Here is a 143,746-nt window from a genome sequence, read left to right on the forward strand (position 1 = left end):
CTTAGAGTTTTGTCAATTGTTCTAGTTTTGAAAAGTTAATAGAATGATGTAATCGCCGGTGTTAGAAGTGGGGGATTAGTGGATTTTTTTTGACAGATGGTGTCAGAAGTGGGACAACTAGTAGAGTACTCAGACGAAATACTTTATAAGCGTGATGTTTCCTAGAGTTTTTCAATTATTCTAGAGATGCAAAGATTAGTCGAGTGATGCAATGCGGGTGTCAGAAGTGGGGAATAAGTGGAGTTTTTGTGACAGATGGTGTCAGAAAAGGGGAAGTGTAGAGTGCTCAAACAAAATATTTTAGCGTCGAGATGTTTTGTGGAATGTTGTGAATTGTTCCACAGATACGGTTATTCGTAAAAAAGGCAATGGTGTCAGAAGTAGGATGCCAATGGACATTTTTTTTTTTTTTTTAAAGGACGCTGTCTTTGGAGTGGGTGACGTTTGCACACGCAGTTCACCAGTCGCGCTCTGCCCGACATTTTTGCCATCGCTCACTGGAGGCCACACATGTCCGCTTTACTCTCGTCATGACCACACGCGCACCCTTGACATTTTGCTTCGCTGCAGCGTTTCTCACACCAACGCTGTGCATGAAAATGTACCACTGCTTTGCATACGTGCTCAATGGACACCATTTGTCATTCAATTCCACAAACTGTCCCACTTCTGATGCTGCGAATGACAGAACACTACTGCCCACTTCTGAAACAATTTGTCAAGGAATCTTGTAGCCATTCCGCTTCTGAAACTGGTCGTTTGCGAAAATTACCAATTGTCCTACTTCTGACACCAATTTGTCACTTTTTTGATCATCCCACTTATGCACTATACTATACACTGTACCACTTCTGTCACAATTTTTTTTTAACTGCACAATGTCTGACATCACAGAACTCTGCCCACCTATCTAATTTCTGGCCTATATGTTGCCGAACTATACTAAGATCCTGCTTCTGACGCCATTTGTCACAAAAATGTCATCTTTTCTGACAGTCTTTACTACATAATTTTATACTGTCCCACTTATGATAACGGGCCTTGGAAATGTACTAACATCCAAATTTGAGCCCATTTATCCTAGGACTGACCTTGATACCCCACTTCTGACACCATTAATTCATTGCACATTTATTGCTGGACTCGACTAATATCCTGTTTCTGACACCATTTATTTGAGAACTATAGCATTCCACTTCAGACCAAAACTAACCACCAATGCTTCTGACACCATTTTGCATAGAACTCTTCAAACATCCCACTTCTGACACCATTCAGCGTAGAAGTTGGCATTCTACTAATTTAGAATTCAACTGTCAAATGTGTTGCGTCATCCATTACCAAGTTCTATGAGCGTTTCCCACTTCTGTTACCATTTGTCATACAACTCCACGAATCATCCCACTTCTGACGCTGTTTCTCATCTCACAAGGAGGCATTTTCTAGGGAAAGAAAGGATGTTCCTCATCTGTTTTTCTTTTTTTGAGGGGCGGGGGGGGTCTCATCCTTTCCTGCTGTCTCTGGAGGTTAACAAGCAGGTTGACAAGCCTGTCAAACGCTAAATATGGCCGACGCTGCCGCCGGGAGAAACCTGCTGTTCCTAATATCCCGGTGGGAGAAGTTGAGCAGAAGCAGCAGCGGGGGTGAGCGGAGATGTTCCGCACGTGTGTGTCGGGAGAAGGTAAAAAGGAAATGATTCATAAACGGAAGAGTGGAGAAAGTCCTTGACGGAAGACGAAACACATGAGCGCAAGACCATCAGACGAACTAGCAAATCAACTTTTTTTTTTTTTTTTTAGCTTTTGAGCCGGGTCCGCTCGCTGACCTTCTGCGCGCGTAACTCAAAAGGTAGCCGCCAGACGGTTGGTGAAACGAGGGGGGGGGGGGGGGGGATGCCGCCACTGATAAACAGCGAAAGCGGAGGCGCAAAGCGTCCCTGTACCTTATTTGGACATTTGTAGCATTGTAGCATATCGGCGCGGATGAGGGGAAACGCGCAGCAGTGACAGAAAAGCTAAACAGGACAACTTCCAAAAGAAACTTTGCTTGTTTGCGGACCACCGCTGAGTTTCGCATACCGAAAAGGGTTTTTGGTTAGTTTGTTTAGGAAAAGCTGCCTCCAGAAATGCAAACCGTTGCTAATGTATAACAAATTGGAACCTTGTGCAACTTCTGACACCAGCTTTTATCCAGACGCTTGTAGAACTCAACTAACCCCAGTTCACATTTATATGTGCATTAATAGGAGATTGTTAGTTAGGTCCCACTTCTGAGACCCTTTATAACCGAAGGCTTCAAATCATGCGACTTCTGACAACATTTATCACGAATCTGCTTTCCGTTTCTGAAGCGATTCACAACGAAACTTAATCAACTGTTCTGCTACTGACACTGCTTGTCTCTAAACCTGTCCGACTTCTAACACCATTTAAATAAGAGAGCTTTTTAAATCGATAATCACACAACGCGACTGATCACTGTTTTTCATCACAGAAATCCACCAACACTCACACTTCTGACACCATCACAAAACTCCACCTACTCCGCTCATTCATTCACTTCCCACTTCTGACACCAGTTTGTTGTTAATCTTTGCCATAATTTATCAAAGAACTAACTAGCATCCCACTTAAAAATCTATTTAAATGTGCCCCACTTCTGACACCATTTATGACTGACCTCTACTTTTGATGCAATTTGTAAGCGAATGTTATTGACTCTCCCACTTCTGACATCAATGATCACCCATTTCTTCTGTTCCACTTCCCACACCATCACAGAACTACATTCACTGTCCTGCTTCTGACAACTGTCACGTAACTACTAACATCCCACTTTTGTCAGCGTTGTCAGAAAACTCCACTCTCCAACTTCTGACACCAAATAGCACAAAACTAATGACCTACCCACTTCAGACGTCACAAAATTTCCAAAGCTATCCCACTTCTGCACCACTTGTCGCAGAACTCAGTGAACCCTCCAACTTCTGTCACCGTTGATCAAAAAACTCCACTAACATGACTACATTTGAATCAATTCTTTGCAGAAATAGACAAGCCGCCCCACTTCTGACACACTTGGTCAGAGTATCCTTTTAGCTGTCCCAATTATGACACCCTTTATTGCGAAACTTGACTCACAATCCCACCCCTGATATTTACAGATAACTCCACCAACCGTCCCACATCTGACACCGATTGTCACAGAACTCTTCTTAGGACCCCGCTTCTGACACACGTGATCACACAACTCAAAGAATCTCTCCGCTTCAGACACAATTCCTCACAAAAGTTCATTTTCTCCACTGACTTACTTCAAACTTTTAGAGAGCTTCGCTAACTGTTCAACTTCTGACTTCTGACTTCTACTCCAGAACTCTTTGCGCATCTTAAAAAATGCCTTCCCCAAAACTTTTGTCAAATTGCATAACTTTCAAGACGGTATGACTTTGGACTTTTGGACGAATTATTTGTATTTATTTGATCAAGATTTTAATCTCCAAACGGAGCTGACTCTTTTGACTTTCTCGGGGCTTTTAATGTATTAAATATCAACTTTTCTAACGGCGCACGTAACATTGAAGACTCTTGAATGTCTTAAATCTCAATCTATCCATCAAAAAAAATCTCATAAAAAAAGCGAGATTTTAAATCTCCGGCTAAGACGTCTTGTGACGTTTAACACGGTCTGCGGAGCAGCTGCGGCCCTCTGATCATGAAAAGCGTCATTTTTTTGGTCCGGGTCCATGGACGCACTCTATTCTGGGCTCATTCAATCCATGCGCGTTGGCAGTCGGCCCTCTCGTCCACGCACACACACACACACGCTTGCACACATGTACACAACGTTTGTAAGGCCCAAAGAGAACAATGCGAGTCGGAGTGCAGGAAAAATGGTGCTGGCATCACCAGTTGGTATTTGTGCTCTTAAATTTACAGAGCTGCTCCCGTTTGAGGCTGACTGAAGACATGTGGGCAGGAAATGACTGACTTGCAAAATGTATACTTCTCAGAATAACTTTATATTATATCCTACGATACTGAGCCAAAAAATATGACTTTCCCGTAAGACTAGACCAAATAAAATTGGAGAAACGGCTTCTTCTTACACCCAGACAAAGATGTGGGCCTAATAACGATACGATCCCGCTTCTGACACTACCGTGCCGATTCGTACACTGACCTGGCAAAATTGATCGAAATTTTCCACACTATAAGGCACGCCGGATTATAAGGCGCACCTTTATCGAATGGCCTGATTTAGAACGGTTTTCATATACAGGGGACACCGTATTATAAGGCGCATAGAATAGAAGCTACAGTAGTGGTTGGGTTGCGTTATGCATCTACTAGATGAAGTTACCCTAAAGAGAATGTAAAAAAACAATCAGATAAGTCAGTCAAACTTTATTAATAGACAATCAGAAATTAGATGACATAAAATGTCCTGTATTGCATCATAGAAGAGATGTTAACAAAACGTATTTAAAAATGATAAAAAATTAGCAATAAAGTAATATAAATAAATATCTGTCCACGGAAAAATATTAAACATATAACGAAACAAAAAATATCAAACATAAAACATCCTTTTGGGATTAAAGTAAAATGTAATTATTAATAAATATTTCTCCACAAAAAATAACCACCATAAAGCGTCAGACCTGTTCTCAAAAAGTAATTATTTAAAAAAGTGGCTTCTTCAGAGTAAAGATGTGTTTGCAAAAACAAATCATTAGCCTGACAGGTAACGAGAGGTGGCACAAGACAAGTTGGGTCAAACCATTTTCTTTTTTTAATAATAAATTTGATTAACCTTCTGAACAGAAAATTAGTTTTATGAACTTCTATTTTCCTGAATCACTGAATCAATTCAATAATTATTTTGAAAGGTTTTTTTGCATGTCCCTTCTATTCAAACTGGCGAGTACCATCTGGAGTTCCTTCGAGCACCCCCAGGGGTACCCGTACCCCCATTCGAGAACCACTGATCTATGTGACCACTAAAGTCAGGGGAAGACTTTTAATCGCTTTATTGCAAAAAAAGAAAAAAAAACCCAAATTGAGGTAATAAAGGGGGGGTGGACTTCTAAACGAGATCGACTTGTGCTCGGAGAAATACGGCAAATCACATTTTTACGCTCCGTTTTCATTGAAAGCCCCGTTTGACTTATAGGCGTTTTTATAACGTTTGACGCTGTTATCCTGTCATTTCTTTTCGTCCGCCCGTCAGCGGCGGCATAACTAATATGTCTTTCATTTGAGGAAACGGCAGAAGAAAGCCGGCCAATATACAAACAGACGAGAGGGAGAGCGCAACAGCGGCCTTCAAAGCCCAACCCGCGTTTGAAGTCGACTGGCCCGCCGTCAAAGGATCTCCGGCCGAACGGACGGATACTCCAACTCCGAGACTTCAGAGTCAACCGCAGGTGAAGTCCGGCTCCCCTTAATGGAATGCTTCCCAGCACGTGTCGAGGTGAATCCCATCACAGGCGCATCCACCCGTTTCCACTTATCCTCCTTTTTTTTGGGTGTTCGGAGATTGCGCGGACGGATAGATTTGCTTTCCCAAAGTAGTAAAGAACTCAAAAGGTTTGTTTGAGGTGCTTTTTTAAAAGGGTCGTCTTCAGAAAAAGAATCAGATTCAACCTTTTGTCCTGTCCTTTGATCTTTATACCAAAGGAAAGCATTGAAAGAAGACACTGTGGAGCTGAAATTTCAGCCAGCTTTACATGGATTTTCATTTATGACCATATTCGATGCATGTATACCTTCCTAATGTTCTTGACGTCTTTCTGCCTTCTAAGTCGTAGCAGACACAAAAAAATAAAAGTTTTATGGAAGTTCAATGTCTACTTTGCAGATTTTGGTTACTGCATGTATTTTTCGGAATTAACCCCCGAGATACTTTCCCTCACTTTTAATTTGTTTGTACCCATGAGAACCTCTTGAGAACCCAGACCTGGTGACAATTAACCCAACTCGGATGACGATTTCCATTAGCGTCTCATTAGCATCTCACAAGAATAGACACATTTTTAATGAGCTTATTTTATGTTTACCAACTAATTAAAACCCTTGTGCAGTCGTTTATCCAATCTTTTGAGATATACAGCAAATACATTTCACATCAAAGAGAAAGCATTGAAATAAGATATTGGGGAGCTGAAATTTCACCCAGGTGGAGTTCAAAATAGCACAATCGCTCGGTCAAAATACTGCGAGAACCATGTGGAAGGAAATGACCAAAAATAGTTAAAATACTGCACAAATATTAAGCAGGATGGTTAATTCTTATCCATTAGAGCTTGGACTTTAGTATTGGTTTAGCAAAGAGTCCCTTGTCAATTCAAATGTTCAATATTAATTGCACTACTCCCCCAAGTCCCCACAAAACATGAAATAGTCGGTTAAATGCTAAATGCAGTGTCCTCAATCTGCACCACGCAACACGATGCTATGATTAATCCTCAGTCAAATTCAAGTTCCGATTCTGGGTTTGTTTTTCAAGAGCAATTTGCATGTCGATTCCACCCGGCGCCGAAATGAGAAATGTGAACTACAACCACGCGCTCCTTAAAGTGCTCATCTAGTGCAGCGCGGCGCGGCGCGGCGCGGCGCGGCGCTATCGCGGGTCAAACGAGGGGAAGTGGGAGACCAATGTGCGTGACAAACGCACATAGGAGATATTTATAGATTGTTCTTCCCTCCATCCTAATGTCATCCATTATGTGTGTGCGTTTCCGTGTGTACGTGTCCTACACGGTAGTCCATACTTCACACCTCCACGCAAACATGCAAGCATGCGCACACATCCATATGTAGAGGTTGGATTCTCCTCTGCTGCCATGACGAATGAAAGTGATCCCGACTATTTTTAGTGAGGTATGGTGGGGATTTGCCGCCGCTCCGCGTGTATTACGTTTAAGCCTTGGCAGAGGTTCGCACCGCTAATGAGGTTAGTGGAAGATGATATTCGCATTCGTGCATTTATGGAAATACAAGATATTAAGCTAAATAGGCATGGTAAGGTATTTGATTTTTAGGCCTAGCGAAGCAGCAAGTGGCTAATTAGCCTAAAACTATAATACAGGCATTAATGAAAACAAAACAAAAATATTATAAGTGTAATATCCCTTTTTATTGTAAAATATATATTAAATATACAATAATATACAAATTACTAACAATAGTCATACCTATTATCTTTGTCTATTAGCAGTATATCTTAGCTTTTGTGGTTCGTTTGAAATGTTTTTCTTTCCGGTATTGTTCCACATCTTTACACAAGGGAGGGGCCAAACTCGTTTGGGAATTGTAATTTACTTTTTGCACAATATTTGGCGATTTTTAGAAAAAATTGTGTACCTGACAAATGCATATGTTAAAAATACACTAAAACATACAAAAACTAAACTAACTTCTTCGAAAAATTAAAAGTAACTAACCTGCATTTAGAACTTAAGACAAACTGATTTTTTATGTTAAAATAAGATAGGAATTGTGTCAGAAGTGGGATCTAATATGCTCAGAGCTGGATTGGTATTGGGTGTCGATAAGAGCTGTATGAAAAATGTGTCAGAAATGGGATGGCTAATTGCTGCTTTTAGATTTTTTTTGACAAATGGTGTCAGAAGTGGAGTCAAGTAACGAATCATTTCCGTTACCACAAGGCAACTAGAGTCTGAAGTATGGCGCATGTTACTCGCTGTCGTTAAGCGTGATTTGGAAATGATCATAAGCGGGAGGGCTCATTGGTGGCTTTAGAGTTCTTTGACAGTTCTTTGTGTCAGAAGTGGAGTATAATTTCCGCTGCATTCTTTTTATCAGCAAACACACTTCACCTCACTTCTTCCTTCTACCCTACGGGGACCAAATCGCCGCATTAATGTCTCTCTTCATGTGCAGCTCACGTGTTGTCTTTGGAGACCCTTGGGACCCATTGAATTGAATTTGGGGGTTCAAAAGGCCCCTTTGGAGAACCTCCCATGGGTCATATCACGCATGCACGCAGCTGCAAAAATGACTGATTTGCAATTCGGGGTCCACAAGCTGCAATGTCATAATAAACAATCCTGTGTTAGGATGGTGTGCGTTAAGGGGGGCTTGTATGTCTTCCTGAAGCCGGGTGTGGACAGACGATCCAGGAAGACTTCACAGCGAGAGCACATCTTTATCTTCAAAAGATCCCAAAATAGAAGCTCTATTTTTATCTCATCCGCGCTTCTTTCACTCTCTGTTAGTCGCCATGTTGCCAGCAGGTGAGGCCGTGCCAAGAGTCTGCTAAATACACCTGAAGTGCCAAACATCTAGCAGAAGGCACTTTTTAAAGAGCTTTTACGCCGCTTTTATCCATACGGCTCCATTTTTCTTGAAGTTATAGTGCCTGCCTCCTGTTTTTTGTCGTGATAAAAATAGCCCCCCGCAAAAAGGGAAAAAGTGCTGACGGTGTCCTTTTGCCGGGAGAAATGTGCTGAACAGGCCCGCCGCAGGGACCCGGCCAGAAGCGAAATAAAAGAGAAGCAATTTTCTTTTTTGTCAGATGTTTTTGTTTGTGAGGTTGGTTTACAGTACTTGTCATACAACTTTGAGCTAGTGCAGCTAATTGCAGTCCCCACTGAGTACAGGAACCACAATGAATTTAAAAATTTGCAAGTTGTTTCTGGGTCACGACGAAGGGATCCCCAGGTAAGCGCACAGGACCAGATGGGACTCTTCTGATCTATCTCTATTTAAACAACACATTTACTGTACAGTCCCAGAGATGTCCCAAGATATTACCCCGGGTCCAGAAAGGATCAGGGTCCCATATCCACATAGGAATCATCTCAAGGTCCACTAGGGATTTGTGTCAGAGAAATCTATAAAGAAGACTAAGACAAGCCCAGACTAGACTGTAAAATAGTAACTCAGACAAACCGAGACAAGAAACTGACAGCAACACTAATGTTAACATCAACAATAACCCTACAAGAACTGAAAGGAAACAGGGAACTAAATACACTAAAAACTGATGAGACAACAAGGAACACCTGGGCAAGACACAATTGAAGCAGGGAGCTGATTGGCAGACACGAGGGAGCAGGTTAACGATGACAGGTGGGCGCAACTAAACAAGACACTGACACAAGGGAAACAGAAACAAGGACAACTTAGAACAATAGAACAACACGAACTCAAATCCAAGACATGAAAGGAATGGAAAAAACAACAAAATCTGAAGACAGGAAAGAAAAGAAAAAAAGACTAACAACAACCAGAAACATAACAAATGCAGCCTGGGGACACGTGGAACACAGTCCCCTGTTCAAATTTGTTTGACTACGGCATCTCAAGTGATACCACAACTGGTCCAGAAAGGATTTAGCCAATAGGTCCAAATGGGATTTGATTGTATTTGATTCTTTTAAGTGTCCGCATGGGAATGTTCTGCTGGCCCACAGAAGATTTGGACCTAGAACCTCGTTCAATTTGTCTCTGGTCTCTGATTGCACAGGGACAATCACCCCTGTTCTAGAAAAGACTGGGGCCTAGTGTCCACATTTGAATCATCTCCAGGACTACATGGGATTTTGTGTGAGTCCTTGATTGTCTTACGAGGTTCAGAAACGGACTAAGAATTGATACAGCCCTGAGACCTCATGTGATAGGCCCCTGGTTCCAAATGGAACACAGACCGAGGTTTAAAAGCGATTTTGCCATGAGATTTACGACAGGGCCCCTGATCCAGGAGAAATTTAGCTCCTGGTCCACTATGAATTAAATCCTGGATCCATTCCGGACTCCTTGCAACAGATATGAGCTATCTCTAAAGTCCCTTTCAACGAAATCCTTTCAATGAGGTGCACATGTGTTCCCGCCGTGTCTGCGACAGTAGCGTTCACCTCACGCCGGCGTGAAATCTATCAGCTCCATCTCCGAGTGCGCTACGTGAAGCAAGAACGCCAAGAAGCCACGCAAGCACATTTGGGCTGCAATTAGCCCTGAGCGCTTAGTGCTCTCATACGCTGCCAAGCATGCAACTTTGTGGCCCTCATCAAACATTCACTGCAAGAACACCACAGGTAGGAAACAATTACTCACGCTAACTGCAGCGTGTGTGTTTGTGTGTGTGTGTTTGTGTAGTCCGCAATCTCTGGACCTTTGAAGTTTGCTGTAAAACTGGGGTGTCCAAACTTTTTTACTTTCAGGACGTCGAGCCGCGTTTTTTTGGGGGGTTGCTTTTTTTTATTTGTACTTAAACCTATTAAACGCGGTAAAAATCGAGAACGCGATAATTAAACGTTGGGGTATAAGATTGACTTTAAATGTATAAAAATGTTATATTCATAGAAATCAATTACTTTTCATTTAATAATTTAGCTACTGGTATTTTTAGTACCTAAAGTAATCGATGACTTAAGTATGTACCGGATAACTACTAAAATAATCAATTTTTTTCATACTTAATTCATTAAACTAATCAATTTCCTAATATTAATACTGTCTATTAATTACTTTTGGTACTTTAGTGACTAAAGGAAGGCACTTTACTACCTAAATTGATTACTTTCTTACTGAAATAGTCAATTACGTTAGTAATTTTAGCTGTTAAAATACTAGTATGTTTTTAGAACCTAAAATAATTGAATTGATTTGTACTTAAATACCAAATTAATCTTTTACTTTAGCAACTAAATTAAAGGACTTTATACTCTAATTACTCGAAGGAAAAGAAATGCTAAGAGGGCTTTTTCGTCAAATGTGATGCGATGACTAGGAATTTTTTTGTAACTGTCTCCCATTAAACCTGTTTATGACTTTTTTAATTAGCGGGCCATGTCGAAATATATCTTTAGAACATGCCGTGGGCCGTAAAAATCGGAGATGGAGGGCCCCCGAGCCGCAGTTTGGAAACCCTCGGACATCATCACAATTGTGTATTTCAATAACAAAATATTTGAACCAACAGCATCATTTTCAGCAGCATAAATCTGTTAGCTTAAAGCTAACATTGTGTGACACAGCGTTCATGGGCTAATGGAAATCTAGGATTCACAAATTCCAGTTCAAGTGGAGTGAGAGCAAGTTTTGTTTTGTTTTGGGGGGTTTTTTTGGTCCATGTTTGCCATCTATTATTCTTACCCCGGTTTCAAGCGGCTCTGTGCTCCCCGCGTGGCCGAAAACTGCTGCGTGCCCCCCTCAAGCTAAGCTGGGCTGTTTGCGGAAAGAAAAAGAAAAGAGAAGGGATGGTATCCAGATGTGACTGACTGTTTATGCCTTCAAAGGAAGCTCTGTGTGTGCGTTAACTGATTGTGTTGCAATGTGAGCGTTACCAAAAATTAAAAAAAAAAAAAAAAAAAAAGTCAGGGCCGTTTACAGCTGAACCTTTGACTCAGTCTGCTTTGCCTCAAGAGAAAAGTGAGTGGTACCCTTGGAATTTTAGGGGTATGATTTTGTAACAATGGCCCATTTCATGAATTAATACACAATGATTCACAATTTAACTGCACATTTAAGTTGTATGGAGCTGTAGCTTGAAAAATGATACTCCAAGTTGAAGTTTATAGTTAAACTAAGCAAAGAACAAAGAAGTTTTAATGCACAGTTGTTTTAATAAACTTATTTGGTTTTTAGGCCACTAGCTTAACGCTAATGATAACCACTAGCTTAACACTAACGATAATTAGCATCTATGTTGTGGTTCTATAACCCTTAGCAAGATTTAGAAAGGAAATACAAATACTTTTGTGAATAGTGAACGGAATTTCTGAATGAATTACATTTTTTACAGGTAATATTACAAAAGAGAAATTTAAAAAAAAAGGCCATCCTGCCATCTTTTTTAAATAGATTTGAAGACCAAACTTAGTTAACACGGGTTAGCTGCGATTGGTCATTAACTGTGATGTTATTTTCTGATTTTTCTTTTGTTTATTTTTTTTTGTAAAGAAAATGTTTGACTTTTTCTACCAGGTATGCTTAAGATCAAACTGGTGGATAGTTCATCTTTAAACTATCAACATAGGCTGGAGTCATTTTTGGGACCTTCTCTGCTGGGGCTTGGTCACTTACCCGAGGGTTCGCAGTACTCAAACTACCTCAATTGTTTCATTCTAGCTATAAATAGGAGTCCCCACAGCAGAGCTGAAGTGTCATTAGAGGAAAATCACATCAAATCCAATTCGCAGGCCGTAGGAGGTGTTGCTAAATGATGAGGCTGCGCCACAAAAGATTCAACCGTTAGCCAATTGTGCATTATTATAAATTGAATTGGCTGCTGCACGTCCACTTTGAGGCTGTTAAATATGATTGCCGTCTACCTTTTGGTGCCAGCATCTGCTCCACGTTCACTTAGTGAACATTTTTTTTTTACATTTTCATCGTAACCCTTTTGCAAGATTTGACCATTTTGGGTCATTTTCCTACACATTATTTTCGCAGCATTTTAGATAAGGCTCCAAACGGTAGTGTGATAACTATGTGGTTAGTCATGTTGTCAGCATCTGGGTGAAATTTCAGCTCCCTCGTGTCTTCTTTCAATGTCTTCTCTTTGATGTAAAATGCCAAAGAATTGGACAAAATACTGCGTTAAAGACGAAACTTCCCTCTTGGTAATACTAAATTTGGTGTATTTTTACACTTTAAAAAAAAGCACATGAAAACTGACTTTTTAACCCCTGGGTGTCCAGGGATTTTTCACGAGCCTGGCCTTATCATCACTCAAATTGGACTGGCTTTGAAAGGGTCATAACTTCGTCAAATATAAATATATATAATTACTTTCAACCCCTCAAATGTTCAGTGGCATCAGCCCAATCCATAAATGTATTTAAAAAATTGGGGGGGGGGGGGGGGGGGGGGGGCTACCTTTATGTACAAAAATCGTAAAAATGTGATAGTAGCAAAAGAAACTACAGTACGCTGAATATTTATGACATTGAAATAGGAATATTTATTATGTCATAATTAGAGTTTTATGGCCTTTCAAGAGTTTGCATTATGGGAGTCCAGACTAAGCCAATCATCAAAGTTGTTGAAAGGCTTATCAATGTCATAAGTTGGCCACAAGCGCCACCTAGTAGTTTTGGGGTGTTAACACGAAAATTTCTGTTGCGCCTTGTTTGCGAGTTGCCAATGCAAGGATCACTGCGAAAATCGGGGGAAATGTAAGCTAAAACATCAACATGTCCAAAATTGACAATATTTCCAATTTTGAATGGCAGTAAATTAGTCCGACATGGGCTAAATATGACACCTATAGGCTGTACCTCCCGGAGGGCCGTTATGACTGTGAAGATTTTGAAATCTCATCCCACTAAAAACTGTTCAAAAGAGGTAGCGATGACAAAAAATTGTCAAAGTTGTAGACATCTTGAAAATTACAGAAACCTGAAGTCATAATTAGCATTCCGCGGACCACATAAAATTATGTGACAGGCCACATCTGGTCCCTGGGCCTTGAGTTTGACACCTGTGTTTTATAGTGATGGTCATATAACGCAGCAAAAAACTGGATTCCTAATTGTGAGGATTTAATGCGTCCACCTTAAATGACGCCTGGGTGTGCTTGATTTACGTAACATTGTGTTTTTTTTCCCAGCGATAGAAAAGAGGACGCGTCTAATCTCGCTCCCTTACATCCCTGCAACGACTCCCGCGGCTCCATTAACGCATTCAAACTCCTTAACTGGGTCATCTTGGCTCGTCTTCGCCAAACAGGCTCTTTATAGTCATCGCATTCACACCCCCGCCAAGCATGTTCACACACACACACAGATGGGACACTAACCCCTTTCTGTCACCGGGAGTTAGTCAAGACTAGCGGATAAAAATAAACCCGGTGGGACTTGGACTCGCGAGTAAACGCACTTACGAGTCGTTCGGCGTATGAGCCAGCGCTTGGGTGATTGTCACTCAAGGGGAAAAAAACAATCTTTATGATATAGTATACAGTATAGTACAGTATAGTATACATGTCCGCGTTGATCTTCGTAATGCGAACAAATCAATTAATCTACTTGCTTGTTCTTGAAAAGCGTTATCGATACAAGATGGAAGTTTCTTTTCTCCTATGCTGGGTTATAACCTGAACGCACCACGACTCAATGGCACTCTCATCCAGTTGGAAGTATTTAGCGTGGGGCCCATTGAAAAGGATTTAACGGGACTTGAATTGGCTCTCATTGTTCCACGCATGACTGGTTTCAGCATTAGATGCAATTCACAAGGCTTGCAGTGGCTTATATATAATGCAGCTGTAATGAGCGTTATTGTGACTGATTACAATCCACTTACTGTATCGTGTATTTTGAAACAAATGGCAGCAGGAGGTGGGCATGCAATTCATTAATATTATTATAACTGTATTTGTTATTATGACTTAATTGTACCCCTCCATGTTACATCACTTTTTATTCAATACTGGTTGTGTTGAGCGTTCTATAAATAAAGAATTGAATTGATTGAGTTGATTTTTTTTGTTACATGGGCAAAAAATGACTTTGTTGGATTTAAATCTATGAGGTAAAGTTTTAAAATACTATAAAAATGTAATTACATCAAATAGAAATGCATGAAAACAAAGCAATAACGAAATAAAAAAAACAATGCCTTTCAATGAAAATTATTTATATGAATTACATTAATACATTTAATAATATGTATACAAATATAATATATAACTGTCACTTTTCAGGAGACTCAAAAATACTTTAACAAATAGCTTTGTATTGTAAAAGTAAGCGAGCTATTTTCAACAATTTAGATGGGATTAGGCCACTAATTTATTTAAAAAAAAAATCCACGTGTGTGTACTGACCCATCGTGCACATTTTAATCATTCAAAGCCGTTTTAAATCTTACAACCACCCTTTTAAAACACATTTTTAAGTACATTAACACATGAAACATCATATATACACACACATAATGTATACGTACATAATGCATAATAACTTAAAACATTTGACAAAATGAAATGAACACAATTCAAGATTCAATTTAAAACCATATCCAAAAACCATCTCCATCTCACTAGCTATACCAGTTCACTATCCTGCTGTTGCAAAATGCTTCTTTTCCATGGCAACGCGACTCCACGGATGTGACGTGTTATATCCGCGACACACCACCGACACGTCATCAACGTGTTTGTTTTCTTCGCAGCTGAGCTGTCACTTTTCTACCTCTACCAGCCGGCCGGCGTCTGTTTGTGGGCCGAAATGCTTACTCCGGAGGCGGTGTGGCACTGTCCGGTGCAAATGTGGGACCGCGTCTTATCCAAGGTGAACCGGGCGGTAGTCTTCATGGACGACCCCTGCGCGGAAGCTCTCCACTGGAGCGCCGGGGGTGCCGCCGCGTTGTTGGACGCCGGAGCCCGCAACGTGAAGCAGTTCTCCAGTTTCGAGTCATGTAGCGAGGACGAGCCCAAAGCGGTGTTTGTGGTGAGCGGCAATAAAGAATAACAAATAATTAAAATGAGCACAACTGCTCATTAGTTTACGCTGGGGAGTCTAAGATGAATAGAAGTGAATTTCTGTTTACAAACCACCCAAAATTGGCAGTAAATTAAGTTTATTACGCTTCTCGAAAAACTTGATTTGGGTTCAATCAGGACGGCAGATGTTGAGTCCCATTTGAATGAGGTTTAAATGTGATCAGTTAAATCAGTATTTATCCAAGTGGAAGAGTGTGTGCAAACGGTGCATACTTGTTCACCAATTTTTGAAATGTTTACTTCCCTTGAAAAAAAAAAGGGCAGTAAAGATACACGTCCCATTAAAACAGTCCTTCTCAAATAGTGGTGTAGTAGCTTCCCAAGTGGTGACAACGTTTCAAAGTTCAACACGTCACGACCACTTAGTTATCACACTGTGAGATACTGCGAGAATGATGTGGAAGAAATGGATCCAAAAATGGTCAATATACTCCACAAGGTAAAAAAAAAACAAGTTAAATGACCTCCTTTTTCCACCCCCAGGTGAGCACCTTGTTGAAAGGACGCACCGTCGACACCATAAAGGACATCATCTCGCTCAGCCACCTGCAGTACTGCGTGGTGGTCACAGCCATGTCCCACCCACTGCACCTGCTGGCCAACAACGTTGCGGCGACGGCGGGGGACGCGGATGGCGCCACGCCCGTCTTTGAGCAGCTGGAGGACAAGCTGTGCGAGTGGATGGGTGACATGAACTACACGGCCGAGGTCCTTCACGTGCCGCTGTCCTTTGCCCCCGTGTCCCAGCAGCTGCTCCTGGCGCCCGCCTTCGCCCGCCTTTTCCCACTGCTGCCGCCCGATTTGCGCGCCCTCAACGCCAAGCGGCCGGATAAAAAGCGTTTCGCCAGCCTGCTGGACGTGGACATTCATGCGCTCCCCGCCGAGCTGCATTTGGAGATCAAGGCGCTGGCGGGGGCCTTGAACGCTATGTTTGAGGCCACCGGCACCAGGGAGGAAAGCTTCGCCGTGGGCCCCATGAGTCGCCTCATCGCAGGGGAACTGGCGGGTCACCCTCAGGCCAAGAATCGAAGGAAGACAGCCCCCAATAAAGCCTCTATCATCTTTGTGGACCGCACCATGGACCTCACTGGTATGTCTCGTTTGTTTTTCAGATCGTGTAATGGATATAAAAAGTCACCTCTTTCAAATTGGGGCCCCGGCAGATTTTTTATTTTTTTTTTTAGGCCGATGCAAAGTAAAATTTCAATAACCGATTAATTTTTGGTTCTCTTAAAGACTGAGTTTAAATGGCAGGATTTTGTCATAAAACGAGACCGAGAGAAGTCTTTTCAAATTTTTGTCCGCCTTCATTGTAACCAATTACCTGAACGAATGAGTTTGAAAAGTTTGTTGCCGGGCAGATTTCATGGAGCTCAATCATACGATCCCATAGGCCGATATTTTTTTCGTCACAATAGTCTGCTCTGTATTCAATATAAACACAAGAAGAATAAATATATGGTACGAAAGGGGAAATCTGATATATAAATATTTTGAGTAACATACTAGGATACAAAACCAATGAACCTCAAAATTCTTATGATACCACTTCATTTACAATAGTTTAAACTACTTTAAAACTACCGGTAGTTTAGACTAGCAGAATGGTTTCCTCAAGTAGGAAATGATGCTTTGAAAAACAGGTGCAGTTGGTCATCAGGGGGACAGCCTGGCAGAGAAGATATTGACGGTCCTGAAACCTCTGCCCGGTCACGTGACGGACGTCCAGGTGGACATGCGAGAACTGAGCGGCGTGATGATCGTTCCCGGTTCAGAGAACTGCGTGGCACCTGGCTGCCTGGCGCAACCTCAGTGAGTCTCAAATATTGTTCTCTTTTTGTTTCTTTGGCATTTTTCTGTGACGCTGCCACATAAGCGCTAAAAAATGATGCTCATTTATATGTATGAAATTGGTTAACCTTCACATGCTTTAAACACATTTCATCTTACTGACGCACGTTTCCAATCGATCCCTTTATTTTAGAGGTGACACATAAAATAGAATTCTGAACCTTCCAAAATGTCCAAACAAACTGTATAATTTTAAAGTCTGCTAGCTTGATACTAAAATTAATGCACAATGCCACAGACAAAGCAGAAATTAGCATGGTAAAGTCTTGCTTACTTTAATACTCAAAGAATTTTCCATTGACAATACTAATAAATGCTAATCTAATAATAGTTGCACTAGTCTGACCCCTCATGCACTAATGCAATCATGTGGGAGGATTTTCTTCTTTTTTTTTTTTCACTTGAAATCCCATAACGCTCACACAAGCACGGAATTGGACCGCCTGGCACATGAGGGCCACGAGCGAGGTGCCAGCGGTTCGTACGTGGCCGGGATCAGGCCCGCGTCATTTGTTCCATTCCCGCCTCGCCCCATTCATGAGCTCCGAGAGGACGTCTTGTGGCTTTTAGTGCTTTATTAGTCCCTGGAAGAAAACATGGCAATGCACGGCCACATGGACGCAAACATAGTAACAAAGTAACAATTAATATATTAGTGATCAATTCTTCTGTATATTATTTTGTTGATTAATCAATGAATTGAATTCAAAAGAACATCTTATAATTTTCATTTCTTTTTGAAAAACCAAAACTGACTTTTTTTTTCAAATTGATGATGCAAAAAATAATTTTTAAGTAATTTTGTAGCTGATTTGGTCTGTAACATGTTAGAAAATCAGTCAAAACCTTGATCATTGTTTTCCAAAGTACAAGCAGACGTTTGTAAATGTTTTATTTCAATACCATACATATCTGCTTTCATAGAGTATAGAAGAAATCTGAGAATATTTCCATTTGAGAGACTGAAATTCTGATCTTTTTGGTCTTGAACCGATTAATTGATTATTTAAAAATAATTCTTGTTTAATTTGGTCCTCGATTAGTCAGTAGTCTTCATCATTTAACGATTACGCCTCCATTCAAACTCATATCAATTATTTTAATAGTACATCGTCATTACCGTATATAAAGGGATTGCAAAAAATCTTAATGAAATTTAAAGACATTTGAATAATTTTAGAATGAATAAGGATTTATTTTAAGTAAACAATGTATCGGTAAGTGTGTATCTATGTATAATTAAAAGAGATATTTAAAATAAATCGATCAGACGCTGTATGTCGGTTACTTTATATTTCCCAGAATCGCCATATGAGCGTTAGCTCTAGCATTAGCGTTAGCTTGCTTTTAAGCAACAGGGAGGCGGGATCAAGTCTAAGGCAAACACATTCATATACTAACTCACAAATTGCATTTTATCTTTAGTGTTGAGTGACCGCATCGTATTTATGTTATCATAAACTCCTCGCATAACCAAGCCAAGTACATTGTTGAGGACGTAGCGATGATTTCATCAGTAAGTGCGCAGTGCGCAACTATAATGAGCGAGCAGCGGGAGGGTTACGGCCGCGCATTTTGCACAACAGATGTCCCAGTCGAGCATCATCGTCGCAGATGTTCGCGAGGGAAAAACATGGCAAGGAAAGGCAGATTCCCCAATTTATCCGAGCGCCATGTTTGAGACAATGCTCTTTAATCTTCTCGTGCAAATCCTTTAAAAGGAAGCAGCTTGTGTTTACGCCGACATGCACGTTAACATAAAACAACCTCCTTCTTTTTATGGCGAAACTATTATCGTGAGGTTTCGCTTTGCCCCCAAACAGTCGATTGATTTTGGACTTCCATAAAAAGAAGACTATGTATTGATGTTGCATTTAAGAGGAATATAAACGCTTGATGTTTATTTTTTTTTTCTACGGAGAAGTCAAAGTATCAGTTTGTTGAAAATAAGGGAAACTATCGAGGTTATCTTTCCTAAAAAAAAGACCAACTTTGGATGTTGCACTTTCCAAAACAATAAACAGGAACTGATGTTGCGCTTTACCAGAATGAAGAAAAACTATAACCATTGCCCCTTGATTAAAGAACAAACATTGTTGCTTTTTTGTGATGTTGATTTATGTTTTCCCCCCTTTTTTTTTCCAAAAAGTCCAACTATGTTTTGCATTAAACAAAAAGAAGAGAATTCAAAGTAACACTTCCTCGAAAAAGATAACTACTATAATACATCTACAATTACACTTCCACAGTTCCACTTCCTTAAAAACATTTGTTGTCAAAATTTCCCAAAAAGACGACGAATGAATAATTTTCCTGCGCGAATCGTGCACTTTCTTTCCGGCCCTGTTGTTCAGCCTTCGCTTTCCACCACTCAAGCCGGCGGTCGTCTGTGCGTGGTTCGGTGTCTCTGCGAAGCGTTTCCTCCTCCTGGACGTTGACACACCTAATGTATGATTTGTGTGGTTATTTTTAAATCTGGCTGTGTTTTGATGAGGGGTTTTCTGTTGTTGCTAAAGCGGCTGAAACCTTGAAATGTTGCTTTAGCGTAGCGTGATATTTCCTTGGAGTGATTCCAGGTTATTTGCGTAGATTAGCGTGTCCTCCGTCCCCAATTACTTGTTGGGTGGTGGGTAGACCCCACACTTACTTTGCAATTACTGTCATATATTTTGGAGCTGTAACCTGCCGGGGGGATGGTTAGGATCCAGCAAGCCCGCCCTTGACCTTGCGGTTCTCCTTTTCCACGCAGCCGAGCCCCTGCACACCTACTCTCCAATAAACGCAGAGTTGAATAAACGTGTGCCGCGGAGTGAAGGTTTGTGGTGGGCTACCTTTGCCGCCACGTCTGTGCTGTGCTTGGCTCCGAAAGCCATTTCCTTGCCCTGCGCGGTGCGTCCCAATCCCATTGGAAGGGGGCACCGAGTTCCCCCCGACCTCGCTCCTCCTCGGACCCTGATCCTGCCGCAGGAGTTTTGTGCATGGGTGGCAGAGATCTGGTTCCGCGTATCCGACCGCACCCTAGCCATGAGAAAACACGACGAGGCAGCAATCTCCCTCATGTGCCTGGCGTATTTCGCAGAATGAAAAACACCTATTTCTGTCCAGCACTGGGGAACATGAGCTTGAGTTAAAAAATAAAAATACAAAAATGCAGTATTGGCGGCATGTAAAGCAGAGGTAGACATGCTAATGACAGACAAGCGCTAAGAGGTGAAGGAAAAGTGGCCGCACTCATTTTATGCTTCGCAAGCTATATTTAGGGGTTGGTGTGAACGTACTAACATAAATAAAGCGTCTTTCACGTGGAGATCCTGCAAAACACGGCAGACCAGAGCCTGAAACGACGTTCTGATATTTATTGTTCTTTGCACAACCTATGAAATGAGACGCTGATTCAGCCTTTGTACCACGGTGTATTAGTGTCCCCTAGTGAGGAAAAAATAATGACAAAATGAGATTTAAAGTCATCACGTTGAGTTTTGAAGTCGTCAAGTCGAGGTTTAAATTCATCGAGGCGAGAATTAAAGTATAGCTGTAGAGCTGAGAAGGAAACATGCATATGGCTTATTCAGAAAAATGTATTCCCCATTCAATGCACATCATTTGGTTGCTCATATTCTGACAATGCAGCTACATCTCCGCCCACAAATATGGCGGTCCACATGTTGTCTTGACTAGTAGGTTTCTGTAGCTTTTATAAGCTTGTTTTCATACAAACAGAAAAAAACAAAAACACATTTTTCATGTTAAGCTATATATAGCTTTCCTTCTAAGCATGCCATGATGACTTTAAATCTCATCATGACACATTTAAATATCCTATTTTTTTGTTGTTGTTAGGTTAGCCTAATATACTAATACTTTTTAGAAAAGAGGACACCAATTGTCTGTACTCTTTAGTACATTTTAACACCAATAGCGTGTCTTCTTTTTAGGAAGTCAGGTCAAATATTTGTCTCTTTTTCGGACAGTGTGATCAATTGGCAGCTTTTTAGGGATGCACATGACCCATCTGTCCTCTTTTTTTTTTTTAAGAAAGCTCAACGCCAATAGAATGACTTTTTACAAAAGTGCAAAATCTCACATTTGTCTTTTTTGTAGGAAAGTTCAAGTGTTACATACTGTACTGTAGTATCTGTGTGTTGCATGTGTGCCTTTAAGGGGCGTGGCTTACTGAGTGACACCTGGAGTCGTGTTAGTTTTGTCGTCTCTATCCTCCGGCATTATTTTTTCAGCTCTGGCTTTTCATTCCTCGCAGAATCGCTTAATGTTTGTTGCTTGTCTTTTTTTCTATCATAAATTCAAGATTATACCGAAATAGAAGTTTTATTAATTCGAAGATCTGTCCTTGATGGTATCAGCGTGGTAACATGCCAGCATTTTTTTTTTTTTTTTCACGTTTAAGATTTTATCACAGGGATTTAATCAACAGCAATGGCTTAAACTTCAGATGAGACCGGTATCAAATCTAAAAATCTTAGCCATCGTAATGTTGGACTCCTCCACCATGTGTGAAGCCACTGGACGTCTTTTACCTGAACAGATTGTTCCCGTCAAGCCCGAGATAACAGAACCTCTTTTTCTTTTTTTTTTATTTTTGTCTGTTTGATGCTATTTTATTGCGTTTCCACCAAAGGACACTGCGCATTTATTCCGAAAGAGCCGGATCAAACATCCGCACAGATAACGCTTCAGATCCTCTTGCCCAACTCCTTCAAAGAGCCCACGCTGTCGGCTTTCATTTGAAATGCTAAAAAGCTCCATCAAACTTCCTCCGTTGGTGCGGACAATAAAGCGCTCTTCCCATTTGTATTGACGATGATCGTAGCATTTGTTTACCATTATAATCAGTTTAAATATATATCACGTATTTTTAATACTATTTTTTTAATGTTTTTTATTGTTTTTTCTTTTAAGGGGGTAATAGAAACCGATTTAAACTGTGAGACCGGTTTTGATTTAAAAGATATGCCTATATTGGTATTAGTACACAAATTAATCAAGCTTGAACCGGTTTAAAAAAAAAAAAAGATCAAAAACTTATAAATCAGTATAAGTCGGATTAGTGTTGCTGATGGGCTTTTTTTTCATTCATTCTAAATGACTAAGATAGCGGTAGTTATCGGTAGTAAAAGTTTATTTTTTGTTTCCTGTTAATATTAAACTGACTTGTAATAATGCACGTCTTTGTTGGTTATAGGTCTTTGGAGGAATTTTGGAAATTTTCAAAATATAATTACCAATTTTATTCATTTGAAAACTGGGTGGGCATTTGCATCATAAGACCACCCAAAACGTCTCGTCTGCCAATCAGAAGTCGGTATTTCAGACAAACCGAGTGTCAAGTTTGAAAAATTTGAGATAAATTATTTTTCAGGACCATTTGACATTTTATTGGATGGGTATGTCCATCATAACAAAACCCACCATAAACATCTCTTATGCCTGAAAGTGAACAGGAAGTCAGGCATGTTTGTTTGTAGCTCACATTTTGGTCTCTGTGGAGCTCCTGCAAAAGAATTCGGACAAATCGACTCCAATCGGAAAGAGATATTCTCGACAAATCCACTTCATTACAAAACCCACTGACAAAACCCAAGACTCTTTTGTCAGAAAGTGAACAGAAAGTTGGAAATTTTTGTTTGAAGGAACTTGGACCATAAATGCCTCAATCAGAATCAGGTATGCGGATATGTCCATCATAAAAATTCTGACATTTTCATCTGAAGCAGACATTTTCTCCATATAGCAAGGCTCCTGGAAATTCCCGGCCTAATTGGAAGTAGGTCTATTACACAAACGGACATTAAATTGGGCGGATTTGTCCATCATAACAAAACTTTTGGATACATTTCCAGGTTTCTTAGAGCTCCTGCGAGGGAATTCAACTACATAAGCAGCAGTAGTAGGTATCTCAGACAAACGGGTGCTCACTATCCAATCGGTACCAAACCTGCTGATCGTTTTAAAGATTTGCCGCAAAAAAAGCGGTTGCGAAAGTCCATTCGTTGAACTTTCGTTTGTAGTCGTGTCTCCCTCCCTCTACTGACTTCCTGCTGGACCCCCCTCCCCCGGCCCCAACACCCCATCCATAAATCTGCCGGGTCATTTTTCTGTCGCTCTTGCCAGGACACACAGACACTCAAGGCCGGGGTTCTGCCTCTCATCTTCTCCCGTGACACATCTGTTGCACAAACTTCAGAGTCCTCCAGGACTTCTTCTTCTTCGCACATCGGAGCACATTTGCTGCGCAGGCAGTTGCCTTCCAGTTGCCGTAACGTGCGCTTGGGTTAGGAGGTGTGACGTGCGTAGGTGCTGACACGCTCCAAACCCCCCCAGAAAAGTTGAAGGATTTAAGCGCCGTGCTCTGAACTTTCCCAGCTGTCAACAACAGACAGGTCAACAAGCGTCTAAAATGAAAGGCGGCGTAAAAGCCGTGTTGTTTTTTGCAGGAGACTCGCGCAAACACATGTTCTCACTCCAGTTGCGGTTCCTCCTATGGTTTGTATTAGACCTTGTTTTTTTTTTTTGTTTTTTTTGTGTTCTGTTGTCCACTTCCAAAAAAACGCCGGAAACTTAATTGCGTGTCGCAGCTGCGGCAGATAGCCGGCCAAACGAGCAACGTTTTTCCGTCGGAGGTGAGCAGGAAAATAAAAGCTAATGAATCCCTTTGAGAAATTTGAATCCCGTCCTGGAGCGTTTTTAGGGGTGGTATTTATACTGGGTGACTCACCCGTGAATCATGACATGAACTTTTCATGTAAGTACAAGAGTGCGTCATACATAAACGAAGACAGTCCGAGCGACCCTAATGTCGTACGATCGTCGGAATTTGAGCTCGTGTTCAGGAAACCGCTTTTGTCAAATCACTTAAAAATGGAGTCAGAGTGCCCCCGCAGAGGTTGAGTTGGCCTGTATCACGCTGGGTGTTTTTCTTAAAGGGAGACAAACACGTTTTTTAAATTGACCGCATCTAACAGCAGCTGGCGTTAACTGAAGTTGTTACAGCATTATTTTAAATAAAAGAAGCGAGCAGACTGAACCATCGTCCGAGCCCATCTTTGTGACACGGGAATATTATCATGTAAAAGTCATGATGTCTCCAGATGATTCAGTTAGGAGTAGCAAGGTATGCGGCCGAGTGCTGCGGTTAGGGAACACGGAAATGTATTCTATTTGACTCGTTTATTAATTGCGATCAATCATAAGCAGTCATCAAAAAATTAGGTGTCAACTGTGCTTGATGACGGCCCTGAGCCTCGTTGTAAACCTAACCCGAGAAGTAATCAAGCAATGCAGATTCTAGCTAACTGTGCATGACTTCCAAAAACTGGACGGGAAGTAAAACTTGGAAGTAATTCGAACTACTTGCTTCCAACTTCCAAAATTCCAATCCCGGTAGTAGACATTGCTCAGTGAAAGTGAACCCTAACGCCGACTTCAACCCGAACCTATCCTATGGAATGCAACTTTGAACACGCAAAGTATCCCTTAACTCATTCACTGCCATTGACGACCATAGACGTCAGAAATCTGCAGACATTGAGTTAATTCTGCTCGTTTCTTTCATTTGGCTTTGTCTTTATGTATGATTTAATGTTTTTTTTAATGGTTTTAATGAGACCTTTTAATGAGACAAACGCACATATACAATACATAAATCCACATATACCCCGACGAAACTGAAACATTCTTCTTTGCCTTCTCACACACTTCCAGGAACAAATCCCTCCTTTTTCCCTCACGCCCCTCACTCATTAATGCACGCAGACAGTCATCTGTTATTTCATCACTTAAATATGCCTACTCATTCCTTCGCCCGTTTTACTCTATGTGATGTTCAGCCACCTTTATAGCACGCTCTCACACACGCGCTCGGCTCTTGGAGAAGGAGTAGGAGTGCAAGAGTGCCCCCTTCAGGTGGTCTATAGAGCACCCTACCCCACCCCCAGTGTTCCCAAGCGGAGCGTTGCTCACCTAGTTTGGAACCGTTTTGAAGTTCGGCTCTAAGCCCCGCCCTCTTTCTGACCAAATGGCCCAGCGGGGAAGGCGTCAAGGGGCGACGTGCGTGCGCGTGCGCGTTTGTGTCTGTGTGGTGAAGGGTTGGCACGGAGCCAAATGAGAACCATATTTCATCCACTTCTTTGGTCCTCGGGGAACACACGCGCGCTCAGATGTTTCGCAAACACGCCAGAGAAGACGACGCACACGTACGCGTCCTCGGACACGGTCGAGTCGGGGCCAAGCATTTCAAACGCGTTAAACATGCGGGATGTTACCTCACGACTTGCTCCCTTACTTGCCAAAAGAAAAAGAATAATAACCTTCTGCACAAATGAAAGCATGTCATCGGTCTGGACTAACGTCTGGAATTCCCCACAACTTAGGCAAGCGTGCATATTGTTGGGAAAGAGCTGATTTATATTCGCGTATCTTTTTTTTCGCAACGACTGAACACGCCGTCATGTTCGGTTGCTCTTTTTTTCCTTTTTTGTTTTACTCGCCTGTGAAGATGGCGGCCATCCCGATGCGATACACCCCCCCCTCGCCTTGTCCAGTCCTGAGGGTCTGGAACAGATTACATCTGATATTAAACACATGGCAGCAGTTAGAAAGCACAAAAGACGGCGATGACGAAGAAAAAAAAAGGCTACACATTTGTCAACAAGCTTCTCCCTCCCTCCCTCCCTCCATCTACCTTCACTCGCTCTTTGTTAGCTTCTCCCGCCGCTGTCTCGGAGTATTTCGTAAGAGAGACGTAAAAGACGGGAATCGTCTTCTTTTTTTTTTTTGTAGTTCCCAGACAACAAACTGTCAGTGCTGCAGGAACTCAAAGAGAAAAAATGTGCAATAAAGATTTCATTGGTGCTTGAATTCTCTTGAATGAGATGGAGTGCCTCTAGGTTTGTTTTTCACTTGGCTTTCGCCTATGACTACGTCTATTGTGAACCCACCAGACAGATATGTTTTTTTGGCGGGATGGTGATCTAATATCGGTTTTTGGTTCTCAAGGACAATGGATTCCATCTTTTTTTTTGCCAAAAAAAATACATGTCTAATGACAATACTCATCCTTATAAAAACTAATAAACTAAAGTCATAAAATGTTTTGCAAAGGAGTCGCTATACCTCAACTTAGCGATATGTCGCTTCATGTTCTAGTTATTTTACTCTTAGTTTGAAAAGAACATGCACTGTTTGTTTTAAAGGCATTAAAAAGTGTTAAAATACGTTTGCTGATATCTCTAGGACTCTTGTAAAATGTCACATACCCTCCAGGTGTACACGCACCCCCATTTGCAAACAACTGGTTAAGGAGATGGATAATCGATAATCAAGTAGATTCATTTTTTATTAAAAGGTAAAACTATTGGTTTCAAACTTAAAAAAAACATGTTAATTCAAGCTCATCTTTGTTGAAATGTCCTCAATTATATGTTTATTTAGTATTTTTTTTAATCTTAGACAACAGACGTATTTGTTTTTAAATTCTAACAAAATTATCAGGGAACTCTCAGTGTCATCAATGTTGTATTATAAAGCTAAATTAAAACAATAATATCGTCTCTGCCTTTGATTTTCTTCAGTAGACTGTAAAAACACATATGCAAGCTAACAAAAATTAGCATTGAAGTTCTGCTAACTCTGAAACGTTAAAGAAATGCTAGTTGAACATACACGGAGCAAAAGTATTAACAAACAGCATACAAAATACTCACAGGCATATTCTCTCTAGTGATTAGTCATATTTATATAAATGTTGTTATCAGGCAATTTATCAGCTAACATTTGATCATTTTTCCAGATATTAATCCCGGCAGATGTCGATAGTGTTGCACACGCAGGCCCTGTGTTAAAGTCCCATTAGCGAGGCGGATCAGAGTGTTCCTTGAGCAAGAAGATAAGGAAACCGGAGGGAGATGCTATCAAGAGGAGCTTTGCTCTCCGTAGGCTCTGACACACTACAATAGTATTAACATAGATAGAGAGAACATTCCAAATGTTGAGTCAGTGTTAATTCTGGCTTTTTCCTGTGCGGGGTCCCGCAGGGGAGTCAACATGCTCTGCCTGACAAGATTCAGTCTCATCCATTTTGTCCTTGCAGGCTCTCTGTAAAAAAAAAAAAAACACATCTGTGCAATATGTTTCAATGGAGAATAGCATGGGGCATAGAACAAAGCCTTGTGGGACACCACAAATAACGGGAACCTGTTTCTTAGAGTATAGCGACATAAAATACAATCACAACCATTTTGAAGTCGATACAAGAGAAAAAACAGATTTTTTAGGATGTATTTGGGTGTTTCTAACTAAAACTAAAATGTAACCACTGTTTTGATTGCTGCCAGGTCACCTGCAGCCCGTTCCCTGTGGGAGGCAATGCTCACTAGCAAGCACAAGGAAGGTGTGATGGAGGTGCGACGGCAGCTCGTAGAAGCCGCCAGCAAGGAGAAGCTGCCGATTAAAATGAGCATGGGTAGGAGTCTTTTCTTTTCTTTATGACAGTTTTTTAAGAGATACTCTTCTTATTTAGCCGTTTTGAGCAGTCTGTGAATATGTTAACTAAGCTATTTTTCACGCGTAAATCATACCTTTAAAACTGCATCTTTCCACTTCCTGTCAACTGAAAATGACAACTGATTATTTCAAAGTCCTCTTTTCATTTCTCATCACATACAAGTCATAAATCAGTCTATATCACAATAAACAATATCAGATTTATTTCGACAAATATTTTGATTTTCATTATACTATAAAATGAAGTCAAGTTAACCATGAATTGATATAAAAAACTGTTTATTTATCCACTTAATTTGCATTGTTAAATTAGTAAACTCTTTGACTTGCAACCCTTAAAAAAAGACCAACTAACGAAAACAAAGCTTTTATTTTCCTCCAAACAGCAGCCTATGCAATTTTAAAATTGCATTCTTCTATATCATTATGACTCAATGATTCATTCAAACTTGAAGACATATTTTTATGTTTTTTTAAGTCCAGGCATTTGAGCCCAGGTACTTACTATCCTGTATTTTTAAGCTAAAGCAGGTTATCACTAAATTATTAATAGTTCAATCCTACTGCCTGGTACTTAGTAGTCTGAAACTAAATTCAAAATGACTTCATAAAAATGGTCGTTGCACCACAACACAACTCTGTAGCGCCACCTACTGAGTCAAAGTCAAACCCCTTGCCCGGACTGTATGTTTGCACATGTGGCTGCGAAGGAAATGTGAACCACATGTTGCTGTGACACACACATACACATGAGACACACACACACACACACAAACGTTAGCAAACTTTTGTTGTTTGTTAATGAAGCAAAAGGAGGCCGAGGCGAGGGATAAAAATATGTGTTTGCACGCAAAAATTAAGTCATCTCATAAACACACACAAACGTGCACACACACTCACACACAAGCCTACGAGTCCCACTGTGCATGTTCACCTTTATGCAACCTTCTGACTCACATTGCATGACTGATGTACACACACACACACACACACACACACACACACACAGAACATTTGGAGTCAGTGTGAATGTTAGCATCTGGCACAAAAATGGGCAGGCCCTCGTTGGTCCCTCAGCTCCTATAATGTGTGAGGTAAAAAAGTGTCTGGTAACAAGCAGGTTGTGTGATGTGTTGGAGGTCACACACACACCAAGCATTCGTGTACACACACACACACACATGTATAGTGGTTTCCCTTTCACCGCTTTGTGCTTAAATACGCAATTTGTGAGCCATCTCGACTTTTAACAGCGATCAATGAGGTGGCTGGCCCCCGATGTAAAGATGTAAACAGACGCTAACCTCGGGGTTAACGTCGCCGTTTCAAGTCCATTTACCTCCGACACAAATCTTCTTTCGTGTGAGGAGCAGCGTCATAATACCAGATAGACCAGTCGTGTTGTGGGCCAATTACTGTGTGACGATGACCGCGTTAAAATAAGAGATACTTATTTTTATTATTTTTAAATACAGTTGGATTCCTTCACAAAGTTTGAAAAATCTACCAAAACAAACAGTAAAACATACCACGTGTTTTGGGCCAATAGGCACACTTAAAGGGGAAGTCAACCGGGAAATTTTCTCGACGATAATTAGCTTTACACGTCACCGGTGGTTTAAACATGACAATCCGATCATATTTGCGTTTGCGGTCTACGAATTATGCAGCAAATAACATCTGTTTTTACGCATCTCACGGGGCGGCCATTTCGTCAAGAAAATGACATCACAGATGCTCGGGGCTCAGGTAATGGCCAATCACGGCTCACCTTTTTTCTGATTTGAGTCATGTGACAAGCTAAGCTGTGATTGGTGAGCCCTGAGCAACTGTGATGTCATTTTCAGGCGACAGTAGGTAGATTTTGCTGCATGTTTCATATTCTATAAACCCAATATTAGTCAGAATGCGGTTTTTATATTAGTGGGGCGGAATAGAACTTGTTTTTGTAAAGACATTTTTTAACTTGACTTTCCCTGTGAATATCTTCAAAATTGACTTTATAATCAGGTGCATTTTTATGAAAGGATGTTGAATCTAGATGAAATAAAATTGGACTCATTTGCTGTACTCGTTTATTTTCTTTAGTATGGGGCGCAACTAATGAGTATTATAACAATCAATGAATCTGATGATTATTTTTGTCAATCAATGAATCTGATTAAAAAAAGGTTTTGATTTCATTTCTTCTTTCAAAACACGGCGGAATAGAAATAACCTTAGATTCAGTTACATATTTGAGCAAATGTCTTTATTTTTTTCCCAAATATTGGAATTATTGCAAACATTTTATTTCAGTGGAACACAAAGATAGAAAGTCTGCTTACATAGAGAACTACATAAATAGGGAGAATTTTATTGTAAGAGGTTTAAATTTTGAGGATTACGACAAGATTTAATTAAAGCAGGTCTCAAAACGATTAAGTATCAAAATAGTTTTTCGATTACTTCAATAATCAAAGCTTTACCTTAATACTGTAATGCTTCTTAGCCCATATATGGAAATTTCACTGTGATTGTCCAAAAAAATATGCTACATTATAATGCTCACGCATGGACATTTTCACAAGTCCGCTCGGACATTTTAAAATCAGTCATACAAAAAAAAACTCGATCATTCCACTCACTACGCAGAGCGCCAACATTCTTACAAGTTGGCTCGCGGTGGCCTCGACAGGATAACATTATCCACTGAGGCAACGGGAAAATAATCCACTTTCTCAGAGCCTTCGCTTGACCTGTCAGCTTTCTCACTGCACGATTGGATGATGAAATTCCCTCGCTGCGTTGTACGTGTGAGCGCCTTTGCGCGCGCATGCACTTTGTGTCCGGTGTTCGTCTTTTCGTCGCTTATGGGAACTTTTGCGGAACGGCTATATCATCATCGTCCATATGTCCTATCTGCTCGCGTGTGTATTATCCTGTGGATTTATTGGGGGTGTAACGTACGTGGAAAATCGCAGTTTGGCTCAATTGGGAAGTTTGATCAAGGTTCACGTGGGGAACGAAATGAAAACCTCATTTTTAAAATGAGGGGGAGAGCTTAAAACGGTGCTGTAATCGTTCACAAACCTTGAGGAATTTTGATTAAAACATGTCATGTCCTTTAACATGGTGAAACATCGCATATGTCTCCTTTAAGAATGAAAAATGAGCGCTTCATCTCCGAAGAACTGTATCCGCGCTGCCCTCTTTTAGCTTGTGATCGCCAATCATACGAATTACGGCTTTGAACGGGGGCCCCAATGGACAAGCGCGCATAAAATTTCCTTGACTTCTCCATTACTTATGAGGCTGTCCGGCCGCTGAGGTGGACTACAATTCAGCCCCCCAACAGCACCCCCCCCCCCCCCCCTTTCCACCTCCACATGTGACATCCGACATCACTTAGCATCACATTCAGCTCCCATTCACCTACAGGCGTCTCCAAGTAGCCGGACTAAATCATCGCTCGCTCTTTTGCCCTTTTTTCGCATCCCTCAAGACTTTCATCGTGGGTTCGGCCTCTCTCGCTCAATATATTTATAGCGCAGTACCGTTTTGCGCTTTAAGGCGGTGGGTGAACGGGGCAAAAAATCAAACAGAAAGAGAACGCTCTCAAAGAGCTGCTGTAGGTCACAGCTCGCGCCCGGACACTCACGTGGGAAACAACTCACCGATAGTGAATTCCGGTGCCCGAACCGAACCGAATAATTTTGCGGCGTAGAAATTCATACACGTGACCTGACTTTTCAGTTTTTCTTTTTTAATATGAGCCTCTGTGATGGTCATTCTGAACTTTTGTCTTGGACAAGGACTTGGTTTATTTTTTGGTAGGGAGCAGTATTTAACTCAGATCACATGTGGCCAATTGAAACACAGAGCGACGCCAAGCGTGAACTCATTTGTGATCTGATCACTTAGTGTAAGGTCTTCTACGTAGCCACACTTTCCAATTCTGTTTTTCTAAAATCTCGATACTTTCTTTGAGCGTCGTCCCGGAATGACTCCCACAGAAAGCTCATTAGCATAGATAAGCGCCGCAGTTCTTTGATATGAAGAACAGGCTTTCGCAAACGTGAGCGGGGGGTTTTGCCGTCCAAGTCCGATTCCATTGCACCGTTTTATTCGCCCATTAGCTAGTGGAGTTTAGCTTGGCCCTGGCACTGGATGCGTTCCTGCGCTTGAATTATGGTTGGCACGTCAAGGCCGGTGAAGCCGAGAGGTTTACGCCGCCAGGAGATTTTTTTTTTTTTTTAATGGCGGGATATGTTCACAATAGCTCTTTTCAGGCTTTCACACTGAAGCTTATTATGTGAAAATACTTTTAATTTCAGCACAATACTTGACCTTACCATGTATTGGGCCTCAAAATATATTTTTCAATTGCTTTAAAAGAGTTTTGCTAAGTAATCATGTCATTTAAAATGCCAGGTATTTTGGCTTCTCTTCTGGGTGCTTAACATTTGTTGAAAAATGTACAAACTGAATGACTGCAATTGTTGTAAATCTGCTTATGCATGCTAATCACTACTGAAATTATCATATCACTTCAATAGGAACTTTATCACCCCACAATCCATCTGAGAGACTCAATCTGCTTTGCTTCTGTTTTGGTTAGCAACATAGTTCAAATAGGTTTGAAAGATTTCTTTACAATATAGTGCTCTATGCAGTCCCACTGTTTTAAACATGTTTTCTGATTAATATGTGCTTATGAATTAAGCAGAAAAATGAGCTTGCTTTTCTCCATTTCAGAAGTGGCCATTTTGCTACTTTCTGTTGGTTGAAAATGACATCACAGTTGTTTTGAGGCGTAGGTAACCACCGAGGTTTTGGTCATGTGATTTCTGCAAGCTTAGCCACGATTGGTTGTTACCTGTGTTGTCTTGTCATTTTCAGTTGAAAGGCAACATGGCCGTCTCCTATGACAAATAATAATTGGTTGCTTTTGATGATTCCAAATACTGGGTTTGAACTTGTGAAGCCACAAACATCATTCTTGGGTTAACTTCAAACCTATTGAAACAGCTTTTTCCCAAGTACTGTAAATGCTATAAAACCTAAAAGTGAAGCAGAACAGTGTTAGCACAAATTAGAATTTGCTAACATGATTACTCTCTGATTATTAACATACACGATCATAATGACTTAGAGGTTATTTGTTTAAAAAGCAAAATGCAGTGCAGACTGAGCATAGAATCTTCCACTAACAACCCAGGCTAAAATTAGCTCCCCTCTGTCAGGCTAATTCACTTCAACGTACTTGCTTGACACCAAATTATACTACTTTCCCGACTGTGTTTTGGTGGCAATCCAGAAAGAGCACAAAGTGCACATAGGCGATCTTGTGACTAGAGAAATGAGAATATGTGGGCGATTTATGCATATGGCCAAAAACACCAAACCTCACGGTGGCCAAAGTGTTTTCTGAATCCATAAATATTCAGCATTCTGGACGGTTCCCGTCCATGTGTCCTGATGCCGCGCAAGTCATGTGTTTGGCCCCGCTAAAGAAAACACTGGCCGCCCGAGTCCAGCAGGAAATACTCCCACATCTGGTGCTGGTTCAGAGCATCAACATGAAGACGTGGCGGTTACGGGGGAGTTAATGCGTGCCCCCGTCCCCGTACCGCCGGGCCCCACCGGTCCTTCCCTAGTGTTGCTCTTCCCGCGTCCCCGCGCCTCTTCGCGGGACTCTCTGTAAATAATCCAAAAGCAGCTCGGCTTCGCAGGCATTCGTCACACTCTTATTAGCGCGCCTCCGTATCGCTTTGACTCGCTTGCGTTCACGCTGTCCCCCCCCCCCCCCCCCCCACCCGTCTATTTGTACTGCTACCCCACGCCGCCGTTCCCATCAGGATGCATTACCCGAATTGTGTGTCTTCTCGATCCTTGTGCCTCATTGTTTATTTTCAAGCCGCAACGTTGCGGATTGTGTATATGTTGCAGCGATAACGCCGTCTTCTCGCTTCCCCCTCAAGGCCGCGTGACCCCGGAGCAGCTGCGCTCCTACGCGCGGCCGTTCCGAGGCGACGCGGGGGCGCTGGAGGCTCACTGCGGGGTGCTCCAGCTGGGCCTGGCCACCGCTCAGACCCTCCGACACCCCCTGCTACCCCGCTTGGACGCCTGCCTGGCCTTCGAGAGGCTGCTGCTGCAGGTCAGTCAATGCTCACTGTTGGACAAAATTGAGAAATGTCCACCAAATCGGCCGATCGGACTCATAGATGATCGGTATCAGTGAAACCCTGAGTGGAACACGTCGTTGTATCACTACCACGCACTTTAAATACTCCAACCTGCCCTCGGTTTCAAAAGAGTCGCTGACCCCGATCTAATGTCTGTTAGCTTCATGCTAACATTTAATATGAATTTCCAAAGGCCGAAATTGGCATAAAAGTTTAAGTTTGTGCAAATTGTGCAAGTTTTAGATGTTAGTTGTATTAACTTTCAAATATCTGCTCTCAAACATCAAGAGCAGGAACAGAAACGTACAAACTAAGCACATCATCTCCTTTAATGAAGGTACGCTAGCTTAAAGGTAAGATACATTGCAAATCGTCATAGACAAGCTGAATAATATTACAATGTTGTAGATGTTACTTATGCTGACTTTCAAACATCCTAGTTTTATGCCAACATACAATACAATTGTTTGAGGTGATCATGGCAATTAGCATAAATGCTACTCTGCTACTTTGTTTTGATGTTAGGGAAAATGTAGTTTGTCATTTCAGTGTTGCAAAAAACACATAGGAATGGCATAATTAATCATTTTAACGACTTTAGAGGAATATTGTTGTCGAAATTCCCCGCCCTATGACTTTGGAGATGCCACTATGAGTAAATCAAACCATTAAACAAGCATAAAATTGAAAGTTACTTTGCAATTATCCATTCGCACCTTCTCCTTGGGTAAATATTTTGTTTGTCTCGGACTGGGCAGGTAAGTGGGTGTCTGCGGTTTTGTTCGCCGGTGGCTAACATGTTTTTGAATTGACAGTGGGGGTGGGATTTGGGAAAAATTTCAGATTCCTCTCCTGGTCAACAAGGTTGTTTGGAGGGAAAATATTCACATCCAGTAAATACTGCTGTAAGGGAAAAAAAAAAAAGAAAAGTCCACTGATGTTTCGAGGGTTAAGGGACTTGAACTGAATCATCCTGAAACTTCTTCTGCTTTTGCTCATCCTGGTCAGGACTGAGGAGCATTCAGCCGACTTAATCAAAGTAAATCATGGAAAAATAAAGCGGCCCGGCGCCAAAAGTCGAAATGTGAAAACAGGCTCGTAAAGACCTCCCGTTCCCCGGCTGTAGGCCGTGGCTGTTTTATTAAAACGAGGAGGAAGACTCCGGGGCTTAAAGTTCCAGCGTCCATTAACTCCACTTTGATCCTCGCTCCCATGGCTGACCGCCTGCACTACCTGAGTTTCATCTTTCTCGGCCAAATTGCCACGTTAGAAAATTTTAGCCCGTTAGCCGTGCTTTGTGCGAGAAGTTGATGTTGGCTTCCTTTTATTGCGGCATTAGGGGTAATGAGTTGTGTGTGCTGTGGTTTTGAAAGGCGGGGGCGGATTAATGGCACGACAACATTCCTTCCACGGCGGTCCGCGTGTGTTTGCCGCTCGGGCCGCTGCGGGTGCAACCGTCACCTTAGGGGTAGTCGGAGTTCTTTGGGCCGCGGGCCGTGCAACGGGCACGTCAGGCCGCCCGGGGCCATCGAGTTCATTGCCGGGCTTTGAGTTCTTCTCGCAAATACGCGCCGGCGTGTTGCAAAACATGAGCGGTAGCCAAATCGGACTTATTAATCGAGTGGAAATTAGAAGGCAAATACGGCGAGACCCCCGTTTGTGTCAACAGGAAGACATTCCAGACACACCCGCAACAGGTGAAAATGAGCAGAAAAGAAACTTTCAAAAAATTAGTTGAAAATAGTTTCGCTGCTCCCACGCGCTTTAAGATTATTACGCTTATGAAAAGTCACTTTTCAAATATACTAGAGCTAGTACTAGGGCTGCAAATAATTATCATTTTAATTACAGATCTGCAAATGCCGAGTATCAGCATTAAGTCGATACCTTGCCTTATTTCAAGGTATTGACACTCGCAATGGCCGCCGATACTAGTGCTGGCCACTCCCTTGGAGCGGTTTCGCAATCATGAACAAGAATAATTATAAAAAAATAGAAATAAAAAATGCCATTTACTGTGAGAAAAATACTCTTTTGGATTTCTTCAAAATGGTCTTTGTGCATCAAACACACTTCTACTTTCACTAAGGAATTACTAAGAGTGGATCTGACCAATTGTAAGTCTCTAAAACATTACCGGGAATTGATTGTCGATCAATTTGATCATCGATTAGCTGTCGATTCATTCATTAATTGTCGCGGCTCAATTACTTCAATACATTGAAGTAAACATCACCTTAATGCTATCATATAATATCAAACACCATAGACGGTCTAATGGAAATTAGCATAGATGTTATAGTAATTATAAACCTTGAAACCTTTTCGATGAATTGTTGCAGCCCTGGCGATACATAGAAGTAACTCCAAATGTTCACACAGACCCTAACATTTGTAACTTAAGTCCAATAGATCCATGCAAACATATAATATCAAGCATCATAGACGGCCTGATGGAAATTAGCGTAGATGTTATGGCAATTATAAACTTTTTAAATGACTTTTTAATTCATTTGCATTTACTCTCTAAGAGCGGTTTGTTTTAGAATTTTCAATTTGGTGCAAATGTGCATAACGTCATTCTCGTACATGAAGGTCTAGGTTTCATTGAGGTCCTTAGTATAATAAAAAATTCGATTCACAAATCCATACAAGTTTGTACCTATAATTTCCTCACACCTCTTATTCCCTTATGCGATCGAAACGGATTTTTGTTGATGTGATGTCATCGGCACCTCGGTGGGTCTTTCTGCCGCGATTCCAGAGTGCTGCTTGAACTGAAACGTGTATGTGGTCGTTAGTGTTTATTCCGGTTGGATTACTGGCCTGGCGGTTGATGGCCACAGCTCCTGGAGCGGGCCACCTCGCACCTGTGGCCTCCTCTCCTCTGGTGGACTGGGGCGCGCTCTGAAAGACTGGAATTGAGCAGGGCGGATGGGTGGATGCTGGATATGGGTGGCGCGGCCGTTAAGGTGAAACTCAACAGGCGCCCCCTTTCTCTAATTCCCAGCACACCGCAGGACACGCGATACCGAGCTTGCCATCAACGTTCCGTGCGGCCCAAGCGCGGCGAGTTAAACACGCGCAACCGCAATAAGCCACCCACGCGGCGCGGACTGGCAAGACATGTTGACCCGACATCATTTTCACATGTGCGTGCGTGTGTCAGTGATGTTTTTTTTTTAAGTTGATTTTTTCAGGTGTCTGTGCTTTACCGGAGTGTTTATTTTTCTGAGTATATTTTACTATAACTCCTTATATTTCAAAGCTGATGTTTGTACTACTTTCTTCTTACTATTTCAAAATAAACTACATATATATATATATATATATATATATATATATATATATATATATATATATATATATATATATATATATATTTTTTTTTTAGAGGAGATGTATTTTTGCTTTACAAAGACTAAGTACAGCATGAGTACTTTGGCCTCCTCTGGTGTGCGCGCGTGTCGCCGAACGGCGCTCTGACGACAGGCGCGCAGCGGAGACGAGCTCACCTCTAACCCCGCGGCCGCTCGCATCGCTCTGCTGGGATTAGCGAGGGGGTGGGGGGCAGGCCTCTGCAAACATTCAAGCGCAAGAGTTATTAGTGGTCACTGCGCTGCGCAGACGCAAAGACTGCACAGGGCCGCGTGTCGCCTCGTCTCCTTTGGGGTCGCGCTAACCGCCCGCCTGGCTCTTATCTGCCTGGCTTGTGTTTGACATGAAATGTTGTGTATATACACGCCAAAACTGAGCCCCAAAAAACAGCCCCTGTGACTGCAGACTTCGCCTTATCTTCTGGCGTGTTTACGTAAAAATGCTCGAGTAGGCTTTTTTTTTTTCCCGAGAAAGTGCCTTCCAATACATGCCTGCAAAAGTGACTGAAAAGGGTATGTTCTCTGTGTAAACCATCCGTTTAGCCATTTTTTATATAATGGTTAACGGGGCATTTTCGATCTCTTATTTGACGTTAAATAGTATACAGTTTAGGCGGCTCGGCTGTGCGGCGGTTAGCACTTGTGCCTCACGGCTCAGGGATCTGAGTTCAAATCCAGGCTTCTTCCCACACTCCAAAAACATGCATGGCAGGTGTAGTGGACATACTAAATTGTCCTCAGGCGTGATTGGGTGCTTGAATGCTTGTTCGTCTCTCTGTGTACAACAGTTTAGGTTGTAGAGAAAAAGAAATCTCACCAATTTGTGAAGCCGTCTTTTAAGGAGCTTTCAACGACTTGTAATATACGGGGGACGGGAATTTAAATAGAATAGCAACAAATATATAAACCAAACAGTAGAGCAGCACATGTAGACAAACAGTAGAACAATACTCACGAGCATATATTATTAATAGTCTATGGAGAATGACTAATATTACGTCAGGAAACAAACTATGTGGCGTTCTTCAGTATACTGCCCCTAGTGGCCCAAGGGCACACAACAGCCCCCTCTTTTATTTATTTATTTTTGAAAGAACAATAGTTAAAAGACCGTTAACCATTTGAGCAAAGTGTCATTTTATGTTGCTGCGAAATGACCAGACCCTTCACCTTTATCCTTTGGCCCCTTTCTCCTGGACGTACGTTGACCTGTAAAAGTCGTGCCGTATTCGCCCAGCAGCCGTTCTGATGAACAATAAAGCCCGTGTCACCGGCCTGTTATTTCAAGATTTACGAGGTCGCGCCTATCCCCCACAATCCTTTGCGTCTGCTCACATATGAAGCATCTGGATCGCATAATTCCGACGGGTGACAAGGGAAAATGTTGATATTGGTCCAAAGTTGACTTTCATCTTATCTGAGCGGAATGCCACAAGACAAGAAGGAAGGGGGGGGGTCCTTTCCCCCCAGGGTTCGGAGTCTGTCCCCGCAAGCCAGACATTCCCTGGGCTTCTGGATGTTGGTAGCATCCCTGCTTGGAAGTCGGAGGCTGCCCGGCATTTTAACAAAGGGCGTAAACGACTTCAGGGCCCGTGTTGTCCAGCGTCGACCTCCCCTAGTCGCCCTACTGTTTAACGGCCGCCCAACCGGGCCCCGCTGTCTCCCCTGTCCTTCGACGTTTCGTACATCTCGGTTTTATCCCCTCGTAACCGCCCCCCCCCCCCGAGCAACACTCACTCTCTCAAAGAAGGCGAAAAGGTTAAAACCGTGTCAACGACTGTCTCATCCTATTTCGGTTAGTTATTTGTTTTGTTGAATATATCAAGGAACTGCGGTTAACTGGGGGAGTGTCTCTCACCTTGTCAATTGGCATAGGCAAGGCATGAGCAACTCAAAGGCTGACATTTTTTTTTTTTTTTGCATCAGTGCCACAGAGTTTCCAACCATTGTATGACAAAGACGCCATTTTAAACACGGACAAAATATGCGCACCGACATTAAATGCAATCCCGCAACGCCTGCCTCATGGATCTGCGCATGTGGCGCATGCAGCCAACTCGGCTGGCTCTAGACGCATTTTCAAAAACAGGCCACAAAGCGAAAGCCGTAAAAAGACTGACTCGCTTGTTTCATTTCACACTTGATGGGCGGACAGGCACTCCAGAGACTATTTGTCTCCGAGCCATCAAAAAGTCCGTTTCCCATAATGCGTCCCGCTTAAATTCAGAAAAGTATCATCCCGCATGTCCTTTGTGGTATTAAATGCGCACTGCAGCGACTGTTGCACATCTAACCATCTGTGTTTGAAGCAACCCTCCCTTCTACATACTAAAAAGAGGGCTTATCGAGAGAGCGACTTATTTGTCTTCCTTCCTGTGTTTGGCCAGAGATGATCACATCTGATGCAGTTTACTCCCCAGGAAGAGCGCCGGAATACCCCCCCGCCCCCCCGCCCCTTCCCTATCTGAAAGCCACTCAGCACACACCCCTCGCAACCCGGGTACCTTGAGACCGCTGTGTTTACATTGCTCAGCGCAGCTCAGGCCTAATGTACTATCTGTTTAATAGGCAGCGAGAGGGCTGTTTATATAGGGGGAACCTTTTTAACCCAGGTGATGGAGCGCTGGGCCGGGGGGCAACGCAAACTCGTCTCACTTCCTGTTATCATTACCTCGCTCGCTCGCTCCGCTCTCCGTATTACTTAGCCCTAATCGCCCCCCGCCGGCAGTCCTTCGCGCTCCTTTTCTTTCCGCGTCCCCCGGTAAAATCAATGAACGCGGGAATCAATCAAGCGACTGGGTATTAAAGCACTTCGCTGCTCGATTGTCATTTGCGTTCGCTTGCATTTTAATTGCTCCGCTAAACGTCTTCCTGCTAAATGTCGCCCGTGTCCCGCATCGCTGAATTGAAACCGTGCGGGAATTGCTTCGGTTTTAATAGCCGTCCAATTGTGTGAGGGCTTTGCGAAGTCGAGGGAAGTTAAATCGGGTGCCACCACGCCCTTAAGCGGCGAGCATTGTTTTTGTGTGGTGACTGTGAAGTTGTTTTTTTTTAATGGCGTTTTGAATGGAATCAAATAAGCCTTTGTCATGTTGGCTTTTTAAATAGAACGAGTGGTATAAAAACCAAAATTTGCTTTGTAATTTGATACAATGACACACCAGCGCCAAGTGGTTCCAGTGCTGGCCAAAATTTTAAGTTGGAAGGCGTTAATGTCAGTTCAATTATTTTCACTGTCAAAAAAAATGACCAAATTTAATCACAGGCTTGGTCAGGGAATTAATCAAATTCATAGGTCAAGATGCCACGATAAATCTGAGCAGCAGCGTATCAATAAAAAACAGCAGCAAAAATAGTCAACAGCAATTAATAAAAACAATATGTGTCATTAACTAGTCTATATTCTGTAAATTTCAAGCTATAAGCCATGCTTTTTCCTATGTTCGGAACCCTGAGGCTTATAGTCCAGGACGGCTTATCTGCGATATTTTTGTTAGCCACGAGTGGGCAGTCTCCCTGTATACAAAGGGAGACAGAAGGCGCTATCAAAGTATTGATTTTGAGTTTGAACTGCGGCTTTCCTGTCCACCAGGGGGCACTCTCCACTAGTAAACGCAACAAGCATGTTACTGTTGTGTTGGTGCAGCATTCTAACAATCCGAATATACATTGAAAATATGTTGGTTCTGCTCTAATCTCTTAACGTGCAGGAATGATCAGTCAATGTTGAATTGTAACATGAAACAACTTACTGCTAAATTGTGTTATAAACAAAATGTTGTTTACATTAATTTCTGTCAGTGCATGTACATTGTCATTAATGGCAAAATTTTCCTGCAAACCAGCAAGAAATCAAACATTGCACAATGCCACGATGCCTTCTGGACTCGGTGAAAAAAAATAGGCTTAAGATACCGACATCAAAAATTGCTTTGTGCTCGTTCGGGGGTACTCGGTTGAAAAAGGTTTTTGTTTTTGTTTAAAAAGTTTGCAAACCTCTGGTCTATATCAATGAGCTACTCAAATACAAATAAGTCTGTAATAAGGCACTGGGGGTTGAACAAAACACCGGAAATACTATACAATGTATATGATATACAGTATATCAAATGAGAACAAAAGCAGCAACAATAGTGCCATAAAGCAAAACCACATGGAGAATAAATGTAATAATTCTTTGGCATGGTGTTCTCCCTCTAGCCACACTGAGCGGTATTTGTACGAGGTGGTCTTGACAGCTCTTAGGAGAGGGTCTCTCAGAGCTGGTGAATCGGGTCAGTGTGGTCTGCTGACTTGGTCTCGTGGCGTCAGGCTCCATTTGAGCATGCTCCAAGAGAACACCGCAGACTTCTGGGGAGAGGGGAATTAAAAAAAAAAATTAAAAAAAATCTCACAGTGCTGCGCATTCACCGTTAAGATTGATAACAAACGAGGCTGTAGAAGAGGCTCGGTTTCGGGAACCCCCCCATAAAGACCTGGTGTCCTGGACAGAAGTGACCGGTCAACTGCTTCTGATTGGCATATCACCTTTATACAAAAGTGCCTTGACTTGCGAGTTTAATCCTTGAGCACACAGTCTATGAGTATCAATTTTGTTAAGGATTTATGTCGCTTTTGATTTGAGATGAGCACAGCTTTTGAGTAGAAGATCAAGATTAGGATGTGAATCTCTTCTATTCTGTCAATCTTAAGGGAGAGGAATTACATCACAAATATAAAAATCAAACGGTTACTATAAACATCGCTAGCATTGCGGTAGTTAAATAGAAACGGTTAAAAGCTGCGGCACTTGCAAACCAACGTACCCATGTACCTGAGTTTCCCTTCCTTTCATTTCCAATATTCGGGGGACCATGATACCCCCTACTCAGCTACACGCGTGAAGCCGTGCGTGCATACATGCATTCATCCTTTTAATGTGCTTACTCTGCTAACGGGGGGCTCAGCTTCCTGTTGTCACAAAAAAGCCTTCTGTCCCCCACCCCTCCCGCTTTCAAAAAGCTCCACCTCAGGACAGATTAACTATCAGCTCATTTGTCACTACCTGCTGAGCGCGGGCCGGCAAAGGTCAGCCGACCGTAGGATACGTGTCTTTGTGTCCCATCTGAAACGGAGACGGCAGCATTCCAACACCTATGACTGTCTCTTTTTTAGATTAGATAATGATACGGGCACATCCCGGTTCAGGAAAAAGGCGAAAAAAAAATAAACCGCTCGAGTGCGGCAATCTTTATGTCACTTGTGAAATGATGACATTTTAGTGGGGCCACGGGCAAAGTGGCTCTCCCGTCGTTTTCAAAAATTCTCCATCAAAGAGAAAGTGCAACCTGGCTTTTCGCCGCGGGTAAAATAGGAATCAGATTATATGTTCAGCAAAAATAAAAGGTAAAACTTGTGCCAGGTTTGCTGAGAAATGCTACAAAGTGGCCACTTCAACACTGATCTCAAAAGTAAACATGAACCGTTAACACTTTGTTTAAAAACGCATTAGGGCTTATTCAAATCATCGACCTGTTTTAACGTCACTAATCCTGTAGCGCTGCAAATGCGTTTGTGGCTCGGTGGCTTGGCTTGCTTTGGGGTATTTATATCCAGCGGTAATGTTTTCAAAAACTATTGTCTGCGGAAAGGGCTGATGTTGTTCTGGATGGAAGTCGAGAATACGAAAACAAGGCTCTCTTTAACCGCCACCCCATCGATTGACAGTCCGTCACTCGGCCGGGTGATGAACGGTCCTTGTTACGGTATGATCAGTCAGGCGGTGCCCCCTACTGCCGGGGGTGAGCGTTGACTCGCGTCGGTAGAGATAAAAGGGGCAATGAGGAGGATTTAGGGGAGGGGGAAGGGGCGATCCCCTCTGGTGGTTAAGCAAAGGTGACACAAGGACTCTTTGCTAAGCGTGTAATTGTACCCATCTGAAGCTCCTTGTCCCCCGCCCCACTTGTGCCCACCTTGTTGCCCGAGGGATTCGACCGCTCACCCAGAGAGAAGAACAACCCGTCGCCATGGCAACAAACCAAGGAGGGTCAATCCGGGTCAATCGGATACAGACTCCGTCTACCCTTGCTCTGTCATTAATTACCCATAGTTCCCTGGAGGCACTCGTCCACTCGCAACCTCGTGGCTCGATTCGGGGGTGTTTGAATGAGTGATCAGGTTTGGTTGCGGTCCAAAAATTTGAGAATCGAACAGAATTTTGAGAAAAAAAATAGACAGCTGTAGTACCAAAAAGTAACCTGCGAGAGGCGGCGCAGTCCTACAGGGCAGCCGGAGTGCAAGAAAATTCAACGAAGAAGTCGAAGAGATACAAGACGCTAAGATCATTTGCTGCCCTCTTAATGCTTCCATATTGGTTTTCATTTCATGTTATGATCACAGTTTGCAGCTCGGCAGACACACACAAGTATTCCCCATTGTTGATTTTGAATAGGTTTAAACACAATTGTTGAAAATAATTAGTATTAACACACCACTTTTTAGACGTCCAAAAATCAGGCCCTTGCCAAATTTGATTCGACATTTAATTATCTTCATTCTAAAAATGGCTAAAACGGCAAATGATTCCTTCAAATCATGTGAAAAAAATAATGAGGTCCCAAGAATAGAAAAGTGAGGCTCTTATATGCATTTGTGAACAGTATGGCGAGATTGTCTATCGTAGTACAAAAAAAAAATACATCCAGAGATGCTGATGTTGTTATAGGGTTAAATGGTCATTAAAAATCAATTAATATTCTTCAAAATACATGAGTTGAGATCTTTGTTGACTGAGGAATAGTCTATGCGGGCATTTAGAGTAGGTCAAGCCTCAATAGTATTGTAGCATCGGATCTGGCACTAACAATCTTCATTTTATGTTCACAAGAGGATAAGAATGCTATTTGAAGTCCACATGGTTATTGTGCGCCTAAAGCCATTCATTTTCTATCCCATTATAAAGTTCTGTGAACGCCGATGACCACCCAAACTGAACTCGATTTACCGTCTGTGCTAAATACACAAAAGGCAGCATGTAAATCGAGTCCGCGTGGCAGCATGAATGCAAAGACATGAAGGCGAAGGCGAACAAATGGCTTTTGAAAAAGCAACAATTGAGAAAATGCAGAGTTCTTGCCTATCATTCCTCCTCCTTGTCATCGTTTTTATTCCCCGCTTTCGAATGTCTACAAATTCCCAAACAATGCTACATGTGTATCCAATAGCACCAAGCGAAAAACAATAGGCCACCAGAAGAAGATGCAGGATATAGGAGGTCCACCCACATGAATGATACGGATAGAAAAAACAATTGGATCCAAAGTAGCCCGGAAAGCTGGATCGCCTTAGCTTTTTTGGCACCGATTGGCGCGCACCGTGACCGTGAAAATCGATCAGCAAGCCTCTGCGGGCCAATCGGAGCTCTGCGTACACGTGTTGGTCATGGCAGCCATCCTGTGGACGTGCACCTCACTTAAATACGCTCTCCTCTATCAACGCATTTGGTCTCCATTTGATATAATTGGGCTAAGCGAATGCAGCCTTTCTGGCAAGTACGTCAGTAGATTTGCGTGTCGATTCCCGATAGCAGAATTCATCCCAAAAAACGTAGATAATGTTTGTTTCCTTTTTCAGGGTTTGCTGTAAGGTTTTAAAAGCCATTTCATGCTGTAAAAAAAGTGACTACTGGGTGGCAGAAGTACATTTGAGAAGAAATCAGCAAGGCAAAATACTCAAGGAAGAATAAACAGGATGAGAAAATGTGGACGCTTGCAAAGATCGTGAAAATTAGTGCAAAAAAATAAAAAATGCTGTTTTTACGATAAAACGCCGGCAACATGGATGCCAGAAAAGTACTGTTAAATTACGGTAACATTTTTTCTGCATTTTGGGCGGCTCGGTGGCGCAGTGAATCCCGCGTCCGCCTCGCAGTTAAAAGGACCCAAGTTAGAATCCAGCTGGCTCCGGCCGAGTTTGCTCGTTCTCCCCTAGCCTGCCTGACGAGCGGCTCGCTCACCCCAAAAATTCCTTTGAAGATGTTCATTTCATAGCTCACTCATAACGATAATCAAGCTCAGCATGGCCGACCATCAGAAAATTCCCGACTTCTTCTTCCAGACGCTAAAATCCCAGGTACTCTCCTTCAAGGACTCAATCTACTCGCTGTGGGTCTATAAAGGTTGTCTTTCTATAGTTTTGAAGCACAACGGAGACTGAATCTGAAGGCTGAGCGAAAAAACAGAAACAGCTGTTCTACCATCCGATAAGCATTAGAAGTTACATCTGGGAGCCAAAAGAATAACCCAAGATAGATCACTGCGAGCGAGCGAGCGAGCGAGCGCTTGCATATATGGAGTCATTCACGCAGCCATTTGCATAGCTTTGGGTAATTTTTAGATCTTTAAAAAAAAAACAAAATGTAGAAATTTTCATTACATTCTCGGCCACGTAGCGTAATTGCCATATTTCAAGTATTTTGGAAAAAAGAAAAAAGACAGTTTTTAGAGTACGCTGACTTGTTTACAATAGCAACAAAAAAATAGAAAAGTTGTTTTCGATGATTATTTTTCTTTTGTTTTTCAAAAGTATTGAAATAATTCTTCAAAAATGATACCATGTGGCTCATATAATTTGTGAAATATAGAAAAAAAATCTCAGAAAAATCAGAAAATACCTAGAAATCAAGTTGTCCACCCCTGTTATATAATGTATCATTATCTTTCAAATTAATATGTAAAATATGCCAACTAATTGCTTGTTAATTTTCCACATGCAATGTCAATGAAAGATCCGGAGAAACAATTTGAGTAGCAATTTATTTACCTAGGTCTAGCTAGTGCCTAATTTATACTAAATGCAGTGTCTTCTTCTCAGCGTCATGTTTTGTTTTGTTTTTTGATCGCTTATCAGCTTGAAAGAAGAAAAAACTCCTAAGTTGGAGCGCTTGTAAGCACCTGATGGGACAGCTCAATAGCATACGCCTGTCTGACTAGTGTAAACAGCAGTAGTGTGAAAATGACTTATTCTAACAAGCAGTATTTGTACGCTAAGTGGTGCACTTTTCAAGCACAGGGCGACAGTGCGGTTCCTCAGCTGGTCGGCGCTGTTTGAAGAGGCCTCCTTCCACGCCTGACCTCGCCAAGCCTTGTTTAGTGAGCGGGTCTCTGCGCCGCATCAGGCGCTAGGCAAACAGACAGACTAAGTATTAGCGATGCCTTTACCATCTGCTCGGGAAGGACGGGGCGTGATGGAAGAGGGGGCGAGCGAGGGAGGAGACGCGCCGAAAGACGGTTCCGAGGCGAGGCGTCATCCATCACGTCTCCGGAGTGTCAAACGGGGTCGTTGCCTCAATGGCAGCCCAAAGGTCTTCATTTAGAACACGGGTCAGGGAGTGTCGGCGATGCTGACTTGTTGCGTGACAGCAGCCACCTGGGAAATAAACGTCCCGGAGGCAACAGAGGGGGTTCATGGAAGCGCTTATAATGGCAATTGTGCGGGTATTCCTTTTTTCGCCATCGTTTGGTGTATTGTAGCTACTTTGAGTTTTTATCTTGGTGATCGGTGCTTTCCCTTTGATCATATTGCGATTCACTGCACCCTTCGTAGATATTGGCAAAAGTTAGTATCGGTAGGCGCCAGCAAGCCAGCAATCCTAGACAACGTGTTCTGGTGGAAGGGATGGGCTGACCGAACGGCAAGTGCTCACGTGTGATTTTCCGTCAACCCCCGTTGATAAATTTGAAACGCTCTTAACCCCAAATACTTTACAGCAAATAATCTCGTTGGACACGTAGATAAATAAATACATCTAAACATGTACGTTGGGATATATGGGAAGCTGATCAAGCTCAGAATACCACAATGAACGCTAATCACTGTTAGCAATATTGGCTCGGATATTAGCAGACGGCGGCTCCAAAATGTCACTTAGCAACTAAAGCATGAGTCTAAAACCGCGCATTTGCAACGATATTTTTACAATGGATTAATCAACATAGCACAACCCAACTACTGTAGGTAAGATTTCAACTTTCTAGGTTTCAGGTCTGGGTTCTTCAGAAAGGTCCAATGTATTTGTTCTTAGACGTTTTTGTGCATGTTTTTACTGAGTGCTTTGGCTCTTACGGGTGAAATACTCACAACCGAGACCGAGATTTCCGAAACTTAACGGCACGTTTTGTTCCGGAATTCTGCGAAACCCTGCACTTGTGCCATAAGTATCAAAAAAATAAAAGCAGCCACAGTCCGTAACTGTCGCCAATTTTCACCATACTAGAAAGACATCTCTAGAAATAATTGTTCTTTTAGGTCTGTTAGCCTACAATCCAGTCTGGTAAACGAACAAATTACTTCTGTGTAAACACTGGCAAAGAACATCAATTACGGCAATTGAAAACTACTCAACTGAGCAATTTTGTGAGGAAGACACGCAAATAAGCCGCTCGTTCTTTGCCGAGAAGCGCTTGATTTATTTTGAACGCGAGTGCGCTCTCCCCGCTTTTATCCTTTTTGTACATCCTCATCTAGAAGTCAGCGCGAGTTACCTTTGCCAAGCTCTATTTTATAATTCCGGCCTCATGCGGGCTTGGTAGTCTGCGGTCCGAGGAAGTGAAGGTGATCCATTAGCCTCCGGGGATTACAAGGTCTGAAGACAGGAGGAATGAGCTTTGCTGCCCAGAATTTGATGTCGCCATCCATCTTTTCTGCCACGCTCGCTCCAACAAGGCATCAGCGCCGCGCACGTCTTACAGGACTTGTAAAGCTGTCTTTTCGGGACTTGTTTGGTCTTATATGTGTTTCGGAAAGTTTTATTTATTCGAGAAACTGCCTTTTTTGTCGGATATCATGCTTGCATAGGAAGTCAATCCATAAATGTCCATCGGTGGGCCTGTTGATTTAAAGCAATGGCATAAGTGAATGGAGACAGCTGGATTCAAAACATTTTATGCTCCACATGATCGATTGAAGGAAATACGATCAGGCTTTGAAACGGTTGCAAAGGGATAGCCTCACCTTTTATACGCAGAGAAATCCTCACGTGGGTTCTCACAATTGTAAATGTATGACCCTTCCTGGGTCGCTATGTACTGGAATCATAACATATATTTGTATTTTTTCAAACAACAATCCACCATAATATGTCGTAGCATGACTAAATTACGAATGCTGGATGTATCCATTTTTTTAAATAAGAATCAAATCAATCAGTAATGGAAACGCATGTTTCTGCTAGCTTCACGAGAGACGGCAAAAGGCTTTGTCGCTAAATCTGGGAAAAAGTCGGACAGTTGCAATAAGAAGGATGGATGTGTCGAGTTGGATTTGGGGAATTAGCTTTGGCTGGTCGTGTCCCCCCCTATCGTGTGTTTAGCTGAGCTGCCCGGCTTACGACTCTGGGAATGTTTGTGCAGCGGAAGCCCGGCTTGATGTTGTTTGTATTGTTCGATTTCAATGTGTGAGTGTGTGTTTTGAAGCGTCATCGACATGATGGGAGTTTTTTTTTCCTTTTACCCATGTTGGAAAATCATCCATGCGATGACCCTGCTTGTCTCCATCCATTGACACCATTGACCTTCATATACCTATCTATCTATCTATCTATCTATCTATCTATCTATCTATCTATCTATCTATCTATCTATCTATCTATCTATCTATCTATCTATCTATCTATCTATCTATCTATCTATCTATCTATCTATCTATCTATCTATCTATCTATCTCTATATATATATATTAGGGATGAGATTAGGGATGAGACGAGACACAAATTTCATGAGACGGGATTGAAAGAAGAAAATTAACAAGCTAGTGTGCAGGTAGGTTGGTAGGTGGGTAAGTAGATGGGTAGGTAGGTAGGTAAGTAGGTAGGTAGGAGCTATAGGTAGGTAGGTAAGTCCATAGGGACGTAGATGTATAGTAGGTTTTTTTTTTTTTGCAGTCTTGTTAACCGTCAAAAGAATATGTGAAATGTGATATATGTTAAGGCCCCTGATACTTTTCAACATTTTAATCATTCACGCAGTTCACAAGTGCAGACATGCAGGCTGCAGAAGGATTACGACGGGTGTGTGCGCTCTTTCATAGCGCGCCGCGTCCGCTCGGGCGGTGACACCCGAGTAAACACGAGGGCAACACATCTATCTTTGTGTGCGTGTATGTGCGTTAGACTGAGTGTTTTGGCGGGCATGTGTGTGTGACAGAAGCCCGCTGTGTGCGAACAGAATGCCACCACGTAGACGATATGAAGTTTTGAAGAGGCAAGGGAGGGACCGGCCGTGTTGACATGATCCACTTCATCATACGGTGGGAATTCATGTGTGAAAACGCGCTCGCAAAAAAGGTCAAAGCTCCCTCTTGGCCCGTTAAATTATGGAAATAATATGAAAACCAAATCGTAAATTCGCTTTCTTTTCCTCCTATTTGCTGTCTTTTTTGTGTATGACCGGAGCGGGAAAATAAACCCGTGAGTGTTTATTTTGCTTTTAAGTCCTCATTAATGCCTTTATTTAATTGTGCGCATGTATGCGCGCGCATGCTTTTACAGGCTCCGTTCGAGCCCCGCGGCTACGGAGTACCATTGTGTTTTTCTTGGGTTGTTGTCATTGTTTGTCTTCCGCCGCAGATCGCCTCGCCGCAAGTTGGAGAAAGCAAGTCAGAGACAGGAACCGGGGGAATGAAAAATGGTCACAATGGTGGCGCAACTTTTGACCTAAATACCTATCGTCAGCTTGATTTGAAATATGGCCTACCGATGTTGTCATATCATTTTTGCCGTATTTTATACTGGAGTTGGTCAATGTGCGTATGAAGTAATGTGTTCAACGGATTTGTTTTTTGTCAGGCAGCTCTCGGCTTTTCAAATTGATGTTTTACTTTCGGGGGGGGGGGGGGGGGGGGGGGGCGGGGGGGGGGTATATATATGTTGTAGTAGTTTCCCATAAAATAAACCGAACCATTATTACTGCATAGCCGAAAAAACACGCATTTTCTGCAATGAAAAAAAATATTGCACATGATCAAAAAGACGACATCTTATTGCATTTGCACTTTCTGAATAAGAAAACCCTTGATTTCACAATTTTTCTAACAACTCTAGTGGTGCTGTGCTTTGCTAAAATAAAACTGAAAAAAAAATGTTTTCCTAACAAGGAGAAAAAATATTCGTGTGATACTTTCTAAAAAAGAAAAAACATTATTAGAGTTGCACTTTTCTAAAAAGAAAACAAACTGATACGTTGTCCTAAAAACAAAAAAATTGTGCCAATTTCCAAAAAGGATAACCAAAAACAAAACAAACCTTTACAGTTTTGTTGCACTTTCTGAAATAGAACAAAATTTGACATTATACTTTCTTAAAAAAAGAAAAACTACACATTTTCTTGAAAAGAAGACAAACTATTGACATTACTCTTTTATCGTCAGGGTAAACTACTGACGGCACAATTTTCTAAACAGAAAACAAATTATTGTACTTTCCTAAAAAGAAGACACTTACTGTTACTGTTTCTAATCTCTTAACAGACAATAAACTTGGTTTTCTAGAAAAATAGACAAGTTATTGATGCCGCGCTTTCCTAGAAACAAACAAAAAAAAATCGGTTATACTTTCTGAAAAATAAAGACAAACTATTGCTGTTTTAATTTTCATAAAAGAAAATAATTAAACAAAAAAAAATGCCTTTGTAATTTCTTGTGGGAATGCCTCATCCATTTTATGTTGACGCGGATGCTAGTTAGCCCAGACTTAGACAGTAAATAATCTTAATTGATTATAATTGAGGTATAATAGAACATCTCCACACACCAACAGTGATAGCATCTTAATTCTTCTTCCCATCATTCCAAACTTGATTACTTTTCCCCCTCTCTGTTCTCATTTTGTTTAGTTTTTGAACATTCCTGTGGTTTTTGGCGCCGTTCGCCAAATTCGTTTTCCCCCAGGTGTGTACTTGAGCCAGATTTTTTTTTTTTCTCCGATTCGATGTGTTTGCGAAGTTTTATAAATGTTTGGGGGAAACTCAGCTGTGTGTAGGCGACATGTTTGTCCATGCCGGTGACAGAGGTCGGGTTGATGATGTGCCATTTGTACACACGGACTAACAATCGTATGGAAAAAAGTAAACTTACTCACAGAAGTACTCACGCTCGACTCAAGTAGAAGTATAGATACTCGTTACAAAAAATGTCTTGTCAAAAAAAAAAACAATCTTAGTGATTCGTGGTGCATATTAACAGTTTGCTTTTTTTTTCTTTAGTTTCTCAAGCTGTTAAGTGTTACTTAAGGTCACCTTCTTGGCAGCTTGGTGCTAAGCAACTATGTCAAACTGTGTTGATGAGCTTAATTTAGACAAAAGTAGTGCTTTATCATTATCATGTGTCAGCTTGGTCGCAAGGAACTATGTTAAAGTCAGTTTTATTTAGACAAAAAAAAAAAGTCTTTTGCTGCTGTCGTATGATCTCACCATGCCAAGAATCTATGTTGAGTAACTTCATTTAGATAAAAGTAATATTTTACCAACATTTTGTGGCATAAATTTGCTGCAGAAGTGATGCTTTGATGTTCAAGGAACTATGTTGAAAAGCGTTGAGGAGCTTCATTTCGACAATTATACTATATGCCTTGCTAGCATCTTTTGGTATCTTGGTCCCAAGGAACTATGTTGGAGCTTCATCGAGACAAAAGTAGTGATTTGCTGTCATATCTTGTCATCTTGGTGCCATGGAACTATGCCAAAATCAGACGGGTTTTTATTTAGAAAAAAAATAGTGATTTGCATCTATCTTGTAGTAGCTTGGTGCTCGCAAATTACAATGAAAAGTGCTGAGGCGCTTAATTTTGACGAATGTATGCTTTCCTGTCATTTTGTGAAATCTTGGTGTCAAAGAACTATGTTGAAGTGAGATGGAGTTTCACTCAGGAAAAAAAAATGCTTTACCGCTCGTTTGCAGTATTCGGGTGCCAAGAAATTATGTTGAATGGTGTTTAGGAGCTTCTTTCGAAAATTATAGACTTTGCTAGCATGTTTTGGCCTCCTGTTCCCAAGGAACTATGTTGGAAAGCGTTGAGGAGCTTCATTGAGACAAAAGTATTGCTTTGCTTGTCATCTCGGTGCCATGGGACTAAGCCGAAACGAGATGGATTTTCGTTTAGAAAAAAATAGTGATTTATGAATGAAATCTACTTCATTATAGTAACAAAGTATTTGTACTTTGTCACTTGCCCCCACCGGCCCTCAGAGGGGCGTCGCACCCCTTTTTTTGTTTTGAACCAGATGTGCGCCTTCCCTCCATTTTGTTGAAGTGGGACCATTACGGATGGTGACGAGTGCCCGGTTCCTAACGCCTGCTGATCTCAGCTCTGCAGAATGCCTAATGACACAGCTGGGACGCAACCAAGGTTCAGCTAATGGGCTGAAACACTCCGAAAGCACTTTGTTTTGGAGGGAAAGCTGCTCCCATCCCGGTGCGCTTTGACGCGGTGCAACACTGCCCCCTAATGTTTGAGCTGGGCAAAAAAATATGTATCATGTCCCCTGGGAATGAAATCACTCATGAATGGCCTTCTCGTTGCCCCAAACGCCGCCCCCCCCCCCCCCCCCCTTTTTTTTCAGTCTACTTTTGGTTACCCCACCCTTCTCTCACTGCTTTCCATGTGCGAGACAGAAAGCGACTCCTTTTTATCCCTCTCAGTACACAATTCTTAATTAAGCACGCACATGAAAAGCGCTCATAGGCTGGATTTGTGCGACACGGTTCAAGTGGCACAACTGCAAATGTTTTCTTCTCATGTGATGCATTTGCAATATGCGTCATGGAAGCATACTTTTTGGAAAAGCTTCCAATCAGATAGCTTCAGATCAAGTCCAAATGTGGATAAGGAGTGCAAATCTTCAAGCTTGACCTCATCAAAGTACGCCAGGGTCTGTCTAACCAACAAAAATGAACATCGTGGGGTTGGGGATTTACTTTCATTTTAATTCACGGAGCCGGCAATGTGGCAAATACATTTTTGACTGGCAACCTATTTAAAAATACTCAGAAGTAGACTGAGCATACATATATATGTTTAACAGGGGTTTTGCAAGTGTTTTTTAATGCAGTGACAGAAGACTACATTTTTCTTTTCAAATTAAGAGTAAATTAATTGGATCATGAAGCAACTTTTTGCAAAAGTGAGTGGTACAGATCTTCATTCGTGACATAATTTCCCAGCAAACGAGCCCAAATAAAACAGATGGTTAATCAATCGACTTATCTTTTGGAGTTGCGTAATAAAATACACCCAGAGATCTCGCTATGATTTGTACCAATTAGAGATTATTTGGCTGACAAAAATTTGGAAATATAAGATGCACCTTTTTGTGATGATTTAAGCCCTACAGTTTATTGTCCTGTTCATTAATGAACTTTGGTACTACATTTGCTAGGCGTATTTTATAACGTATAATATTTAAGATTATTATCTATGTAAATTGAATAGGTACAGCTTAAGCTGTATCCTTTTGAATATTAACAAAAGAAAGAAGCGATATAAATAAACGTTCAACAGTTGTTCATTGGCATCACGTCATGCCCCCCCCACCCCCCACTATTTAAGAAGCACTGGGTTAGGGTTAGCTGTTTTTTACTATTCGCTTATGTTTCTTCAGCTTTTTTCCCCAAGTCAATACCCTTTTGCATCATGGAAAAAAATGCTTTGTTTTTAGCATTTCTTCTACAAGTACATTGGAACGTATTAGCAAGTAGGTCTATGCAAATGAGTTTGCCAATCAAATTACATTATACTCTCCCACGTATTGATTTTAAAACCAAAAATTGAGCATAAACGCACTCCCGACAAATCTAACATCAGCGTCGATTCGCACGAAACTGTAAATCCCAGCCTATTGTATTAACCCGAGAGAGGAAAAAAAAAGTCAACAATGTGTACCAGTTACTTTGCTGTGTTTATTGTAATCAAGCTTGTGTTTACTTGAGGATGTTTTCCTCCATTCCGGAGCCTCCTGAGTCAATGAAGGGATCGCGTGTAACTGTCCCGGCCGCTTGTTTACTGATGAGCCTTTCTGATTCTCGCCGAGCGCGTGGGAAGGGGACGAGGGCCGGCTCATTAAGTGGCGCAATTCGAAGTACGCCGTCTTTCTTCAAAGAATTCGGAGTGGAGCCAAAAGAGCTGCGGGGTTGGTGACCAGGTGTTTTCATTCATTCACTTTTTTATTCAACAGAAGGTATATATATAAAATATGATATTATATTTCTGGGATGGGTTTGAAGAGGGTCTAAAATAAGATGGTACTCAATGAGCAATCAAGATATGAAATACAAGCAAAATATTTGACTGCTTACATGATTTATCTCCTGCAATATTGTGTTTAAATTTAAAAATTTGCAGATTGTTGACAATTTTGAGGGGGGGGATTTGTTTACCTTTCTCTTAGTCATAATGTGTTCATGTTAAAAAAAAATGCACCCAATATGCAAATATGACTCTACATACAGTAATTACATTTTTTAAAAAAAAGGCCTTTTTTTGTTTTTGTTTTTTTTGTAAAGTAAAAAACCTGCCATTTTGTTGTATTGACAGAAATAGCAATAAATGCTTAATTTGTGATCTATAATTGACAGTTCAGTTCACTTTAGTGGATAAATCGATTTTATATTTGGTCAGCCCTCAATTTAACAGGCTAATATGGGGGCGGGGTCATCCGTTAGCTCAAAGTAATATTTTCTTGGCTTAAAAATGCTGTAAAAATATTATTCTTTGGTACTTTTTCTGAAACCTAAAAAATGTAAAATAAATATTGTAAATACTATATATATATATATATATATATATATATATATATATATATATATATATATATATATATATATATATATATATATATATGTGTATGTATATATATATATATATGTGTATGTATATGTATATATGTGTATGTATGTATGTATGTGTTTATAAAAAATCCAAAAGTGTCTAAAAAAGGCGAATAAACACAAAACAGATGAAGCTTTACTGCTCCAAACCGGAGTGCGGCCTCGGTGAACTATCTAAACCGGACTGTACCACTTTGTGGGGGGTGTGGTGTGCCAAGCAGATGTTTCAGCCGCAGTGACCGCTGTTTGTGTCTGAGAGTCGCTTGGAAATTATACGCAAGGAAAGTGCAGGGTGAGGACCTTCAAGTGTATCTCAGGTCATGTGCGGCGCGTTGCCGTTTGATTTGTGCCGCTTAACATGTTAGCACGCTGCGATCAGAAACAAAACCTGGTGAGGTCCCACTATGTGTGGGGAGTCAGTTCAGAGATTTATGTCGGACATTAAACACAGACACTGCCGAAGCGGAGAGGTCGTCTTACTTTAAGTGCTTTTCGCAATTTCACGGCTTTTTTTGAACATGTGTCTCCCACCATCGGTGATAGCGCTTTTAGCATTAGCGTCTGCTAAGCACCACCTTCAAAGCTAAGGGTGTGATTAAAGATGTATTGAACAAAAAGATTAAAAAAATTGTTTGAATAAGAAAAATTCCAGAAGATGAAATACAAATGATGAGTACGTTACTTAAAAGTTAAATACAGACAAAGAAGAAACGAACATTTGTCGTATTTTCTGCACCCCTGAAAGACTGTGCGCCTTATATAGTGCATAAACCGCGGGTTTTCAGTTTTGGAAGACAAAATAATAAAATAACTTAATCGCCATGTAAATTCTTTTTACCTCTGCATTTGTGTTAAAAATGTTTTTATGACATTTCAAATTTTTCCAACACCATAATTGAAGCTCTTGGGCACTCCTTCAAGACACGTGATTGGCTCCCGGCACGACCTTCGGAGTTGGGGCGCGAGTAGATAACTCCTGCCATCATTGGTCGATTAGCCAATCACACGTCACATGAAACTCGCAAGCTGCGAGGTGAGACGCGAGCGGGGTGGAGTAGCGAAACAGCGGTGGCCACGAAAGGAAAGCTTTGTAAATCCGTTACCTACATTTCTTTAGTAATAAATTAGAACGTCAAGTGTAAACTCTTGATTGTTATGTTTTTTCAGATACAAGCTTCCCTCTAATTAGACTTCAGGGTGCCGCTAATATAACCGCGGCTCTCTGTGAGACTACAGTCAAATGGATGCTCAAATTAATCAACAACTATTTTATTATTCAAGTAATCATTTGGAGGTATTATTTAACGTAAGATTGTCCAAAGTTTCAGATTTCAGCCTCTCAACAGTGCTTATTTTTTGATTTTTAGTCGTCTCAGACTATTGATTATTTTCTGTGTTTCATCGTGACTAAACCAGTAACTCCTTTCCAAAAAGTCTAGCGAGTACAACACCAATCCGTCTTGCAAAATGAAATGTTACCCGTTTCAACGAAATAATCGCTAGAATAATCGGTTCTAAAACATGGCGGCAGCCCTACTTTTGCCCAAGGTTGGGTTTACTATCTTGACATATCTTATTGGGATAAATAAATTAGCATGTTTTGAGAACTTTTGCCCTTAGTGCGCTGTCAGCTATTTCACGCAAGGCTTAACTTTTGACCCAGTAACTTTTAAGAGTTTCTAAACTGCAGAAAAAATGCATCAAATTGAAATGTTTCCGTTTTTTTTTCCTTACCAACTAAGTCTCAATGGAACAGTTCTCATAAGCGAATTTGTAAATATTTTGCGCTGACACTAGCATGCGAAGACTTTTCGAACGTGCTCAAGCTTTGTTCTTCTTGATACTTGGAATTGGGCTCAGATTTATAACTTGCCGTCTTTCTGTTTAAAATCACACATTTCCGCCGCGGCCTGCGCGGGGATGTTGTCCATCATCGGGTTTTTATAGGCGTAAAATAAACGTTACGTTTCCGTTCACGCTAGACTTTGGGAAAGAGAATTGTCTTTTTATTAAACAGCGGCTTACCGTTGTCAGATTTGTCATCGTCATGATCAAAATAATGATGACAATTACCAGTGGATGTACAAATACTTGGTACTGCACTAGGAAAAAATTTTCTCGTAGGTTTTCGTGGGACGACACTGAGAAATAACAACAGTTGACCCAATTTGGTCAATTTCCCATAATTGTTTTGTTCTTTTTTTTTTAACCGTTTTTTTTAGAGAGGACACGTACAGTGTTTATTATATTATTAAAAAAAAGAAGTAAAAATATACTATAGGTTTCACTTGAAGATGAATTTCACAATTGCATTTGTTGATTAATTTTGTGGCCTAAACCGGCAAGAAATTAGTACGCTGACCCAAGAGTTTTTAACTCTTGGGTCAAAAAGAAATGTACTTTTTTTGGTTATTCAGTTTAAACCAAAATGTTGGTTTATTGGTTCAAAAACAACCCCCCAAAAATGGCTTGTTTTGGACAAATGCCCTAAAAGATTTGAGCTGCTTTATAGGTCTTTGATTGAAAATATAAGCCAAGAAGATATGGTGTGGACCCATACGCAGGGAGGCAGGTTGTGCTAAAAAAAACAAAAAGAAAAAGAAACAGGGAACACCTGGGCATGACACAATAAGAGCATAGGGCTGATTGGCAGACACAAGGGAAGCATCTTAACAAGGACAGGCGATTGCAATCACACCTCTAGTGCAGCACTCAAAATCTTAATTCCACAATTTAGTTCATTTCCATATCTTTCATCTTTAAAATGACGAATTAGTCAAATTAATTCGATTCTGACACAAGTTTCTGTCCTTCTAATTCCGTATTGTGAGTAGTTTTGCCACCCTTGACCGTGACTCTCATGTCGCGTGTCAGGGTGTGGATGCGTTTGTTGGGAAGGGAAAAAAAAAATAGCATCCCTGCTGTTCACAATTGAGTCCGACATGGAGATTTACGACCCGTCTCCCGAGGTCTCGTGTACAACTTCCAGATTGGCGGCTGCGATTACATATTTGCGCTTTGCACAGCGCTTGTCAGAGAATTCAATTCAGCATTTTGGCGTGGACGGGCAAACCGAACCAAGCAAACCACCTTCCGCAAAACTGCCCCACCCCTCTTTCCAGTGGCCGCGCCCAGAAAAAAGCTTCATTGTGAAAACGGCGAGCAAAGCCTGCTTTTGCTTAGCGCCGCTGCATTTGAAATGCTTACCTTCCTCCGGGGTTTGCATCTGGAGCTGGTTTCCTGTGTTAGGGGAGCTTGTCTTTTTTTTTTTCCCTCTTAGCCAGTGCCTGAGCTTTGCGATCGGGCAGCACCGGGCCTCGTTGAATCCCGGGATGGGAAGAACGGCCAAACGTTGATCGCTCAATCAGCCGCGCGCAGATTTAAACCGGGACTCCGTGTGGACAGAAGCACGACTGGTGAAAAGAACCAATGAGCCCGCCGCATAAATCCCCTGATAAGATATCGGAAACTTGGATGTTCACAATTTGTATTGTATTTCAAATATTTGCAAACTCAAGTTTTAGCTTTCTTTCGATTGTTATTGTATCATTGGAGTCCCATTCAAGAATTTGAATCGGCGGATTTGAATCGGCGGATTTGAATCAGCGGTTTAATCTAGAACGGTATATCGTTTTCCTTCGCTAAATCTCGTTTTGGTTATTGCAGCTTCACTCAGTTGCAGATTTTCATACATGACCCTAACTTTTTCCATTGTATGTTTACGTCGCTATTTTCTTGCAATTTTTTAAGTCAGACCAGTAAAAAAATCAGCAATTGTCTTCATTATATTATATTATATTATATTATATTATATTATATTATATTATATTATATTATATTATATTATATTATATTATATTATATTATATTATATTATATTAGTGCGTTTTTTGTTTTAATCAATGCAAAGACGTGTCTTGTAGCGTAACAGGACGCATAAAAGCGTCTGTAGCACCCGTGGTCAAAACTGAACAAGAAGTCAGCCATTTTGGAGCAAATTCAGGCTTCGACGTCGCTTCCCGTTATGGCCGAGTCCCCCAGAAGTTTTGTCTTGCCAGCAGAACACCTTCAGTGTGTACGCACGTGTTGATTTTCGCGTGGGGCTTCTCGAGATTTCCAAGCCGGCTCGGCTCTAGCTAAGGCTTCCATTTCCTGCCGCGGCGCCATCACGGCAAGCCGCTGACAGCCGCTTTTATAGAACTGCTGAAGAGAGGCGGTTGCGGGCCGTGCTCCAAAACGTGGCGCGCTACAAAGGGAACGTGTAACAGATGTCGCAAAGGGGGAGCGCAACCGGCCGAGCAACGGACAAAATCGGAGAAATGCCGGCCGCTCTTTGTTTAGTCTTCACAAACTCACCTTTTGTCGCTCTACTCACTTCACAGACAAATGGATGACTCAGAATCTGTTTATCTTTTTTTTTTTTTAATTGATTTTGTCAAATTATTTAGATTTTGAAATAAAGATGTTTTTTTTTAAGCCCTGTTTTTTCACTATTATTTTTTACTGTCTGGTAGATACTATGTGCATACAAATAAATGGAATAATCCAATTTCTTTAAAGTAGTTTAAATTATTATTATATTATATTATATTATATTATATTATATTATATTATATTATATTATATTATATTATTCTTCATTCAATATTATAACTTAAAATGTGTATAAAATCAAAATTCACCGATTGTTGTTGTTTGTTGATTGTTGTTCAAGTGTTTCCGAACATAAAATACTCATTTGTATTGGTAATTTATTTCCTATTCTTTAATTTATCAAACAGAGCTTTTATTATCTTTTATTATCTAAGAATTTTGTGGATTCTAACTATTATAATCATTAGGTTTCTGTCAACTAAACAAAAAAATGTAGTCGACAATAACATTTTCAAACAAATTAATGTATTCTTAAAAATGTATATTAGTGATATACATTGATAATACAGGTATGATAACAATATTTCATCGTTTCACGGAAAAAAAATATTTTAATGTCATAAATTACCACTAAATTGACGATTTGCAATTCAAAAGTGACCGCAGCCTTATATTAGTGTCGGCCTGCTCGGAAGAAGCTGTAACCTTTGTACAGCTTTTTTTGTGGAGGAGCGCATGTCGGGTCGTTATGAACTTGAACGGGGCGATATGTCAAATGCGGAGCGCGCATTAAATATTTGGAGTATTCAGGAAGTCGCACTTTGGACGGAGCTCGGGGTGTCGGCTGACAAATGGTGCCGGCAGATTTCTCGCAAAGCTCCTTAACTGTTCTAATTCGCTATCAGAAAATGTCTACCGTCAAAAAAAGGTGAATTATCCTTGATGGTTTTTTTTGTGTGTGTTGCAATTCATAACACTTTTTTTCACTCACTGACTCAATGGAAATTCCCCAAACTCGGTGTCCATCTTGAGGCGGTATCACGGCAAGTTCCTCGGAAAGGATGAGTAGGCGCGTTCAACTCGTGATCATGTGACTTCTCTTCACCACGAGGGGCGGTCTGTCGGTCTCTGGACCCCCCCCATCCCCGAGTCTTTCCTCTTCGGCTCAGTGCGCATTTCTTCTGGGTCAGACACCGGATTCCCCCCCCCCCCAGCGGGACCACCGCTAGGCCCCAACTCTCACAAAGCCGCTCTATTGCATTACAAATGAAATACTTGACATCCTTTTAAAACAAATGCTTTTCTTTTTTTGCAAGTACGGTATTATCTCAATGCGGTGTGATCATACTTGAAATTTCATTTTAACAGTATTAACTGTCATGCAAGTTTTAGCCGGAGTTAACCCCATTTAATGTAAAAAAAAAAAAAAAAAAAAAAAGCCCGTTACAGCACATCCAAATAAACAATGTTTTGCTCAAAAAACTGCTGCTTGATAACAGTAAAACTAGCTAGCTAGGTAGCTAACTAGTTGTCTAGTTGTTTTTTTTGTTTACAAAAAAAGGTCAATACAAGCTCTTGCTGGAAATCAACAACAATTTCAATTGATTTGTTAACAAAAAATGGAAAATAATGCAATGATTTATCATGATATAAACAAAGCACTAACTTTTTTTCTACCAGTTGAAGAACGAGCTAGCAAGCTAATCCTTTGTTCACACAAAGCTGGCTCTAGCTAAGGATGGATCACAAATATCATGTCAAAATTTCAAAACTTGATCATCGTTAAGATCGCTAGAGACGATTGTTTACAAAAAATATCAGCCTTTATTTCAGCCCGAATGTAATTAAAATTGTTCCAATATAACAATATTAAACAACAATAACACAGTTTGATCGCAAGTGGCAAGAAAGCTAGTTGCATCTGCCAGCTTTTTGTAAACAAAGGGCTAGGTTTGTTTTTGTTTTTTTCCGTCTGCGTCTCCCCGCTTTCTCACTGTTCATCCGTCGGTTTAGCGGGGCCCCGCCCTTTTGCGTTCCCGTTCCACTGAGCTCACCCTTGTTGCACGAGCCTTTTATAAACGGTCTGGTGATTGACAGTACGTCGCGCCGGACTCCAGCTGCAAATGTGAGGGATGGAGCGGGAACAGTGCTAGTTCTGGCCCCCAAATCAGGCCATTGGCCTGAAATGTTGGCAAAGGTTGCCGAGCAACACAATGAAAGAAAATAGTGTGTTAGTACAATGGATTGCCACACTATTTTTTGCCTTCAATATGAAAAGTTTAGCTGTATTGTTGTACTTCCCCAACATAGATATTTTTTTGTAATGTTTTGCATGCGGCTATGTTGCGTTTTTATTTTGCATTTTTGCTCGTTTCATTTTTACATTTGTACCTAATATTTTGACTTGTGATCATCCTAATTCATGACGTGTTTAAGGAATAAAACGGCTATACATACAAATGCAAAAGAAATGATAATGATATTTTTTGGGAGGGGCTTGGAGATAGGTAGGCTAGGTAGCTAGGTCTGTTCATCCTAACCTTAGCATGTACGTGTTTCCTTATGTTTCAGGCTCTGGGCGATGCGGACTTTCCTTCAGTGCTGAGTCAGATGCTGCCTTTGATGAAGCCCCGCGGAGGCCGGGACGCCGGCTTCGCGGAGGACGAGTGCGGGCCCGACGAGCTGATCCAACTGCTGGTCTACTTGTACTCGCTAGCCGACGAGGCCCAGCCCGCCGAGCGGGAGGACGCCCGGCCGGGGGACAGGCTGGAGAAACTGGAGAGGGAGCTAATCGGAGGGCTCACGTTGGCTATCGCCAAGGAGACCGCGCTCAGCCCCTTGCTGCAAAAACTTACAGGTCAGTGGGCTGCTTCCTTCACCTGTCATGTGAAAAACAATTGCAAAGATATAAGGATTGGCATAGTTTTCTTTTTTTTTTTCATTTCAGGCTCTTTTTTTCAGTTTTAGACTAACCTGTAACCTCTCTAAAAACTGTAAAAAGTTGTTTACAGTAAGTAAAAGTTGATTTATATTGCTATTATCTTTTATTAATGTTGAAAATGATTGAGTTTTAGGTATATTTATACCATTTTTATGGATAACAATTTTCTTTAGAGTCAGTGAGGCTCAGCCGGCGAGGGCTTCCTTCCCAAAATATAATTGAGAAGTAAACATCCATGAATTGCCATTGGCTTTAATAAAAGTACGTTCTTTTGCGCCACGGTCATAAATTATACCATGTAATATAAATTTCTCAATTATAAATGAGTACATTCTTTGATGTCAAGTCAAAAAATCGTTGATAATAATATCCTACGTGCGCCCACTCTAGTCATTGTGTTCCGATTAACTATTATTATTAATAATGAACTATACCATCATTACTTTAATAACTATGAATTATTCATTGCGTCCAATGTACATACTGTACGTAATACGTAATGTTCTATACCTGTCTATTTTTGAGAAAATGAAAGGCATTTATAGAGCCTTATAGTCTGGAAAATACGGTAATCGTCAAAATGTTATTGCCCAACGAACATTCAATCAATATATTTTAGGTATTAACTGTATATATTTAGAATTCATCTTAAATCTTTTTTTTTTTTTTAAACCGCATGAAATTTTTAGGACGGTCCAGAAATAGCATTGCAAAGATATACCGCCTTTTGCAGGCTATTACTGCCTGGACTGCATTAGACCTTCACACCTTTTTATTCCTTCTTCACACCATGGTCACAAATGACAAAAAGATGTGCGTATACCCCATAATACCCTTCGACCTAGCAACACCAAGCCTTCAATCAGCACAGTAATGAGCGCTCTACCTGTTCGCTCAACTTGCAGTAGGGTGTGTATTTATAGTCTGTTATGTGGCGGCGCGTATGAAGGTCGACCATTTAGATGGATGGATTGTCTAAAACCGCACTGCAATCATGGCGTCTTTAACCTTGAGCCTACACACACACACACACACACACACACACACAGAGTCCTCCCTCATAATTACAGCCACTTTTAGTTGTGGCCTACTCGCGCACCTTTGCACACACCCTCAAATAACACACTTCTCAAATTGCAGGAATACGGCTCGGGCGCCGAATCCATGTAAAGTGCTAATAAGGCGTGTTTTTTCTTTTTCTTTCTCTGTTGCTTTTTTCCTCAAACTCATGCGAGCTGTCCCGACATCCTGTTCTCCGCGAGGGGCCTCGCGTCCGAACCCCCCGACTCTGTTGTAAACACTTGATTGGAAGTGACCCCGCCGCCATGTGCCAGCTGGGTTTTACTCAGCACATGCGTGTACGGGCCTCCCTTTTTTTCAACTGCGTGTACACGCCAAGTGAATTTTTATGAAGTAACGCGAGGCGGGCGGCCGTCTCGGAGAAAAACATTGATGGTGACATTGCCTCCGCCCCTCCCCCCAATTAAAGCCCCGAAATGAGAACCAGACATCGTATGCGACCCGGTCACCATGGGAGTGATAGGAGGTGTTCCGCATAGTGCGAGCAATCAAAGTGGCCAACTCGCGTCTTGTTACGATGGACACGTCCACCAAATTGTGCGCCGATCGGTGACATAATACATCAAATGTAATAGAAGGGCAACGGCTTAATACGAGCAATGGAACTCGCCCAAAATAGCCAACCGGCGGTTCCGACTTAGGGCAAGGGACCTTGAGAATATTTGTGTCCTCTTATGATGGACATGTCCACCAAATGTTGTGCCAATGGGTGAAATAATAAATAAAGTACAATAGAAGTGCAAAGGCCTAATACAGGCCATAAAACTCTCTCAAAACGGCCAAAATGCTGTTCAGCTTAGGGCAAGGGACCTTGAGAATTTTTGTGTCCTCTTATGATGGACATGTTATGGAGCTCACCCAAAATGGCTGTCTTGCTGTTCAACCTTGGGCAAGGGTTTTTTAGAATTTTTGTGTTCTGCTCTTATTTTTCTGATACGGACAAAACGTGTAACCGGATCTTAGTGTGTTTCTTCACTTTCAATTTAAAAAAAATGTCCTGTTTTTATCAATCAAAATGTGTTTTTATCTGATTCATTAATCAACAAATGCATCCATTGCTAAACAAATCATTAGTTGTAGTATTGTATATACAATAGCAAATAAAAGGACTGAATAAATGCTAAAAGGGCTTCCGTAAGCGCAGTGCGTGGGCGGAGCCCGATTGGCCGTCGCCACACTGTCGCGGTCTGCGCGCTAATGTCGCCGAGCCCCGCGGATGTGTTTCCTGTCAGCCGCGGTGGCGTTTGTGTTGTCTTTGGTGCGCCCTCAAACATCCTCCTTCTCGGCAAGAGAGGAGGCGAGCGGGCCAAGCCAAACTTTTGTAATTCCTCGCCCCGGGACGCGGGCTCAGTGGGATGAGTCCCGACTTTGACTGCGAGGAATGGGAACCGGTGCCCGCTCCGTAGATGGGAAGGGTCAATATAATAATCCCAATATTGAGCAATTTCATCGCAGCTCCATCTACTGGATGTGATGGGTTACTGCACAATCGTTTCCCAATGCAAGTCAACCGGAACCACAAAACAAGCAAAGGCGTCGGCCCAAAATAGCATCCAGGCAGTCATTGGCACCCACTTGGCCCCGGTGCAAGCAGACTGTAACATCAGGGGTAAAAATGCAATCATCAATTCCGGGAACTGCATGAAAATTGAACAGCTTCTGTCTTTACATTCTTGCATAAAAAGATATCATATGTAGGCCGTGCCTGAGCCCGCCAATAATAATCATAATACTTGGGGCCGGATTGATGAATTCTAGTTCTTTTATAATCAGGCAAAATTGTTTTACGTGTTTGTTTGTTTTGTTTTGTTTTTACAAATTAGCACATTTTGACGTAAGCCATCAGGCCCGAATAATAATGTGCATTTTGGAACATGTTTTTTCTTTTATTTATTTATGTATTTATTTATTTTTAAATCCAATCTACTCAATTGTTTGCTCGCACCCCATCCCCCACAAAATAATAATGGTCTGCAAAGTTTTGTCCAAATGGGTTCATAGCACTAATGTGCATTCACTGCCCCACCCGGACTTGATACCAGCGGCTTATAACGGCAAAATAAGCGATACAACCCAAAAAATGGATGCAGAGTTACTGCTGATTCAACACTGGGTTTGTTATTCATCCTGTCGTGTGTGTGTGTGTGTGTGTGTGTGCGCGCGTGTTGTAAGGAAGACTGTGGGGGGGCCATGACGGGGTGGTAAAGGCAGCGGGGTTGTCTCAGCTAGAGCTCCGGACCTCCCCCAAGGCCGCTGTTTGCCTTGGCACGGGCCGAGCAAGCAAAGGACATGAAACGCATAGAACTTTTTTTTTTTTTTTGCCTACGCCTCAAGATTTTCTTTTCCTCCTCTTTATTTTTCTTCTTCTTCACTTCCTTTTTTCTCGTCTGCTCGCACCCCCCCTTCCTCCCCTTCGCCCCGAAAAGGATCCAGGGGCTTGTCGCTACAGGAAGTGGAGCAGAAGCCGGTCCGACCATCGCGCCTGATTAAATATATGCACCGTGTTTATGAAATTAGTCTTAATTATTTTTAATTGGCGGTCGCTGTTTCACTTCCTCCCAAATTCGCACACGTAATTGTATCAACACACACACACACACACACACACACACACACACTCATTGGCAATGCGGCCGCTAGCCTTGTTCCCGCCAGTTGACTCCATCAGATAAGCTGGTGACACGGAGCAATGGCCGTAATTAAAAAAGGGAGGTCCATCGTAGATCGTCTAGCTCCTCGGACTCTGACCGCACACTGAGACCCCCCCAATAGAGTTCCAGCACGGTTACTAGGGCTGCGCGATTATGGCCAAAATAATAATCACGATTGTTCTGGTCGCTATTGAAATCGCCATTATTCATCTTGATTATTCATCATGTTTGGTCAAACGTGTCTATTTAGTCTTTCTACCACATTATTTTCATGAAAAGAAGCAAGCAGACCGTACCAACGTCTGAATCCATCCGCCTTCACAATCAAAGGCATTAAGATGAGATTCATTCTGTCAAGAATTCTTTAAACGCTCCAGTTTGTATTGTTTACTTACCTGTGTGATCTTATTTTGAAATACCGCTTTTAATATGGAAGGCTTCGCTGTTTCCCGTTCACGTTCTCTTTAGCTTTTAGCGGTGTTTGTGTTAGCCACGATTGTTGCAGTTTGCTGACCCCTGAGCTAGGCGATCACGGGCGACGCATTGAGCACCCTCGCGTTTGCCCAGCAACAATTGTTAGCATTTAGCTAGCGGGCTCTCATAAAGTAAATACATGTATAATTCCGTTTGTTTTATGCTTAGTTGGACAGCGGTTTAAAATTATAGGGAGAGAGGAAAAAAATAGAGTATGATGATGTTCCAGAAAAGCTTGTCTGTCATATCCGAATTTGTGCAGTAGCGAGGCGTCGTCGCTTTGCGGATCCTCGTGTGTGGTTGACCCCTGTGTTTGCTTTGAAATTCCTCGGCGTCTTATTTACGACAGGAAATGCTCGTCATAAAACGGCCCCGTCTGTCCGCGGGGACGCCTTGATGGAAATAGGAGACGACAGACAGCAGCCCACGCGCGCACTCATACGCGCGCAAAAACGCGCCGAACAAAGGATGGATATTAGCGCGCGCGGTGGACGTGCGCGAGGCCCCCCGCGCACGTGGCGGCTCGCTAGATAGCGCTTTTCCGGCTGACGTTGAAATTCATGCACTGCAAATGAATGTCGAATAAATGAAGTTTGAAAACTGTTAATTAGCGCTAAATGCTAATGTCGCTTATGACTTCCATTTTTTGGCAGAGAATAATTAGATTTTATTGCATGTACTAACGTAGGAATAAAATGTTTATATAAACGTGTCGTTTAATGTTTAAGTACAAAACAAAATTTAAGGACTAAAAAGCTAAATGAATGGTCTTATTTTGTGTTTTTTTGCTGTAATTCCAAAATTATGAGTGTGAAGCATTATAAAAGAAATTAAACTAACTAAGCCAATGTAGCAATTTTCATTGTTAAATATTTTCTCTGAGAATAATTTGATAGCTAAATCATTTTTCATTCAAAATAAATAGCTTTTAAAGCACATTTTTCCACTTGCTGTAGCTCAGGTAGCGACCAATCACAACTCACATTATAAGCTGAGCTCTGATTGGTTGTTACCTGAGCATGTGATGTCATTTTCAGTCGTTTTTAAAGGTATTAATCGTACATAAAAATAACGTAACTATGATTTTTTTAATCATTACGTTTTTCTGTTGAAAACGGCAAAATCTATCTCATTGGAAATAATAACCTGGTTTTTAGGTTTGGTCACATGACCTTTGCAAAGTGAGCCGTGATTGGTCGTCGCCTAACCCCCAATTAGTGATGTCATTTCAATCGACAGTAAGTGAAAAAAATGGCTGCCCTTTGGGATTGATAAAAATGGGTGGATTTTACTGTTGAAATCAAATGTCAGAAATGTCATTTTAATCAGAATATGAAAATATATATCAACCAAATATTTATATTTGATTTTGGGACGGTGTATTATATAAGTTTGGCTACTATTCATGAAAATATTTGGGTATTTACGAATATGAATTAGTTTGGAGTTACAGTATTTCTTAGTGCTTAAAATTGTGCTGCATTTTTTCCAGTGTAGCTCAGTGCTGCCCAGAAATGTGGTGGCACAACTTGGTACTACAGGATAAATTGGTACTACTAAATTTGGACTGTCCATAAACAGAATGTACAAAAACAAAATATCACTTTAAAAAGTCAACCGTGTCCACGCTGCCTCGCTGCTCTGAAACAGCGGCAGAAACGTTATTTTCCCGTCGGAGAATTTCTCCGAGGCCCGTCCGTCCGTAGCGCCAGATGGAAGCTCTCCTGGCGCTCCGAGCCGGCCCGGTCATTTCCTGTCAGGAGGCCTGGTGTTAATCAAGGCCCGAGCGCGCGGGAACACCCCCCCACCCCCCCCCTTCTCCTGCAAGCCCTCATCTATCAGCTAACAAATACACTTTCCCCCCGTTTATTTTTTTTCAAAGCCCGTCTTCAGTTTCATACGTCGTAAAATAGCCCAAAGGCAACGTTGGGTCTTATCAAAATGTCCCCGTTGGAGGAATGCGGGGTAGAGGCAGATAGTAAGGGATGAAGAGACCCAAAAAGCCAACAGGCCCCCTCCTCTATCATGGACTATGAATGTTTGTACTTACGCCATTGTTCTCCCTGTGGTTTGCTTTACATGCGGTTGGGAGGGGGGACGCCACTTTGTGTGTGTTTTCGGGTGTTTGCTTCTCATGTCTGCTGCTTATTATGGGCTGACACGACGAAATGTTGATTTTTTTTTTTTTTTTTTTTGCTGGGGCTGTTGTCGCCGATGCAGTTTTATTGGAAGAATGTAAATTTCATAGATTATAGGATTATAAGGAATGCCGTTAACGAATGAGAGCATGCAAATATTCTTCATTATTGTAATGAATAAGTTATGCGTATTTGAACTCATTCTTTGCCATGCATGAGAAATCTCATCTTTTAAAATAGTAATAACAATAAGAAATCATGAAATTCTGGTCAAATACAATTTTTTTTTTTAGATAGGAGCTGACACACTTGACTAATGCGTACCTAAAGTAAGACAATTGAACACTGTAACGCTAACCGTGACCACTGGATGGCAGTGTTTCAACACGCAGCTGTTACCTACATGCAAGTGTAACTGAAGAATGGAAGTCAATGTTTCAATGGCAGCTTTTACCCGAGCCCTATCATTTTCACCTTGTTGCAAAATGGATGCCCCCTGAGATGGAAAAAAAAAATTCATATTCCACAAACACAAAATGTATAAAACCGTTGGAACTCGTGGAAGTACACAGAACATAAATAATGGTGAATAAATAATTGAGTTTACAAACTAAATTCCTGTAACTTTGTTCACCTAATTTGCAAATAAAGTTAACTAATCAAGAAATGCGAGTGACATTTTAATTTGAACTGGAAACAAGATCAATAAATTCATTAATTCTTCCAAAAAAATGAAATGCTACCTCTATCATGAAAAATGGTCATTTACCTAAATGCACAAAAGTATTTTAAAGTATTGAAAAGTAAAATACTCAAAAGTATTTTAAAAATGTCATCTATTGATATTCTGGTGATAAATGATCATTCAAACTAAAAATATTGTTAAATTACCAGTGCGCGATTAATTATGGAAGAGTTTTCATTTGTGTTTATATTTTGAAATATCCATTAACAATATAATCTCTATGTAATTATTTATACCGCTTATGTAACCGTTGCGCGCGTAAACAAACATTCCAAATGCTATCCTTTTTCATCTTACTCCGAAATCCTTTTACGTCTAGCTCAACCTTAATCTCCATCCGCACGATAATGACAACTTTTCCGTTCTTTGCCCCCACCCCACCCCCCACCCCCCACCCCCCCACCGGAGTCCGACTCTGATGTGGCGGGATGAAGGCATGAATGAAGCCCTGTTTCTCTCCCCGTGGGAAAAGTTTGGTCAAAGCGAGTCATCGGCAGCGTTATCTTGCGGGCGCGCACATGTACGTGTGCCGCGATAATGGCTGTCTGCGGCTCGCCCCCCCCCACGCCCCAGAAAATAAACACAGTACAAGTCCCACACACCTTCCAAGCGTTTGCCTGGACCTGTTGGGGTCTGTCTCGGCGAGGCCTTAACTCTCAACGCAAAAGTGAGGCTCAATTGGACAAAATGAGTCGGTTGCTTGGAGCTGATTGGTGCGGAACAAGGCCAGGTGTGGAACTCCAGTCCTGGAGGGCCGGTATCCTTCATGTTTTCAAACCTTTTCCCTCAAAAACACCTGATTCAAATGATTTGGATCGTTTGGAAGCTCCTGCAGAGCTTGCTAATGAGCTAATCATTTGAATCAGGTGTGTTGGGGAAAGAAAACCGGAAAACATGCAGGATGCCGGCCCTCCAGGACTGGAGTTCCACACCTATGTTTTAGAGGAATTACTCTCTCAGCTTGGACATTGTTCTGTGAACATTTTCCGCTCTTTTTATGTACAGTGGACCTTCAAATACTTTCTGTTTGGCGCACACCTATTCATTTCATTCATGTGTTTATTTTGTGGGGCCTTTAGCAGGATTATAATATTTGATGATGCTATTTTAGTATTGGAAGAAAAATCTATTTTTTAACACATTTTACGACCATATTTTTGACCTATGGAGAACGGTTTTTATAGCGATATTGGGATTTGAAGGGCAAAAGTATTTTCTATAAATGCCAGAGGAAAGTCATGAAAGAAGATGAAGGCAGTGAAGAGGAAATAATGGAAGACGAGGAAGAATGCAACAACAGAGATTTACATCTGCAAAAGGCGCAATAACCGGAGCCATTAGTTTTTTTTTTGCATTTTTTTCTTATTCGTTTTATTCAGCTTGAGTTGCATATAGTGTGTACATGATCAAGGTTTGTATTTCAGCCAGGCTGCGTGTGTTATTTGTGTCATGCTAAGCGTTAGCATGGCATCATCGGAGGTTTTTGTGGCTTACGGTCTGTCCTGGCATCACCCCGACAGACCTGGACCATGACGCACTGTCTAATTAAAGACTGCATGAAAACTTTTCAATGACAGTATGTACAGACAGTCTTAAGCTAGTTGTGTCAGCGTATATAATACGCTAAGTGCTGTCTGCTAGCCGTCCGCCCTGTAATCCACTTTCACTTGCGCCACCAGCCCAGCATGAATGCATGTTTGTATGGGATGCCAGCCTATGTGGAAATTTCATTCATGTGAGAAATTTGCCAGTAGTTTTTTTTTTTATGTGATGTATCCACAGAGATTCTTTTTTCAGCTAAGTACCCAGGAAAACAATTTAGCAATGAGTTTCTTCGTGTTCCAATTCATTTGTTCTTAATTTGAAAAGAAACAACACTTCTCACATGCTTCTATCAGATTTCAGCCAATTTTCAGCAGTCTGACCGATGTGTTTTTTTTTTCCCCAAACTTTTTCTCCACCCTCTCCCAGTTTAAAAAATAAACAATTAATTGAAAATTGTCATCAATGGCAGTCCTCAATTGTATCAAATACCTTTTCCAAAGAACAATTTTCTTAAAATGTCATGAAATCAATGTCAGTTTTCTTTTTTTCTTTCTAAATTACTAGTTGTTGATCGTAAAACTTGTATGACTTCTATTACTTGTATTTTGACCATTTTGGGTCATTTTCCTCCACATCATTCTGGCACTATTTTAGCCAAAAGATGATATCATTTTTTTAGCCAAAATAAGTGGTCGTGCCAAGTTGAACTTTGAAATATCACGATATGCTTGAAATTTCAGCTCCCGGGTGTCTTCTATTGCTTTTTCTTCGATTGGACAAAAGACATCATTTTGACCATTTCTGGGTCATATTTTTCCACCTCACTTTCTTGCGTTTCATTTGTCTTCTGGTGCTCATCTGTGTGTTTGTGTCAAACTCCATCTTTACAAGAATGTGTCTTCGGGCGGTCCGATCACACGCTGCAAAAAGATGTGTCTTTGTTCTCACTCCTGCACTTTGTTAAGACTTACGCAACACTTCAGCACTTAACCTGATGCGAGTCACACACAAAAAAAAAAAAAAACACGAGCCAGTCCTGGAAGACAGTGACTAATTTGTTTCACCATAAAGAAATCTCTATATACAGCATGTGTGAGTCAGAGTGTTTCATTTGAACATGTGTGTCTAATCTTGGCTCCACGTTGCGTCAGAGTGCATTCAAAAAGTGCAGGTAAAATTGCCCAAAAAAAAAATGTGTACAGTTTATTTCCCATTCAATAAAACAGATTCATCTCATTCCCATTACAAATTGTAAAATCTCCAGGAAATGCAAAATGCCAAATGGGCTGTCCTCACTATGATAGAAAAAAAAGTTGTGTGTGTGTGTGTATACAAGTTTAGACCTCTTTTTGAGGGTGAAGACTTGCTTTTAGAGTGTCGTTTTGAAATGGATTTTGGTTGGGGTTCGTGTAAAAGTTAAGTTTACGTCATCTGTTGTGATATGCAATATGCCAATGGGATGTCCCCACTATGACAGGAAAACCCCCATGTGTGTATGCATGCGTGCTCTTGATTTTGACTACATGTTGACCACCAAGTCCCGGGTTTTACTGTCTTAGTGAGGACCTTTTGCATTTGTGCAGACCATTTTGGCGAATCCCAGGTGTGTGTGTGTGTTTGTACTGATATGCTTTGAGTTTTCTGCATAAGTAGTGAGGACATTTTGGAGACACGAAGACATTTAGGCCGCTCCTCACAAGTTGAGACTTCTTTTTGAGGCTCAAGACTTGCTTTTGACTATAGGTTTAAATTAAGTTAGGGTTGAGGTTAGAGTAAGGGTTCGGGTTCAAGAATGTCCTCACAAGTATAGCCGTACAAACGTGTGTGTGAGTGTGTGTCCTGGGAGTGGCAGATCACATAGCACACTTATCATCAGACGCACACACACACACACAAGTGAGGATCAAAGGTTAATCACGTCTTTTCATCAGCAGCGCTACTCTCGCTCCTGTCTGTCCTCCTCCTGCCTAACGGCTGCGTCCATTGTGTCTTCTTGTCTCGTAAAGTCTTCATTGTCGCTGCTTGTTGACTGAGGTGGCGTAAACGTCGTTCACGCTCACTTCATTCGACGTCCGTTAAGCTTGAATTAAAAGCGGAAGAACCGCTCGCCGATTCCTTTGGGAGGTACCTTTTTATTGGGTCGGGGATGCAAAATGGCCGCCGCGAGGCCCCGTCTCATCGTCCACGCAAACTTGGTCAGAAAAAGTTTGCATGTTTTGTTTTCTTGGCGTGATAATCAGGCTTGGGAGAGGAATGGACATGGGGCCCAGGGGCGGGCCCAGAGCCAGGCCCCGCCCACCCCATCTTCATTAGCGTGATGTAGCGGCGACGCGGCCTGACTGGCGGCTGCTTGGCCGCCGTGTGCGTTATCGCGTTATCCTGCTTGACCGTTTGCCTCAAACCGTTCGCCGCAAGGTTGTTGCTTTGTTTTTTTTTCACTCCGACTGACGTTTCCTTTTGCTAACTGTATGTCTTTAATCATCCTTGTTTTTGTTTACAATGTGGCCATGTTACGTTTTTTTTTACATATTTGAAGTAGGAGCTGCAGCTAACTGTGATTTTGTTGAAATAGAACTTTCGGTTAAAAAACGGGACTATTTGAATGTGACGGTGCAAAAATGCACATTACCATTAGCAAATAGACAAAATTGCTGATTGTGGTTTTCCATAGTACAACCGCAACGATTAATCGACAACTAATCGATGATCAAGTTAATCGGTAAATATTTGATTAATTCTGAATATTTTTCTCTTTCTTGTGGTAATTTTTGGGGTGTTTTTCTGACATGATACAGAGGAAATCTTTTGCTGAATTTTAATTCATTTGTTTTTTCACTCTCAGTTTGAATTGATGTCCGTTTTTTGATTCAAATCTTTTTTCTGATTAATCAATTAATCAAGGAAACAGCTGTTGGAAAAATTATACATTTGCACACTTCGGAGAGACAGATTTGATAGTTTTGTTCAACATGAGTATCATTTTAAATGAGCAAATAAGCAAACCAAATAAGCAAACCAAAATGGCGGACTTCAGTTTCGGGCGTTGGCCATCAAATTTTCAGCCATCCTGTTCACCAAAATTTTCTTAGTGATTGGTGAAAAACAAAAAAATCCAGAGTAACTTATTGAAATCAAAATGCCTGACTTCCTGCATATTTTTTTTTTTTTTGGGGGGGGGGGGGGGGGGGGGGGGGGGGGGGGCTTAATCCACGCGGACAGCACACCTACCGGAGTCCCGGCCTTGCCTCGTAAATCCCAAATTCACTTTGCTGCATCTTGTATTGGTTACTCCAACTGGACGCGCTGTAAAACGTTGCGTCTTGTCCTTCTCAAAATGTTCTTTGGTCATATGGATTTTAGTCGCCGCCCCGCCCTCCATCCAGATGTTCCGTGGCAAATGTTGCGCGCTAACATCACACACATACACGCGGGCTAAACGATGTGTCTCTGTCACTGGCTCGTTGGGACTGTGTGGCTTGTCTGCGTCTGTTTTTTTTTTTTTTTGCCATCATGTCTTCCTTTATTGCCTTTTTTCTCCATTGCATGCTTTGAGAGCATTTTTTGTGGAACCCGCGACGCCTCGAGAAGAAAAAGAATACGGGGTCAACTTTGGAGGAAGGGCGGAGGGCGATATTCACTTTAAAACTTGGATGCTTTATGTTGAGAATAGAGAGAATATTTGGAGAGGAGGAGGGGAAGAGTGCTTTTTTATTCGAGCAGGTTTGGTGCCTCACATCTGGGCCGCCACGAAAAAAAACAAAAAAAAGAGAGAGATCCTTATCCCCCTCAGGAGAGCGTGAAAAAACAACTCTTCGGTTCTCCTGGCAGAGAAGTCTGTTTTTGGATGGATGGAGAATTGAATTGGGGGGTTGAAATGATGTTGGTGCGTGTCACACGGTGCGGGCTGCAGCCTTGTCTAACAGTGCGCTCTAGTGGCCACGTTGCTAACTGCATCTGCAAAAGCACCTACGAGTCTTTTACATTCAATATATTTAATTATATTCAATATTTGAATGAGCTTTGCTCCGACTGGTTCTCTGTTCTCCGTTATAAAGTTATCATCAGCGATCAAATATTTTCGGGGGGTGAAGAGGCAAGAAAACAGGCCAGCGATGCAGCATTAGCAAATAAGTACTTTTTCTATTTTTCTTCTCGAAAAAACAAAGATAATAATAATGATAATTTACCTCCACATGTGAGCACTTATCCAGTTCGAGAAATCAGATATTTTAGGAGGATTAAAGACTCCAAAGTCCAGCAACTGAAATGTCACGGTACAGCGGTAAAGAATGCGCTTGCGGTAAGTGAAGCGGCAGTAAAACAGACCGAAAAACAGTTGACAAATATGTACTTTTCAGATTTTTCGAGGTAAATCAAATTTATGATATCACTTTCCTCGCTAGAGAAATTTGATATTTTCAACAGCAGTAAAACTGGCCAAAAAACAACATTGCGAAAAAAAAAAGGTAATTTTCTGATTTTTCTGCTTGGAAAAAATCAAATACCATTTATAGCGCCAATGAAAGTGAAGTAGTTCATGTTAATGTTACAAAAAAATGTTTCCAGTCGTTATTATACAAGCAATATCGTTTGTTTTATTGTTTCCATGATTTTCAATGAACAAAAATGAATTCAAGTCATAATAGAGTTGTCATTGTTCCCTCAAAGAAACCTAATATATAAACAAACACGTGTAAATGCATTCTGGCGTGTAACTCAAGCCCAGTGAGCAACAAACACATGTTCGCATGTTTCTACTTGGAAAACAAACATGGCCGAGCAGAAGCCCGCGTGCTTCCCGGACGGTCAAAAAAAAAAAAAAAAAAAAAAGACCATGTAAACCCCCACCGGCCAATCGTTAATTAAAACAATACACTAAACATTTGAGAACAGACACGGCTTGATTTAGAGCGCCGCGGTCATTTTTGGAGTTTTACCTTCGCAAATTGGTGTTGCCTTGACATAAGAGCGATCCGAATGAAGGGTTTTTCAAGATACAAGCTATCACGGAGACGACGTTTTTGAGTTCAGAAAAAAACGGCTTTGAATTTAGTACTCTGGCGCCGTCTGCTGGGGTATGTTGGTCTTGTCAAGTTCAATTTATTGCTAGGGTTTTGTTTATTTTATTTCTTGTTCATATTTCTTTAATGTGCACCAATCCAAGTAGCTAGCGCTCCCAATTTCAGCTATAAAATGACAATAAATGCATTTTATTCTATTCGTTGATTGTGCACATTTTTAAACCATGCTGTTTAGATTTTATGATCATGTCCTTATTGATTGTTTGATGTGCATCTGTATGGAATTATTCGCATTTTTTGTTTTTGTTTTGTTTTGTTGTTTGGTGGTTTACTTGGAGGAATGTTTTTTCGAGGCCTCTTTGATTGATGGCCTCCTTCCTTCAGTCCGATGCGGGTTAGGCTCGGGGCCCCCCCAGGTACTTTTGGGGTCCTTTGTGTGTGTGTGTGTGTGTGCGTGCATGTCGGTGCCTGTGATGTAAAATCCAGCTGCACGTTTGGACTTTGAGGGAGTAAGGTTTTTATTCTCCATACTCCTCTATGACTTTGACGACTGCTCATTTTGAAAATGCAACGTGGCCCATGACAGCTTAAGTTTTATTTTTCATTCAATTTGTAGCGTTTTCTTTTTAATTATAACATTTATTTACTTACATATAGACATTATACAACCACAACATGTAGACACGCTAAAACAGGCAACTTTTTTGTAAACAATTTTATTAAATGTATTTTTTATCTTGATATATCTTTAAATACAATTTTACAAAGTACATGCTATCTGATATTTAAGGAGTTAGTCTTCGTTTGACCGGCAGAGGGCACTGTGTGTACAATTTACTCGTTTCATAGATTTAATCACGGAGTTTTTTTCGTCGTGTGCAGTACCACCAATACGCCCCTAGAGGGCAGTACTGTCCTATATTTTGCCCATTTTTTTCCAGTTAAATCTGTGCGTTTAAATTTGAAATACAAATTGTTCCTGTTTTTAGCGGAAGAATTTGCACAGTTTCATGAATAAACTGTAAAATTTTGTCAAGACAGATTTTATGGTCAGGGAAGTCATCGTAAATAGCCGAATTCATTTTCAAGAAAAATAAGAAAACAAGTTAGATGGTTTGAAATAGTGCTGAATATTTTTTAAAAGATGTTCTTTTAAGCTTTTCAAATATTTTAAAGAAAACTTGATTTTTCAAGGACAAAATCCAGTGATTTTGAAAATTTCTTTCAGATTTGTCTGTAAAAATTGCTTTTGGGAAAGCATAAGTTATAAAATGTATTTTACACATTGTGTATTTTGTACATTTATATATACAAGTATATTTGGAAAGGAAAGTTTGTTTTTGAGAAAAACGTAGAATTTTTAGCCCCAAAAAGCTTGGAAATGTTATATATTTTGAGACAAAAACAATATAAAAAATAATAATAATTTCAGCAAAGAAATTTGAACGAAAACGTGATTTTTCAAGGACAAAACCTGGTCATTTAAAACATTTCTTTCCATTTTTTTTTTCAAACTGCTTATGGGAGAACATAAGAATTTTTTTTTTTTTGACACATTGTATAATACAAAGAAATGGAGAAGTGTATTTTGAAAGGAAAGTTTATATTTGTGTGAAACGTCGAATTTTTAGCCCCAAAACGTGGAAAAGTTGTCTAATTCTGAGCCAAAAAAATAGAAAATTGATCATTTCGGCAAATTAAAAATATTTTTCCCCTCCCAAAAAATTGCATATTTACAAGTTTTATTTGTGTTTTTAAGAAACAATTTCAGTTACAAAAAAAAGAAGAAAATATTTTGCGTGTTATCCATAAAAAAAGGACCTATATCCTCGTGACGCAATATACGTTAAATTGCTTTCTATCTTCTGTTGAACGAATTGATGTTTTCAATTGAGGAGTGTTGAAAAGGCTCACACACACACACACACACACACACACACACACACACACACACCTGCCGGCCTCCAGCACGAGCCTTCAGCAAATATCATCAAGGGAAAAAAATCTGAATAGTAACAGCGAGCCGGCACACCCGTTCAGTCATCGCAAGGCTAATGACATTCCTCCGCAGGCTCGCTCACCTTGCCGCCATTATTGCGTAACAAAAGACCCGACGACGGATGCTCACCGCACGGCGGTAAACGCGCGCCGCGTCCGTCAGAAAAAGAAAAAGAAAAATGGATATATTGCGCGGAACGACCGCGGGCGGGGGAAGAACGGCCGCCACGGTTTCTTTTGAAAGACGAGGTTGCCTTCGAGTGCCCCAATACTTTTGCGCTTGCGTAAGACTGGCTGAATAGAAGACACGGCTTATGTAAGCTTTGGATTTAATCAATCACTTGCTTCGCTTTGGCCCCCAAAAGCTATTTGTGATCAGGCGCCTGTGTTTTTCTAAAGTTTCACGTGGACCCCCCCCAACGGCGTGCACGCTTCCAATTGATGCGCATTTCCAAACCGTGACCGTCCTTTTGTATCGTTTTTTTTTTTTTTTTTAAGGCTTTCAAAAATTGACAGAAGGTTTTCCCTATTATCATCGTTTGCGCTGACCAATCACGGTTCAGCTAGCAAAGGTCACATGAGCTAATTCAGAAAAGGGGTGTCACCTGAGCAGATGTGGCCGAATACGAATTTTGGATAAATGGACTAGGAAAAGCTTCGCAGTGCGTACGGAGCTGCTTTTGGAGCGCTCCTTTCTTAAGTGCTCCCTTTTCTTAATTTATCTTTGGCAAACATTGGTACTGATTTTTCCCGAGCCCGGCTTTAATCTTCTCTTCATCCTCTTTCGTTCACGTCGCGCCCCGGTGGAGCCGTGGACTTATTAGTGGGCTCGGTTAACTCGTTCATCACAAAGACGTTTTGCTGTGATTTCCGACCGTCCCTGAAGTCAACACATCACAATGAGTGGATGGATGGATAAAAAGCTGTGATTTCCGACTATCTCTGAAGTCAACAACTAACAATGAGTGGATGGATGGATGGATGGATGGATGGAAAGCTGTCATTTCCGACTGTCTCTGAAGGCAACACGTAACATCGGCGGATGGATGGATTCATGGTGACTTGATTACTTTAGGTACTAAAGTATTGAGGTAACCAATCACTTTAGGTAATTAAGTACTAAAGTCATCTCAATGTACTAAGAGTAAAACAATCAATTACTTTAGGTACAAAAGTGTTTAAGTAACCGATTACCTCTGGTAATCAAATGCTAAAGTAATCAATTGCTTTAGGTCATAAGCACTAATGTAAACGTTTACTTTAAGTAATAAATACCAAAGTAATTGAAATACTAGAGTAATGGATTACTTTAGTACTTATACCTACAGGTACCCAAAGTAATTGAATACTCTATAAAAGCACAGAATACTTAGGTAATTACCTGAAGAAATTGATTACGTTTGTGCTAAATAGAGTTAGTGCCAACCATTTTTAGTTGTTTTTTTTTTTAAAATACATGTTACATATTATATAACTGCTACAAGCCAAAGCAGGAAGTCCAACACACTGTACAGGCCCGATGTGCTAAAAAGGGGTTTGTTTTACATCCCATAATACACCCTCACCCACCTCCTTGCATGTGAAGCCGGGGTCTCAAGTTGGATTGCGTGCAAAGTCCTCTTTTTTTTTTTTTGCTCCATTTTTCAGTCTGTGGAGTCTAGAGTGCTAGATTTCACTGATCTACCATGAAAGTATGCACCGTACACACACACACACACACACACGCTCTGGCCAGAGTGGAGGTGAAAGACGAGTCATGAGGGGTCTCGGTTTTCAGCCGTCGCCGTTTCATTTCTGCGAAAAAATGCGACTGTGACAAGAAAAACGCTTTCTTTTTTTTTTATAAGTCCCACAGAGACGAGCAAGTCAAATTCAGCTCCGCCTTGAATGAACGCAACGGACACTTTATTAGGTACGCCTGCCTTCTCCCATGAGCTCCGCGTTTTCACAAATTCGTCAATCGGGATCCAAACGTTTACTGCCACAGACGGATATATTCGTCAAGCGCGTTTTTCAATCGGGAACAAAGTCGATCTCCCCGTTCTTGCTTTTTTTTATACAAATATGAATGAATTAAGTACTATGCTAATCAATTACTTTATTTATTTACTTTGCTTTCATAAATGAAATTCTAATGGATTATTGTTGTACTTAAGTACTAGAGTAATCGATTACCGCTTGGAGTTGAGCGCTAACGTGAATAAAGCAGTTGTTTTTTACTCATTTACTTAAATAATTCAAAATTAAAAGAACGGATTACTTTAGTACTTAAGTACCTAAAGTAATTTATTAGGTCCTATAGTTTTTATGTGAAACTAACTCAAATTTGTTGTCTGTTCGGACAACAAACAGAAGACCGGTGAAAGCGGTTTTACGAAGCCCCACTTGTTTGTGGAATATGAATTGAGCTTGATGTTCCGGGGCGGCTTTGTCACTCCAGGACCCGGATGACTTGCTGTCATTCGTTCAGTCCTTGGCCATAAAATCCAGAGGAAGCGTTCGTTCACAAACCGAGCTTCGGTTTGTATTTTTTGTGTCGTTTTGTCTTTTTTCGTGCACGACGCAAAATTCTTCTCGACCCGTCCTACCGCACTGGCGTCGTGCTGCGTTTGGGGCGTGTCAGCATGTGGCCACTGCGCCTAGCTCAATAGACTTTGCCGGCCACCTAGCTAGCAACCCGAAGGCACAGAAGCGGAATAAAGGGTGACATAAGAACATTTTGCTTACATCATCCTCATGCCAGCGCCATGTGGAAGTGGAGTATCACATAATGGAAAAGCGCCGCAGCCACGAGCTTACCTTCATGCCCCCCCCCCCCCCTCCCCCCCGCTGGATAAGAAGACCTGAAATAGTTACTTGAAAATGTCTTCTTGAATCACATCCTCCTAATTCTTTCCCTCAGTTTTAATCGGGCCTCAAAATAGGCCGGCGTATTTGTAAAAAGTGCATTCCGCTGATAAGTGCGACGGCGCAAAGAGATGCTGGAGTGTTTTGAGGGTTGTTGAGGAAACCAAATGTTTTGATTGGCCCAACCCCAATATGTCGCGGCCGTAATGACTTCTTACTTCCTTCCGACTTTGAAGTCTTTTTGTTTCGTTTTGTTTTTTCTTGTGTATGTAATTACTCACTAAATGGATGTAAAAGGGTGCAGGGGGCTTTTACTGGTCCAAACTACAGTGTTTTGAATGAACACAAAAGCATCACTCAAAAGTTCACTAGAACCCATTTTCTGACACCACAAGTGTTTTGCAGAAAAGCCTTGAACCTTAAAAAAAAACATATTTATTCTTGGTTTCACATAGAAATTGTGTTTTTTTTTTTTTTTTTATTCACTGTGGGATCCATTTTCTGACGCTGATACCCATCTTCTGACACCAAATATGGCCAGGAAACAGACTGGTCTTCTGCGCGTTGTCCAAACAGAAATCAACTTTTTCTTTGTTTGTTTCACATAAAATCTGGGATCCCTTTTCTGACACCAAATGAAGTGCTTAGTAGTTTTCAAGTGTCTTGGTTTCTCGTAGAAACAGAGATATATTTTTTGATTCACTCCGGGATCCATTTTCTGACGCTGACCCATCTTCTGACACCAAATATGCCATGGCCTGGAAGCAAACTACCTAAACGACAGTGCTTTCACCGGTCTTCTGTTTGTCGTCCAAACAGACAGCAGCTTTTTTGTTTGTTTCACATAAAAACGGAGATATTTTTCATCTTCTTTGGGATCCATTTTCTGCCGCCAAATTGAGTGTTATGGTAGTTTTCAACTCTTTTGTTTTGGAAACGAGTCGCCAAAATAAGTTTTCCATTCATTGTTCAAACAAAAGTCCACTTTGGGACCCATTTTCTGACACCAAAATACTGTTAGCATCTGTTTGTTTGTTTTTTGTGCGGCCACCTTTGAATATTATGACCTGACCGTGAACGTAAAAACACTTGTACAACTAATTTTCATCAGTGTTACAGAAATAGCTTTCCAAAAATCCATTTTGAGACCCATTTTCCGACTCCAAAATAACCTTTTCAATTAGCAACGCCACATTTTTTCCGTGAGGAACATATGGAAATTCTCCCAGACAGCGATTATGCGAAAACACACAAAACACTGACGAGTGAAAAATCGATTGAAAAATGCGACCCTCTTTCCGACCGCCAAATTAGCTAAGACGATTTTTATTTCTTTGAAAGGCGGGGTTATCTGTTGCTCTGCACAAAGAAATGGTGACTCACCGCTCACTGTCTTATTTCGATGCCGCATGACGAGCGCATCCTTTAATTTCACTAACAAGTGGATAGCTGGCGCGCTGAGTCATACGAAGGTCGCGTGAGAACGTGTTCTGGTAGACGGGATGGGCCGAGCGAACGGCAAGTGCTCGCATGCGGTTTTGCGTTAATAAATCCGATACGCTCTTAACCCCGCGGCGCGGCGCGGCGCATGATCTCGTTGGGCACAAACATAAAGTGTTCAATCCAAACGTCTTAACCGCGGGATCTCCTTTGCTCATAACGCCACAATGTAAGCTAATCACTGTTAGCAATGTTAGCTTAAATATTAGCTTTGATATTATCCTAGATATTAGCTTGAATATTAGCAGACAGCCGCTCCAAAATGTCACCTAGCAACTAAAGCGTGAGTTTTAAACCATTGTGGCGATATCTTTACATTGGATTAATCAACATAGCGTCACCCAACTACTGTAACTAAGTTTTAACCCTTATTTGCTATTTTGACCATTTTTGGCTCATTTTCTTCCGCATCATTCTCGCAGCATGTTAGCCAAGGGATACCACACTCTTGGTAGTGTGATAACTAGTGCCTAGTTGATCTTTGACATGTTGTCGCCATCCGGGTGAAATTTCAGCTCCCTCGTGTCTTCTTTCAATGCTTTGATGTGAAATGCCTTTGATTTGAAGATCAAAGAATTGGACAGAATACCACAAAGGGGTTAATAATACAGCAAGCGACGTAAACATCGTAGCTTAGTTAGCTCTGAAACCAGTTTGCACTTTTTTTCGCGTCACGCGACCTACCGATACGATGGATCGATCGGTCGACCGCGATCGACAAATTGAGCAACCCCGATCTTCAAAGAAAAAAAATTGAAACAATCTTCTGTAATAATTCCGAGGTTCTAAATGTAGGTCGGTTCTTATGATGGTAGCATTTCATGCTAGCCTAGCCGTGGTAAAACCAAGGTGAGAGTCATCAAAAGAGGATGCGGCCATGAGTTGTTTGGCAGGTATTTGGGGCCCGCGGGCAAACCGGGGCACTCCCGCTCGGGCTCGGCTGCCGCCGGCGTCAACGTGGCAGCCCGTCTGCAACGTGTAAACGCCGGCGAGCGTTCAAACGCCCGGTCAATTAGTTCCATTGTGAAAGCGTCAAACAGATGGCGAGCCGGCAAAGCCCCTGCAGACCTACGCGCCGTGTCCTAACGCTCATTTCAACTACAACCTGGAGGCGGGGAATACATTTATAGGCACTTTTTTACAGCTACACATGCTGACAAAGACTATACCAAATGTCGAGGGTGCATGAAGGCCTACCAGGGGGTACGCCAGATGATAAGTCTACGGCAGGCGTACGCAAAGTCCAAATGTAAGCTTTACAGGACAAAAACATGCAAAATTCAAGTTTAGGCTGTTGAAAAAAACTGGCCCTGACGTCAACATCTAAGGATGGATGGATGGAGAGCATATGGGAAGCTGTGATTTCCGACTGTCCCTGAAATCATCACCTAAGGATAGATGAATGGATGGATGGAGAGCATATGGGAAGCTGTGATTTCCGGCTGTCCCTGAAATCATCACCTAAGGATAGATGAATGAATGGATGGATGGAGAGCATATGGGAAGCTGTGATTTCCGACTGCCTCTGAAGTTAACACCTAAGGATGGACGAATGGATGGATGGAGAGCATACGGGAAACTGTGATTTCCGACTGTCCCTGAAGTCAACACCTAAGGATGGATAGATGGATGGATGGGTGGAGAGCATATTGGAAGCTGTGATTTCCGACTGTCCGTGAAGTCAACATCTAAGGATGTATGGATGTAGAGCATATGGGAGGCTGTGATTTCCGACTGTCTCTGAAGTCAACATCTAAGGATGGATGGATGGAGAGCATATGGGAGGCTGAGATTTCCGACTGTCTCTGAAGTCAACACCTAAGGATGGATGGCTGGATGGATAGAACCTCGACCTGTCAACAGCACGGTCAATCCCGACATTTGCCTGGACTTGAGACAAAAGCCAGACCACACAGCTGCACTGCGTGAAAGTAAATGAAAGAGAATGCAATCAGGTGTGTTTTTTTTTCTTTAGTTTTGTTTGTTTCCATTAGCACTCGCACGCAACTTCCCAAAAGATGCGTGTGCCACTCCTCCTTCTATTTTAGGACGCTTCAAGTGGTGCAAATGCTTGTAGATAAGACCCACATCCGAATGTTGGCCTTGGTCCCCAGACAAGTTTACCTTGGTGCGCGTGTGTGTGTGTGCGCGTGCGTGTGTGTGTGTGGCGTTGCCAGAAATCTCGCATGCAACATGGCAGGGAGGCAAGGGGGACCAAAGTCCCAAGCTGCATTATCTAACCGCGCTGACGTTGACTTCTGCAGCCGGCCAAATAAAATCAGGCCAAGTATTTGCGAAGGAGCCGGGAAAACTAGCTTTACATGCTGCAAATAGGGATGAGGGGGGCGCGATGCTTCATACGAATGTTTGAGATCTTATCTAGCGTTATTGGATATAGTGCACATGCATGTTTATACTGTATATAGCAATGTCTGAAGACGTGTTTAAGGCGTGAGCTCACGCCTTATGTAAGCTCCGATTGGATTTCAAGTTTGATTTGAATGCTGGGTGGCGTGCAAAATGCTTTTCGCTTTTTCTTTTGGCTGACTTTTCATCCATCCATACATACTTTTTTGTTTTTTAGCCGCTTGTCCTGGCTATGGTTGGTTGATTTTTGGGCTGTGGGCGGGGCACACCCTGAACTGGTTGGCGGACAAAATGACAGGAAATTAGAGTATCTGGAGAAAAAGCATGCAGGCACGGGGAGAACACGCAAACTCCGCACCTTATTCCGATACATGACTTTGAATTGTTTGTACGAGAAAAATCTCAACTTTTTCTCAAAGACGCGGCAAGATTTTTTTTCTCTTTTGTCGCTGTAGTTACGTTTCAAAAATTGTTTTTCGTTCCAAATCTTTGTCCTTTTTGCCTTCGTTTCTTATACTTTTTCCAAGTATTCTTTTTTCTTATGATTTATTTCTATCCTATTCATTATTTTCTTCATTTTGTTATACATGTATTTTAGTTTTTAACTTCATCATTTTTCGTTTCTTTTTATTATGTTTTTTATTATGCTTTTCTATGGATTGTTTTTTCTTTTCTGTTAAGATTTGATTGATGAACTTATTTGACTTATATGATATATTTTATACTTATTTGACTTTCCTGATACAGCACTATATATTTGAATGATTCTTTTTCAAAGATTTTCGCATGTTTTTTGCTTTCACAAAATACACAGGTGAAAATGAAGCAGCGTTTGCAAGTTTTTTCTCGGACTATTATGAAGAATTGCGCTGGGCGTGTTTGTTGGACAATGCGCCTTTGTGTGCACTCCTGGCACTCATCAATGTTGGTGGTGAGCCATGCCGAATACGTGCTGACACACTTGCAGCTTTTTACTCGTGTCGTATACTCTCTTTAATTGCTTGCCGCATTCCTGCCGATGCCAAGCACCCCCCCCCCCTCCCTCCAAAAAAATCCACTTAATCCTAGTCATAAATTATTCCTGCATATTTTCTGTCACTGGAACAAGGTCAGTTTCCTCCCTTTTTTTTTTTTTTTGCTGGCGTCATCTTTTTAACGCTATAATTATTTTTGAGGACATGGTGTATTGTAAGGTTTTCTTCCATGTCGGCTTTTTTTGGAAGGAAGCGTGCCAAGAGTAAAACATCAAGGTGGTGTTTCCGCTGACGTGCCAAAAACAGGCGAACACTTAAGAAGAATATGTCAAATCTCAAAAGTACATCATGTGACTCTTTTTCTCCAAAATATAACACTTGATTCTTATGAGTGTCACGGCTTTTTTTTTTTCAAAATTATTCTCATAATATTAACTTAATATCTCAAATATGTACAACTACAATATACACAGAATGTTTTCAAAAATAAGATTATTATGGGGAATTTTCATGTTATACAACTCTTCCAAGAAAATAAAGTTTATCCAAGCAATGTATGATTAATTTTTTTCTTAATCTACAATTTGTTTCATATTTTTTTCTTTTTTTTTAATATAGCTTCTATATGGGACTTTTTTTAATGGACAACTCTTCTAAAAATAAATAAATAAATAAAGTACTTTTTTTCTTAAAAATCTACAGTTTGTTTCATATTTTTTTCATTTTTTTTTAACATAGCTTCTATATGGGACTTTTTTTAATGGACAACTCTTCTAAAAAAAATAAATAAATAAAGTACTTTTTTTTCTGAAAAATTATGATTGTTTTTTTTTTTCTGAAAAATCTACAATTTTGTTTTATAAGATGTTTTTGTTTCACTACACACGTAACTACTGTTTTTTTTAATCATGCAACTCTTTTTTTAAACTATTTTTTTTCTGAGAATTTATGTGGGTTTTTTTTTTTCTCAAAAATGTACAACTTTGTTTTATAAGATGTGTTGTTGTTTTTTTACTCAAATGTACACATTTAACGACACAAATGTAATATTATAAAATCAGTTTTTTCTGACAAGCGCTCAATGAAAATAGAATAAAATGATTTAAAAAATCCTAATTCACATCTACATGGTTTTATTGGAAATATAATTTTATTTAAATAACTCCAGTTTCATATTTGTCTCCAATATACAATGAAATCACTTTTTGTTGATAACAGCGCTGCATTTAAAGAAACCTTTTTTTTTTCCTTTGACACAACATGTATTTTTTTTTCTCTGTGTAGCGCAGCATTTTGATCTTTTTTTAAGATTTTTTGGTCTCGTTTCGCTTTGCCAGGCTGCGCGCAAGCGGATGAGCTGAGCACGGAGCGTGTCCATTCGGCACTAGAGCGTATGTTTGAGACCCTCGGGGGGCTGCGGCACGCCCGGGACCACCTCAAGCAACTGCGTCGCGTCTACACGGCCAGCGACGGCGTCCACCAGGTAGCGGCCTAACTGGCCTCGCCATCCAAATAAGGGCGCCCTGGAACATTCTAGTATTTAAGCCTTTTTTAATGATATGTTTTTAATGCCGCCATTTTCAACTTGCGTAACTCTAATAGTGTCCCGGTCATTATCTCGCCATCCTTTTTACGTTATGTAATCTTGAGAGGGAAGAAAAAGTTAGTCCTTAGCTTAGCTTAGCAAACCAAATCTGTCTTGCAGTGCGGAGGCTAGCTTCCACAAATTTGTTTGTGTGGATAAATGCTGAGTCGCATCTTACGTAAACGTTACGTGCATAAACTAACGATATCCGGGCTCCTGTTTTGTCCTTGTTATCACTCAAAATACCCAAGCTCCAGATGGACTTTATGCTAACTAAAGCTAGCTACGCGAGGGTTCTCGTTAGATTTGAGCCCAAACCTAAACTTCGCTAACTTCCAGGTTGTCTTTACGCTAACCAAACAAGCTTGTGAGCTAACAACACAAAGATTTTAATCTTGCTTCCCTAACCTCCAGGAGTTGTTTACGTTTGCAAAAAAAAAAAAAAAAAAAAGCTAGCAAGCTGACTACGCAAAGATTCTAAAGTAACTTCAGATTGTCAGGTTATGACGAAAAAGTTCTTGTGTTTTGAGCATAAACTTCACTAACCTCCAAGCTGTCATTACGCTAATAAAAGAAGCTATCGAGCCTAAACTTAAACTTCACTAACTTCCAAGTTGTCGTTACGCTAATAAAAGAAGCTATCGAGCTGACTACACAAAAACTCTAGTTAGTTTTCATCCCTGACGTTAGTTCACCAACCTCCAGGTTTTCTTTACGCTAACTGAATAAGATTGAGAGCTTATGACGAAAGGGTTCTCTTCTCTCTGTTTTGAGCCTAATCTTACACCGCGCTGACCTTTAGCTTGTCTTTATGCTAACAAATACAAGCTAGCAAGATGACAACGCAAAGATTCCCCCTAACGCAAATTCTAGGTAGTCTTAGATAAGATTCTAAGCTTATGACAAAAGATTTTGCTTTTTTTTCGCCCCAAACTTAAATGGCACTTAAACGGGTTGTCATTCCGCACACAAAATAGGCGAGCAAGCTAGCGTAGCTTTAACCTTCATTTAGATTCTGTCTAGAATGGATTCGTCAAGTCATGAGCAAATTCAGCCCATAAATCAAAGTTCCGCTAAATAAAGGTGCCAAATTTCCCGCTAACCATGAATACAGTTGAGCTCAATTTATATTCCAGTGGATTACGCTAACAGTCGCTAATTTTTGAGCTGGCCTTTGTCAACCTTTTCCTCCTGGAACATTCCATTCCCGAACATGTTTTTTTTCCCGTCCGGTTGTATTCATGCAATGTTTTTGTCGAATTGATTTCACCAATCCGCATGGCCGGGCGCCAGGAAAAATCACTCCCGGGGGGGAAAAGCGATCGGGGCACGTGTGCTCACGCGCCCGCTAGCGGAAGCGGGTATGACGTTCGCCATAACGCCGCGGGCGTGTTTACGTGGAGGCGGCTTTATTTAAGGGACGTTAGTCAAGCCGGACAGATGTTGTCGGGGTGTCGGCGTGGTTTCGTTTACCTACCTCCCACTTTGCGGGAGCAGGTTGACCCATTTTGTCAAGTGGCTAAATTCCACTCGATGTAATTAGTCACTTGTCAATTAGTCATTTGTCAGCCTTGACGAGTGGGAGACTCGCACTGCATACTAAGATGACGGATCTGCATATGTTCTCCTCTAAAACCTCCTGCGTGCAATTAACAGTCCAGAGCATCATTTACTCATAGGCGGAAGTGATGGTTATTATATTGCCATTTTGTTAGTAGATTCCGTCAAAGTTTTATGCAAACGAAAACGAGCGACACTAATCGACTCATGACAGCTTTTATGATAAGTAAGGATCCCTCGCTTCAGTGGTTCTCAAATGGGGGCGCCTGAAGAAACTTCAGGGGGTTCTCGAGATTTTCAATAAAAAAAAATCCTTTAGAAATAATGATTGAATTAATTGAGCGTTTCATAAAACAAATGTCATGTTCGGTAGGTTATTCAAATTCATTTTTGGTAAAAAGCCAGAATACTAGAGTGGTTCCACCCTACTTGTCATGTGCCACCTCTCGTTACCTGTCAAGTTAATGATTTATTTTTGTGAACGCATCTCTGCTATCATCCCAAAAGAAGACGCTTTAAGTTGAATATTTTTCTGTGGACAAATATTTATTTCTAATTATTAATTTTTGTGAACATCTACGACACTTTATGTTGATTATTTTTGAGGGACAAATATTTCTTAATAATTAAGTTCATTCAATTAAGTTTGTTTATTTATTTATTTAGAGCGAGAGAGAGAGAAGAGGTCTGACACTATATTGATTATTTTTTTGTTGGAGAAATATTTATTAGTAATGAAAGTTATTTATTTTTGATAACAGATTTCTTCTATGATACCAAACAGGACACTTTAGGTTGATTTTTTTTTTTTTTTTTATGGACCACTACAAATGAAGTGATGAAAGGATGGCACGTTTTATTTATTATTTTTTCTTTACAGCTAATCTTCTCGCCGATAGAAGCTAGCGAGAAGTTTCTAGAACGTTGTTAACAGATTCTAACTGTAGAATTGTCTAGCAAGTCCTGTGTCATGATGCTAATAGCTTCTAATTGTGTCAAAGCTCAAGCTAAAGGTTACGATGTTACAAAACGACTACATTCAGGCATTGTTTTGTTTTTCCCTGCATCAATTTGAGAAAAAGACGGTAAATGAAAGGCTCAAAATTCCGGGTCATCCACCTGATGATTTGAAGATTCCACTTTTGCAAGAATGTCAAACTGCATCAGGTGTTTGGGAGTCAAAAGCTTCTGGAATGGTCACCGTGTTAGCTTTGAGGCTATAAATGGTGCATTCCTGGAAGAAGGGCTGAAGCTGAATTCCCTTTTAAGAATATCAGCCGGCCGGCCGGCACGCTGGAGACTTTTTTTTTTTTTTGTATCCGCTGTAAAGAAGGCCTTCCAGGGGGGAATGTTACCAATGATTTGAAGTAGGCCGTTTTAGTGCAGGTCTGCGATTACACCGTGAGGCATCACTTGTTCGTCTGGTGTGAAAGCGCACAACCAAACGAATGTTGTGTTATTTGTGTTTTTGAAACGCAGGCGACCTATCGGCCTTTCCTGCGACAGATCCTCCAAGAAGCTTTCCACCCTGACAGGCACGAGTGTCCTGACATGGAGCACATGTCCGGTGGCCTCGCGGACCTCCTGAAGACGGGTTTCGGCATGTTCATGAAGGTCAGACGTTATGCGTGGGCGCAGCCGCTGGAAAACGTTTCCCTTGGCAGCATGAAATGTTCTAGACGTGTCCATCATTAGTCAAAATACAAAAACCAAAAAATCTGCAGAACCCTTCCCCAAAAAGCCACAGGAAGACATTCCAAGTAGGATTTGAAAAAAACACACAAAGTTTATTTTCTTTGACAACATCTAACTTTCATCTTTAAGCAGCATGTTTAGCGTACTAGCTAACTACCTGCACCCCTGAGCACTAACTCCTTCCCCTCGCCCATTGCATATTTTCTTAAAGGGCCAGGCTCAGCCCAGGTTGTCTTACAGTCATTCCTGCATGCATCTGCTCACCCCCCCCCCCCCCCCTCCATTTTTACGTCTCCGTACAGCTCCGTCACTCACAGCCACAAGTGCACTTGCTTGTAAAGAGACGTGAAGACTCGTTGTCAAATCGCCCTCATATAATGCCGTAACTCTGTCGATGCGGAAATACGAGCAGTGGTTTAGTTTGAGGCAAAAGCGCCCTCATTTGCTGCTGAACAAGATGGAGCATTAACATGCTGTTGGACCGCTTCAAACTCCATGTTAGGACTGGAAAAATCCAGCTGACCGATCGAAATTGCATTTTGAGACAAAATCAGGCACCGGGGAGCGCTGATCCGACCATAGGACACGTTTGTGTTGATCGCTACGTAGGCCTAGCTAGCGCGCCCTGAGGTCGCTGCCTCGCGAGATGATCGGTCAAAGCGCCGTAAAGCAAATAGGCTATGTCCGCTCACTAGATTTCAAAGAACCAGACAAAACAAGCTAGCTGAAATGGGACGGAATAAAGTTTTTATCCACCTTTTTGAAGATCGAGCATCTGAACAAGATCGAGAATTAACAGGCTGTTAAGTTTGCTTCAGAGTCAAAGTTAGAACTGAGCATTGCAATTTCACGGCGCTGCTGTAAAGTGACGGTCTTTTGAAAACCGAAGCTGCATAAAGTGAAGTAATAAAGTAATAAAGTAAAAAAATGATCAAATACTCACAGACTTTGGAGGCCCCGGTGAGCGACTGTCCATCAGCGTCTAGATGATGATTCCTGCTTTTCTTTGCTGGTTTCTTAAGCTCCTCCGCGGGAGGGAGACGCGCAAACCTCAACTTGTGGGTTGTGTTAATATTTTCGCTTCTCGCCGCCGACGTTTTCGTGCAATACGCGTGTTACTGCGGCCCACTGGGAAATAAATACCCGTCGGCGTGGTGTTTATCCCACATCTGGGCCTGCTTAAAGTGATGATTGCCCTCGGGGAGGACGAATTAGAGCGCTTACGTAACGCTGGCCTGATTTGGGGCAAATTAATAAGCGACTTGAAGGTGGAAAGTCAACTTTCGGCCACGGTTAAAGTCTGCTGTTTTGTGAGTGCCGAGGAGGTATTTTTTCTCGCGATCGATTCCATCTTTGAAGTGTTATGAACTCATTCAATCCCTAAAACGTATTTTTTCGTCTCTTTCTTTTCACATGAAATCCCGGGGATTGGATATATCATTTATGCCGTGTAAAGCCAATGGGTCGCAAAGGCAGTTGGGCATCCTCGCATCCGGCCTGTTACGCAGAGGCGCCGGAGCCTTCTTCCAAGCGCCGCCTCAAGCCGAGCGAACGTGTTCGTCAGCGTGTTACGCGCTCGCCGGGCACGGCTCGGCTCGGCTCGGCTCGGCTCGGCTCGGGCGCCGTCTGACGCCGACGCAGCGCAACGTTTCCATCCACGAAGCGCAACATGCCGGTTCACTTTTTTTCCTTCGCAAATAACGGAAAGTGGAATCATTGCCGAAATCGTTGCCGTCGTGAAATCTTTTCGGACGACTCAGCCAATTCTTAACCGTCGTAAGCGCGCGATTGTACAAAGAAGTTTGCTACTTGCTATTGATATTGACTGCGCAATTGTTTATCGGATGTTTTTTGATGCCGTGCGTCTTATCCCCACCCCAAAAAAGTGGATGAAAAAGTAACAAATTAAAAATATCCAAATATTTGGGAAAAGATAGTAAAATATACATAAATACACAGAAATATGAGAAACATTAGACAGTACTAAATGTATAAATAATATGATATATGAGACAAGAAACGCATTTACGATATTTTGTGAGAGCACTCGGGAAAATATGTAAAAATATGAGAAAAAAGTCTACATTTTAAATAACATCATATTTAGACAGTGTAAAATGTAACACCACAGTTGAATGTTGTATCACCAAATATTATTTGTATAATAGGAAAAAAAGAGGATATAACATGAAATATTTTTAAATATGTAGGCATTGTTTTATAAAAAATAACGCCACAAAAAATATGGCATTACAAAATATTATTTTATATAAAGAAAAATCTATAAAAATCACATAATATAAAATACAAAAAGGCGTTTTTAAAATGATGCAAAAATATTTTTCAGATAAAAATATGTTTAAAGACATTGGGGAAAAATATTAAAAAACAAAGTGACAACAATACATTACATAGAAATTCAAAATAGAAGAAAAAATATATTTTGTTAAAATAGAATAAAACTTGATAACAAAAATAAATATGATAAACGCATTTGACCACCTAAACAATGAAAAATATTCAAAAATTTAAAAGGAATTGCAAAAAGACGTACAAATTATCATATGACAAAAAAAACAAAATATTAGATTTTAAAAAAAAAATATGTGATTATTGGAAGGAGACTAAATTATTATTTACAAATGTAAAATAAAATCCATTTTAAAAATCCAGTAATTGTAAGATAACACAAACATACCAACTATTACAAACCCTGATTCCAAATAATACATGCAGGATACAAAAATGTGATTTAATAAAAACAAACATATTTAATGAGGACGCGCAGGTGTCCCTCATATTGCGCGTGTAGAGTACATGACAAGTACAAAGGGCGCGCATGGCTATAAAAAGCATATCCTCTTCTTAGCCCCGCCCACTCTGGGTCCCATGGCTCAGCACATGGTTCAAATTGTGCGAAAGGGAGAATGAAACACATCGGCGACACGTGTCGAGCCGTCCCCGCCGTGTGCCGCCTCACGTGGACCGCCGCTGGCGCCCGCCCGGCCCACTTAGCGGCCCGGCCCACTTAGCGGGCCGCCCACTGTCACGAAAAGCATCTTCCGTGGCGCCCTTCAATAGCCTGCCGAAGCCTCCTGATTTGTGCGTGCGCGTTACATGAGGCGGTCGTAGCGCCGGGGCCGCTTTGTTCCGTTCCCGCCATAACCGCATACGCCGACTGCTGTGGCGAGAGCCGTCGCCAAACGGCAACAAAGGGGATCTTCGTCTTACTCCGCTTCCACGCTTTCGGGCTCGTCTAAAGGATTTAGGTGGTTTTATTCCAAAAAAATAGAGAAAGAAATAATAAATAACACGGGCGAAACAGAAACCGCACAAAAAAAATAATGACAAAAACGTAATTTTGGCTAAACTGATACGTATGATGAAATCTGGACCAAAAATGGGTAACAAAAAAACTAAAAATCTGAGAAAAGCAAAAAAAAATTCAAGAGTTTTATTGTCATGTGCATCGTAATACTACACGATGAAATTCTTATTGCGCGTTCCATAACCGAGCAAATAATAAAGTAGGCAATAGAACAAAAAAGACGCTCTGACTACGGATGATCTTGACGTTAAAAAAGAAATTCAAAACTGGTTAAAGAATTTGAAAAATAGTTTTAAAAAATGACAAATGCCCTTTTGAACAATGGCCTCAGATTAAAAAAAAATCAATACAGGTGTGACATTCGCACTTGAAATTTACTTGACTTCACAGCCATAACGACAAAAACTAGAAGTCAAATTTGGTTCACGATTAAAATGTGTTTCACACCCTTGAATTGCAGAAAAAGCTTCCAAAACAATTTTAAAAAATAACCCAAGATAACCCCCAAAAAATGATTAAAAAAAAAACGACAAAAAAAAATCCGACTACAAATATGACAAAGCTAAATTGAATGAAATGTGTTCATTCTTGATTTGATGCTGTCGGGTTAATAATAATAATAAAATTGTGCGTAATAATCCACCCGCAGGTGACCCGCCCACATCCCAGCGACAACCCGTTGCTCCTCCTCTTCCTGGTGGGCGGAGTCACGCCTTCGGAGCTCCGCCTCGTCAAGGAGACCGCGGCCGCCTTGAAACCGGAAAGTCAGGTGAGCGGAGCGCCTTCGGGATGGGACGGAAATCCTTTCTCTTCTTTTTAGAAAAGCTGACGATTTGGCGTCTCTTCGGTGAAGGGCAATTACGAAAAAATGAATGGGGCATTAATAGTATTCAAACACCATTTTCACATTTTTTTTACAAGCCCATACATTCCATCCCAGGTATTTAGGTATCAATTTCATCTTGAAATGCACATAACCCTTGCGGCATTCATTATCATTGATCATTGATCATTGTTCAATTTTTGGACCATATAAGACCATTATAATTACAATTTTTCTGTAGTAGGATTTATGGCATTGATTTTCCTGCCATTTTTGCAACATTCCATTGAGCGGCGGTTAAAGTATGTCAGCAAACAGAAAATTCTTTGTTGACTTGTGTTTCACCTCAAGACAGTAGGTGGCAGTAGACACCAATTCAAGTGTCAACATGACTTCAAAGGCTACAAAGAGAGACCAGACCATTTTCCAATTTTTTTCTTGGTGTCGATGAGTTAACCTACTTATGGATGCGAGTGATGCCACAACAATTTGAGTGGTTGAAGGAAAAAAAATCATAAATAACTTTAATTATTACGCCTTTAAAAGCATTTACAAAATGAGGAAAAATGTGTATAGTTTGCGTGTGCAATTGTTCCGTATCGATTTAATACTTAAGTATGAGGGGTTTCATGTCCAGACTCTTAAAAAAAAATCATGAAATATGTCTTTTTAAAATGTAATCATTTGGAAACGGTCGCCCCCTACTGGCCCGGCATGCCCAACCACTGCATTTTCAGCCCTATTTTTGCAGGTCGCTCGAGGCCGCGGAAGGCCCGCTGCCCCAGATTGCCGCGGTAAAACATGTGAATACATGCACAAAACCTTGCCCCCATTACGCAGATGGATGGATCTCCATCCAGTGGTCGCACGTGTGCCAGCGTAGCGCCGTTAGCCGCACGTGACGGCAAGCTCGACCTCGCTGGCTCGCTCGACCTCGCTGGCTCGCTCGTCTTGTGACGCGCTTGCCGGTCGCAGGCCAAGGGGGCGAGGTGTTACTTCGGGGATGAGAATCACCCCATTTTTTTACCGTTTCACGCGCAGTTCACTGTAGTATTTTTGGCAAAATGGCGGATTTTTATGTAGCTACCGGTGCAACAGCTGTGTCTTGCTCGTAACGTTTGACTTGTAAGTGCAACTTGATATCAAGGATAGCAAAATCATGCTGACGTTATAACGTTTCCGTTAATTAATGCGTAACATTTTATCCCGATATCAAGCAGTTAGCATAGCAGTATGCGTAGTTAGCCACACCATTTTAGAAAAAAATGCTCAGTATTTTGTCAACGAGCTGTTAGCATACTTCACAACACTTTTAAATACACGCTAAACGTTTCATCCGATAAGCATGCAATTAGCATAGTTAGCAACATCGTTTTAGAAGGAATGTTCAACATTTTATTCAGTTAGCAAGCAGTTAGCATAGTTAGCAACTCATCGTTTTAAAATAAGTGCATGACATTTTATCGAGTTAGCAATCGGTTAGCCTAGCGGTTAGTATAGTTGGCAACCCGTCATTTTTAAAATAAGCGCTCAAGAAATTGTATCCAGTTCTCGTAGTTATCTAGTTAGCAAGTGGTTAGCAAGCTGTTAGCATAGTACATTTTTAAAATAAATGCTCAACGTTTTATCCGATAAGCATGCAGTTAGCATAACATATTTTTTTTTAAAAGTGCGCCCGCTTCACAGAGACCAACTTTCCATCATCTTGCAGTTCCCCGCTAACGTATTTTTCCTGAGTCAATCTCATCGGCTGTGTTCACACCCACAACGGCGCAAACGACTTTCTGATATCGTAGGTTCTGGTCCTGTCCACCAGGCTGCTGAGGCCCACCGACGTTCCCGAGCTGCTCTTCGCCACCCCGAGACTCACGCCCGACATCGGCGTGTGAGGCCAGAGCTGCGTTTAAAAAAAAAAAAAAACTCATAAAAATAGAAGCTTTCTTATTGGACCGCACATTGTCAATAATAACATTTTTCGTCTTGTTATTGTGAAATTATTTTTTTAACCCTGAGATACAATTCGATGCGTCGATTTTCAATAAAGCAAACCACGCCAGCTCGTTTGATGTGAAGGTGAGTCCAAGAAGGGCTCTTAGCATTAGCATTAGCGCATCAAAGAGAACAAGCTCATTAATTGATATGCAAATTACAGTCGGAAGGGTGAAACGAATGTTGTTTTACTGAATAATATGAGTGTGGCCCAATAGAATAGAACCACTTGGTGAAATTTACGATTTTTGCTTTTTGTGCTTTTTTTTGGTTCATTTTTTCAAGACATAGCGTGCCAAAAATGGTCAAAATCGTACTTTTTTTTTTCTACAAACTTTTCAGCTCCAGGAACACCCGTTTTGAGAAAAAAGCAAAACAAATTTTCGCAGCGTAAAGTTCAGTTTTAGTCCATATTTGCAATAAATAGCGTTAAAAAAATAGCTGTTTTCTTTTTCTCGCTGTGAAATTTGCATTTTCACAAAGCGATCCTCTCTTGGTTAATACGTATGTCTGAAAAACATATTCAATAAATATGTAAATATTTCGAATTAGTTTTTATTTTTAATGGTGACTTATTTTTAAATGTATTTTTTTCGTATATATATATATATATATATATATATATATATATATATATATATATATATATATATATATATATATATATATATATATGTGCCAATGAAATTGAGTTGGTCGCAAATGACATCACAATGTCCAAAAGCAATATGGCCACCGCAAGAGTTTTTTTTTTTTTTTTTAAATATATATAATTGAGATGAACCCTTAATCTGAATACTATGAATTTTTTGTGCATGTGTCTTGTTGCACTCCATCACATTGAGCTGTTTATAGTATTGGGGAACTGGAAAAACAAATGACAAAAATAAATACTTTAAAAACCATTTTAAAATTTTCATGTTTTTTCATTTAGATTTTTATTGTTTATGTTTACTTTTGTTTATTTATGCATATCAAATTTATTCGGATTAGTTTTTTATGTCAATTTATGTTTGTTTTTATTTTAATTGTCGTTTTGGCATTTTAAAATATTAAATAAAATATTCAAAATATTACAAATCACTATTTTTGAACTCAAATTTCACTTTATGTACCATTTGTATACATTTTAGATGAAGAGAAATTTGACATTTATTCCTAATTTGTTTAAAATGGTCTTTCTTTAGAAATATGTCAGTTTTGAGGGAGATTTTATGCATTCAAACAAGAATGTCAAACTCCTTTTTATTGTGTTTTGTAATGCGTTTGCGTTTTTGGGCCGTCAATCTGTATGATTGTCGCATATTTGCAAATTTTTTGTATAAATGGACTCAAAAGGGGGGATTGGTAACCACAAAAAAAAAGCGAAAATTGAAATTTGTTATTTTAGTCAGAAATGTGAAGTCAGAATTAGCATTTTGCCGGCCACGTCAAATGATGTGTCGGGCCGCATCCGGCCCCCGGGCCTCGAGTTTGCGTTAAAAGCGCAAACATCCGTACTTTGGATCGATGACTAATTAGGAGGTGACCGCCGGTATCGGTCTGAAAAAAAAGGGGTATTCCTCGGGTTGAAAAAGTGAAGCGGCAAAAGACAAACTGGTCTTCAACATTTTTATTGTGAACACAAACTGTGAATTGTTGCCAAATAAATACCACCACCAAAACAGCAAAACCAAACCAAGAAAGTAAAGTTGGCGTTGGTGTTTAAAGTGCATCAGTGATGACGGCGCCGCCGTTTTGCGTCCCGCCCGGTCCCCGCGCCGCGGCGGGGACCTCCGTAGGAACGAAGAAAGAAGAAAGAGCCTCTCACGCTCTTCATCATCATCATCCTCCTTCAGGACGCCCCTCGAGAAGCGTGTTCTCCGAGGGGAAAAAAAAAAAAGTTCCGCCGCAAAGGCGAAGAAGGCGGTCCTCACACCGACGTGGCGGTGCGGACTTTGGCGGAGAGCGCCTGCTTGAAGCGCCTTTTCAGGTCCTGCATGTTGGGCGATTTGGGGCGCTTTTTCTCGGGGGGCGGCTGCGGCGACGGCAGCGGCGACGGCAGCGCCGGCCGCTGCCTGGCCAGCTGGCGGCAAAGGCGATGGAAGGCGCCGCGCACCTGGCTGTAGTCCTCGCTGGCCGACACCTCGTAGAAGGCGCAGCCCAGCGTGTCGGCCAGCAGGGGGCCCTGTTGAGGGTCCACGCGCCGCAGGTGGAGCAGGTCCGCCTTGTTGGCCAGAAGCACCACCGGGGGGCCCCCGCCGCCGCCGCCGGACACCCTCTGATGCAGCTGCGGGACCAGGTCGAAGCTGCGGCGGTCCGTGACCGAGTAGACCAGCGCCACGGCGTCGGCCCACTGCGGCCAGCGCGACGTGTTGTCGGGGAGCAGCGCGCCCGTCTCGCTCATCTGGGAAACGGAAGCGCGGGTCAGTCGAGAAGCAATGTTTTTTCAATGATTTCATAAAATAATGGGGAGGAAAAAAATCACTAGGGAGCTGAAATTTCCAGAAGATGAGTAAAACATGTAAAATTTCAAAACATCTTTTCTATGTGATTGCAGCTGGACGTGCGAGATTTGATGGACCAAAATAATCATTGTCCAAATTTTGGACCATATAAAACCAATTTTTGAGATGCATTTGAAAAGGATTAATAACATTGATTTTCCTGCCATTTCTTTCTTGACTTCACCTCAAGACAGTAGGTGGCATTAGAGACCAGTTTTAATTATGAACATTACTATTCATCATCATACATTTCAGGTTTTTCATTTATTGAAAAAAAAAATCAGATCATTTTTTTACTTTACAAAATAATCTCGCGGGCCGGACTAAACCCGTTTGTGGGCCAGAAATGGCCCGCTGGCCGTATGTTTGCCACCCCTCTTTTGCGATTGGCGTTTCGTTCGACACATGGCCATCAAGATGCATTTAAATAATAAAATACCATAAAACCGCCATCGGTCTCATGTAAGCTTAACACCGAGTGCCACTGACGTGAAAACGCGGCAAAAGGAAGCCACCGAAGAGCTTGTGGTATCACACCTCAACATCTCATCACGTGCAGGGGAGGAAGAGGATGGAGCTGTTACCTCTGCACCGGGCGTGTCTTGAACCTGGAGGCTGACTTGCTCGCCGTCCACCTGGACTTCTCTGGAGTACAGGTTACCTACACGCAAAAAAACATTTGAGTTCGTTGAGTCCATGCCATACACTTTGAGTGTTTGTTTACATGTACTTTTGCACGTTATCTTTTTTCACTACATGACATGTTTAACTTAGTTACATAATTGGTTACGGTATATAGAATCCATTTCTTTTTTCAATCAATACTTGAACGAAATGTAAAGGCGTAAAATTAGGAATTTATTGAATGAATGAGGAATAAAGAATTTTGGAAAGCAAGAAATAACAAATCGAGTAACAACGCTCGCTTGGGCTGTAAGCCAAATGTCCGACTCAAATGTGTCGCTCGTGAACTCACCAGCATTCCTCTCGTAGTCTCCGATGAACCTTCTCGTCAGGAACCGCACAACAAGCGCTGAAAAATAAACCAAAAGTCACCCTTTAACTCCACTCGACACGCTGTAACAAAGTAAGCATTTGGAAGTTTAATCGTCGTTTGTTTTCTTACCTGTTTTGCCCACGCCGCCTGCACCTATCACGGCTATTTTAATGGCCCGGCTGGGAATGGAGTAGTCCGGGCTTGAGCACTCCGCGATAGTCGTCATGTTGTGGATTAAACGCATTTTGTCCGTCGTTCTTGCTGTCCTCTTTCCGTTACTGGATGTGTCGAGTTATTATTATTTATTTTTTTATATAAATAGGCCGCGAAGCGAAAAGTCCCGGAGTCTGACTGAGCTCGCCTAGAGCGCCGGCTTGTTTTATATCGGCAAGCGGCGATACCTCCTCCTGATTGGCTGACGGCGGAGCCTGCGTAGTCGTGTTGACCCCGCCCACACATGTATGCAAACCAGCCCTAGTTTTGCTCTAGCAGGTGATAGCCGCGCCGGAACCATTCTGACAAAAAACAATTTTTATTTGGGGCTTTTCACGAGCAAAATGTAATTAGAATTGAGAGTAAATCAATGGTAAACACTTTGGGACTGCATTTGTCATCCAACTTGGCATATTTCATCATTCCAGCTTGCCATCGGTTGACAAAAGGTACTTTTCTATCTAATATAGAGTAGTGAGCCAAAACACGACCAAACTTGCGTGTATATTGTGCAAAATAATAAGTGTCTACTCTATGCATGCCGTGATTTTTTAACCAAAATCTGAAATACCGACATCAAAACGATTGCGATTTGATTGACAAGCGGCAGGATGTAAACAGGAGCTGACGTGTTTGTGTCCCACTTTTGCGGCATTTACCCTCCTGCTGCTGGGTCATAGTCGTCCATCTTTCAGGCGTTTGCTTCCCCGAGCCGCGTTGGCATGCCACCCGCCACTCATTACGCTCCGGTATGCCATTCCGATAAGAATGCCGATGACAGCCAGCTGCACCCAAAGGTGAAAGTCACTCATCTTGGCATACCGTCCCCTTTCCAAAAGCCTCTACTTTCTCCTGGCCTTTCTAATGACGGTTAAAAAAAAGTACAGAAATGATTTTACTCCAGTACAGATTTTAGATTATGCAAACTATACTCATTGCATTTTTCTCCTAATTTTGTAAATGCGTTTAAGCGTAATAATTAATGTTATGTATGATTTTTTTTTCCTTCAACCGATCAAATTGTTCAACGGCATCAGTTCTATCCATACACAGGTTCAATGTAGGTTAACGCCCACAAAAAATGGAAAAATAAAATCCTGTGAAGATGACACTTTAAGCCATACGTAGCCATGAACTGCTCTCTTCCGCCACCTACTGTCTTGAGGTGAAACACAAGTCAACAAAGAATTTTCTGTTTGCTGACGTAGTTTGACCGCCGCTCAACGGAATGTTGCAAAAATTGCTGAACAATCAATGTAATGAATCCTATTAAAATGCATCTCAAAAATGGTCCTTATAATGGTTTTATATGGTCCAAAATTTGGACAATGATCATTTTTGTATACAGAATCTCGCACATGCAGCTGCAATCATAGAGAAATGTCGGAATCGTTGCATTTTGAAATTTTGCATGTTTTAATCGTCAGCACCCGAGTGTTTTTTCCATTGATTCTTTCGTGATATAAAGAAATCCATCATTTGTCACATAACCCCAGTTAATACATTTTATTTTTAGACTCAACTGTATGAAACTAAATGGTTCTATACTGATGGTGGGGGTTAATATGTGTGTGTGTGTGTGTGGGGGGGGGGGGGGGGCATTTAGCTGGATTGACGGCAATTGTCAGGGATCATTGGGGTATTCATTGCAAATGGAATGTGGGGATAATTAGGGCTGAGAGCAGGCAGGCTGGTGAGAAAAAAAAATGGGAGATTTTTTGGGGGGTGAGGGGGGGGGGTCACAGAAGGATGTCCTTGTTGACACACACGTGAGGAACTTCCCAGGGCATCCCAACCCCCCTCGGGCATACCCGCAGGCACCATAGATGCTTATCCACTTCATTGTTATGTTGTCCTTTCGTTTACTCGTGAGGGAACTTTCAACTCCGGAATGGAGATTCGTTTTTACCCGTTTACATGTGAGGAAATGCCTTTCCGTTTTTTTTTTCTCACTGTATGATTGAAAAGAGAATACAATTCTTTAACAACTTTATAGTGTCATGTACTTTTGACTGTAGTGTTCTTCTAGTGTGTCTTTAAGGGGCGTGGCCCAGTGCAGTGTTTTTCAAAGCGATGCATGAGAAGGCATGTGAGAGTTTTCTGCAGGTATCCGCAAAAATAATGTTTTCGCTGTGACAGGAACAGTTCCGTTTTCTTTTCAAATAAAGAGCAAATTAATTGGAATATGATGTTACTCATCGCCAAATTGTGTTCTAGAGACTTTTTCGCAAATTGTTATGTACATTTCTATTGTTGAGTTGTACACAGATGTGCATCGTCATTAGTGAGCATTTTTCCCCGTAGACTAGCCGGAAATAAAACCGATGATGCCTTCATACCACTACAAATCTAGTTATAATCCAAGCAAATAGGCAAATTTTTGTTGTTTTTTTTTTAATAATCAATCGCAAGCATTTTTTTTCAAATGTTTGGCTTAAGGAGTGTCTGATAAAGGCAGGTACTAAATGAATAAAGTGCTAATCAGTTACTTTACCCAATTAAAATGCATCTCAAAAATGGTAACCCTAATGGTTTTATATAAAACGTGTAATTGCGTCTTCGGGATTGAACGAGTTGAAAGATGTAACAGGTGCCCGCGCGGCTCAAGGGCAGCCGCTTGCCGGGATTAGCATGGCTAACGAGCGATGCGTGGAAAAGCCGTGGGCCTCGTTGACGCATGCAAACGCGCACAAAGAAGAACAGCTTGCGCGCTGCGCTAGCTCTTGAAATGCAAAGCTGCCAAATTGTCCCACCGTTTGCATACCACTCAATGTCAACAGTGGCGTGAAGAGGGGGAGGAACAAAGGGGCTGCCCCCCCCCCCCCCCCCGAAAAGTCAAAAACTCGCCTTGATTACTCTTCTGATAAAGATTTCTCTATACAACAGACATATGTTCTTCCTTTGATAGCACACATCAAAAAGCCCGAGTTGGGTCAAAATGTCCCCAATATATATAAAGAATCATATTTTCACAGATTAATGCTTTTGCCGTGAAAGGAACAGTTTGGTTTTCTTTTCAAATTAAGAGAAAATGAATTGGACTATGACGATACTTTCACAAGTTGGTAAACATGCTTTCGTTCATTATGTTGCAAATTATGGAAAGTCTTTAGATTGTTTCTATATCATAAAAGAATCAATAGGGGGGAAAAAAGACACTTAGGAGGCTGAAATTTCCGCAGACGATTAAAACATGTAAAATTTCGAAATGCAACGATTCCGACATTTCCGACATGACTGCAGCTGGATGTGCAAGATTTTGCGTACAAAAATAACCATGGTCCAAATTTTGGACCATATAAAACCAATTCTGATTCCAATTTTTGAGATGCATTTGAATGGGGTTACATTGATTCGCTTGCGATTTTTGCAACTTTCTGTTGAGCGGAAGGAAATTCAGAGGAAATTCTCCGTTTCACCTCAAGGGGGTAGGTTGCGGTAGGGACCAGAAAATGGCTACGTGCGAGCTAGCTAGCTAGCTAGCTAGCAGCGCGCAAGCTCAAGAAAGGACGTTCAGGACGTTTCGTCTGCACTTTTATCGCCGTACCTTCGAGTATGCGCAGTTGTCATTTTTCTCCTTTGCGCAGGACTAGCTAGCTTGACTTAAGTAGCGAGAAAGCGCGAGGACTTGTGCCACACGCCCACGCGCACGCACACTTTGGCCTTCCTCCCACCCGAGGAATTCCATCCGGCCTTAAGCAGTCAGTCAAAGTTGTGAGGAAAGTTGAAAAATATTTCAATCCAGATTCAATCTCCATTCATGTTGCGCCGCCTGTTTACATTCCGCAAGCTGATCTCTGGCACGCCGGCGGATAATTGGGCCCCGTCGTGCACGTGCCTGGACCAACTACCGTGCCCTTTGTGTGTGTGAGTGGGTGTGTGTGTGTGTGTGTGTGTGTGTGTAAGTGAGCGGTTGGTTTTTGGCACAAAGTGGGGACCAAATCCCAGGTTTTTGCCAAAAGTTGGGGACCGAATTCCTTCTTTGTGGGGACCTCTTTGACTCGTAGGGACGGTTTTGGTGAATGCCACAAGTTCAGACCGAGACTTGCTTTTAGAGTGTAGGTTTGAATTGGATTTTGGTTGAAGTTCAACCTCAATGAGATATCCCCACTACTATATGAGTTAGTTTTTAAAACACTTGTATATGTGTGTGTTTGCGTGTGTGCACACCCTTGTTTTTTGCCACAAGATGAGGACCAGGTTTTCTCTACAAAGTGGGGACCCAACCAAGTTTCTCTCTTTGTGGGAACCTCTTGGACTTCTGGGGACCATTTTGGTGGACCCCACAAGTTCATACTTTCTTTTTGTGGGGTGGGGGGTCAAGACTTGCTTTTCGAGTGTAGGTTTGGTATGGATTTTAGGGCGCCTAGGGGAAAGGTTAGGGCTCGCCATTTGGTTAGGGTTAGGGACTGGGAAATGTACCTTGTTTTTACCACAATGTAAGGACCAAATCCCGGTTTTTCGCCACAAAGTGGGGACCAAACGCCACAAGTTCAGGGTCAAGACTTGCTTTTAGAAGTTTGGGTTTGAATTGGATTTGGGTTGAGGTTGGGGTAAGGGTTAGGGTTAGGGTTCGGGACTAGGAAATGCATAATGTCAATGAAATGTCCCCACTACGATACAAAACTCTGTTTGCGCTTATTTGTGAGTGCGCGCGTGCCCCCCACCCCGCCAGATTAAAAACACTTGGAGTTGCAGCAATAACAGAAGACGCACGGATTGTTTTTGCGGCATGTGACACGTACGTTTACGCTTGGAAGGCTTTAAAGCGCCCGCTTACGTTTGCTTCACGTTCTCCTTCCCGCGCCGGAAAACACGTGAGAGGGAAAACGTCCAACCAACACCGGGGCAAATTTTGCGACGGATCGCAGCCGCTTTGGTTTGGGCCATGAATGCTCAAAGTGGAAGAAGATCTGAGATGGGGGTCTCGCGCTCGGTGTTGCTCCCACCTCCACAAACGTCAGTGATTGAGAGCCAAGGCACAAGCGATGCGGGGACTTTCAAAATCCTGCTCCATTCCGTTCTCAGGCTGTCGATCGGGCAAAGGAAGTCGGCCCCCCGAAGGGGAAATAACAATAATATGACATATGATTATTAAGCGGGAACGTCCGTCCCGCAACAACGGACATTTTTTACAGTGGAAAGGAAGTTAGTTTAGGAGAGGATTCTACGCTTAAAAAGTGGCAGGCCAAAAAAAAATAAAAAGCTCCTTTGACTTTTCTTGTTTGAAGCTAAATTAAATAAATAAAGTCTGCCAATGGGGATAGGGTTTTTTCTTGCCAATTGAAGACTTTTTTCTTCATCGGAAAAAGAAAAAATATTGACAAAATGGGCACATTTTCTTGTTTTAAGCATAATAAATTTATAAATCTCATCAAAAGGAGCAATTGTGAAGTTTGAAAATAAAAAAATAAAATTTTATTTCAATAATATTCAATAAATTCACTGTATTGGTGGACTTTTTTAAAAAATAATTTGAGCCCTTTAAGTCTGCCTTATAAACTGAAAATTATGGTGTAGAGAAAGCCTAGTTTTGCAATATTAAAATGTAGGGGTTTCTTTAAAATTGAAATAAATGATATTTTTTAGGAAAATGATGCAATAATCAAACTAATGCTTGCATGATTTTGGAAATAGTGGATTCAATATTTTGATTTTAGGTTTGCATTATATTTCTATGATATTCAACAAATTAACTTTATTGGTGGATTTTTTTAAATAAATTAAAGCCTTTTAACTGTGCCAAAAACTATGGTGTATCAAAAGCATATTTTTGCATTATTGAAATTTAGGGGATTTTTAAAATTTTCAATGAACAATATTTTGGGGAGAAAAAATAAAGCAATAATCAAAATAAAACTTCCACAATGTTGGATATAGTGGGTTAATTTATTTAAATAATATACAATAAATAAATGTGTTTGTCTGTTTTTTAAAATAAACAAACTTTTTTTTTAATTCAAGCGGAAAAATAATGCGATCATCAAACAAATGCTGTGTTAAATATTTTGATTTTGCATTTTATTTTGACGATATCCAATAAATTGCTTTTATCCGTTTGTTTTTGATGTATATTTTTTTATTTAAAAAAAGAATACGTTTGCTAATCTTGTCAAAAAATTCTTGAAAACAGGCATCTTTATTCTTTTCTAAAAGATTTGGCAAAATAAAAATGTATCAAGGTGTTTCATTCCTGCGTTTTAAGAATGATGTCAGCCCGCATCAATGTGCTGCCCCCCCCGCTTCCCAAATAAATGGCGGAGTCTTACACAATTTTTTGCTGTGACTCCCCGTGCACCTTGTAATATTGTTTGTGACATAATCCAGACAATGTCCTCTTCGCCGTCTCCCTCAGGACGCCGTGACCCGTCTCGCAGGCGCATAATATGCTAGGCCCAATTCTGCCATTAACACGGAATACAAGCTTTGTTCAGTTATGTCAGAATTTTTTTTTTTTTTTTTTTATATCAATAGTGGGTTTGTTTTGACACTTCCTGTCATTTTCTGCTCCCGCCTCGTCGGGTCTGAATGTGACGATGGAGGAGCTCGGGCCTGTCACTGGGTTTCATGAGAAGAATGGCCGGATTAGACACCTGTGAATACAGCTAAAATAAGAGCTGTGACAGACATGAGCCCCTTGAGATGCCTTGGCGGAGGTCTCATGAGGGCTTCCCATCTGGTTTTAGGCGTTGTCCATCAACTGCAGCGGTGCAAAATAGTTTTTATGTTTCTTTAACTCACATTTATTGATGGAGCATTTTAACGTAACAGGCATCGCATTAAAAAGTGCTGGAAACGGAGCAGAAATGACTCAAACACAAAATCAAGTTTAATTGCCGAGTCAAAATCCAGGGACGATGGATCTTAAAAAGAATTTCAAAATGTACAGAGAGTGAATGAAGGATTCGTATGCGCGGCAGCGGGTTGGACCAACTGGAGATTCTTAATTCATCCGTGGGGGAATTTTGAGCCAACTCGGGCTTTTTGATGTTTTTGATGTGTGATATCAAAGGAAAAGCATACAAAAAACCCTCTAAAATATAGCACGGATTGTCAAAACAGGACGACTTTCAATATGCCACGCTGATGTCCCTTCTAAATTCTTGCACGCTATAGGTGTCAAATTTAGCCCGTGTCGGGCTCATTTACTGCCATTCAAAATTGGAAACGTCAATTTTGGACACATTGAAAACCCAGCGTTTGACCATGCATTTCCCCCAAAGGACTGGTACTAGATGAAGCAACGTCGTAAACCGGGGGTCCACTGTGTGATGAAAAAAACAGAGGCCCCAGAATTGAACCTTGTGGAACGCCATACAACAGTGAGGCAGAGGCAATGGTGTAACTACTGTAAATGAAACTCCTCCCGTTACGTCAACTTAGTCCCTTAGCAACCAGATGCCAAAGATAGACTTTTATAACGGCATTTCAATCCCTTCATTTTGCGAGGAAACAACTGAAAGTCGTCGGTGTTTCTTGGCATACGAGGAATGCGTTGACCTCCTCGGATCACCGGATGCCCCGCCGGACTCGGATGATGAACTTCGCTGTCCGAGTGCCTGGCATGCACGTGTCTCCCCCTCCGAAGGGCGCTCGGGCGCCAACGCTCTGGCCCGCGCCCAGCAGTCAGGGCGCCTGCTTCCAATCACCCCTTTCAAAAGGACACAAACAAAGGCTGCCTGCTAGCGAGACACTCTTCTATCCATTCATCTGGATATGAACTCACTAGCACTCTCTTCTTCTTATCTACTCATTCGTCCGTCAATGTATCGGCCATATACCAATTCAAACATCTAGCCATCTACCCACCAAACACCCATTCATCTACTCATTGCCCATCTACCAATTTATCTTTCTTCCCATCCATCCAGAGGTCAATCGTCTCTCATTTTCCACGCATCCATTCATCCATCTACAAATCCGCCATCTAACATCCATCACATTTATGATCTACCATCTATACATGTATCTACCATTTAATCCTTCCATTCGCCGATCTACCCATCTATGCATTTATTGTTGAGCAGTCGTCTTATGTATCTATTATCTGCCTTCTCATCCATTCATTGGTCTATCATCCATCCATCTACAAACTACCGTCCATCATCTGCATCCTTTCATCCATCTACCAATTGGCCTATCATTCATCTGCCATTCTACCATCCATCCATCTGCGTCCTTTCATCCATCTAATTGACCCATCATCCATCTGCCAATCTACCTTCCATCCATCTGCATCCTTTCATCCATCTACCAATTCACCCATCTTGCAAGTGCCTATCTACCATACATTCATCTCAATCCTTTCATCATCTACCAATTTACCCATCAGCCACATACCATCCATTCATCTGCATCCTTTCAGCCATCTACCGATTTATCCATCATCCATCTGCCAATCTACCGTCATTACGTTCACTCATCTACCAATCCAACCATCCGCCCAAACACCATCATCTATCTATCAAATATGGATCTATCCATCTCTCTATTCACCCACCAATCTACCCATCCACCCAACGGATTTCAATCATCTGTTTGTCCAATGTTGTTACATTCATACTTCTGACATCCGACGATCTACCCATCCGTCGACGTGATCTACGATGATGGCTCGGTACCGATCTACCCGCCCCTTTGTCAAATATCGAGCTATCATCCATCTATGATGAACCCGTTCATCAATTTCACCGAGCGTCGACCAATCGTTTCTCAATGAAACCCGGCCATACCGATCTACCGTCATCTACCCGCCTCCATGAAAAGTATGCACTTTATGAAGTAGGTTGCGTGACACACATTTCATCCAGTTTGTGTTCTCCTTGCCAACACTTGAGCTGTGTTAATGCACTTATCACAACACTCTTGTCATTGAGGTCTATTAGGAAGTCTGGCGGCGCCGTACAAAACCGCAGCGAGGGCCCGCAGTGCCCCCCCCCCCCGGGCCGGCCTACGTGTGATCCGGTCGTTCCGACGGGTACACGCTGTACGACGTACACGCTGTACGTGCAAATTGGCATGGACAAACGAAAGACATGCACGTCAGATAACTTCAAGCGCTGCTCCGGGCAAACTTGGTGTGGAAAAAGAAAATATTTAATAAGCGGTTTCAAAAGCCACAGTCTCATTTTCCTGACGTTAGTTTTTACGCACACGGGCAAGGCACCTTGGGGTGGGCGCTGAGGGATATTCCCGATCGTAAATTAATTGTCGTGGAGGGGCGGAGCCTGGGTGCTGACGTACATTCCCGATCGGGTGGTATATCTTATGCTACAAGGTGAGTTTTTCATAAGTAGAGGCACTTTTGCGCATAAATAGCCTAATCAGTTCCAAACCTAAAAAAAACGCTAAAAAACCCTTTAAGTTCATAATATTTATTGTTGCAGTTGATATGATGAATGTAGTTCCTTTTTTTGCCTTGAGGTGGTGCTGGTGTGAGAAGTTTGTTTAGTTTGTTTTATTTGTATGTTTATATTTGACCTTTCCAGTGACCTAGGCATCATTTACAAGTCCACAGGAACAATGATATATATTCTAGGATCATTTTGAGCATGACAGTTCACTTAAGTTTAGTTTGGGGTCATGCGAAGCACTTCCGATATGTTATGCTAACGTGCTAATTAAGCGAACGCCGGACGCGACAGCACGCTAGTTAACTAGTGATTCAAGGGGAAGTGCTCAGCGTTTATTTTAACGAAGCCCAAGTTTTTACGTGAATATGTACCCTGTTAGCCATCGCTAATGAGAGTTTTATGTTAGTTCTCGGGAACATGAAAATGTACAAATGCTACTTTGGAAAGTTATTTCGAAAATAAGAGAATATGGAATGTACAATAGGCGTTTCAATTCATTTCAATCGGGCAAATGGATTCTGTAGACGTCTAAATGAAGCTTCTAATGGTTCCTAGCGCAAATGTTCCCAGTGAAGGTAGCTTCATGTTCTATGAGGACATGGTAAAATCAAGCTGCATTAATATGCTTTCCGCAGCGACTGACAAAATTGGGTCAACAAGCTCTGTTCCTATAGACGTCCGTGTTGTTATTATTGGATCAGGCAAGGGCATACTTTGATGTGGGCGAGTGTGCCGGTGTGTCATTGTTAAAAGGAAATACTAACAATATTTGCTTTTAACAATGACACACTCACGCATACACACGCACACACACACACACACACACACACACACACGCTCTTCAGCTAGAAAAAAAATGAAAATGGAGTAGGCCCATCTTTTCAGGGGGGAATTTGTTATCTGTCTGTCTATCAACCCAGAGGTCTGCACGCCCTAGTTTTTCACCCATTGGCTGCCATCGACAGCTATAGACGTCACAGGGCAATTTTTACTATCTGTCTGGTAGTGAAGGAGTTGAAAATGAGACCCATTTCAAAATGTTTTTCACTGCTAATGTGAACTGAAATCTCTACCGTTCAATCGGCAAAAAAGGGGAGGGAAAACACATCTTCTATCATGCGCATGCATAAGTGTGCACACCCTCTTAAAACTAGGGATATGCTTCTCGTGTTGACGCTGGATTTTTTTTTTTCATTTAATAACATTTATTTAGTGACTATTTAATTTGATATTGTTCCATGGATTTTTCTTCATTTATTGACTATATTTATTCTTCTTGTTTAGATGGATTTTTTTTATTTTTAATGGATATATGAATGAATGAATAAGATTATTTTTATCTTTAATTTTATTTGTTATTGTATTTTATTTTGATTTTTTATATGTTCTTCAATGGAATGTGTACTTACTGTACATATATATTTTTTTCATTGTTTACTGATATGATATAGTTTTGCATTTTTATTCAACGAAGTGCAAATTATGATTTAAAAAATAAATGAGTCAGTTTTGCGTAAAACCTTGTATAAAACGTTAAAAATAATTGACTTTGTTAACTTAGTTCTATTTACTTCCCTTAGCAGCTGAACTCTGCTAACGTTGCAAACTCGGAGTCGCCGACATATAAGAGAGCACAAGGAGCAAAAAATTAGAGTGAAAAAAAGTATTGAAAGAAGACAGGGAGCTGAAATTTCACCCGGACGGTTGCAACATGTCAAAGTTCAACATGGCACGATCACACGAGCGGGAGTTTGCCATCGCAGGGCTAAAATACTGAAAGAAAGATGCGGAAGAAAACGACCGCAAAATACTGCAAAAGGTTTCAATGACGGAAATTGTTGTGATTAGTTTGTGATCGTTTTTTTTTGTTTGTTTGTTTTCGAGTGAATTGAGTTTCTGTGTCTCGGAAACAGAAGTCGACTGCGTTCACAGAGTCGTTTTGCGGTCCCATTGAAAAACAAAACCAAAAAATTGCATGCCAAGCCTTGACTCCGCTTGCATGAAGTGTTTGTGATAATGATGGCTGCGTGTCCATCTGCCGTGTTCCCATCGTGCCCCGCTGATCCGTTTAATGAAGCCTCTACATTAGACATGTCCACTTCAGGCCCCGAGACTATTGGGAACACGCCGTACCAAAGGCTGAGAGGCGGAGCGGCCCTTGCGCGCGCCAGGGAGAGAGAGAACGAATAATAAGGAATCCCCGCATACCCTCTTGTTCTTTTGTCCAAATGAAAATAACTTATGTTCTTTAGTGTTGATGTTGGATGTGTCCCTTCAAAGGGGCGCGGCCTGACCTATGACCTTCCGGACGTGAGATGCGGCGGCGGAACCTCAAGGAAAATTCTCCGGGACCCCTGCCTGAAATGAAACAGGAAGATGGCCGTGTTAGTTACAACTTCAAGAACATGGTGGTTAGTCCTAACTGAAGGAATATTCCACGTAATAATATTTATATGACACCAAGGCTTGAGAATCCACACAAATACATTACCTTACCCTTAATATAGGCTAATCAAGCAACGCTTCATTTACAGAGCTTTTAAAATAAACAATTTAAAATATTTTGGGCATTTATTTGGTTAACATTGATTTAATAACTAATAAACATGACAAAAGCACGTTATAAAGACAAATATTTCGCACCATGCAAGTTTTCTTAAAGGGTTGTCATTTCCTCATGCACGTTTGAAAGTAAAGGGTTTGAAAGTAATTTTTAATAAATTTATTAAAATGTGTTTTTTTTGGTTTTAGGTTAATCCTTTTGCGAACGAAACTTTTTTCCAGTTTTTTGTTCTTTACATCAAAGGCATTTGACATCAAAGTGCACATCAAAGTGAAAGCATTAAAAAAAACAACAACAGGGAGCTGAAATTTCACCTAGATGGTGACAATTATCCAACATTTTTTTTTAATTCACAGCACTGGATGCACTGCAGCATTTTTTAATTCAGTATGTCATACAGGAGAATCATTTTATTTAACTTTTGACCATTTTTGGGTCATTTTATTCCACGTCATTCTTGTATTATTTTAGCCAGGGGCTAACACACTCCTTGTAGTGTAATAAGTAAGCGGTCGCGCCTTGTTGATCTTTGACATGTTGTCACCATTCGGGTGAAATTTCAGCTCCCTGGTGTCTACTTTCAATGCTTCCCGTTTTACGTGAAATTCTTTTGATGTAGAGATCAAAGAAATGGACAAAATACTGCACGAGGGTTAAAAATATTGAAGAACGCATGTGTTGACGTGCGTTCCTTTAGGCCAGCAGAGAAGGCCCCGCTGGCCCGGCTGCCGGAAACACACTCCTCTCTATCAAAGCAAGAAAAAGTCTCGCATGTGTAAGAGAAAGCGCAAACATCCTGCCCGGACCTCACGCTTCACTTACCTGGCGCGAGCTTGTTGCGGAAACAAAATTCCGACGTGGCCGCAGCGGAACATCAGCCGCTACGCAAGCGGAAAGGGAAGAAAACTCCGATTTGATCTCCGGGCCTGATTTGGTTTCACGGATGCCGCCGAGCATACGGCACTAAAAAAAAAATAGCAACGACAAAATGAAAATAACGCAGCGTGAGTCACTGAAAAGAATACAGTACATCCACGCCAGGACGGATAGCAAAACAAGTGCGGGGAACGTTTTGTCACGAAAGCCCAGCAGCTGCAATTGTTTCCTGCTCAATTATGAGCTGACATAATGTGCGCAAAGCGAGGTGCGTAGCAAAGCCGCCGTCCTCCCCCGTCGTCCCCCGCTGACCTTTCCCTTTTGAAGCGCCTTTCATCGCAATTATTTCTTGTTTTCCGTTCTTTTTGGGGGAGTCCGTATTTAAATGCTAAGGAGATAATTGCGGGGGGGGGGGGGGGGGGGGGGGGGCTTGTTGTGAAAGCACAAAGCGAGATGGTGCGGCCTGAGGCCGGGAGAACCCCTGCAGAGACCATTAGAAATTTTCCCGAGGCGACATCATGCTTTCTGGCATTGCGCCAAGTGGTTCTGACATAATGAGAATGAACTCATTCCATTCCAAACATTTGTTTTTACGTGTCTTTTTGGGTTTTTTGGGTCTCTCTAAAATATTCATCCCAGGTACTCATTTTTACCGTTTTTTAAAAATGTTCACTGAAGGACTACGTAAGAATGGCTGATACTAAATAAATAATTACCCCATACATTAATCAGTTACAGGTAAGTTACAGTTAAAGTAATCAATTACTTTATTACACGAATGCTTAAAGGAATTGATTACATCAGTACATATAACTCAAAGTAATCAATTAATGTAGTACTTAATTACTACAAGTAATTGATTACATCTGTACATATAACCTAAAGTAATCAACTAATTAATTACTTCAAGTAATTGATTACATCAAATAACCTAAAGAAATCGTTTAATTCAGTACATAATTGCTTCAAGTCATTGATTACTTTAGTCATTTTGACTCATTCAATCCCCAAAACGTGCTTTTACGTGTTTAAGTGCTTTAGTAAGTACAAAAATGGTGCTTTGTGTAAACTCTTCTCCAGGACATCTTTGCAAAAGAGATGTAAATCTCAATGGATTTTCTTCCTGGTTAAATAAAGGTGAAAACAAATAATGATAATTGATTACTTATGTACTAAATTAACTGGTTACTTGAGTACAAGAACGTTTAAAGTGATTGAATACTTCAACAAATATATCCTAAACTAATCAATTATTTTTGTGCTTTATTGCTTAGAGTAATTGATTAATTTATTGCTTTTAACTCATTCAATTCCAAAGACAGGTTTTTACGTTGTTTTTTGTTTGTTTGTTTTTATGAGTCTGTACATTCAATCCCAGGTACTTATTTTTATTTGTTCAAATATTTTCAAGTGTTTTACCGGAGTATGTAAAAAAATGAATTAGGTACTAAAATAAAGAATTACTCGATAAATTAATCAATTATAGGTACTTTAGTTAGTACATAAATGCTCAAAGGCATTGATTGAGTCAGTACATATAGTGGAATGGAATAAATGAAATGGAATAAAACTATGGGCATAAATTAAAGTCGGTGATAGAGCGAAGCCAACCGTAGCGTGATGCAGCGAGAGAACATTGTTGTTTTATTGTTCTTAGCTAATACTGTAAATGCTAACGGTTGATTGCAGCGCAGCCGAGTTTCCCTTTTTGACTCTGTGATTGGCTGTAATTCTCTGTCAATCCAAAACGCCCCTCGGACCGACCCACTCATTTCGGCGTCCCGCTCGTTTACCTGTAGATATCAATGATTGGTTGCAGTGCAGCCGAATTTCCCAATCCCCCTCTCTGATTGGCCGTTGAACTCCGCCAGTCAAATTCTTATCCCCGAGCCAATCATTAGGCCGGGCGGCAGATAGGCGGGGCCACTACGTCAGCACGGAAGCTTTTTCCTGTTTGTTTGCTAACAACCTGCCTGCGCCTCGCGTATGTTGGCCGCATTATGTTTGTTTTTCGTCTGTTTTGGCCATGAAGCCGCTTCATCTCTGAAGTCATCTCCAGACTTTCGGGGGTCCTCGCAGCCCGTATGGTGCCGCGGGTGGGTCAGCGTAGCGACGCCGTCCAGGGGCTTCTCGCCGTGGCCTTCCAATTCAACTTGTTCGCTCCGTCCAAGTCATATTTCTTTCCTGAAGATGGCGCCCAGGGGGACACTGTGAACTAAATGACTGTCAGAAACATCGCCTCCATTTGTAATATGGTGAGTAGCAAATGCTCGCTTGTTTGTGTTGATGGCCCGAGTTAACCTCCGCGTTGACCCGAGCGAAGGTTTGGCGAACGCTGGTTTTATTGTGATTAGTAATCGTTGCCGTGGCGTTTCGTACTCGTTTCAAATGTAGTGTACGATTGTGCTTGTGTCGCGTTCAGGGACTCGCGCTTTCTCCGGTTGGGCAAACCCACCATGCTGTTATTATGGTGCTATGACGTAAGAACGCCGGAACGGAACGTACCATTTTATGGTTAATCATTTTTGAAAGTGCTTGAATTTCCAAAACGACGAAAAAGAAGAAGAAAAGACGTTTTAAGTAAAGAAACGGGGAAATGCTGTAATTTGTGACGTCTAATTTCAGGTTTACCTTGTTTGACCGAGCCCATTGGACTGTACCATTTTTAGTGTTTTTACATACTTCCTTATTCACAGCTGTTTTACCCGAATGGAATGTACCATTATTAATTAAGTACTTTATTTTAGAATTAAACGGAATATCACTATAATCACCAATATATATATTAAAAAGGAAAAAATAAAAGAGTCATTTTAAACGAAATTGGGGGGAAGTGAACTTTGGTATTTGTAGGCGAGTTATTTTTTTTAATGGTTTAATGGCAAAATAATGAAACAGTTCCTTTATTAGGCTACTTCCTGGTTCACTGTTATTGATGCACTACTATGGACTGTACCACATTCTGTTTTGTCATGGGAGGGATGTTACATGCCACAAAAACGAAGAAGGAGAGGCGGGGCAAAAAAAATAAAAAACAAGAAGTAAAAAAAAAAAAAGAATAAATAAAATCAAAGTGTGTGAAACTGTTTACGTGAGCAAGCTACAGTGTTTTGTCAAGTCCTTTGATCTTGACATCAAAGGGAAAGCATTGAAAGAAGCCAATAGGGAGCTGAAATTTCACCCGGATGGTGACAACATGGCAAAAGTTCAACACGACACAACCACTTGGTTACCATACTTCCAGGAAAGTGCCAATTCTTGGCTAAAATATTGTTGCAAGAAAATGACCCAAAATGGTCAAATTTGTGTCCATTTTTTGGGGGGACAAATTCTACATTCTACTGGCAAAATTTTAGCCAAGGGATTGCACTCTCCGGGTAGTGTGAAAAATAAGTTGGTTGTGGCATTTCATACTTTGACGGGCGAAATTTCAGCTCCCTGGCATCTTCTTTCAATGCTCGTGCGATGCCTTTGAAGAGCTGATTTATTATTTTTTTTTCCTGTCTCATTTCTGACTGTCTGTTGAAAGCTCGCTCTCGCCGCCGCCGCTAGAAAAGCAAACAAAAGATCCGTAGAAGCGATTGATGTGGAATTGCGCTAATGCGGCCACAAAGCGTCATTCAGCGACGTGGCTTTGGCGCTCGGAAGCCAGCGCCGCCGGCCGTCAAACGCGCCCGCCGGCTAAATCGTCGCCCGCGTCGTCCCGACAAAGCTAAGCCTCGAGTTCCGGATATGCGCTCGGGCCGGGCGATCATCTGTAAAACACACCCGGATAATTGAGACCGGGTCGGGTTTCGTCTACCTAGCCAACGGCGCCGCGTGGGAACGACCTCCGCCAAAGGTTTTGTCTGTCTCCCGTCGTCTCGCAGGGCACCAATGCCTCCGCTCTGGAGAAAGACATCGGCCCTGAGCAGTTCCCCATCAATGAACACTATTTCGGTTTGGTCAACGTGAGTATCGGAGCCGTTTCAGAGCCGCGTCGAATTTGCCGCGCTGTTGAAACGAACGCGAGTGCAATTCTTCTGTTCCAGCCTGCTAAAAATCACAAACTGAAAGAAAAACATTACCGGGAATAGTTTTATTGTCGGTCTACATGTGTTGCTGCACCGGTTGTTTTACATGTGTTGTTTTTTGATTGAATATGCTAGCAATGGGGCTAATGAGGTCATGTGTTTTTAAGTATATGTTTCAGATATTTTTGATGACCTCTTTCCATCCCTAAGACATATTGATTTAATTATTTAAGAGTCCAGACGTACAATCTCAGATTGTTTATTTATATTTATTTCATTTCAGTCTAAAAAATGGCCGAATAGCGTACTAAAGTAATCAGCACTTATTAGGTACTCAAGTAATGAATGACTTTAGGTAGTTAGTTAAGTGTTCAATAAATTTAGATCATTATGTAGCAAAGTAATCAATTACATATGGTAGTTAAGTACTGAAGTAAATTATTACTTTAAGCGGTTAAGTAATAACTGATTACTTTAGGTTATTAATAAGTGTGAAAGTAAATGATTACTTGAAGTAATTCGGTAATAAAGCAATCAATTACTTTAGGTTTTAACGTTGTAAAATCGTTGATGACGCCATTCACTAAGGCACCAAAGTAACAGATTACTTGATGTAATTATGTAATATTTAGCTTATTAAAGTAACCCATTAGGTAGTAAGCGCGAAAGTAAAGGGTTACTTTTCGGAACGATTTTTCCGGCCGGCGAGGAACAACCCGGACAAAAGACGAACGAACGAATCCACGTCGGCCGCCCCTGACCCGGTGAGTTTCCGTCGCAGTTCGGCAACACGTGCTACTGCAACTCGGTGCTGCAGGCGCTCTACTTCTGCCGGCCGTTCCGCGACAACGTGCTGGCCTACAAGGCCCAGCAGAAGAAGAAGGAGAACCTGCTCACCTGCCTGGCCGACCTCTTCCACTCCATCGCCACGCAGAAGAAGAAGGTGGGCGTCATCCCGCCCAAGAAGTTCATCTCGCGTCTGCGCAAAGAGAACGGTGAGGAGAAGTCGGCCGGCGGCGGGCGCCCCTTTTTGCCTCGCGCGCCCGTGAGCAGCTCCGCCGTTGTTGTGCGCAGATCTGTTTGACAACTACATGCAGCAGGACGCCCACGAGTTCCTCAACTACCTGCTCAACACGGTGGCCGACATCCTGCGGGAGGAGAGGAAGCAGGAGAGGCGCAACGGGCGGCCCAAGAGCGACGGGCGCCCCGCCGAGGCCGACGACAAGGCGGAGCCCACCTGGGTGCACGACATCTTCCAGGGCGCGCTGACCAACGAGACGCGCTGCCTCAACTGCGAGACGGTAAGGCCGGGCGGGCGGGCGCCTTGGAAAAGGCCCCGCCCACAAGCGGCGCTCTCCGGCAGGTGAGCAGCAAAGACGAGGATTTCCTCGACCTCTCCGTGGACGTGGAGCAGAACACGTCCATAACGCACTGCCTCAGGTACTCGCCCTTTCCAAAGGCGGGAGGAGAAGCGGGCCGGAGTGAATGCGGCGGCGCCCCCCGGCTGTCTCCGCAGGGACTTCAGCAACACGGAGACGCTGTGCAGCGAGTACAAGTACTACTGCGAGATGTGCTGCAGCAAGCAGGAGGCGCAGAAGCGGTCAGTGGAGGCCATCCGTTCGCCGCCGCCCGTTGACGTCGGAAGTGATAACGCGCGCGTCGGCGGCGGCGGCAGGATGTGCGTGAAGAAGCTCCCCATGATCCTGGCGCTGCACCTGAAGCGTTTCAAGTACATGGAGCAGCTGCACCGTTACACCAAGCTGTCGTACCGCGTGGTCTTCCCCCTGGAGCTCCGCCTCTTCAACACGTCCGGCGACGCCGTCGATCTGGATCGCATGTACGACCTGGTGGCCGTGGTGGTCCACTGCGGCAGGTGAGCCGCGTCGTGTGACCGCGGCCAGAAAAAATATTGCTGGCCAGGAGTGACAAAACGGCATAAAATTCATGACCGGTCAACCCAAGGTTATTCCGGGTCATACAACACTTCATCCGCATCATAAAGTTTTGCAAATGCCAAAATGGCCTGCTTTGAAGACTCTAGAGGGTGTTTCTAAACGTTCACCTTTTTCCCTCGTGCGCCTTTTGTCCAGCGGCCCAAACCGAGGACATTACATCACCATCGTGAAGAGTCACGGTTTCTGGCTGCTGTTCGACGACGACATCGTGGAGGTGCGTCGCCGTCTTTCGCTTGTCCTTTGCACGCGCGCCACCAATTAAAAAGAAAAAAACCAAACTCTCCGCAGAAAATCGACGCCCACGCCATCGAGGAGTTCTACGGACTTACCTCAGACATCTCCAAGAACTCCGAGTCGGGATACATCCTCTTCTACCAGTCCAGAGAGTGACCCCGCCCACTTTGTCTTCTTCCTTCCCGTGTGCCAACCCCGCCCCCTTCATTTTGAACTGACTTCACCTGCATCTGAGCGCACTTTATGCAAAAGAAAAAAACTGGACATCAGCCCGGAGGACGGTGACGGTGGCGTGTGAAGTGACCCGTTGTCATTCCTCTCCATTCCTATGCATTTTTTTTTTTCTTTTTTGAATAAAACCATATCTTAATTTTGGCAACTACGAGATCGCGGATTCACTACATTCTTTTGATGAATTCTCCCTATTTATTGAACTTATTTATTTTTGTAATGTAGCACTAACTGCGGGACACAACTGCGTTTTTGTTTTTTGTTTTTAATGAAGCATTTAGCAAGTTTGACGGGTTCGCCAAATACGGGCTTCCGTAGTTTTTCCTCTTCACTTTGAAATGTATTTTTTTGCTAAACAATAAACGTAAAATATCAAATCTGCTCAGAGCTCAATCCTTGACGTTTCCCTCAAAACATTTGATGTCGCTAAATGTTAGCTATTTGCGATATTGCACTTTTAAGGAGTTGGTTTCTGGATTTTAGTGGCCTTCGGGGTCATCGCGTGACTGGGCTGATACAAACCCATATTGTACATTGGTATCGAAATATTTCACGTTTGGTATCGAGTCATTTGCGAACATTGATCGCTTAAACTTTTGATCTACGATGTACAATGATCAAACCGTTGCTAAACAAAAAAACCTATTGGTTTGTATCGGTGATACCGGAACCTGTATCGTCTCATGTAAAGATTACATTTTGCAAGAGCAAATTCAGGTTTTTGTGCTCAGCACGCCAGGTACTTGATGATATGCATTATTTTTTTAATTGGAAGATACCAAAATAAAAACATATCGGTCGATGCGAGACCCTGTATCGATCGATGACATCATGAGATCATGACAATGAAAGACTCTGCTGTATATTGGAGCTTTCGATCCTGTTTCAGGTTATGGAAATTTCAGGTTTTTGTGTTTTCTTCCATGGCTTTTTTAAAGACCATGTATAGTAAGGTTTTTCTTACGCCACTATAAGACATTTTTACAACATGAAATACCATTAAACAATAAAGTAAGATGTTTTTTATTCAAAACTGTAAGGCTAGAGTAAGGCTTTTAAGACATTTTAAAAAACTGACCGCTATGCACTTTTTCCTTTTTTTTTCTTTAACAAAAAACATGCCAAGTCATTTTTCTTCAAGAAAAAATGTGAGGTGTTTTGTTCAAACAAACAGGTGAGATGTTTCCATCTGCTGAAAAAAAATGACTCCGACGTTTTGTAATAGGAAGAAAAAAAACATGTATAATAAGCCACTTATTTTTCTTTGTAAAAAAAAAACACAAAAAAACTCGCAGATCAAGACATTTTTACAGTGAAAACATCCATTGAGATGTTTTGAACTGAAAATCAAAGCATGAAACCCTCATTTAAATGCGAAAGTTACATTTCAAACTGAGCTTTGGAACCTGTGCCTCATTTGGCTTTCCAGATAAGGCTTGAGCTTGGCAAGCGGGTGTGAGCTTTCAACCGAGTGTTGCGGCAGGGTTGCGGAGCTCGCCACGTGCGCGCGCCCTGTCCAAGCTTTCTGCGGTTTCTCGGTAGGCCCGCGTCACAGGAGACAAAACCATGGGAGGTCACCATCATTTAGGACTTTCCGCGAGGAGAAAATGGACTTTCTCAGAAACACAGAACACGCGTGGGGATTTTCTATCACGGTGGAGACATTCAATTGACATTAAGCACTTCTTAGCCCATAACCAGTATCTCCAGAACGAGGAATCCGACGAGGACTACGTGAGGCCTAATACCAATTTGAACTTCTTTTCTCCGCCCATTTTTGACAAACACAAACAGCGTCACTGTTAAATCACAGTACGTCTTGTTTTTATAGGAAAAAAAAAACTACCGTACTCCCCGTCGGGGAATCGAACCCCGGTCTTCCGCGTGACAGGCGGAGATACTAGTCCACTATACTAACGAGGAATGCGCTGGAAGATTATGTGAGGCCTAATGCCAATTTGAAGTTCTTTTCCCCACCCGTTTTTGACAAACACAAAGAGCGTCGCTGTTAAATCACGTCTAGTTTATACAGGAAAAAAGCTACTATACTCCCCGTCGGGGAATCGAACCCCGGTCTTCCGCGTGACAGGCGGAGATACTAGTCCACTATACTAACGAGGAACATGCTGAAAAAATGTGTGAGGATGGATACCAATTTGAAGTTCTTTTGTCCACCCATTTAAGATAAACACAAAGAGCCTCACGGCTAAATCATAGTTCACGTCGAGGTTTTACGGCAAAAAAATTGGTAAACAAACTCCCCGTCGGGGAATCGAACCCCGGCCTTCCGCGTGACAGGCGGAGATACTAGTCCACTATACTAACGAGGACTACTTCTGATAGATGATACCAACGTGGTGTTCTTTTTCCCCACACATCAGAACAAAGGCAAAAGTTAGGGAACAACGATGTGACATAAGTGCATTTTTATTGCTACAAAAATAAGAAGCGTTCCACAAAACTGTCCATTCAAGCTCCTCTACCTAGCTTGATAGCAAGCCGATCGCGTTACATCTAGTTCGTCAAAAGACGCTTGAATAAATGGCGTACCGTGGTCGAGCCGTACGGAGGGTTTAAAACGCTTTGCATCAAAGCAACCACAGGAATTGAAACGAAAGAAAACAAATATACTGCATATCACTCACTGTGATATTGAGGGAGTTGGAATTATTTATGGAAAGCCGTACGGGCATTTATTAGATATCATTTCTATCTGGAATAAAGATGTAGCATCCAAATCAGTATTTGGACTTTAAGGTGGATATCAAACAGAAAAAAATGATTAGTATTGCCTATTAGCACCAAGTAGCATTTGCTCGCAAGGCTAGTTTGCCGCGCGACGGATGCAAACTCCAGCATCGTCTTAAAAAAAAAAGTAAACAAACCAGTCCAATCCGGTTCGGTGGCAATCTAGTCTCCGGAGTTCACAGGAAGCTGGCCGAGAGCGTGTCCGGAGATCTGCTTCTGTCGTTAAACGTCTGGAAGCAGCAAAACAAAAATGGGATCAATAGATTCAAAGTATTGCACTCATCATGTCATAATAATAAAACCATCAATACTATTTTGTTTAAATCACAATATAACAGCGTGCAATTGGGTCACGTAAATCATCCGGAACATAAAAAAACATTTTTGAAAATACGTCATACTCCCAAAAGATTACAATTGTTAATTTTTAGGGATATTTTGCAAAATGTTTTTCACTCGGATCAACCGATGAGCATCACGTGATGTTTGATCGATTGGAGAAAGTTCCGCAAGGCAGCGCGACAAATTTCAGCGGCCTTGGGCAGATTAGATTGCCGTAGCGACACTTACGAACTGGCGTCTGATTGGACGAAAAAACACCACCGCCAAAAAAAATGCACAAACTGACCGTAGTGTATCTTAATTTCCGTTAGCCTATCTATGGCGTTTCTCGTTATTGCGTTAACATGAATCTAGCGGGCTTTCATTAACATTTGTGTGGTAATATTTTCAAATTCGTCCAAAATGGAACCGATTCCCAATTGAGGCGGACACTTACGCGACTGCGGGTCGGACTGAGGGATCGGGAACGCGTGGCGCTGATGGGACCTCTGCTCCACTGCCAGAGTAAACAAAGTACACATCAGAAGGTGGGCGTCTTCACCCGGAGCCACCTTCCTTTCAGTACCGCGGCTCCTTTTTTGGTGACGACTTCGCCCTTGGCGCGCACGGTACCGCCCTGCATCAGAGCGGGCCACACGTGGTACGAGACCAGCTGCGCCGACGGGTCGGAGGTGGGGCCGCGACGGTACCTGGCGGGGAAGAAAAGCTTCATTCCGAGGGCCCGGTACCAATTCCAGGTATCGCATCGGGTGGACAGCTTCATTTTCTTGGTATCGGGTACTAATTGAGGCCGTCCATACCACTCAGCCATACTTAAAGGGATGCCAAACCTTCAATCTACACAATCTAGAGAAATTTTAAGCCTCATAATGTTTTTTAATGCGTTTTGATGGATTTGTATCGCTCAATGGCCCAAATTGGGTCAAATTGACATAAGATATAGCACACAATATAGTGTGTTGGCCTTGAAAGGTGTGAAAATGTCCTTTTCCAATCACACTCGAAAGAGTTAACACCCCTAAATTCATATCCCTCAAAGACCGATTGAGTCCTCCTCGGCAACAGATGGCGCTATACAATGCGGTCTGCATTCAAATTCACAATGTTTTGTCATTGTGTCAAATGAAATTGAATTTAGTAACTGGCATCAGTTGTGAAAAAAAGGCATCGATGCGGGTATCCTGATACAACTTGTTCACCTTTAAGACGATATCGATTTTGCAACAGAGAATACTGTCTGATATCGATCCAATTTAGTACCAGCGGGAATTCATTTTTTTGTTCAAATGTGAGAAGCGAAAATATGCTCCATTTACTTCAAACGTTTCGTTTTTTTCTGGCTGATATCAGAACGATATCAATCTCGGGTCGGGCGCCGCAAGCTATCAAACATCTCTACTGAAAATGCTAAAATGCTAAGGAAGCTAACTTCCTTAGTGTGATCTAATCCTGTCGATATGCCGTATATGAAAGCGGTACGGTAATATTTGCTGTTTTGGTGCCATACTTGCTGCTGATGTAAAGTTCCCCATCCCGGGCAAAGGCCAAGTCGACGGGCGGGTCCAACGTCTGCATGGTGAAAGCCAGCTTGCAGGTCTCCCTAATTAGGGGCCTGGCCACGGAAAAGTTGATTTTGGGGATGGAGGCTATGCGAGGGGTGAGGTTCATGGCGCTGAGTACTTCCTGTTGGCGGGTCAACAGAAATAAAAGTCAAGGTGAGGCGCGCAAGCCTCCCGTGGCGGACATCGCCTTACGTCAACGCTGTTCTGCACGTCGTAGAGGTCCTGGTTCCGGACGATGTAGTCCACCACGGTGTCTTCCAAGCTTTCGGGCCCTAAATGACACGAGGCGAGCGTCTTGCGAGCGCGAAGCCTGAAGAGACGGTAAGCCAGTTTGGCTGCTTTGAAGGACTCCTGAAGTGAGACACGTAACAAACAAATATTTACACATTTCTGTTTGGGTGACAGTGAAGGGTTTGATTTGAAATGGAATACCTGTCAAAATATTGGAAACACCGTCTAATTTATTTTTTCATAGACAAATATTGAGGGAGATGTGCTCCCTTTTGACCATTTTGGGTCATTTTCTTACATATCATTCTCGCAGTATTTTAGGCAAGTGATGGCGCACTCCTAGTAATGTGATTGTGCCATGTTCGAGGCTGACACGTTGTCACCATTTGGGTGAAATTTCAGCTCCCCAATGTCTTCTATCAATGCCTTCCCTTAGATGCGAAATACCTTTGATATAAAAAATCAAAGGATTGGACGAAATACCACACAGGATTAAAAGTTGATTCATGTGGTTCTAAATTTGTTGCAAAACAACGACACTCTCTGGTCTTACGCGTAATTGCAACCTTGACGGAACGCTCGTGCCGTGAAAGCTATTTTTTTAAATTATTTGTCAAGTATATATTTGCTTCTCTTAGCTTTCGAGTAGCAAAGGCTCAGCTTTCAAACCGAGTTGTGTTCTGAGCCTTCCCCGTTTGTCAAATACGTCGATAAAGTTTACCCTCGTATGCTACATTCAAGGAAAGTTGGAGGTTCGAGCGGCAACTAGAAAACGTGCCAAAAATGCTCCATTTAGGCGGGAGAGATTAGAGTCGTGGTCAAAAAGGGACCCCGACTTCACAATTAAAAAAATAAACACTACTATCCATTTTGTTGTTTACATTAGCCTTGAACACTTTGAGGTCAGAACTGGCATTTTGAGCGGGACACTTAAATTTCCCGCTTTCCTCAAATGCAGCACATTATTCTTGCAGCGTTTTAGTCAAGGAATGGCTAACTCCTGGAAGTATGACAACTAGATTATCAAGTGGTAGTGTCATATTGAACTGTAACATGTTCTCACTATCTGGGTGAAATTTCAGCTCCCTACCGTCTTTTTTAATGCTTTCCCTGATGTGAACTAGATTTGATGTACTGTATAGACCAATGGAATGGTCTTAATAAGGCAGATCAAACGAGACCCAAGAGTTAATGGCACTCATTGTGACGTACCACCACGGCAATGAAGATGATTCTCTGGACCATCTCCAAGTCGCTCAAGTATCCCTGAAGCTGGAGCTGCACCTCCCGCCGCTCAACGTTGTACAGGTCATTAAAACGCGACACCACGCGCACCAGGCGGGAGGAGCTTGTGAGCTGCGACCACGGGGTGGTCTCGGACCTCAGGGGGCAGGAGCTCCGCCCGAAGCTCGAGCTTCCGGCTAGCCTGCCGTGCGCAACGGAAGAAAAGAGAAGCTGTTGGATGCGGACGATTTGGATGTTTTCTTGACTTGAAGCGCGTCGGAGTGTTTTCATACCTCTGCGAGCTCAGATACGAAACTTCATCCCTCAATTTCGACATCTGACGCTCGTAATCGTGATAGGAGTCCAACTTTTTCTTGTAAAGATCATTTTGGAATTGCGCTGCTCTCAGACTATGAGAAAAAGCCACCATTTTGGTTAAATACAGTGCGGGGGAGGAAAAGATCATTTTCCTGGTGGGATTTCATTTGTGTGTTGCTATACTTGCGAGAACTGCTGTGAGTTTTTACATAGAGGGGACATTTTGAGGTCGGATACCCTCACAAGTACAGTATACCCATACAAACGTGTGTGTGTGTGTGTGTGTGTGCCCTTGGGGGCCGATTCCTGGTTTTATAACCTCCTTTCATTTTTTTCGTGACTGTTTTGGTGTACCCCACAATTTCGGACTTCTTTTTAAGGGTCAAGACGCGAATGAACGAATCATTTTTATTATTTTGCTGAACAAAGACGCAGTTCGAAATTTGCAAGCAAAAGCGAGAAAAAATGCACCGAGACGAGACAAGCTTTCTTCATAATGAAACACTGCCCCCTAACGGCGAGCAAACCATCCTTCAGTCAGTACTGTAGCTACAGTACAATATTGCAGTACAGTGAAGTATTTGTTCGAACGAGATAAGAAGTCTAAAACGTATTTAGTCTTACTCCTTGTATTCCACTCATATGTCGTTAATACATATACGATTTCATATCACCAAATCAAAACAAGTCACGCTCCTCTTATTAGATGTCAGCAATGCATTAAGTCCACATATGTCCTCACAAGTAAAGCCAAACAAAAATGCATGCATGCGTGCGTGTTTCATTTACTCCTCTTTCAGTTGCAGTATTTCATTTTCAGTTTTGCTCTGTGCCTTGTGCAGATTCCTGTGAGTATCATCCAGCCTGAAAAAACAAATACATTCTTGATATTTGCTGTATTTGAGACCTTCTTTTATTTTCTCGAGTGCGTGTCCACTTTGGGGCGGCGGGCGAGAATGAAGGTTATTTTAAATACTGTCCAGGATCATATTAACCGTAAAGCGTTAATATTACAATAAATCATAGCAAATTTCAAGTTTTTAACTTTTTTAACTTAAGTTTGTAAAGTTAAAAAACACACGCGAGCTAAAAGTAAGTGAGAGTGACTGATTTCAAAAAACGTAAAAAACGTGTCTTTGGCATTGAATGAGTTCATCGGAATGCCCTCATACTAATGGGGGTGTATTGACATAATATTATAATCCTATTTTATTTGATCTTAAATGTTATTTTGCCACACCTTTGAGTCAGATTTTTTTTTTTTTACATTTTTACAATCCTACTTTTATTTATTTTATTTAAAAGACGCTATTTTCCTCCGGTTATCTGTTCGATTCAATCTGGTCAATTTAGTTTTATTATTTATTTATTTTTTCATCAATTTTGCAAGCTATTTTGGAGTCCTACCGAGTGGAGCAGAGGTGCGGCTCCATCCACGGCAAGTCGCTCAAGTTGCTGTTGGCAAGCTCCGCGCGTTGCTTCTCTGCCAAATCCTGATGAGGACACAAAATTGAGTCCATTCAGCCCTACAGCCACGATGACTTCGTTTTAAAAGCTGAGGTCACCTGTAAGAGACTGAAAGTGGTGTCTTTTTGGACGGAGGGGCGAAATGGGGAAAAACTACCCCCCAGCCGCGGAAGCAGGCGCGTTTTTAACATAGATGCTCCGTCTGTGTGTTGGCCTGAGTCACAGGGAGAGAAAGCATGTCACACAGCTAATAGAAACATGCATAGCACATGGATATAAAAAGTCTACACACCCCGAAATCAAAAACATTTTGCACCCTTAATATTATATAAGCTGTACAGCTCAATTCCAAAAATATTTGAGAGGTGCATACGTGTTTACACCTTCCTTCATAAAAAAAAAAAAAAATAGCTGTTCGAATATGCTTCTTTTTTCATTTGTTACACTTGTTAAAGGTCACAATAATAGTGGAAAAGTATGTATATGCTTTGTCATGCATTTGGGCAGGGGGTGTAGACTTTTGATATCCAAAACAGGTGATGTTGGCTCAATGCTTACCCTCAGCAGCTATAGAGTTAAGAACAGCAAAAAGCTGTCCTTGGATTTTGGCAGTAAATTCTATCACCTCACAGCACCGAGTCAGATTCTCGTCACAGGAATTCACCTTCAAGATCATAAATATCAACTTTATGTCAAAAAGTGGTAAAAATTGAAACTAACTGAACAGTAAAACTCACTTTATTGTCCTGATACATTACATTCATCCAAACGAAACAACAAAGCCAAAATGATGTACCAACAAAAGTGTTAACTTTAACACAACCAATCGATTTTAGTTTTAGCCCAGCGATGTAAGAGTCATCTTTTTTTTTTTAAAAAAAAGAAAAAAGTACAGTATTAAAACACATAATCTCGCTTCCGGAATCACGTAAACAAAACAGGAAGTAACCGCTGGTGTACTATCTTTAAAATCGAGTCGCAATTCTTTGGGTAGCGGTACTGTAGCCGTGGAGATTCGTTTCCATAGCAACCAAACTCAAAATGTAAATCTGTCAAGTGCTAAATAGTCGCGTTTGGGAATTAAAAAATAATGACTGTGACGGCGAACTATAACGACAAGCTAATATATGAAGTGATGACGTGAGGCTGTCGTCATTACGTGTGTGCATCATGACGTGTACAGTCTTATGTCAGGCTAGTATGAACTTGAAATTCGAAAAGATCTTACATGATACTCTCTTTGCCATCTCTCCAACTTGTCCTGTAGAACGTGGAAGCAGAAATTGGATATCAGAGCGTTTAAAGCATCCGCCATGTGTGGACTCCTCGGAGGTATAAGAATAACAAAACAAAACCCGTCAGGTTTTGCGACTGAAAATTAGGAAGAAAAAAAAAGTTGTCCCCGCCTACAGGTGAGTCGACGTGACGTCATCATTAGTCGCCTTTGTTTCACAGCAGCCGGACTCTCACGGAGTCTGTGTAGCAAGTGATGTGCTTTTAATCCAGTTTCAAACCACATTAAGAATTACCGACTAAAATGGGGAGAAAGAACCCCACTATAATGGTAATTGCCCTGCCTTCTCCTGCAAGTGGACACGAAATGTAATGCCATGCCGTCAAATGAATGTTTGTCACCGGTTTTCCTAACAGCGGGAATTTAATAATAATAATAATAATAATAATAATAATAATAATAATAATAATAATAATAATAATAATAATAATAATAATAATAATAACAGCACTTGCAAGTCAATCGAAATACGCTAGGAAGCAGTGTTGTTTAATTTACCCAAAAGGGCTTTGCGAACTGTGACTTATTTCCATTCAAAATGATTTATTTTTTTTATTGCACGATACTAAATTCTAATCCACTGAGGGGCAGTCAAGTCTACATAATTTCAATGTTTTATTTTAATTAGTCACCAGGGTATTGTGTTAATGTAATGGGGAAATATAAGCAATTTAAAATATTTGTTAAAGATTAAGAATCCACAATTGTAATAATTCTATTGACTGTGTGCATATGGATCGTGTAGTACTTTTTTTTTTTTTAATATAAATGAACATTCATTCAAAAACTTGAAGTCATCAAATTGCGTATGGTATATAGCTGAATAAAATATACAAAATATATAAAACAAGTATAAAACCACAACAACGTTTTGTGTCTTGTCCGTTTATGGAAAATATGAACGCCAAAAATGTGGTTTGCTATTTTGGGGCTAATTCAGCCATTGGCTAAAGTTGCGATGGGCCGTACCATCTTACAGGGAGTAAATTTCACGTTTTTTTTATTCACAACTAATCGACACGAGAAATATTAGAACGTTCTTGGAATTTACATTAAAACGATGGCAAAATTAAATGACATTAGTGCCTCACAAAATCAACACGATAAGTTTGGACAAGAAGCATAGGAAGGCGGACGAAAGTGGTACGTTCCTTCGCCTCACTCCAGTAAACGAGAGAGGGAGGATCAACATGGCGTCCGAGCAGGTCCGTTTTTATTTACTATTTATTCTTATTTCTCTTTTTCTGGCTCAATTTGGAGTGTAATTGGGAAGCGTTTACGATCGTGTGTGCTCGGTTTGCCTTTTTAATTGCTTTCCAATCCTGACATTGCAGCGAAATAAATACTCGCCTTTCGCATCTGAATTGGTTAATAAATACTGCATTGCAAGGAAAAAAGAGGAAATTGACATTTGTCAGGCGTGGTGACGATAAATGCACCGATACATGACGTTTTATTAGACCTGTTTTGGTGCTAAATTGGGAACGATGTATTTTTAGTGATGGTCACACATACAAGACAGGCTGTCTCGCAGGAGACGCATTCCGGCACATGTCCGTAACGGCAATTTAAATAGCACTGTTACATTGACAATGATAACAATTTAGCATTGTTCAAAAGAGCCATTGTCGATTTTTGCAGAGTAGAAGTTCACATGTGTGCAAATAAGGAATGCAAGGTTGTAGGCGACATCAGTGGTGGTCCTAGATTTTTTTTTTCCAAGTGCCTTCAGCAAAGCAGAAATGCCACCCAATGTGCCCGCACAGGTTGCACATAGAAATCCCAAGCTTCGTATTTGTCTTTAAGCAAACATGCATCAAATAAGACCGTTCAGTCATGTCTTTTTTAATCCAATTTATTGTCCTCACGAGTGAGACGTGGCGCAGTGGTTCTGATAGATTTAACAGGGTTCTTTCTTTTATCGCGGGGATTTTACTTCCAAAAGTTACTAATTCCACTGTTTTTTCCTTTCTTTTAATTTGTTTCTTTTGTTTAAAAAATACAGTAAATTTCTGACTATAAGGCTCACAGCGTAGTAAGACGAATAAATCAAAATTTAACACAACATATTTTTGTCATGTATAGGCTACATATTTTAGCATCAGATGTAGATTCTAGCACCTTAAGGTTTGTTTTTTGCCTACTTTGTTATTGTGAGGAATAAGTCTGCTCAGGAAAGTGAACAGAAAAATAATTTTATTGTATAGCGTTACCATGCATATGACAATAAAACTTTTGAATCTTTTGTACAGTCAAAAGAAGTTTTTTTTTTCATTTATTTATTTTTTAAGTAGCTGATGACACCATTGTCATGCCTTTAACACTGACCGAACATACTTGCACGTTGAATAATAAGAGGAGCACCAACATATTTTCAATATAACACGACACACTCAGATGCACCAACACAACAGTAGCACGCCTGATTGTATTTACTAGTTGAGATTGCTCCCTGGTGGCTAGTAAAAAAGAATAACTGCAGATATGCCACACTGGACTATAAGACGCAGGGTGAGAAAAAAGAAGTGATTTGTAGTCCGAAATTTACACTACTTAATTTGATTATTTTCTGCTCTAGTCTGACTTGGACGAAGGAAAAACATCAAGCAAAATAGTGACGAAAACCTGCAATATATATGGTCATAAGAGAAAATACATGGAGCAGAAAGAAGGTTTGGATTTTTTAACAAAGAAAATTGCAATTTTTTCGACTGGTTTGACTTCAAATGAAGCAAAAGTGCCAGAAATAGAACAAGTTATGGTCATAAATAAAGAACGCAATGTAGCGAGGGAACACTCTTTTCACAAACCCAATTGAATGCTTTTTATCTCTGTGACAGGAACGATACATTTTCTTTTCAAATGAAAAGCAAATCAATTAGAACATGAGGCAGTTTCTTTTGGAATTGTCATCGACTTAATTTGAAATTTTATGCGAATGCGCAGACAAGTTGGAACTCATGCGTTGTTAACTTTCCCTCTAGGAGAGCGCCAACGGGCCGGTGAAAAAGTCCATGCGGGAGAAGGCCATTGAGAGGCGAAGCGCCAACAAGGAGCACAACAGCAACTTCAAGGCGGGCTACGTCCCCATCGAGGAGGAGCGTCTGCACAAGACGGGTCTCCGCGGGCGCAAGGGCAACATGGCCGTGTGCATCATCGTGCTCCTCTTCCTCCTCGCCTTGATTAACCTCATCGTGAGCACGCCGCCGATCGAAAACAAAATGCGGTGTCCCTCAACATGTTTTTTGGTCCTTTTTGACTCGTTCGGTGCCAAAGACATTTGTGGTTTTGTAAGTCTAAACAATCAATCAAGAAATTTATCCAAAATTGCAAATTTTCTGCGCAAATTTGCAGTGCGAAGCATTTTTCGGTTAAAAAAAAAAAGAAGAAGACTTAAAACATTCAATTGTTGTCTGATTTATTCAACTTTAGGACCTCTCATTAATTTGTATGAGTCCACAGACCTGTTCTCAAAAAAAATCATTCTAAATATTTGTCCAGAAAAATATTAAATATAAAACCCCCACTTTTGAGTTTACATTAGAGATCTGTTCACAAAATAAAGAATTCACTTAATTATCAGTAAATATTTGACCACAAATAATAATCAACATAAATCAAACATTAACTTTTACTTTTTACAGCGTTTATACAAGTTACAGCTTATTCTGAATCTGAAAAAAATAGTTTTAAGTGCCTGAAATTAAAAAAAAAAAGTCAATCTTTATTCAAACGCTTTTGACCATATTTTTGACTAACTGAACAGTTTGATACTGAAGAAAAATAAATGGAAGAATAATAAATGTTAATTGATCCGGAACATTAACATTAATAAATATTTTAAATATTTTTTTTCTGAATCACACTAATCATTTATTAGATTAAGAAAAAAAAACATGTTTGAAAGCAATTCAAAAATGGTATAACTCCTGCAAAGACTTTGACAATAAGAGCGCCACTGCACCACCTGGTGCCGTAGACATGTAATTACAGTACTCCGTAAAAAAGCAAAGCCCATTTCCCTATTTAAAAAAAAAAAAGTCTGGCATTTAATGTCTGGACTTAAACAAGGTAAAAAAAAAACACGTCTTTGGCATTGAATGAGTTAAAAAAGAAAAATAGCAGCGTTGTAAAACAATGTGCTATCGTTCCGTCAGATCACTTTGGTTATATGGACGGTGATCCGCATCGGTCCAAACGGGTGCGAGAGCATGGAGTTCCACCAATCGGGTCTGCTGCGCTTCAAGCAGAAGGCCGACATGGGCGTGGTTCACCCGCTGCACAAAAGCACCGTCGGGGGGCGGAAGGACCAAGACCTGCTCATTGTCGGCAACAACAACCCGGTGAGAGAATTCAAATGAAACCTGCGATTCGCGCGGGCTCCCTCTAGTGGCACGCCACGGAATCAACGCCTAAATGCGGTTCGGTAACATTAAACTGGAATTTTAAATACGACGACACATTTTCAGGTAGTCATTTAGAAATTTTGTTTTGGAAGATTTATTTTATTTTTGTAGGTGTTACTTTGTGTAAAAAGTAAAAAAATGTGTGTGTGTGTGTGTGTGTGTGTATATACTGTGTGAATGTGTATACACATATATGTATGTGTGTGTATATTATATATATATAATATATATACACACACACACACACACACACACCGACACACACACACCGCATTTTCCGCACTATAAGGCGCACCTAAAAGCCTTAAAAAAAAAAAAAGAAAAGCTGATGGTGCGCCTTATAATCAGGTGCGCCTTATATATGGAAAAGGTTTTAAAATATGTCATTAGTTGAGGGTGCGCCTTATAATCCGGTGCGCCTTATAGGGCGGAAAATACAGTATGTAAATGATTTTTTTAATCCAATAATCACTGTATAATTGACAAAATAATGAACAGATTACTTTAATGTTTACCACAATTAGAAGTTGCAGCCCTACACCAATCACAGGTCAACATGTAAATGTCACATGACCAATGTCAGAAATCAGGTGAGCCATGATTGATCATTACCTGGGCCTGAGCACATGTGATGTCATTTTCAAGCGACAGCACGTGGCAGAATGTGCAAATGGAAATAATTGTACAGGAAGACCATCCACAATATAGGAAGTTTTTACCAGTAAAAGTTTGTTTGTTTTTGTAGGTAGTGTTCCAGCAGGGCACCTCCAAGCTGAGCGTGGAAAAGGACAAGACGTCGGTGGTGAGCGACAAGGGGATATCGTTCACAGACCCTCGCACCCAGACCACTTTTTTTAGCACCGACTACGACAACCACGAGTTCCACCTGCCCAAAGGCGTCAAGGTGCTCAGTGTCAAGAAGGCCTCCACAGAAAGGGTGAGCTTTTTTTTTTTCTCTAATCAATAACTATTGAATTTGAAATTAATTGCCATCAAGTCAACTACTATGTATGTGTAGGAAGGAGGGGGGCAAAAAAAATGCTTTCATCCCTACTTCACGGATTGCAGTTACCATAGTCCAAAGAAGAAAAAAAAATACTGTACTTTTTATTTTGTGGTACACGCGGTACGTCTGGTTTCTCGGCAGATCACCAGCAACGCCGCGTCGGACCTGAACATCCGCGGGGACAGCAAGGCCATCGTTCGCGGCAACGAGGGCGTCAACATCATGGGTCGCACCGTCGAGTTCAGAATGGGCGGCGACATCGAGCTCAGAGCCGTAAGTTCCTGCAGTCGCGCCGCGCCAAAACACGACGGCGTCTCCCCGCGCTATAGATTCAAAAAAAAGACTTCATGTTAGATCTCGATTTTAGCATAAATTAGCCGCTAGCGAGCAGCACTCGAGTGCGCCGTATTGTCGTATTACCTTTGAATTACATTTCAAAGGCAGTTTGAGAAACGGCGGTGGCTCGCTTTCATCCTGACAGTTGCCGTTCCTACTGATCACTTTTGAACAAACCAGGATGACTCAAATGTGTTCTGCTGTCATCGTCACGTATCATTGATATATCTGTGGTAAAAGAGGCTAATCTTGAGGTTAGCATAAACTAGCCACTAGCTAACAGCTAGTCTGCACATTTTGTCTGCACGTTAAAAAGAACATTTCGAAAATTCATAGTCGGCATTATTTTACAGCATATTACAAATTTTGCAAAAACCTCATCCGGTCTCTTTCGTATGGACTTTGATTGTCGAGACGTCATTTTTCCACGTTAAAATGCGCTACGCGTTTTGGGCCGGCAGGAGAACAGCATCGTGCTGAACGGCTCGGTCATGTTCAACGCCACGCGCATCCCCAACTCGGCGGCGGGCGACGTCTACTTCGACGAGGGCGTGGAGCGCTACAAGCTGTGCATGTGCGCCGACGGGACGCTGTTTCGCGTGCAGGTCAAATATCCCAACATGGGCTGCCAGACCTCGGACAACCCGTGCCAAAACACACACCAAGGACTGTAACTCCCTATCACACACGCACGGAAAAAAAAAAAAAAAACTATTCATGGATCACGTCATCACAGACGTTTGGAAGATGCAGTGTTTGTTTGACCATTCAGTATTATTTTTATTATTATTTATATCCCAGAGGGTTGCACAGGGACTTATTTGGCAGCTGCGTGTGTTTGTGTGATGCGTTTACTGACCACTAAGTGATTAGCTGGATTTATGCACTGCAGTCAGGCTTAAATTTCTGAAAATGTCAATCATTGCATTGGTTTCATGAGAAGATGTTTGTATGGCGGACGTGATAGAAGTATGTGAGGTACACCTGCTATACATCAGCACAATCTAACTCATTCAATGCCGTGGACGGATCTTCACGTTTTTTAAGAGTCCAGACAGTCAATCCTTGATTCTTAGGTATCGATTTAATACTTAAGTATCCAGGAAATTAATGTCCTTAAAGTTATTACTTAAGTATCTGGGATTTAATGTCCGGAATCTTACAAAACGTGAAACTACGTCCCTGGCATTGAATGTGTTAGAGAGCCGCATCAAACTGTTAAAATGTTGATGCACGCCTTTCACAGGTACCATGTCGTTAATCGTATTCATTAATTAACCCTCCTGTTATTACTGAATGTCAAATTGACTCATTACAAAGTGTTAAAATCAATGAAAATGTATTTTGGTCGGAGCAAAACAGATTCATTTTTTATTAGTTGTTTATTTGACACCCTTGACTAATCCTTAGCTCAATTTGTGGTGCTAACTAGTACCACTGGAGGGCAGTGTTTCCACACTTACAACACAGCTATTATGTACATGCAATTCCAAGTAAAGAATGGAAATCAATCTCTCATATACCACCCATATTTATATAGACATAGCACATAATATTCTGTTGGCCTTGAAAGGTGAGTGAAATATACTGGCCCTCGATGTTTCCTTTTCAAATAACGCTTGGCACTGAATGAGTTAAACTGGTTGAATTGATTGCTTTGAGTCATGAATACATTCACTATTTAATATGAATGAAAATGAAGTTAACACGAATGTATATTTTTTATCAATAACTCAAATTATTTCGCTTTGAAAAGCGCTGTTCTAAAGAAACAAACATAACAGGAGGGTTAAACTTCCAAATTGATTTTGAATTTGTACAATCGAAACGAGGAATGGGAAATGTGCGTAATATTTGCTTGACTACATTGTTGTGTGTTTGAATAAAAATGGCGTGTCCGTGCGCCGCTGCCTCTTATCGTTTGTTTTGGTTAAAGGTCTGAGGGCGTGCGCGGGCGCTGTTTGAAAACGACGGCCTTTTATGATGGAATAGAATGTGCGGGCTCGGCCGCCAGGAACGCACTTATCTCGGCGTGAAAAGGGGAAGACATTAACCGCGCGTAAATGATTGAATGGCGTCTTAGGGCGTATTCGTACTGGAGCAAACTTTGATCGCGGAGTTCCAAGCGCTTCAGATGTGACGACGCTCGGAGTGGATGGCGAGGATGGCGAGGGCGGCGAGGACGGCTCGGGTTCTGATGGTTTTGCTGCCGCTGGTGGCCTCCGCCGGGCTCGGCGGCCACTCGCCGGCTTGTCCCGCATCCTGCCGGTGCCCCGTGTCGTCCGTGCTGAACTGCTCGTCGGCGGGCCTCGGGGCAATGCCGGGAATTTCGGACTCCGTGGAACATCTGGATGTTTCTCACAACCGCCTGGAAGGGATGAGGCTTCTGCGCCGGACGCTTCCCGAGCTCCGCAGCCTACGCTTGGCCAACAATAGCATGGCGCGCCTGTCGCTCTGCAACCGCGGGCGCGTCCGGGGTCGAGGGTGCGCCAGCTGGGCCCCGAACTTGCAGCTGTTATCTGCGGAGAGGAATCAGCTACGACGATTACCACGCGGTGAGTCACCTGCTCGTAAATGCTTCATTAGATACATGCGGACAAAGATAAGCGCCGTTTATAAAAGCACACAACTCCCTTAAGGCAAAATTAAAAGTCTCGGATTAGATGTATCGTGGCAAACGTTTAAGTAAGGGGTGTCACACCGGTTCTGACCCGCAGACGGGTTTAATACGGTCCTGCGAGATGATTTTTTAACGTAAAGTATAAAAATTCGCAAATGCTTTCAAAAAATGAAAAACAAACTGTTCATCTGGGGCTACACAATTATGGCCAAAATAATAATCATTATTTTGGTCAATATTGAAATACCGATTATTCATCACGTTCTGTCAAACGTTTCTATTTATTGCCCTTTTTTTAAACAAGCGGTATATAAACAAGGCTTCAAGGCTTGACACTTACAAATAATATTAAACTAAAATAAATAAAATAATAATTACGGCAAAAACACACAGGGCAACACAGCTAACTTACTTGCTGAGTGCAAGTTACTTTTAAGCAAATTTCATTCAATGAGCAGTCAAAATGTCATTTTTGGTCATTTCAAACCAAATGTATTCAATTTTTTAAATTGGGTCTCAACTGACAGCTGGCGTTGTATTTATTAGGAATCAGGTGAGAAACTCAACACCATTCACACTGGTAAAAAAAATATGAGTGAGAAAAGCAGAAGCTTATGTTTTTTATGTATGCAAACATTTGGGAAGCATTGCCCTCTGGTGGTCGGATGACAAAGTGCTTGATTTGACATGTCGGCTTTTTAAATGTTAATATTGCCGAGGATCAGTTAAATTAATCGTGACAGGCAAGATGTCGCGTTCTACCATTTGAGATGATCAATTAACAAAAATGATCAGAAAACATTTCCCGTGTTTATCATACATTTCCTCTTCACTCACTAGTACTTTTCTGCCCCCCCCCCCCCAAAAAAAAACCATACAAGCCTAAAAAATTTGACTTGATCTCTAAATGCGCAACATAATTCTCATGAGGCGGCCATCTTAACGGACGAAGCTTATTAACTGTTTTAAAAGTGTACAATCAAACAATAAATTGTGCACTACTCACCATTAACTTTTCTTGCGGAGGCACGATGCCTGTGAGGTGAGTCTTCACATTTTCTACCTAGCAATAAGTTGTTTCCACTTCAGTGGTGATCCATTGTACACTTCTAAAAAAAACAAAAAAAAACAAAGAAAAAGCAAAATACACTACCTCGGGGAGTTGGTCATTCTAACAGTGATTCTTCTTTTCATTGCGGTAAACCGTGTTTAAAAGGCTTGAGTGCTCTGGAGGTCTTGGAAATCCTGCAGCTATCCTTCAACAGCATTACCATGATCCAGCATGGAGAACTGGACGACCTGCATGGATTAAGGGAGCTCCACCTCCGACACAACCTCATCAGCAGCCTGCACCCGCAAACCTTCCGACACTTGCGCCAGCTCAAGGTTAATAATCCTTGGTTGCAATAATCACGATTTAATGAATAAAGATGTCTTATGTATTTGTCAGTCTCGGCGATACCAGACATCCGTTTAATCTGATAATCTTTAAAAATAATTTGCTGCTGTTTTGAAAACCAACATTTGTCTCATGGCAGATCCTCGACGTGAGCTTCAACATGTTGACCAAGCTCCACCCTTCGACCTATCTCTCTCTACGCGCCATCGGAGCGGACGTTCAGCTGCCCGGAAACAGCTGGCACTGTGACTGCGAAATGCGCAGCATAAGAAGATGGCTGGCTTTAGACAGGAGCAGAAGCTCGCAATCCTGGAATCTGGTTTGCGCTTCTCCACCCATTCTTGCCGGTGCGGACTTTCTATCCCTAGAGGATGATGATCTGAACTGTAATAGTGCTGAAATGGAAGCACAGTTCCACCGGGATGTGACGGTCCAAATGGGTTCCGAGGTTCTGTTGTCCTGTACTCCTGAGGGTACGTGTGAAACAAATCCTCTGCACCATCTAAATGGAATAAACTATTCATGTCTTATATTCCTAGGTGTACTATGGTGGACGCCTGCTGGTTTAGCCCATGCAAACCAACCTCAGTCTGGTCTCCTTATCAGTGCCGTCACAGAGAAAAACACTGGCATTTATTTATGTTTGTCCAAGGACTACCAGGTGATGTCCGTCATTCATCTCCGTATTGGAGGATTTAGCAGAAAGGTTCGAAGTGTACCTGATGGAATCGCAGGTGAAGTAAGGAGCCAAAATGTGACACAATCAGACTTTGTATTAGCTGTATGTCTGTCTGTGTTCATCACCTTTCTGGTGGCATTCATCCTGGGAGTTCTCCTAAGACCTTGCATTGAGATGCTCTGGAAGAGAATCACCCGGAAGAAAACATCCGACCCAGCGTCGGCAGCCGAGGAGAGACAATATGACAATGAGGCCTACTCCGAGAATGAGGACCCAGAGGAATTGCGGCCTCATAGGGAAAGGAGAGTCACTTTCAGCACGGTGGACTTCAGTGAAGAAAACCATGTTAAATATTACGACACTGAACATGAAACAAAAGCAAATGGTACTGCCGTTGAATGTGAAAGGGTTGTAGGAGATTCAGGAAGTGAAAAAAGTCAGGAGCAAAGCGATTCAGAGGATACAAGGGGTCTTTCGAGTCAAAACCTCAAGCGAAGTTTGTCTGATTCCTCTCTTGCTGATGGGGACCAAAAGGAAGTAGACACTGTTCAGCAGAACTCAACAGATTTACCTCAAATTTCCAATAGGAAAATGCCAGGATTTTCCTCTGGGCACACTGCAGATCGGAATACGCATCCGAACGGCAGCGATATGTTCACAGCAGAACCAGAGGAGGATGATGAACAGTTTGACTTCAGTGACTCGGTCCGCAGCACATCTCCCAAACCCAGTAGCCCCATGAGTTCTTATAAATACACAAGACAAATTGCACCAAGGCTACACAGGAAGGTTTCGTCCAGCTCCAGTTCATACATGAGCGACGACGAACTGACACAATACACCGTGAACCCAGATCCGCAGGAAGAGGAGGAGGTGAGTAGGAGCTATTCTAAAACCAACATAATGTCTGCAAAAGAATATGAACCTCCCCTAGATCAGGACACAGAACTTTGGTGGCCTAAAGTCAATCTAGAACACTCAATCCGCGTCCAGAGACGTATGGATATCAAAGTGCATGATAGTGATGGTCAAGCCAAAACAAGGCTGGTGGTCACAGCAGCAGTCACACCTTCAAATACGTTCTACAGCAGTGACAGTGAAGAAGAAGAAAAAAGACATTCGGTTAGAGTATCGCCAACATCGGACTCACAAGCACAGTGGCCGATACATGATTTTGAGCATACCACTTCAGAACAGAGACGTACAGATATCAAACGAACATCAGATTCAATATCTGGCACAGACTCTGAGGATGGATCAATACATCTCACAGAGACACCTGAAAAAGTGGTCAAGGCAAGGGTTCAAGGTCAAGATGTATGGCAGGAGATTGAAAGGCCTATAAATATTAAGCCAACGCTTACCGAGCCGTCCTCAAGCAGTGACAGTGAGGAAGAAACCAGGGCCAGCAAGGCACGGCCAAAATCTCAGTTATTGCCAAGGTATGACCCACAAACACAATGGCCCTCAATTGACCTTGAGGATTCTTTCAGAATTAAGAGGCGCCTAGATGTCAAACCATTGTCACCAACTTCAAGCTCAGCACCCATAAGTGACAGTGAAGACGAAACAATGCCGTACATGCAAAAACAGGAGAAAGAAACCATAAAAGTAACGAAGTACCCAATTAAAGCACCTCCAACAATAAATTATGACCCACAATCACGGTGGCCCTCGATAGATCTTGAAGATTCTTTCAGACTTAAGAGACGTCTAAATGTCAAAGCACCTTCTGCAACGTCAGAGTCACTGTCCAACAGTGATAGTGATCCCGGAACAACCAATTACATCACGAAACAGAAACAAGAAGCCATTAAAGTAACAACGGATCCCAATAAAGCATTTCCAAAATCAGATTATGACCCACAACTGCACTGGCCCTCCGTTGATCTTGATGATTCATTCAGAGTCAAGAGGCGTCTCAATGTCAAAGCACATTCGGAATCTACAAATTCATCATCCGACAGTGACGGTGAGCATGAAACAACTCATCACATCATAAAAAAAGAGAATGGAGGAACTGAAGGAACCACATACCCCAAAGAACCACCAACACCGAGATACGACCCACAAACACCCTGGTCTCCTATTAATCTTGAGGATTCTTTCAGAATTAAGAGGAGACTAAACGTGAAAGCACCGTCACCAACTTTGGATGGATCCACTTACAGCGACAGTGATGATCAAATGACAACTCAGGTCACAAAATTGGAGCAAGGGGCCATAAGAGCAGCTAAGTACCCCATTAAAGCACTTCCAACACAAAGTTATGACCAACAGTTACACTGGCCATCCATTGATCTTGACGATTCTTTAAAAATCAAGAGGCGTCTGATTGTCAAAGGACCTTCAGTTTCACCATCCAGTAGTGACAGTGAGCATGAAACAATTCATCACATCACAAATCAGGAGCAAGTTATCATTAAAGGTGATAGCCACCCCACCAAAGTGTCATCAAGACCAAGCTATGACGGACAAGCACCCTGGCCCTCCATAGATCTTGACGATTCTTTCAAAATCAAGAGGCGTCTGAATGTCAAAACACCTTCACCACCCTCAGACTCATCTTCCAACAGTGACAGTGAGCATGAAACAATTCATCACATCACAAAACAGGAGCAAGTTAATATTACAGGTGAAAGCTACCCCATTAAAGCATCATCAACACAAAGTTGGGAGCCACAAGCACCCTGGCCCTCCATAGATCTTGATGATTCTTTCAGAATCAAAAGGCGTCTGAATGTCAAAACACATTCACCACCTTCAGTTTCATCATCCAGCAGTGACAGTGAGCATAAAACAATTCATCACATCACAAAACAGGAGCAAGTTAACATTAAAGGTGATAGCTACTCCAAAGTATCACCAACACCAAGGTATGAGCCACAAGCACCATGGCCCTCCATAGATCTTGATGATTCTTTCAAAATCAAGAGGCGTCTGAACGTCAAAACACCTTCACCACCCTCAGACTCATCTTCCAACAGTGACAGTGAGCATGAAACAATTAATCACATTGCAAAACAAGAACAGGTTACAATTGGAAGTAATAGGTACCCCACCAAAGTGTCAACACCGAGCTATGACCCACAAGCACCCTGGCCCTCCATAGATCTTGACAATTCTTTCAAAATCAAGAGGCGTCTGAATATCAAAACGCCTTCACCACCTTCAGTTTCATCGCCCAGCAGTGACAGTGAGCATGAAACAATTCATCACATCACAAAACAGGAGCAAGTTAGCATTAAAGGTGATAACTACGCCGCTAAGACATTCTCAACACAAAACTGGGAGCCACAAGCACCCTGGCCCTCCATAAATCTTGACGATTCTTTCAAAATCAAGAGGCGTCTGAATGTCAAAACACCATCAGCACCCTCAGACTCATCTTCCAACAGTGACAGTAAGCATAAAAAAATTCATCACATCACAAAACAGGAGCAAGTTAACATTACAGGTGATAGCTACCCAATTAAACCATCATCAACACAAAGTTGGGAGCCACATGCACCCTGGCCCTCCATAGATCTTGATGATTCTTTTAAAATCAAGAGGCGCCTAAATGTGAGAACACAGTCACCTTCAGATTCACTATCCAGCAGTGACAGTGAGCATGAAACAATTCATCACATCACAAACCAAGAACAGGTTACCAATAAAAGTGCTCGGTACCCCACCAAAGTGTCATCAACACCAAGCTATGACATACAAGCACCCTGGCCCTCCATAAATCTTGACGATTCTTTCAAAATCAAGAGGCGTCTGAATGTCAAAACACTATCACCACCTTCAGTTTCACCGTCCAGCAGTGACAGTGAGCATGAAACAATTCATCACATCACAAAACAGGAGCAAGTTAATATTACAGGTGAAAGCTACCCCATTAAAGCATCATCAACACAAAGTTGGGAGCCACAAGCACCCTGGCCCTCCATAGATCTTGATGATTCTTTCAGAATCAAAAGGCGCCTGAATGTGAAAATACCTTCACCACCTTCAGTTTCATCATCCAGCAGTGACAGTGAGCATGAAACAATTCATCACATCACAAAACAGGAGCAAGTTAGCATTAAAGGTGATAACTACGCCGCTAAGACATTCTCAACACAAAACTGGGAGCCACAAGCACCCTGGCCCTCCATAAATCTTGACGATTCTTTCAAAATCAAGAGGCGTCTGAATGTCAAAACACCATCAGCACCCTCAGACTCATCTTCCAACAGTGACAGTAAGCATAAAAAAAGTCATCACATCACAAAACAGGAGCAAGTTTCCGTTAAAGGTGATAGCTACCCAATTAAACCATCATCAACA

At 41.6% G+C, this 143,746-nt stretch overlaps 6 protein-coding genes and 3 non-coding genes across 17 annotated transcripts in view; 4 read left to right on the forward strand and 5 right to left on the reverse strand.

Moving 5' to 3' along the window:
- The first annotated feature begins 15,116 nt into the window (after positions 1-15,116).
- Positions 15,117-97,482, forward strand: scfd2 (sec1 family domain containing 2). Its single transcript, XM_088426228.1, has 10 exons — positions 15,117-15,424; positions 15,961-16,567; positions 17,121-17,289; positions 27,678-27,805; positions 33,810-33,985; positions 62,190-62,475; positions 87,237-87,382; positions 90,524-90,658; positions 94,717-94,836; positions 96,687-97,482. Exons 1-10 carry the CDS (start codon positions 15,203-15,205, stop codon positions 96,777-96,779), a joined length of 2,082 nt encoding a protein of 693 aa, XP_088282354.1. The 5' UTR covers positions 15,117-15,202; the 3' UTR covers positions 96,780-97,482.
- Positions 97,483-98,476: 994 nt separating this feature from the next.
- Positions 98,477-101,108, reverse strand: rasl11b (RAS-like, family 11, member B). The gene is made up of 4 exons (XM_088426229.1): positions 100,492-101,108; positions 100,342-100,398; positions 99,950-100,026; positions 98,477-99,265 (listed from the first exon to the last, which is right to left on the reverse strand). The coding sequence occupies exons 1-4, from the start codon at positions 100,604-100,606 to the stop codon at positions 98,792-98,794; spliced, it is 723 nt and encodes a 240-aa protein (XP_088282355.1). The 5' UTR covers positions 100,607-101,108; the 3' UTR covers positions 98,477-98,791.
- Positions 101,109-115,281: 14,173 nt separating this feature from the next.
- Positions 115,282-120,181, forward strand: usp46 (ubiquitin specific peptidase 46). Of its 6 annotated transcripts, none has more exons than XM_088426110.1 (9): positions 115,282-115,463; positions 115,558-115,622; positions 117,237-117,317; positions 118,162-118,375; positions 118,478-118,681; positions 118,744-118,980; positions 119,056-119,253; positions 119,471-119,549; positions 119,624-120,181. In XM_088426110.1, the coding sequence occupies exons 3-9, from the start codon at positions 117,244-117,246 to the stop codon at positions 119,785-119,787; spliced, it is 1,170 nt and encodes a 389-aa protein (XP_088282236.1). In that variant the 5' UTR covers positions 115,282-115,463; positions 115,558-115,622; positions 117,237-117,243; the 3' UTR covers positions 119,788-120,181. The 6 variants fall into 6 exon arrangements, with proteins under 6 accessions (XP_088282236.1, XP_088282240.1, XP_088282238.1 ...); XM_088426112.1 differs by having other exon boundaries at positions 115,284-115,622; positions 118,744-118,820; positions 118,897-118,980; XM_088426109.1 differs by having other exon boundaries at positions 115,284-115,463; positions 118,455-118,681.
- A 1,469-nt stretch (positions 120,182-121,650) lies between these two features.
- On the reverse strand, positions 121,651-121,723 carry trnad-guc (transfer RNA aspartic acid (anticodon GUC)). The gene has a single exon. It is a non-coding gene; the product is annotated as a tRNA-Asp (tRNA).
- A 125-nt stretch (positions 121,724-121,848) lies between these two features.
- On the reverse strand, positions 121,849-121,921 carry trnad-guc (transfer RNA aspartic acid (anticodon GUC)). The gene has a single exon. It is a non-coding gene; the product is annotated as a tRNA-Asp (tRNA).
- Positions 121,922-122,057: 136 nt separating this feature from the next.
- Positions 122,058-122,130, reverse strand: trnad-guc (transfer RNA aspartic acid (anticodon GUC)). The gene has a single exon. It is a non-coding gene; the product is annotated as a tRNA-Asp (tRNA).
- Positions 122,131-122,360: 230 nt separating this feature from the next.
- On the reverse strand, positions 122,361-129,096 carry spata18 (spermatogenesis associated 18). Of its 3 annotated transcripts, none has more exons than XM_088426046.1 (12): positions 128,921-129,096; positions 128,251-128,356; positions 127,791-127,906; positions 127,633-127,718; positions 127,015-127,089; positions 126,201-126,317; positions 125,896-126,109; positions 124,645-124,803; positions 124,398-124,573; positions 123,456-123,579; positions 123,327-123,386; positions 122,361-122,778 (listed from the first exon to the last, which is right to left on the reverse strand). In XM_088426046.1, exons 1-12 carry the CDS (start codon positions 129,005-129,007, stop codon positions 122,725-122,727), a joined length of 1,374 nt encoding a protein of 457 aa, XP_088282172.1. In that variant the 5' UTR covers positions 129,008-129,096; the 3' UTR covers positions 122,361-122,724. The 3 variants fall into 3 exon arrangements, with proteins under 3 accessions (XP_088282172.1, XP_088282174.1, XP_088282175.1); XM_088426048.1 differs by lacking the exon at positions 128,921-129,096 and adding an exon at positions 128,430-128,642; XM_088426049.1 differs by lacking the exon at positions 127,015-127,089.
- A 972-nt stretch (positions 129,097-130,068) lies between these two features.
- Positions 130,069-136,651, forward strand: sgcb (sarcoglycan, beta (dystrophin-associated glycoprotein)). Of its 2 annotated transcripts, none has more exons than XM_088424769.1 (6): positions 130,069-130,191; positions 131,971-132,180; positions 133,144-133,329; positions 134,138-134,329; positions 134,540-134,671; positions 135,196-136,651. In XM_088424769.1, exons 1-6 carry the CDS (start codon positions 130,177-130,179, stop codon positions 135,406-135,408), a joined length of 948 nt encoding a protein of 315 aa, XP_088280895.1. In that variant the 5' UTR covers positions 130,069-130,176; the 3' UTR covers positions 135,409-136,651. The 2 variants fall into 2 exon arrangements, with proteins under 2 accessions (XP_088280895.1, XP_088280896.1); XM_088424770.1 differs by lacking the exon at positions 130,069-130,191 and adding an exon at positions 131,586-131,658.
- Positions 136,652-136,898: 247 nt separating this feature from the next.
- Positions 136,899-143,746, forward strand: part of lrrc66 (leucine rich repeat containing 66) — an 8,592-nt gene continuing 1,744 nt past the window's right edge. Inside the window, exons 1-5 of the mRNA XM_088425818.1 lie at positions 136,899-137,289; positions 138,571-138,740; positions 138,893-139,226; positions 139,293-140,305; positions 141,842-143,746. The exon at positions 141,842-143,746 is cut by the window's right edge and continues 526 nt beyond it. Of these exons, the coding sequence (XP_088281944.1) occupies positions 136,899-137,289; positions 138,571-138,740; positions 138,893-139,226; positions 139,293-140,305; positions 141,842-143,746 (3,813 nt within the window). The remainder of the gene's footprint in view (positions 137,290-138,570; positions 138,741-138,892; positions 139,227-139,292; positions 140,306-141,841) is intronic.

This window comes from Hippichthys cyanospilos, chromosome 10 (assembly GCF_059441005.1).
Source record: "Hippichthys cyanospilos isolate Australia breed blue-spotted pipefish chromosome 10, RoL_Hcya_1.0, whole genome shotgun sequence".
Taxonomy (NCBI): Eukaryota; Metazoa; Chordata; class Actinopteri; order Syngnathiformes; family Syngnathidae; genus Hippichthys; species Hippichthys cyanospilos.

Excerpts from the sequence above, each read along its gene's own strand:
- spata18 (XM_088426046.1), bottom strand. The coding sequence starts at position 129,007 with ATGGCGGATGCTTTAAACGCTCTGATATCCAATTTCTGCTTCCACGTT. Across the intron at positions 127,090-127,632 it reads CCGCACCTCTGCTCCACTCG|GCTGGATGATACTCACAGGA; the intron begins GTAGGACTCCAA and ends TTGTTTTTTCAG. Across the intron at positions 124,804-125,895 it reads TCATCTTCATTGCCGTGGTG|GAGTCCTTCAAAGCAGCCAA; the intron begins GTACGTCACAAT and ends GTCTCACTTCAG.
- sgcb (XM_088424770.1), top strand. The coding sequence starts at position 131,623 with ATGGTCATAAGAGAAAATACATGGAGCAGAAAGAAG. Across the intron at positions 131,659-131,970 it reads ATACATGGAGCAGAAAGAAG|GAGAGCGCCAACGGGCCGGT; the intron begins GTTTGGATTTTT and ends CTTTCCCTCTAG. Across the intron at positions 134,330-134,539 it reads AGAAGGCCTCCACAGAAAGG|ATCACCAGCAACGCCGCGTC; the intron begins GTGAGCTTTTTT and ends GTTTCTCGGCAG.
- usp46 (XM_088426109.1), top strand. The coding sequence starts at position 115,587 with ATGACTGTCAGAAACATCGCCTCCATTTGTAATATG. Across the intron at positions 118,682-118,743 it reads GCTGCCTCAACTGCGAGACG|GTGAGCAGCAAAGACGAGGA; the intron begins GTAAGGCCGGGC and ends GCTCTCCGGCAG. Across the intron at positions 118,981-119,055 it reads AAGCAGGAGGCGCAGAAGCG|GATGTGCGTGAAGAAGCTCC; the intron begins GTCAGTGGAGGC and ends CGGCGGCGGCAG.
- scfd2 (XM_088426228.1), top strand. The coding sequence starts at position 15,203 with ATGCTTACTCCGGAGGCGGTGTGGCACTGTCCGGTGCAAATGTGGGAC. Across the intron at positions 15,425-15,960 it reads AGCCCAAAGCGGTGTTTGTG|GTGAGCACCTTGTTGAAAGG; the intron begins GTGAGCGGCAAT and ends TTCCACCCCCAG. Across the intron at positions 90,659-94,716 it reads GTTTCGGCATGTTCATGAAG|GTGACCCGCCCACATCCCAG; the intron begins GTCAGACGTTAT and ends ATCCACCCGCAG.
- rasl11b (XM_088426229.1), bottom strand. The coding sequence starts at position 100,606 with ATGCGTTTAATCCACAACATGACGACTATCGCGGAGTGCTCAAGCCCG. Across the intron at positions 100,027-100,341 it reads AGACTACGAGAGGAATGCTG|GTAACCTGTACTCCAGAGAA; the intron begins GTGAGTTCACGA and ends TTTTGCGTGTAG. Across the intron at positions 99,266-99,949 it reads AAGACACGCCCGGTGCAGAG|ATGAGCGAGACGGGCGCGCT; the intron begins GTAACAGCTCCA and ends TCCGTTTCCCAG.